Consider the following 144,179-nt stretch of genomic DNA (forward strand, 5'->3'; position numbering starts at 1 on the left):
CCATGTCACCACCATGTCACCACCATGTCACCACCATGTCACCACCATGTCACCACCATATGACCACCATGTCACCACCATGTCACCACCATGTCACCACCATATGACCACCATGTCACCACCATGTCACCACCATGTCACCACCATATGACCACATGTCACCACCATGTCACCACCATATGACCACCATGTCACCACCATATGACCACCATGTCACCACCATGTCACCACCATGTCACCACCATGTCACCACCATGTCACCACCATGTCACCACCATGTCACCACCATGTCACCACCATATGACCACATGTCACCACCATGTCACCACCATATGACCACCATATGACCACCATGTCACCACCATGTCACCACCATATGACCACCATGTCACCACCATGTCACCACCATGTCACCACCATGTCACCACCATGTCACCACCATGTCACCACCATGTCACCACCATGTCACCACCATATGACCACCATGTCACCACCATGTCACCACCATGTCACCACCATATGACCACCATGTCACCACCATGTCACCACCATGTCACCACCATATGACCACATGTCACCACCATGTCACCACCATATGACCACCATGTCACCACCATATGACCACCATGTCACCACCATGTCACCACCATGTCACCACCATGTCACCACCATGTCACCACCATGTCACCACCATGTCACCACCATGTCACCACCATATGACCACATGTCACCACCATGTCACCACCATATGACCACCATATGACCACCATGTCACCACCATGTCACCACCATATGACCACCATGTCACCACCATGTCACCACCATGTCACCACCATGTCACCACCATGTCACCACCATGTCACCACCATGTCACCACCATGTCACCACCATGTCACCACCATGTCACCACCATATGACCACCATGTCACCACCATGTCACCACCATGTCACCACCATATGACCACCATGTCACCACCATGTCACCACCATGTCACCACCATATGACCACATGTCACCACCATGTCACCACCATATGACCACCATGTCACCACCATATGACCACCATGTCACCACCATGTCACCACCATGTCACCACCATGTCACCACCATGTCACCACCATGTCACCACCATGTCACCACCATGTCACCACCATATGACCACATGTCACCACCATGTCACCACCATATGACCACCATATGACCACCATGTCACCACCATGTCACCACCATATGACCACCATGTCACCACCATGTCACCACCATGTCACCACCATGTCACCACCATGTCACCACCATGTCACCACCATGTCACCACCATGTCACCACCATGTCACCACCATGTCACCACCATGTCACCACCATGTCACCACCATGTGACCATCATGTGACCATCATGTGACCACCATGTCACCACCATGTCACCACCATGTCACCACCATGTCACCATCATGTCACCACCATGTCACCACCATGTCACCACCAACTCACCACCATGTCACCACCATATGACCACCATGTCACCACCATGTCACCACCATGTGACCACCATGTGATCACCATATCACCACCATGTCACCACCATTTCACCATTATATGACCACCATATGACCACCATGTCAACACCATGTCACCACCATGTCACTACCATGTCACCACCATGTCACCACCATGTCACGATCATGTCACCACCATCAGACCACCATGTCACCACCATGTCACCACCATGTCACTACCATGTCACCACCATGTCACCACCATGTGACCATCATGTCACCACCATATGACCACAATGTCATCACCATATGACCACCATGTCACCACCATGTGACCACCATGTGACCACCATGTGATCACCATATCACCACCATGTCACCACCATGTCACCATTATATGACCACCATATGACCACCATGTCACCACCATATGACCACCATGTCACCACCATGTCACCACCATGTCACCACCATGTCACCACCATGTCACCACTATGTCACCACCATGTGACCACCACCATCTTGCTTGACCAAAGCATCCATCAATACGGTCACATAACGACCTGTCTGCGGTGTAAACAAATATGATGTTGTAACACAATTCTTTAAAAACAAATCTCCTTGATGTTGTAAAGATCCGTGAAACACGGTCGCGCGAAAAATGACCCTGTTTTCTAGCCGAGATTACTACAAAATGTAATCAATTTTTTCATGCTTTAAAAAAATCAATAAACTATTTCTCTGTAGCTACCAAGTACTGAAGAAAAGAGTTTTAGTTGCAAATTGTACCATCCGCCATCTTAATGTTTTCAAGTCTTTAATGGACATCCAACGATAAACAACTTTTTTGTGTTTCAGCTTTCTTGGTTAGAGGTCTGTAATATATAGGCCGAACTAATTAATCAGACATAAAGGAAATTGATACATAAAACATACACATAAATTAAGTACAAAGCATGCAACCAAATTTACAATAAAATAAATAATTAGACAAATAGAAACAAAAAACGTTTCATTAGACAAATGGTTTATAGATGTGCTAAATGTTATGAAGAAACCACTTAAATAAATTCGGCTAAACTTTATAGAAAAAAAAAACATTTTAAAGAACAGTTTAGGGTGTGGTGTTTATAAACCTGGGGCAGAATGTCACAGTTGGAGACATGTGGTTGTCAAACATCAGCTAACATACAACATATTGGTGTCACATGTTGTCCAACATTAGCTAGCATACAACATATTGCTGTCACATGGTTGTCCAACATCAGCTAACATACAACATATTGGTGTCACATGTGTTTGTCCACATCAGCTAACATACAACATATTGGTGTCACATGTTGTCCAACATCAGCTAACATACAACATATTGGTGTCACATCATCAGCTAACATACAACATATCGGCGTCACATGTGGTTGTCCATCTTCAGCTAACATACAACATATTGGTGTCACATGTGGTTGTCAAACATCAGCTAACATACAACATATTGCTGTCACATGGTTGTCCAACATCAGCTAACATACAACATATTGGTGTCACATGTGTTTGTCCAACATTAGCTAACATACAACATATTGGTGTCACATGTTGTCCAACATCAGCTAACATACAACATATTGGTGTCACAACATCATCTAACATACAACATATTGGTGTCACATGTATTTGTCCAACATCAGCTAATATACAACATATTGGTGTCACATGTTGTCCAACATCAGCTAACATACAACATATTGGTGTCACATGTGGTTGTCCAACATCACCTAACATACAACATATTGGTGTCACGCTCCGGCAGAGTTGTCGATCAAGCATAAGATCAGGTTAACAAAATGGGATGCACCCGATCGTGCTGAGGTAAACAGAAAACAAAGGTAGGAGGAAAACAAAGATCTGTGGAAAACAAAGATCTGAGAAAAACAAAGATATGGGAAAAACAAAGATTTGGGAAAAACAAAGATCTCAGGAAAACTAAGATCAGAGGAAGACAAAGATCTGAGGAAAACAAAGATTTGAGGAAAACAAAGATCTGGGGAAAACAAAGATCTGGGGGAAACAAAGATCCTATTAAAACAAATATCTGATGAAAACAAAGATCTGAGGAAAACAAAGATCTGGGGAAAACAAAGATCTGGGGAAAACAAAGATCTCAGGAAAACAAAGACCTCAGGAAAACAAAGATCTGAGGAAAACTAAGATCAGAGGAAAACAAAGATCTAAGGAACACAAAGATATCATGAGACACTCTCGCCTTGGGTCATGTGACACACTCTCGTCTAGGGTCATGTGACACACTCTCGCCTTGGGTCATGTGACACACTCTCGTCTAGGGTCATGTGACACACTCTCGCCTTGGGTCATGTGACAAAGATCTGATAAAAAACAAGGATTTCAGAAAAACAAAACAGAAAGAAACATCCCAGGGATAGGTCGGTACACGAACATCAACAAAGTGTTTCTGATCAACTATTGGTTAGGTCACCTGATCGATTTTTTATATTGTATCGATTGTACCCCAAGCTAGTGAAGGTCAGTAACTGGATCACACTCATTGATTAGTCTGCTGATAGCAGCTAATTAGCCCGCGGGTCACAACTAATTAGGCCCACTACGATGGAACTAAGACGTAAGAGTGTCATGAACACGGGGTGTCTGTCACATACACAGGCTGGAACGCGCTGTTGTCTCGGCCGTCCGCACTGAAAATAAATCGGTTATTTCTTGAATTTCGTCTTGGCGGTTCATTCAATGCTGATGTCATTTGGTGCAATATATTACCCAACTCAGGATGGTGTCATATCGTATACCTAGTTATAGTTTTCAATAGTTCGCTCTGAAATAGACACTCTTTTGTTCGATGTTCTTAAAAGGTCAGATTGAAAAAAAAGACATTCTCTAATAAACGTTTATTTTAAGAGACCTTACATCCTATTTTATACGGTGCGTACGTATTGCGCAATATCTGGAAATGTAAGACCTTTCCCAAGATCGTTTTGAGACCTTTTTTAAGATTCTTTTGAGACCGCCCACAAGATCTTTAAATGTGAGACTGTTCTTGATATCGAGAAAAGTGAGTCGGCTCTCAAAAAATGTGAGACCGAATTAGAAAAATTGATGAAAAATCAGCATCAATTTCTGGTTGTATAACGGTGTAAAGTTTCAAACGTCAATCAAAATATCAAAATTGTCATTTTTTTTTCCAACGATAAGGAAATTGTATTTTCTGGAAACTGCTGCAAACAAAAAAAAGCACAGAACTTGATCATGTTGTTTGACAGACTAGAAGTTTGGAGATTTCAATGTCAATGCTAAAGTTTACGTAAAAATATTATTTTTAACAAAAAAGAAAATTAAAACTCGAAATAAAAACACATTTTAATTTATTTAAAAAGTGTTTTGAAGACAAAACTTGTTTTGTTATTTTAAACAAAGATTGATTTTTATCTCCAGGCGAAGTTGACCTTGAAACGTGACGTTTATTTTAATCTATGATCCTAGATCGTGACCTTGAGTCAGGCGATCGTGTGGTTTGTTTACCCAGATCTCAGTGCCAGAAGACATGGCACGACATTTCTGTACACAACTGACGACATTTCTATACAACACTGTCGAGATTTCGGTACAACATTGACATTTCGGTACAACACTGACATTTCGGTACAACACTGACATTTTGGTACAACACTGACATTTCGGTACAACACTGACATTTTGGTACAACACTGACATTTCGGTACAACACTGACATTTTGGTACAACACAGACATTGACGACATTTCGGTACAACATTCACGACATTTCAGTACAACACTGACATTTCTGTATAACACTGACGACATTTCTGTTCACAACTGATGACATTTCGGTACAACACTGACGACATTTCGGAACACAACTGTCGATATTACGGTACAAGTACAACACTCACGGCATTATATATATACTCAAATTTCAAGTCCCCCCCCCCCCCTGAGAAAAAAGTCTGAAAGAAACACTGTCGGGAGCCGACAACACACGAAGTCCAAGTTTGTTCTCAAAGGTACTTTGATGCAAAGTTGTAATATTACGAAAGTCTTCCTTGAGCAAAAACGTATTTAAAAAATCTTTTTAAAAAACCCACCCGCCTTTCTTTGAACTTGTCTCTAAGGAGGTCATTTCCTTGCAATTCAATGACCTCCAGCTGTAGTTCATCTGGGCAACTTGCCACATCTGCTTCAAATGTGTTTTGAAACAGTCTCACTTCACTTCTTCTGCCTTTGAATCCAAGTCAGAAAACCGCTTTTGAAACTGCAGCTGGAGGTCTTTGATGATCTCGCATGCAAATGACGTGAGAAACTCAGCCATGAAGACCTAGCACTGTTGAAAGTGCATCAAGTTGTTGGCCTGTATTTGTACCAAAAACTAGACGTTTGGATCTGAAGGTCTTTAGGTGGGTGTATAAATCAGAAACTAGTTTTTACTCCCCTTGTAGTCTTAGGTTCAGAAGATTAAAATGACCACTTATTTCTGCAGCGGAGGTCAATTTCTATACCCACTCTTCATCAGACAATAATGGCTGTGGCTTGCCTTTATTTTCCAGGAAGTAACCTATTTCCTTTCTTAATTTAAATACTCTGCTCAGAACTTTCCCACAACTTAGCAATCTAACTGCTTTGTAGTATGGTAAATGTTGGGATTCTGTTTCTATCTTTCAACATGTCTCTGAACTGTCTATGGTTGAACCCATGTGACCTTATTAAATTCACCATCTTCACCACATGATTCAGTACACAGCTAATGTCCATATATTTAGCATACAAAGCTTGTTGGTAAAACATACAGAGCAAGAACATTAGAATGTTTTTCTCATTCGCGTGTCCAACAAAGCATTTCTTTATGCCTCTCATGTACCTTCCTCCATCAACAGTCAGGTAACTGAGGATAGTCCAATCCAAGTTATAATCAGCATTTTTTTAAATTCATGGAATATATCCTGTCCGGTAACAGTGCCTTACATGTTTTGTAGGGAAGCTCTTGTGTTATGTTCTTGTCTTTATTCACACTTCTAATGAACACAGGCGTAGCGAGGGGGGGGGGGGCGGGGGGGGGACATATGTCCACGGGCGCCGACCTTAGGGGGCGCCAAAATGGGTTGGAAAAATAAATTGAAAGGTTGAGGGGGGTGCAAATAGAAAATTTGAGGGGGGGTGCAAATCGAAAGTTTGAGGGGGGTGCAAATCGAAATCTTGAGGGGGGGAGGGGTGCAAATCGAAAAGTGTGTCCCCGGGCGCCGGGAAGGGTTGCTACGCCTCTGAACACAAGCAGTTTAGAGGTGGAACAGCTGACCATCGACTCATCCATTGCAATTGAAAAATGGCGAAGCTTGCTTACAATTTTCGCTATTAGAATCACAATGTTTTCACCAATGTCTGCAACACGGCGGGCAATGATATTTGCAGCCAAAGCTACATTTTAAAAAAAAAATTGAATTTTCTGGGAAAAGTTCCTCTGCCACCTCCAACAAACATTTTTTATCCGTGGACAAAAAGATCTTCGCTGGCCGAATGAGAGGACCTCGCGGGCCGCATCCGGCCGCATCAGGCCCGCGGGCCGTAGTTTAGAGACCCCTACTGTACATGAACGACGACTTTGGGTACACCACTGAAACGTCCAACATTTTTTGTATGTTGCTTCTCCTTACAAGAATATCAAGGAAGTGTGAAAAGATCAAACCTCTTATCAACGACAGCAACAGTTTTTCATTATGCAATTTCATAACTTTTTTTTTTCAATTATATTTTTCTTTGTTTAAATAATTGAAATCTAAAATAAAAATGTCGGCGTACAATATATTTGACGGGGGCGATATCACGTTTGTGAAAGTTAATGAAATGATGGAGGATATTTGATTAAACCCGGCCAAAGGTTCATCTTAATCGCACTCACACGGGTCATGTCGCACTCTCTCGTCTAGGGTCATGTGACACTCTCTCGTCTGGGGCCAAGTGACAGTCTCTATACATGGGGTCATGTGACACTCTCTCGTCTGGGGTCATGTGACACTCCCGTCTGGGGCCATGTGACACTCTCTCGTCTGGGGTCATGTGACACTCTATACATGGGGTCATGTGACACTCTCGTCTGGGGTCATGTGACACTCTCGTCTGGGGTCATGTGACACTCTCTCGTCTGGGGTCATGTGACACTCTATACATGGGGTCATGTGACACTCTCGTCTGGGGTCATGTGACACTCTCTCGTCTGGGGTCATGTGACACTCCCGTCTGGGGCCATGTGACACTCTCTCGTCTGGGGTCATGTGACACTCTATACATGGGGTCATGTGACACTCTCGTCTGGGGTCATGTGACACTCTCGTCTGGGGTCATGTGACACTCTCTCGTCTGGGGTCATGTGACACTCTATACATGGGGTCATGTGACACTCTCGTCTGGGGTCATGTGACACTCTCTCGTCTGGGGTCATGTGACACTCTCGTCTGGGGTCATGTGACACTCTCTCGTGTGGGGTCATGTGACACTCTCTCGTGTGGGGTCATGTGACACAACTTACTTATATTATCTGTAACACTAACCACGAGGTAATGTGGCTGTGGTATCATGTGACACATTGTACACACGTGACAGTCTGCCTTGGCACCATGTTATACAATGCCCATCCATGTTGTATAACCTTATATAACTTGTTATATCCTGTATTACCTGATGACGCAGCTTTTCTCTTTAAAAAATAAAATATCGAGCTTCGCGTGCCTCAAACAATACACGAATTAAAAGTTTAAAACGTTATGAAACAGAACAGTTACATCACTTTATGAAAGAATACCCCGAACAAAGCATCCTCTGTTGTATTCTATCAATGAGTTAACTGGCAGTTAGATCAATATGGCTCTCAATTATTCGCCACGGTATTATCTGATTATAATTTATTTGAATAATTAATTAGGCTTTTGTCCATTAAGAAATCTAGGTCACGGACGACGGGAGTTGAAATACGATGTCATTGAGGAGTCGGCGGTACGGGACATTCCAAGGGGGAAATACGATGTCATTGAGGAGTCGGCGGTACGGGACATTCCAATGGGGAAATACGATTTCATTGAGGAGTCGGCGGTACGGGACATTCCAAGGGGAAATACGATTTCATTGAGGAGTCGGCGGTACGGGACATTCTAAGGGGGAAATACGATATCATTGAGGAGTCGGCGGTACGGGACATTCCAAGGGGAAATACGATTTCATTGAGGAGTCGGCGGTACGGGACATTCCAAGGGGGAAATACGATTTCATTGAGGAGTCGGCGGTACGGGACATTCCAAGGGGGAAATACGATTTCATTGAGGAGTCGGCGGTACGGGACATTCCAAGGGGGAAATACGATGTCATTGAGGAGTCGGCGGTACGGGACATTCCAAGGGGGAAATACGATGTCATTGAGGAGTCGGCGGTACGGGACATTCCAAGGGGGAAATACGATTTCATTGAGGAGTCGGCGGTACGGGACATTCCAAGGGGAAATACGATTTCATTGAGGAGTCGGCGGTACGGGACATTTTAAGGGGGAAATACGATTTCATTGAGGAGTCGGCGGTACGGGACATTCCAAGGGGGAAATACGATGTCATTGAGGAGTCGGCGGTACGGGACATTCCAAGGGGGAAATACGATGTCATTGAGGAGTCGGCGGTACGGGACATTCCAAGGGGGAAATACGATTTCATTGAGGAGACGGCGGTACGGGACATTCCAAGGGGGAAATACGATGTGATTGAGGAGTCGGCGGTACGGGACATTCTAAGGGGGAAATAAATCGTTACTCCAGCTTTCCTGGGAATCTTAACCTCCCCCCCCCCCACACACACACACCACCCACACATCCCTCCCCACACACAATCAAGGTCAGGCCCTCTGATCGACACGTCTGATGCGGGCGTCCATTTATCACTTGTGACCTGGGGGTGGGGGCGATCGTATGAAGTGTGCGCTGACAAATTGGGCAGTCTGCCTCGTCTGGACACATCTCTGTATAGTTGGGTGGGTACACAACACGTGAACATCGTCTGTATAGTTGGGTGTGTACACAACACGTGTACATCGTATTTACATTACGACATTAGTGTGTACAAATTTCGATTTTACATGTACATTGTACCTTTAATCATTTACTATAAATAAAAACTTGATGAAATTTTAAAACACGCGTTCACAAGGAGATATTAGGTATCTACAGAATAAATTCAAATAGGAGAACAGAGATCAAGGACCAGGTAATAGACATAAGGATGGAGATTAAGACTATATATAGATGTTCTATGCTTTAATCATAAACAAGAGGAAAAATGAATAGAAATAGAGGTAGAACGAACCGACGATTCTTGAAAATCGTTTAACATTATTTTTTTAATGGCTTAGATTTTAAAGAAAAGAGCGAAGAAACAAGCGTCTGTGTAGGTAAGAAAATAAGAATGTACAAAGGCGGTCTGGTAGCGCTTGTGCGAGTGAAAGGAATTAGACAGGCATTCGATTAATGGATTGGTGCAATAATCAAACGTTGACTTTACGGCGTGTAGGGTAGATAGTAATGATGGTAAAGTGGTGCCTCGCTTAGCGAATGATCCAGTGAACGTATTCATAGATTTTAAGTTTTTCGTCGCGGTGAGCGAAACGAGATTCAAATAAAGAACCGCCGTTGATTCTTGTACATTCTGGAATGTTCACAAACGCTGTAAAGGACCTTCTTCAGTCAGGTGGATGCTGACGTCATTCTGGTAGTCCTGACGTCATTCTGGCTACTCTGACGTCAAAATGTCTACTTCGGGCACTTGACTGGGCACACAATAGAGTTTTGAGTTAGTATGTGGTTAGGAAGAAAAACTTCTGTGAAAGAATATTTTGGTGAACTAACGCTTCTGAATTAAAACGTATCGGAGAATATCACGGTGAGTGTACGTTTTGGTGAACGGTCATTTGGGTAAGCGGACATGTAGGTGAAATGACTTTTGTGAACGAACATTTTGGTGAACTGACTGTTCGGTGAACGAGTAATGTACGAGATAGAATTGGGTTGATTAACTAAGAAAATAGATTAGCTCAAGCTCTTCCGCTTTTGCGGTCAGACACAGACACACGGACAAACACACAGACAGATGAAAGGAAACAAGAGCAAAATTAAAGTAGGGGGTATGACAGACAGGTGGAGGGGCAGGTTAAGGTATTCAAGCTAACATGGAGGTGGATGTAGATGAAGCGAAGATCCTGATCATTGCTCGGCTTAGATAAATAACACGAAGGCTTACATGTGAAACAAATCACCAATTAACATACCACGAAACAATAAACATTAGCAATTAATTTTTTAACAGAGTAATCATTTAATGTCGGGTGAGTAATGTCATGTTTTGGTGATTAGTTCCAGAACTTTCTGCGTGGGATGTAAACGTGGTCTGTGAAGTACACAGTGAGATGTTTGTGGGGGATTCATGCTTCGTGTGTGTGTGCTGGGGGGGGGGGGGTGTGTATGAGTGTGGTTTGGCATGGTATGGGTTGAAGGTCGAGGTATAGGTTGGTTGAAGGTCGAGGTATGTGTTGGTTGATGGTCGAGGTATGGGTTGGTTGATGGTCGAGGTATGGGTTGGTTGATGGTCGAGGTATGGGTTGGTTGATGGTCGAGGTATGGGTTGGTTGATGGTCGAGGTATGGGTTGATGGTCGATGTATGGGTTGGTTGATGGTCGAGGTATGGGTTGATGGTCGATGTATGGGTTGGTTGATGGTCGAGGTATGGGTTGGTTGATGGTCGAGGTATGGGTTGGTTGATGGTCGAGGTATGGGTTGATGGTCGAGTTATGGGTTGATGGTTGAGTTATATGTTGGTTGATGGTCGAGGTATGGGTTGATGGTCGAACTAAACTAGCATTGTCATAGCTCATTCGTCATGAGGCACTGTCCTTCACTCAGTCTACATCACTTCCGTCTGTCATACTATACCCAGTCCGTCCCTAATGTTACACAGCGTGTCTGTCACTAGGAACTGTCTGTCTGTCTGTCATGAAGCACTTTCTGGCATGCTACACAGTTTGTCTGTCATGCGAAACCAAGTCCGTCCGTCGTGCTTATTAGGTCCGTCTGTCATACTACATGATATCTTTGTCTGGCCAAACCACGTCTGTCTGTCATACTACCTAATGTCCTGCAACGGCAGTGTTAAAAATGTATCTGAATAAAACGTAGTGCCATACTTTTACAGTTTATCTGTGTAAGACAATGACATTATCGCAGAGATAATCTCTAGCTTAATCCCACTCCCTTTACTATACCTATACAATTTTAAATATCCAACAAATAATTTGTTAATTCAATCAATACAAGAGTTAAGATGTAATTTCAATAAAAAATAATTAAAATACCCTCTATAAAATAAAATGCCTATCTTCCCACGCAACTTTGTGAGATAAAAAAAAAATAAAAAATAAAAATAAATCATTCTTCACGCGCTAACTTTTCTCCAGCCAACACACACCAGCAGCCTGCACAGGTAAGAGAAGCACTCATTATAAAGTGCTACAATCAATTAGTCGCATCGGGTGGTGGAGCCCCACAACAGCAGGAAAACACCGGAAAATTTTCACCCAGTTTAAATCAATTTGCGCCTCGACCTGAACTAATTGATTGAAACAGAGATACACCTACTGACGATAAAAAAAAAATTCCGCTGACCGCATCGTGCAAGTCTGCGAGGGATGGGGGGGGGGGGGGGGGGGTATGGTGGGAAGAAGGCCGGTCACCTGTATTAAAAACGTGAATTTTTGGAATACTTGTATAAATAAATGTTCCACTGGATAGTGTAAATAAATACCATACATACCTTTTTAGAATTCTGTATTTAATTTTTTTTTTTTTACAATACACAAGTGCTAATTATATAAGCTATTGTTTACAAAAACAGTATGTAGTGAGGCATTGTACTCGTCTTGCGTGTTGTTTGGTAAATTTTGTGTCCGACACATCACGTGCTGAGTCCGACACATCACGTGTTGAGTCCGACACATCACACTGCAGGTGAGATTCGAAAAAAAACATTGAGCTAAGAATTGGTAAGTGGAACACGAGTAAAAATATAAGGTCGTAAATTTTGTTTTCCCATAACTTTTGAGAACAAAGTCTGCCAGAATCAGAGGTTAAAAAACTGTTGTTTCTCTCACGAATATATTTTGTTAGCATAAGTGTGGCTTGTTCGGGACTGGGTAAACAATTATGTTTGAAGTGGCGGAAGGTATTACACGAGCTTCTAGCAAACATGTTATGGATTACTTATGTCAAATGTCAAGTCGTATGTAAATACATACGTTATATATATAATTATATATAATTATATATATATATATAATTATATATATATAATTATATATATAATTATATATATAATTATATATATAATTATATATATAATTATATATATATATATATATATATATATTTATATATATATATATATATATATATATATATATATAGCCCCCATATATGTATAAACATGTAGTTCATATATATATATATTTATGCTCCACATGACCCACCCCCACCTGATCCCATGACCTACATATAGTGAACTACATGTTTATACATATATGGGGGTTATATATTTATATATTTAAAGAGAGAGGGATGATTTACAGGTTATAGTGGGTGTGGGAATATCTGAGACTGTAATAATAGGTGGGAAAAATTGTGGTTGTGGGTGATTAAGTTTAGCTAGGAACAAAATTGTGGTTGTGGGTGATTAAGTTTAGCTAGGAACAAAATTGTGGTTGTGGGTGATTAAGTTTAGCTAGGACCACAATGCACTGGCATGCTTGGTTTGTTTTCTTTTGTAAAATATCGCCCGGTTAATCATCTTTCTATTGGCTTAATCAGCCATGTCGCAATACTTCATTTCTGGCCAAGATTGGAACGTGTGTGTGTGTGTGTGTGCGTGTGTGAGTATGTGTGCGTGCGTGTGTGTGTGTGTGTGTGTACGTGATAAATGTTGTTTAATTAGATCATCAAGTTTAATTTTAAACAGGATATCGTTTTTTTTTAGTGGTATGGCGAATAATGCTTAAAAAATTAATGATTTCAACATTAATTTCCCCTCTGGAAGCTTTGAAGGTAATTAGCTGGTTAGGTCAGTCGCTCGTTGTGAGAAATTTGATGAGATAAAAGGTTCTTACGCAATAGTAAGACATAATATGTACACATTAACCTAGAAATGATATCATACAACTGCTGTTACATAAAACATTACTGTGGTCTAGAAATAATATCATACAACTCTGTTACATATACGATCTTTTTTATTACAGCACAGGAACTTGATCCTTTGAGCACTTCGTTCATAGAATTTGGGATCACATGACCTACACTACAACACCATCTGATCCACCCCACCTGATCCCATGACCTACACTACAACACCATATGACTTACCCTACCTGATCCCATGACCTACACCACAACACCATCTGACCTACCCCGCTGATCCCATGACCTACACTACACCACATGACCTACCCCACCTGATCCCATGACCTACACTACAACACCATCTGACCTACCCCGCTGATCCCAGCACCTACACTACAACACCATCTGACCTACCCCGCTGATCCCATGACCTACACTACAACACCATCTGACCTACCCCGCTGATCCCATGACCTACACTACAACACAATCTGACCTACCCCGCTGATCCCATGACCTACACTACAACACCATCTGACCTACCCCGCTGATCCCAGCACCTACACTACACCATCTGACCTACCCCACCTGATCCCATGACCTACACTACATCATCTGACCCACCCCACGTGATCCCATGACCTACACTACAACACCATCTGACCTACCCCACCTGATCCCATCACCTACACCACAACACCATATGACCTACCCCGCTGATCCCATGACCTACACTACAACACCATCTGACCTACCCCGCTGATCCCATGACCTACACTACAACACCATCTGACCTACCCCGCTGATCCCAGCACCTACACTACAACACCATCTGACCTACCCCACCTGATCCCATCACCTACACCACAACACCATATGACCTACCCCACCTGATCCCATGACCTACACTACACCACATGACCTACCCCACCTGATCCCATGACCTACACTACATCATCTGACCCACCCCACGTGATCCCATGACCTACACTACAACACCATCTGACCTACCCCACCTGATCCCATCACCTACACCACAACACCATATGACCTACCCCGCTGATCCCATGACCTACATTACATCACCATATGACCTACCCCACCTGATCCCATGACCTACACTACAACACCATATGACCTACCCCCGCTGATCCCATCACCTATACAACACAATCTGACCTACCCCGCTGATCCCAGCACCTACACTACACCATCTGACCTACCCCACCTGATCCCATCACCTACACCACAACACCATATGACCTACCCCGCTGATCCCATGACCTACACTACAACACCATCTGACCTACCCCGCTGATCCCATGACCTACACTACAACACCATCTGACCTACCCCGCTGATCCCAGCACCTACACTACAACACCATCTGACCTACCCCACCTGATCCCATCACCTACACCACAACACCATATGACCTACCCCACCTGATCCCATGACCTACACTACACCACATGACCTACCCCACCTGATCCCATGACCTACACTACATCATCTGACCCACCCCACGTGATCCCATGACCTACACTACAACACCATCTGACCTACCCCACCTGATCCCATGACCTACACCACAACACCATATGACCTACCCCGCTGATCCCATGACCTACATTACATCACCATATGATCTACCCCACCTGATCCCATGACCTACACTACAACTCCATATGACCTACCCCGCTGATCCCATGACCTACACTACAACACAATCTGACCTACCCCGCTGATCCCATGACCTACACTACAACACCATCTGACCTACCCCGCTGATCCCATGACCTACACTACAACACCATCTGACCTACCCCGCTGATCCCATGACCTACACTACAACACCATCTGACCTACCCCGCTGATCCCAGCACCTACACTACACCATCTGACCTACCCCCCTTAATTCCTATCACCAGATCACGTTGTATGTCAAACTTGTTAAAAACACTGCGCAGATGTTTTAGTCCGTTGTGTAACAGACCAATTCATCAACGTAATAGATTAATGGTTTTAGTGCGAGCAGACTTCGAGCAGACGATGACTAGCACGTTACAGGGTCGTGTGTATCACGTGATTTGTTTCAACAACAACATCCGACCTGCAATCTGCCAGTGGTTGGCATGAGAGATGGAATAGATAGAATGTTCGAGGCTGTAGTCGACTTAAAATTGTGAATCAGTTTGTGTCCAGCTATTTGCTTGGCATTAAGAGTTTTAAGACGCATTTGTAAACAATACATCGGCTCTTCGCTTAAAATAACTGTAAAAGACGTAAATGTTTGAAGGTTTTCTAAAATCACGAGTTTCCAGATTCCACAGCCAATCTTAATTAGAGAGCGTATCTGAAGAGATTAAATCAGCTAATTAACGTTTGTCATATAACATTTTTAGCATTTTTTTCACGATTTTTGCAGAGGAAACATTTTGTTTAGTGTACAAGGGGAGGTAACAAAAATAATAATTAGCATTGACTATTTGTTTTTCCAGTAAGTTCCCTGGGATTATACCTGGGGTTTTATAAACTCCTTTCAATTAATAAGCTACTTAATTAATTTGTTTCGTAGGAATGCCATTTTTACATTTACACGATTTTTATTTTAATCCGAACATAGATTTCAGCTTTCATTTGTATAGTACGAGTAATTTTATCACAATTAATGAATAATTTTTTTACGAAAATCAGATATAGAAATAAATGTATTCCACTGACAGACGTCATTATTAATTTTGGGGCTTAATAAAACTAGCATGTTATGAAACACCCTAAGCAGAATATTTATTTTCTTTGAATACTAACTCAATCTTAAACAAAGCTAGTTATTTAAAATGTGTACCAATTGAATCTAGGACAGTCTTCTCTAGTCTTGTCAATTGTGTGACATATCCGACAAATTTCATGACTATTGCAGCAAGACATGATAGTCCCACCAGTCGCCATGTTATAGGGGATTTTTTTTTTTTTTTATTATTTTTTAATTGGAGGACTCAAACGCTAATGTCGGAAAATTTCAATTTAAATGATGAAAGGGAAATAACTCTAATTTTAATAGTATTTTAACTCAAAGCACGGGTTGCTTCTCGTGACTAGAACAAGTGGAATATAATTGTGGTATCAACAGACCAATAAAATATTAGCTTTTCAAATTTGACATCCAATGGGGTGGGGGGGGGGGGTCAGGTGATGAATTTAACTTTAGGGATGTAGCATACGTGTAAAGACATTTGTTTGAATCAACAATCATAAACCATAGATACAAGAGTACCGGATATGTCTCTTAGACGCATTACAGTATAGAATAAATATTTTTTATTAGAAACTAATTTTGCTCTACAAAATCAGATCTATACAAGCAGACTCTATATATTTATTTTTTTACAGATCGGCTTTAACAAATCAAACGAATATAATCACAACAGCCTAACTTAAGCCGAGCATTACATATAATCTAAACAGCAACAAAACATACACAACTAAAACAAACAAAAATAGTCATACCAGATTTATACACAGACGGTAAACGATGTAGACAATGGCTTTGTGTCTTGGTATTTTCAATGTATAAATACGTTGTTAAAAACCTGAAATACAACAGTATATTACCAAAGATGAAATAAGAAGATATAGTATCCAAAAAGCAGATAAAGTAACAGTTGTTAAAATTTGTATGCACCTGGGTCCACCCAGCTCCCCACCTATAAACTTATGGCGCCTCGCCATAATTACAATAGTCAGTAGGGCCAGTATACAGAAAACAGTAACAGACATGGCAAGGTTTCCTGTGACGTCCACAAAGATATAAGCCGGAAGACCATCTTCAGCAGATACTTCGTGTATTTGGTGAGAGAAAAGAATTTAAATTTTGAAAGAATAATTGAAGCAAAAACAGATGATAAACGAATATAAACTCACGGAGACGTACATATCCTTCAATAATTATAAAGTATCTTTATCTATTCACAGAAAGTCATAGTGAAAATAACCTTGTTTCCATAACTAAGGCAAATAAATAATTAACATTACATTTATAAAAATCATTCCAGGTAGCTTTCTCAAGATAAATAAGGTAAAGCTCATTTGTTTAAAAAAGTTTAATTCAAGAGTCTATAATTCCTGAACGCTGAAAAAGTAATTATTCTCATTGTTCTAACCAAAAAAAAAAAAAAAAATTCCCGCGTGCCTGTTAATTCACCCTTTCCTCTTCGGGACTACTTTAAGGGGAAACTACAATGCTATTAGATTTTGTTGATAAAAGTCACGGAGTTGTCTCGCTTTATAAAGAACACGAATACGCCTACTGTTAATTGCTTCAGACCTTGATGTTGTGAGAAACGAACTGTTGTTGTACTGGTATGATTTCGGACCTTGATGTTGTGAAAAACGAACTGTTCTTGTACTGATATGATTTCAGACCTTGATGTCGTGAAGAACGAACTGTTGTTGTACTGATATGATTTCAGACCTTGATGTTGTGAAAAAAAGAAATGTTGTACTGGTATGATTTCAGACCTTGATGTTGTGAAAAAAAGAAATGTTGTACTGGTATGATTTCAGATCTTGATGTTGTGAAAAACGAACTGTTGTTGTACTGGTATGATTTCAGACCTTGATGTTGTGAAAAACGAACTGTTGAAGAGACAGTCAGAGACCAGAAGAAAGCGCTCACTACCTGCACTAGCCGGCAAAGTGTTATCTAAGGCCGCTCGTACATTGTTTAAATCTGCTAGGGCCGGCAGGGTCACCACAAGTGGTGCTTGTATCACCAGGCAATATCAGAGGTGAGATCACTAATTAGCTAATTAGCAGCTTTACTTAATTATCGTATCACCAGATAATATCAGAGGTGAGATCAATAGATAATTAGCAGCTTTACTTAATTATCGTATCACCAGGCAATATCAGAGGTGAGATCACTTATTAGCTAATTAGCAGCTTTACTTAATTATCGTATCACCAGAGAATATCAGAGGTGAGATCAATAATTAGATAATTAGCAGCTTTACTTAATTTTCGTATCACCAGGCAATATCAGAGGTGAGATCACTAATTAGCTAATTAGTAGTTTTACTTAATTATCGTATCACCAGGCAATATCAGAGGTGAGATCACTCATTAGCTAATTAGTATCTTTAATTAACTATCGTATCACCAGGCCATATCAGAGGTGAGATCACTCATTAACTAATTAGCAGATTTACTTAATTATAGTATCACAAGACAATATCAGAGGTGAGAAAAAAAAAAGACCAAGTATGTTTGGAAATGTTTTTAGTTCAACTGAAACTGTATATATGTCCCCAGATTTGGCAACTTCAATGACGCCTTGCGTGACTTCAACAGATTCCGTCCCGACAACCTCAAGTCCTTCAATGGCAAGATCAGTGGCCGTACGGGAACTGTCGGCAAGCACAGAATCACAGTACGTAACGGAAGCAGCAACGGGAGCCCTGCACTAGAGATTAGATCCTACAAGGCCAGGGGAGAATATGTCCGCAAATTCAGGTACTACAACCCGTAACATAGTTTAGTCGTGGGGTGGAAGACATCGAGCTTTGTTGTAAGATGGTGTATGTGATAGAAATGTTAAGTTATAACTTGGTATATGTTAAAAAACAAATATATTTTAAATGTTTCGATTTCTTTCTTGATCCTATAGTATTATATTTAAGTGTTTGGGTTGCATTTTTACTTTGCAAAAATATGTACATTGAAGATTGAAAATGATTTATCTTACTATTGTAGTAAATCTAGTAAATCTAGTTATTGATCATTCCGTTAAACATGTAGACACCAGTAAAACCTTGCATAGTATTAAGTATCTATATATATAATTCTCTTCTGGGAGCCGTTAGAAAACAAGCTGCAAGCGCGCGCCTTGGAGTCCCCTCTCTTCCTCTCTATCGCTACCACCCCCCCACCCACACCCATCCACCCCACCCACACCCACACCCACCCCCCCCCCCACCCACACCCACACCCTCACATGGTCAGGTGAGTTGTAGTTCACGCTAAATGTTTTGTTTGGTGACGGCTATTAGGGGCAGATAATTCAGTTTGAAACTATTTTAAACTTAGAGGAGGTAACTAAGAGGAGGCTGCTTTCACGGGGGGGGGGGGGGGGGGAGATGGGGGTTTAGTGTTTTAAAGCACACATTTTCAGTGGCAGCATTGGTACTGTCGAATTCACAAATTATGAATTACTGAAAAGTAGAAAAAACAACTAAATAGCGGCGTATGATACACCGCGGGTCGGCTCGTCATCTATAAATGACGTCACCAATTAAATAGGGGCGAGTGAGGCTCTCACATTAGTGACGGTGTATTACTAGAGCTGACGGGAGGAGGGGGGAGTTAAGTCTGGAGTCATATATTTTTATTTTTTAAAGCATTCCTAAATTTAAAAATACTTTTGTTTTAAAATCAGCCTAATATAGATATCGAGTTACTGAAATGTTCGTTTAGTAATCATAGCAATGTTTTCGGGAATATTTAAGCTAGCTTCAGTGATTGGTTCATATTTTATGTCGTTACTTAATTTTTTATATTTTAATTTTGCAGTGAAGCAGTAAGTAATATTTTCGGCTAATGAAAGTAATTTGGTTATACCACCTTTACATTTTCTTGGAGTACCCGTCAATAATCTTATGACTTTTCAAGGGGGTGGGGGGGGGGGAGTGGCTCTGATATTTTTTTGACGATGTGTTACAATGGGGGGGGGGGGCAGTAGCGTAGCGAGGGGGGGGGGGCGGGGAGGGGACATATGTCCCCGGGCGCCGACCTTAGGGGGGCGCCAAATTGAAAGTTTGAGGGGGGGGTGCAAATGAAAAGTTCGAGGGGGGGGGGTGCAAATCGAAAGTTTGAGGGGGGGGGGGTGCAAATAAAAAGTTCGAGGGGTGGGGGGTGCAAATCGAAAATTTGCTCCCAAGGGGGCGCCAAATGGAAAGTATGTCCCCGGGCGCAGGGAAGGGTCGCTACGCCTCTGGGAACCTGTGCCTTAAGACATTCCAATATGCACCTTTAATTCCTACACAAAGCATTACTACCTGATAATTATAATCAGATACGTCTCCAATTGTTGCACTCAGTGGCTGCTACGTTTGTCTTGACTGCTAGAACCACGCCCCGCATACGTCATCAGTCCCCTATCTCACCGTGGCTAACCAACAACAGATGCTCACCTTCGCCCTTAGATGCGTGGTCTAGACTGCCACGACACCACGCAGACACGTGTTAATTTTACAACCAATAAAAATCGTCAACCAATAGAAATCGTACACACTGCTAAGCCAATACAAATCGAACATGTTATAAACTTACAAACGCTATCACTTGCTTACCAAAAGTACCGGCATATGTTACGTAAGTGTGATATTTAATTATATATATATATATATATATATATATATATATATATATATATATATATATATATATATATATATATATATGTTATAGTCAAAATACTCCGAACAAAAAGTAATATAAGAGTATAAAACATAATCAGCTATGAACTGTGAGGGTTACTTATTATAAAAATAAACGTTTCTATAGCAAAATGAAATTACAAGAGATTATGTTTTATAATTTAAGAAAGGACATCTTTAGGAACTAAACAAAATGTTGAGTTTCAAAAAAATGGAAAGCCTGATGATATTGATCTTGCTGGCTTTATTCTACATCCTATCAGGTAGCGATGGAAAAACAATCCGCCGAAAGTATTTGTTTAACATATACTTTTTAATTATGTGTATTAATACAAAAAGTGCGCATCGCACTCTTTGAAACGAACTTAGGCACCATAATGCTTACGGGTGAGTCCTGGTGCCAAATCGGCCCATGCGGGGCGCCGGAGAACGAGCTTGATTTGATATGGTATTATTGTTGCCCATTGTGTCTATAGCCTTTTTTAAACGAACTTACTCGCCTTATTGCTCGCGGAGAGCCCGGGGCTCTTTGTGTCACGCATTTGACGGGCCGCCGGCGGCTGCGTCTGTTGCAGTAGCACGCCCTATTTATTGATTCTAAGAGCTGATAGCCACTCTGGACTATTGGGTGTGAAACCGTGTATTGACAAAAATCACACCCCTCCCGTGCGCCGCCATTACGAAATTTTAAGTTTTTTTTCGCAGAAATCTTCTCGGGAGTATTCTTATCTACTCAAAGTTTCATGGCGATTGGATTAACGGTGCCACACCGCATCCGACTTTTATAAGTATCTAATGTATATAGACAAAAATTGAATGGCGCCTCCTCTGAGAAATTTGAGAGAGAGAGGGAAAATACATGTATACCTACTTAAACATATGTATTTAAATAATATATTTTTTTAATCACTTTAATTCAGGTTCCATTGGTCCAGCTAATACACAACGTAAGTATTCGTTTATTTATTTATGTGTACATGTTTTTGCATAAGAAAGCCAATATAGATAATTATATATATATATATATATATATATATATATATATATATATATATATATATATATATATATATATATAACGAATTGTAAAGCGTTTGACTGCTAGCCTTACGATCTCTATTTCGGATCTCGGCTCGTATTTGTAATAATAGGACGTACCTGAGTCCACCCAGCTCTGATGAGTACCTGATTTACGTTAGGGAAAGTAAGGCGGTTGAGCAAAGTGTTGACCACACTATCCCTTCATATGCCGAAGTAAAGAAATATATATCGCTAGGTCAAAAGTGGAATCATATATATATATATATAAAATAAAACTCGCATCCGAGTGCCATGAAACTTTAGGGAGTAGATAAGAATACTCCCGAGAATATTTCTGCGAAAAAGAAAACTAAAGTTTCTTATGGGCGGCGCCATGTAGGGTACAATGTTCGTCAATACGCGGTTTGGCGCCCAAAGTTTTGGAGCGACTATGTTGGCACTTGGCATCCGTAAATCGAGCGTTCTGCATAGAGAGTAAGGGTACTACTATATTCAGCGGTAAAACTACAACAGGCTTCTAAAAAAAACTTTGTAACGCGAGGAAATCCTGTACAGTTTCGTCACCTTGCGAAAGATGAAAAAATAACTTTTTTAATGAGGAGCCTACTGTGGAGTTTCGTCACTTTGCGAATGATGCAATAAGCATCTATTATTAGACGATCCAGAAAGAAATTGAGATCGAGCATCTAATAATAGACTATTAGTAACGCTAACATGTTGCATCAGTCACACATCAGTTTAAAACACGTCAAATAATTTACAAGTGTTAAAGAAAAAAATCCTGTTCATTTGTGTCACTTTAGCGAATGATGAAATCTGCATCATTGTTTACAGGATGCTATTTGGCACGCTGGGTTATCCTACAGGATGGCGCCTGTAGTGTATTCGGGGGGTTGGGGGGTGGGGCTCCTGAGAGCGCTCCTCTGCGTCCATGACACACGGGGGGTCACCGAAGTGTGTTCTACCTCATTATTTCGGTGAGTGATTAATGTACACTCAAGGTTTTCATGCTGTAGTGTAGGAAAACCCGTGTCCCGATAATTATTATCCAAGCGCAAGCATTGTTTACATTTAAATAACACAGTTTTAGAAAAGAAGGACACGCGTTTGATTGGTAATGCATTGGTCATATCCTTCTAACATATTTCGCCAGACTTTCTTCTATCCCCGCGGCAACGCGCGGGGATCGGGTACGCTAGTATAATATATATATAATATATATTATATATATATATATATATATATATATATATATATATATATATATAAATAAATATATATATATATATATATATATATATATATATATATATATATATATATATATATATATATATATATATATATGTTTATCATTGACATCCTGTCTGTAGTCACGAGAGACTAGGCTAGTCCAGGGGTCGGCAACCTGCGGCTCTTTTGGTCTTAAGGTGCGGCTCTTCAGCTCGGTGCACAATTATTAATAATTGTTTTATTTTATTTTTAAAACTCATAAAATTATTAGTCTGCAACACTCGGTAATGAACGATATAATAACAAATATAAACAATAAGCACTCGCTATTCTATTAGAATATTTAGTTACTCCCTATTTCAATGTACTTCCTTGTTTTCTAAAGCTGAGTTATTTAAATGTAAACAATGCCCGTGTTTGGATCATATTTATCGAGGCAATGGCTACCTACACTACCGCCTACCACCATGGCGTGCTGTATGAAAGCCTTGAGTGTAAGTTAATCACTCACCGCCTAATTGTCGAGGACGGAAAGTGACGCTCTCGTGAACCCGATTACACTACCGCAGTGGCGCTGCGTACGGCCCCTAGCTCGGTTTAATCATCGTATGTCGTATTGTAGGGTGCTCCTTAAAACTAAGATAGGCGCTTGGTGCTCGCAGGATAGCCCTGGGCGCCAAATCGCACCCTGCAGAGAAGCAGGAGGATGAGCCTGATTCGATTTAGTAAGCGACTATAGCGTGTCTATAGTGTATAGCCTATTTTTAAAAACGAACGTAGGCGACATAATGCTCGCAAGTGAGCCCGGGGCGCTTCGGATCGCGCAATCGACGAGGCGCCGGTGGTTGCACCTGTTACAGTTTTGCCGCTGAATATAGTAGTACCCCTTACCCGATAAGCAGAACGCAAGATTAACGGATGCCAAGTACTAACGTAGCCGCTCCGGAACTCTGGGCGCCAAAAGGTGTATTGACAAAAAAAAATACACCACCCGGACGCCGCCCATAAAATAGTCAACTCCGGAAGGTTTCATGACGATCGGATGAACGGTGTCAAACCGCTATCGACTTTACTTTTATATAAAAACTTTTTTTCTTTGCAACTTCCCAAAGTTTCATGGCGATCGGATGAAAGATGTAGTAATGCATAAAAGAAAAACACACACACACACACACAAACATTGATATATATATATATATATATATATATATATATATATATATATATATATATATATATATATATATATATATATATATATATATATACCAAATCCTAAATAAAGATCATAATATTTAAAAAAAGTGTTGGCGGCTCTTTAAAAACTGGGAAATTTAAAAAATTGTAACTTTTTGCTCTTCGGTCTCAAAAGGTTGCCGACCCCTGGGCTAGTCTCCAATGAGTCTGAAAATGTGTGCCTATACCATACCATAATTCCTTTCAAGCATAAATAAAATTGTCGAAAATATCTGCGTCTTGCCTCTCTTCACTTTGTGAACTAGTCTTAGCTTTATTCTCATCTTTCCTACTGCGGTATTTTGTGAATTGTAGTGTCTTTTTGATAAACTAACTCAGCATTGAATAAATATAAAAAATAACAATAAATAGGTGTTGACTTGGTGTAGAAATTTTAAAAAATTATTTCTCTTCAACAAGTCATGCTGTAGCCTATGCCGTAGACAAGTGATAAAAATGTGATGAAGGCCTCTATGCGACGTCATAGATGAAAGGAGATAATTCATCTTATCAGTTGAAGTTTCGATTTCATGACGTCGTTTTAATTTTTGTGTTCCCTTCCATCTGTTTCTTCCAAATAAACTGTGTCTAACTGAAAGATTGTGATGATGAGGTTAGTGTCTTGTCAGGTGATCGACTTTGAGAAAAAGCTTAGGACAGCTATATGTGTGGTGATGGATATTTAAGTTTTAGGCGTGGTTCAAGCAGGAATGTGGTCAGCGTTGTGTAAGGCTCAGTTACAGGAATGCGAAAATTGATTTTCGAAAACGTAATTTCTCTAATTAATCATCGCATGTAAGCCAGGGATGTATCCTACATACATAAATAACAAGGATTGCGAAACAAAATTGAAATTTACTTACAAGTTAACGTATCAGATACAAATATTAATAATAATACCGCAGTATAGGGGTAACGGGTTATTGTGCTGGCCTTATGTTGTAAAGCAGGCATTCGGTATGTTCAAATATTTTTGATGAAAATGTTGTTAATCTCGTGTTTATATTTTACTATTGAGCTTCCTTAACCCTATAGAGGACGAATTAAAATACTACTTTTTGTACAATTTAAAATAATAGCTATGTAAATGTAACAACTTGTATAGGTTTCACTTGATCTAAAACCAGTTATTACATTTACCATTCGACACTAACAACACTGGTCTGTTATATTCGAGTTAGTTAGGCCTACTTTACCAGATTGATGTAGCCTACATCTTTACTTAAATACAATATGGAGAATAACACATACCATAGAATCTGTTATTGCTTATTCTACTTGGGGGTGTTGCTCGTGTATTAAATGAAGAATCATGTTTCGGCGTCCTATAGCTAGTTACATTTTCGAAAAAAAACTCACTATTTTACCGTGTAATTTTTGTTCTCACAAAACTGTAAAGTAAACAACTTACTTTGTTAATAACAAATTGACCCGCCCAAGGCCTGCACTGGCATATGTAAAATACCTAACAGTAAAGCATCATCCATTGTGTGTTTAATGTCCGACATTAGGGAATATATTATCTATCGAATTAACCCTAACCACAACCAACAACAGCCAAAACGCAAACACAAATGAAAACACAAACCCAAACTCAAACACAAATAAAACACAAACACAAACATAAAGGAACGCAAGTAAAAACGCAAATATAACAGCAAATACAAAATCAAACACAAACGCAAACAAAAATGCACACATTAACGCAATTACAAAGCAAACACAAACAAAAACACTAACGCAAACATAAACAAAAAATACAATTCAAACAAAAACTCAAAACTAAACACAAACAATAACTCACAACATAAACATAAAGGTAAACGAAATAATAAAAAACCATAATGCTCACAGTATAGCTAACAGTAAACCGCACCTGATTCAACTTAGTAAACGACTATAATACACCATCTTATCCATAATCTATCGTACTGGTTAAACTGAACGCAGGCGTCATAGCGCTCACTTGAAGAAACCGGGCGCCAAATAGCACCATGTGGGGGCGCAAGAGGACGCATTGGTTTGGATTTAGCAAACTAAAATAACCCTAACTTGTCCACACAATGCAGGATGAAAATAAACATAGAGGACATTTAGGAGCGGCGTCTTAACTTTTATTGGTAAAAAATAATAATTATGAATTTGTACGTTCAGCTATAAAATAAATAAAAGGCAAAATAAAATATCCTTGTTTTACCTACCATTTAGCACTTTATCAATCAGTAATTTTTTTTCATCATTCATTTAGATTAACAACGCTTAAAGAATATTACACTATTACAATCAAGACGAGTTTTTGTACAATAATTACATCAATAATCCAACATTCGATTGAGTTTGCCACGGGTCCGTCCGCCCGCCACATACAGAACACGGAATCCGTTTGAACTTTATAAATTCGGTTTGTTCTTATGCTCTTTGTTTTGATAACAAGTAGTATGGCTACTGTGTGTATTTTTCGCTACTCAACCTAATCGTCAGTAATGTCCTGATAAGGTCGATGTTTTCATCAGAAGAAATTATAAGCTACATACAATTCTCAGGAACGTCTTACAAACTTAAGCCTAGGATCTGAACTCCAGACTTTTGGTTTAACAGTCGTTTACTCAATCATCTGATCACGCCTCCCCTCTCAGGAAATACAATTTCAAACTTTAATATAACGGCAGTGTATTCTTCACTGAAGGACAAATAGGACCGACACTAAAATTGTCTGCTTTGATACCCAGAGTACCATAATATTGTTTTGATTCGTTTCTTTACAAAAGAGCTTGACTTGACATACTCTTTAATGAACTGCAGCTAAACTTCTCCCCAAGACTCAGTTTTGGGTGGCTCCTTTGTTAAAGCCCAAGTAAACCCAGAACTCTTGCTTCTTCTTTCATTGTCCTTCAGAGCCAGAGTTTCTACCAATCATCTCTTCGGGGGGGGGGGGGAGTCCCTTCGAAGAAAGTCTACCGCCCCCCCCCCCCCCCCCCCCCCCGCGAACAATATGAAATCCATATAGAAAACATATGCTTTTACCAGTGTCTCCCACCCCTCAACCCCCCCCCCCCCGGCCCTCGGAAATATAATGTGCCCCCTCGGAGAAAATATGTCTGGCAGAAACACTGTTCAGAGCATAAACAACGTCACGATGGCAGCTGGTTGATAAGTAGACAAACAAGAAAGTATGGACCACAAATGTTTAAAAGAAAAACCACACAACAGGAGAATAATTTGTGGCGAGAAAAGAAGTGCACATGGGCAATTATTTTTCTTTAATCGAGTATTTATAGACATAACCTAAAATGATCACATATACATTTTAGCATAATAAAACATAATATGTTAGAAACATGACAATTTTTTGTCTCTTAGTCTAATTAGTTTGCATTTGCGCAGTTTTCCATAGTGCAGTTATAAGAATGCGCATTTGTCTGTGAACTTCGTTGTACATAGGCCTACATGGGTAGTGTAGTACACAGTGGTTCTAAAAGGGTGAAGATATTCTTTTCTCATTTGGTGCTCAGGTTATTTGTTATTCTCTAAAAAAAATATCGTGATACAGCCAGTACTAATTTAATGTGGATCAGTGCCATTTTAATTATGTTGTTACAAATATGTTTTATATTATATTACTGAAAGAAATACTACATAACGTAGCCAGTATTAATTATCAGTGGATCCGTTACATTTTATTTCGTTGTGTTATTAAATGTAAGTTTGATATTACTGTGTGGTTAGCTTCACTTGAACACAACTGATGATTCTCCCTCCCCTTCCGCCTACCCTTACCCTTACTCTAACCCTCATTACTAAATTATATTACAAGAGATCTTGTACATTGAAGCTCTTAAGCCATTCCAATAAGCGCCTATTATTTCTACACAAAGCATTACAACTTGATAATATTAATGAGAAACGTATTTTCAACTGCTTGCATATGGAAAATGTTTTAATGTAAAATGGTGTTGTTATTTTCTTTACATTTGTAAAGATATATAGCAAAAAAATGGGCTGACAATCCAGCATAATGACGGAATAGCAAAATGTGTTAACGGCGGTGAATTTGGCTGTAGTTATGGGATTCGATTTCATTGTTCACAGTTCAAACGCTAGCATGCTAACTGGAACTGCAACATCTGAAACGGGTCTAGGACTTTTCTCCCCCCTCTGTCAATTATACCCAGGCCATCCCCCATCCACTCTCGAGCAATTACTCCTATTTTTACCCACAACCCAACCACACCACCCCCTGCGGTAAACTTATGTTGATTTTGTTTACTTGATTTTTTTTAAGTGCTTACATTAATTTTGATAAACATTTGTAAAAGAGTGAGTTTTAGAAACGAATGACGAAAACTAAAATCTTAAATGTTTACATAACCATTTTATGTCCATTCTGTTTAACTTATGAAGTACATATAATACCAGTTTACGTTTAGTAAGCTAATAAAGTTCCGGCCGTTAATATATATATATATATATATATATATATATATATATATATATATATATATATATATATATATATATATATATATATATATATGTGTGTGTGTGTGTGTGTGTGTGTGTGTGTGTCGGTCTACATAGGCCTATTATTTAAATATATGCCACATACGCATACTTGTATGTGTATAAGCAGTGACGTATCGAGGTGGGATGTCACCCGATGCGGCAGTTAATGATGTCACCTTCCCGGATTTGCACCCCATCTCCTCAAACTTTCGATTTGCTTAGCTTAGCTTAGCTTAGCTTAGCTTAGCTTAGCTTAGCTTAGCTTAGCTTAGCTTAGCTTAGCTTAGCTTAGCTTAGCTTAGCTTAGCTTAGCTTAGCTTAGCTTAGCTTAGCTTAGCTTAGCTTAGCTTAGCTTAGCTTAGCTTAGCTTAGCTTAGCTTAGCTTAGCTTAGCTTAGCTTAGCTTAGCTTAGCTTAGCTTAGCTTAGCTTAGCTTAGCTTAGCTTAGCTTAGCTTAGCTTAGCTTAGCTTAGCTTAGTTGATCTATAGGATCCTATATATATAGGATCCTATACATACGGAAAAATGTTTGAACCCCTCCCATGACCATTGCTGGCTACGTCACTGTCTTGAACACTCGCAAGCACGTAGATGTTTTTCAGCCAATAGAAGTATGTTATGTTCTCAGACTATAGAAAACACTTTGTTTTCAGAAGATCTAGGAATATTACACGTAAGTGTAATTTCTTATATTTTTTATTACATGGTTATATATATATATATATATATATATATATATATATATATATATATATATATATATATATATATATATATTCATATCAGCGTTTGCATGTTAATTTGTTAATTTGCTTTTTTACAATTTGTGTCCTGTTAGAACTTAAATACTTAATATACAGAGTTTAGTTGATTATTGAAATAACAAATATACTTTACTTAGTTCAGCAAAATGCAAAATACGTTAGTAGTAGTATATTAGGTCCCTTTTGGAGCGATTTTTTGGCGCAGGTGGGGATGGGGAGGAGCAATGACATATAGTAAAATACTCGGGAGCAGGATGCGCGGGATGCGCAATGACATATAGCAAAATACTCCCAGCCTGGCGCATCGGGATGGGGAGGGTGGGTGAGCAGGATGCGCAGGATGCGCAAAGACATATAGTAAAATACTACGCCAACTGGGGTTGGCGGAGGTGGTGGGGAAGTAGGTCACCTTTTGGTGACCTTGTGACGTAATCATTGACCTTGTGACGTAATCAGTCACATTGTGACGTCATCACTGACCTAGTTACGTAATTTTAATGCGTTTTTTAATTAGATTTAATGAGTTTTTAAAGTTTTAATTAGTTTTTTAATTAGTTACGTAATTTAATTACTTTGTTTGTGTTTTGTTTGTTTATTTTTTAATTAGTTTAATTATTATTAACGAGTTACGTAATTGGAGTTTAATTTTTTAAATTTTTACATTTTTTAAATTATTATTTTTTTTTTTTTTTTTTTTTTTTTTAATTTTAATTTTTATATTTGTTTATTTGTTTACTTGTTGTTTAATTTAATTACTTTGTTTATATTGTGTAATTTTTATTAACGAGTTACGTAATTTGATTATTTGTTTACTTTTTAATTAATTTTTTATTGAGTAGTTACGTAATTGGATTTTAATTTTTTGAATTTTTAAATTTTTAATTTTATTTTATAATTAGTTAAATTATTATTAACTAGTTACGTAATTTGATTTTAATTATTTTGTTTATTTGTTTATTTAATATATTTCTTTTCTTTGTTGTTTAATTTGTTGGTTTGTTTATTTGCTTGTATGTATGTTTTTAAATTCTCCCCTACAACGAGCGTGTACTAGAACAGTCTTTGTATACCAGCCTTTAACCAGACATGTAACACCTGTTACGTATCGACCGCCCGTGAACCTCCCCGCGCTCCCCATTTTTTAATGGGAATGTATTGATCGCACCCACGGGCCATCACACCTAATTAATTTGGTCACGCCTCGTGGGTTTATGTGTTGTTCGCCGAAACGAACACAGCAGGGGGTATGATAATTAACGACGTACATTAAGTGCCTCTCCGCGTTAAGTGTGGGAACATCTGTTACCACTTTCATTGATTTTTTCCCCGAACGAATTGTCAGCTCCGCGAAGTACGTCGATCGATTTGTCAGCTCCGCGAAGCACTTAGGTCATTATGCAACAGCTGTTGTGCGACAGCTGGTGGTGTAATTACGCTGAGCAATCGTATAAATGACCGCGAAAATTGTGTTCTAATCACTTCAACTTCGGACTTCACACCAAGCTTCACCGCGACTTATCCAGCCTGCGACCTCTGTTGACTCCTGAGACTAAACCCACGCCAGCTTTACCAACCATCACATCCACCTAACCCTACACGGACCACCTCTTTTGTGCGTGTTTATTCTATTAAAGGTAAGGTTAATATTACTTTTGTTTTAAGAGAGCTAACCCCATTAAAATCAAAACTTATTAAATAAGTAGTCACAGGTATTTACTTTAATTTTGTATCATACACCGAGGTAAGGTTAATATTACTTTTGTGTTAAGGGCGCTAACCCCATTAAAATCAAATCTTATTAAATAAGTAGTCACATGTAATTTACCTTTTAGTATACACCGAGGTAAGGTTAATAGTACGTATTGTTTTAAGGAAACTAACCAATTAAAATAACCTTTAAATAAATATGTATCTAAATAAGTAGTCAATTGAATTTTCTTTTTAGTGTACAAACGACTCATCGATCCATCCACTGAACCAATTGAACTACCTACCCAGCCCCGAGGCATCCACTGAACCAAACGTTCCAGCTCCAACCAACTACACCACCCTAGATCGAACTTAGACGTTCAAACCCATATGTACGTTTCATTTTTTAATTTTGTTTTAAGTATGTATTTTATTTCATGTATTTTATTTTATGTAATTCTTTTTATTCTACAGCCAGCGACCTACCCAAGCATCCACACACTAGACACATCGTCAATAATGGAAGCCGCCCAACCTACCACCCACCCAGCCATGACCCGTTTCACATGCGAGATCTGCGAGCGTGTGTTCAGCCGCAAAGACCATTTGACAAGACATCACGACTCTGCACACGGACGACAAAGACATCCCTGCACAACATGCGGGAAAGTATTTACACTACTTTCGAATTTATCAAGACACTTTAAGAAAGCACACAACAACCAAACATCACCGACCGACACCCCATCAGCAACCAACAGACAAACACACCAACCCACATTAGTGACCGACACACATACTATCCAACTCCCAACAGCGAGCCAAACAGCTCGTACCGCGACCAACACTAGCCCCTTAAAACGACATACGACGTATGACGATATAGCAAACAACAAACGCGTAAAGACTAACAACGACAGTACCATTTATTCAGACACCACTATGTTTCCTGTAGACGACCTTAGGGGAGATGCAGTAGACTTACACACGACCACAGACAAACCTTCACCCATATGCCCTCTTACAGACATTCCTGACTTTATTAAACATAATCACGCCATTAACATGTTACATCAGGATTCACAGTCAAAACCCTACACAGACAATTTTTCCTTTTTTAGATGTTTAGCCACACATTTAGGAGCACCCACAAGAGATCTTAGAAAGCCAACATTAAAACTCGCGAAACAGTGGCAAGCACACCAAGGTCTCGGGACCTTGGATAATTTTAGTGGGGTTAGGTTGGTCGAAATTCCCCTCTTAGAGTCCTGTTTTAGTGTAAATATTGAGATTTTTGAATTTAACGAAAACCAGATCCTTTCTCCGAAAATTAGAAGTAGTGATAGGTTTAGGGAGACTGTGTATCTTTTATTTTTTCAAAATCAGTTTATGTACATTAATAATATAGGTGGGGCGGGTCACGCTTTCGCGTGTTCTGTGTGTAACAAATTATGGCCCACCGTTAAACAATTAAACAGACACGTGAAAGGGTGTAATGGGGGGAAACCCGTAGATAGGTATAAGGGAGGGCTTTATCAGACACAGCAAACAATCTGGGAGTTTTTAGCGTCCTATGGGTTAGTTGTAGATAGTAACTTTGTTTATCCCTTCAGAGCAACTTACGATTTCGAATGCTATTTCGACCATACCGAGTTACCCACGTTAGGTAGAGTTACAAAAAGCGTTGCCAAACACGTGCCTTTGTCTTGCTCTGTAGCCTCAAACGTAGATGGGTTCGTCGAACCCATCTGTTTTATTTCGACTGGTGACCCTCAAGAATTAGTGACTAGAGTTATTGACAGACTCCACATAATCGCTGAAGCAGCTTATGGAATTTTGAAAAAACAGTTCGAGCCTGTTTTTAAGCAAATCAGGAAGTTATTTCCACCTAAAGCTAGGGGTAGTGATAATAAGTCGAACGACAAAGGGTTTGATAGGTTTCTTAGCGGTAGATTAGACGAGTATTTGCGACAAATGCCAGTTATAGGGTTTAATTCAGGAAAATATGATATAAATCTCGTTAAGCCGTATTTTATTCAGTACTTTTTAGCTTATTCAAACACAGAAGAGGGGTTAGAGGAGGGACCTAGATCTAGTTGTAACGATGATGAAGACGACGTAGAAGATAAACAAACACCGTTTAAATATGTAGTTAAAAGAAATAATAATTTTATGTGTATATCAACAAATAAATTAAAGTTCTTAGATATAGTTAATTATCTAGCACCGGGGTTTAGTTATAGTAAATACCTCGCCGCATATAATGTTAAAGAGACCAAGGGATTTTTTCCGTACGAATATGTCAAAAATTTAGCCGTCTTAGATGAAACGTCTTTACCTCCGCATTCGGCCTTTTTTTCATCATTAAAAAATTGTAACATTTCAGACGAGGAGTACGCGACGTGTAGCCAAATTTGGGTAGAGAAGGGGATGCAAACGTTTAAAGATTATCTTATTTGGTATAACAATATCGATGTAAAACCGTTTATCGAAGCGCTCGAGCAGCAAACTAATTTTTACAAAAATTTAGGGGTTGATATTTTTAAAGACGCGATTTCTGTCCCGGGTGTAACCTTAAAATACTTATTCAAAACACTACCCGAAAACGTTTCTTTTTCTTTGTGTTCCGAGCGCGAATCAGAGTTACATAAAACAATCCGAAATAATATCGTAGGGGGCCCCTCCATTATTTTTCATAGACATCACGAAAAGGGTGAAACGTTCATTAGGGGGAATAGTAATAAGGTGGTACAGGCAATTAAGGGGTACGACGCGAACGCGCTTTATTTATGGTCTTTAATGCAAAAAATGCCGACGGGATTTCCGATTATTAGAAATAGTGAGGAGGGGTTTAGACCGCGTAAAACGAATCATTATGGGGAACAGGCCTTTCAGTGGTTATCGTGGGTTTCAAAAACAAAGGGGGTAACTTTAAAAACGGCATTTAACGGGGGTGAAGTTAGCTTAGGATCACGCCATATAAGAGTAGACGGGTGGGACGCGAACAGTCGAACCGTTTATCAGTTCCATGGCTGCCTCTTTCATGGACACCCCGACTGCCCCTTAACCAAAGACCGAACAGTAAATCCTATTAGTAACAGACCCTTGACAGAGTTATTTAAAAAGACAAACGAAATTACGAAGTACCTTACCGAGACTGTTGACGTTAAAGTCGTAGAAATGTGGGAATGTGAGTGGGGGAACCAGAAAAAAATGAACCCAACTATTAAAGACTATTTAAAATCTATTGACAAATCACAAAAAACACCGACACCGACCTATGGTAAGAAATGGCCCCTGACTGAAAAACAGATCATCGATTCTGTTTTAGACGACTCGTGTTTTGGACTGATAGAATGCGACATTAAAGTACCGGATAGTTTAAGAGAACATTTTAGTGAGATGACACCTATTTTTAAAAATACGAACGTTACGCGCGACGACATCGGACCGTTTATGAGACAATACGCGATCGATAACAACTTATTAACTAGCGGTAGACGGACTTTAATCGGTAGCTTTACAGGGGAGAAAATTTTATTAGCGACCCCCCTTTTAAAGTGGTATTTAAATCATGGGTTGGTGGTAACTAAAATTTATCAAGTCGTTGAATATAATCCGGTTGCATGTTTTAAGACATTTGGGGATACAGTTTCAGACGCGCGAAGAAAGGGGGACATAGACGACAAATACGCAATAACTAGTGAAACAATGAAATTGTTAGGAAACGCGGCATACGGTAAAACTTTGACGGATAAAACACGACATGCGGACATGACCTACTGTAGTGATAGGGATATAGGGGATTGTATTAATAATCCACGATTTAAAAAAATGACAAAACTTACCGACGCTGTTTACGAAGTAGAAACGTTAAAAAAGAAGATAGTTTGGGATCTCCCTCTTCAGATAGGCTTTTTCGTTTATCAGTACGCGAAACTTAGAATGTTAGAATTTTATTATGACTTTATAGACAAATATATAGATAGAACCGACTTTCAGCTATGTGAGATGGACACGGACAGTTTATACTTAGCCTTAAGTACCGATGACTTGTTAAAAGCCGTTAGACCGGGACTAGAACACGAGTTTTTTGACATTTACGACAAATGGTTCCCCTCAGAAGTATGCGACTCACATAGACCACAATTTATAAGCGGCAAAGGCACGGTAGATAGTCATTGTCTGGGGTGTAGGGCTAGGAAAATTTATGAAAAAAGAACACCGGGGTTGTTTAAGCTAGAATATGAAGGGGATGGGATGGTATCTTTATGTAGTAAGACGTACCACTGTTTTGGCGAGTATAATAAAACATCAACCAAAGGATTATCTAAAAATCACAACACACTAGGCAAAGAATCTTTCATGCAGGTCCTCACAACAAAGGAACCAAGTGGTGGGACAAACACAGGGTTCAGAGCATACAACACGGGGATATACACTTACACCCAACACAGAAACTCACTTTCTTACTTTTACATTAAAAGACAAGTAGACGCAGACAATGTCACAACATCTCCCCTAGACATATAAGACCCTTTAGTTTACCAACCGTGACTTTAACGAGACTAATGTAAATATGTAAATAAGACAGAACCATGACGGTATGCTGATGGGGTTGTTTTTATTCAATAAAAACTTATGATATAAACGATCTTTTTTAAATTTTTGATGTGAGTTATTGTTTTGTTACTTGTCCCTGAAAGTTATGTAACTCGGTATCCTGTATAAGAGGCATGACTGAAATCAAAATCAACCATTTAAAATACTGGATCCGAGTTGGAAACAGCTCTTTACGGTATTGATCGATAGCCCACCCAGGTGTGGTATTCAGGGAATACTATAAACACCGCCGTATAAGAACCCTATACCATGTCCGGTGAATGTTTTTGTCTTCAGTGCTGTGGATGGGATTCCCGTGAGAGCACGGGAATGTCGGATCAAACGGAAACGGGTCTTGATATTGGACCCGAGGAAGTGAGATTGTATCCTGTACAGATGATCAGTACCTTTCATGAGACTAATCAAGGGGAGATGAATCTAGGTTATGAGAGAGTGTTTGTACAGCGACCTATAGGTGGAACCTTTATTGAGCCCCTTGATGAGACACCACCACCACCCAACCCAGCTTCTGACAGGGACAGTGACATCAGGTTCCATGATGAGGAGGAAAGGTTGCAAACATTTTCGGGGTGTTGGTCCGACGTCTACCCGGTCGACCTTATCAGTTTGGCTAAAAATGGTTTTATCTTCATTGGACCTGGTGACCTTGTCAAGTGTATTTTCTGTTTGAATACGTTGAGGGGTTGGGAAACGGGTGATGTGGTAGAAGAAGAACATCGACGCTATTATCCAGACTGTCCTTTTGTACGGGCTGCACATACACACACACACACACACACACACACACACACACAATCAGGAGTTGTTTTAAGTAAATAAAATTTTTATATACATTTAAATGCTCTTTTGTGATTAATTGTAATAGCTGATTAAAAGGTGTGACAACTTTCCCATCCAACTTTGAAATCCTACGCAGTCAAAACATCGGTGTAAGTTATACACCGCAAACCAAACTTTTTCACTCAAACCAAAAAGCTCTCACATACACACACACACACACACACACACACACACACCATCACAAAACGAACTGGTAAAGACAAAAACAATATTACATCGGGAAAACTTCACCGACCCTAGTATAAATTCTATCCGCAACAACTCCAAGACATGAATGGACAGAGTTTGAAACATGCGTCGGTGAAAACTTCACCGACCTTAGTATGAACTCGACTGTCAACAATTCCTAAACATACATGTAACAACTTTGAAACCTACCTAGGTGAAAACTTCACCGACCCTAGTATACATTCTACCCACAACAATTCCAAGAACATGTATGTACCAACATGCCTCGGTGTTAACAAAACTCCCTCGACTCTAGTGTAAACTCTACCCCTAACAATTCCTAAACATACATGGTATAGCTTCGAACCCTGCCTCGGTGAAAACTTCACCGACCCTAGTATAGACTCTACACCAACCCCTTCCAAAACATCGTGTACCAACATCACTCGGTGAAAACTTCATCGAGCCTAGTATGAACACGGCCCACCCCAATTCCTAAAACATGCCTGTATCAACTTTGTAACCTGCCTCGGTGAAAACTTCACCGACCTTAGTTTGAAACCTACCAACTCCAAAGCATGCATGTAACAACTTTGAACCAAGCCATGGTGAAACCAAAACCATACCACCCTAGTAGAAACTCTACACCTAGCAATTCTTAAACATGTATGGTTCGAGTTCAAAACCAACCTCGGTGAAAACTTCACCGACCCTCGTATAAACTCTACACCTAGTAATTCTTAAACATGTATGGTTCGAGTTCAAAACCAACCTCGGTGAAAACTTCACCGACCCTCGTATAAACTCTACACCTAGTAATTCTTAAACATGTATGGTTCGAGTTCAAAACCAACCTCGGTGAAAACTTCACCGACCCTCGTATAAACTCTACACCAACCAACAACAAAACATTGCCTCGGTGAAAACCAAAAACCTATGATACTGTCCGTATAACTGTTAGTGAAAAGCACGGGATCCAACCGGGGGGGAAAAAACCGATTAACGTGGTAACAGATGTTCCCACACTTAACGCTGGGTTCGCGGAGAGACACTTAGCTCTTTCAATTAATTATCATACCCCCTGCTGTGTTCGTTTCGGCGAACAACACATAAACCCACGAGGCGTGACCAAATTAATTAGGTGTGATGGCCCGTGGGTGCGATCAATACATTCCCATTAAAAAATGGGGAGCGCGGGGAGGTTCACGGGCGGTCGATACGTAACAGGTGTTACATGTCTGGTTAAAGGCTGGTATACAAAGACTGTTCTAGTACACGCTCGTTGTAGGGGAGAATTTAAAAACATACATACAAGCAAATAAACAAACCAACAAATTAAACAACAAAGAAAAGAAATATATTAAATAAACAAATAAACAAAATAATTAAAATCAAATTACGTAACTAGTTAATAATAATTTAACTAATTATAAAATAAAATTAAAAATTTAAAAATTCAAAAAATTAAAATCCAATTACGTAACTACTCAATAAAAAATTAATTAAAAAGTAAACAAATAATCAAATTACGTAACTCGTTAATAAAAATTACACAATATAAACAAAGTAATTAAATTAAACAACAAGTAAACAAATAAACAAATATAAAAATTAAAATTAAAAAAAAAAAAAAAAAAAAAAAAAATAATAATAATTTAAAAAATGTAAAAATTTAAAAAATTAAACTCCAATTACGTAACTCGTTAATAATAATTAAACTAATTAAAAAATAAATAAACAAAACACAAACAAAGTAATTAAATTACGTAACTAATTAAAAAACTAATTAAAACTTTAAAAACTCATTAAATCTAATTAAAAAACGCATTAAAATTACGTAACTAGGTCAGTGATGACGTCACAATGTGACTGATTACGTCACAAGGTCAATGATTACGTCACAAGGTCACCAAAAGGTGACCTACTTCCCCACCACCTCCGCCAACCCCAGTTGGCGTAGTATTTTACTATATGTCTTTGCGCATCCTGCGCATCCTGCTCACCCACCCTCCCCATCCCGATGCGCCAGGCTGGGAGTATTTTGCTATATGTCATTGCGCATCCCGCGCATCCTGCTCCCGAGTATTTTACTATATGTCATTGCTCCTCCCCATCCCCACCTGCGCCAAAAAATCGCTCCAAAAGGGACCTAATATACTACTACTTACGTTGAATGTTTAATGTATGTGTATATTTCGAAAGTAGAAACAACACAAAGACAAGAAGGATGAACATCTTGCTTTACCTGCTCTTGAAAGTGATTGTTGTAGTGCTAATTATGTAAGTTAACAAATCCTGGTTAATGTGAACGAGGGTGTAAAAAAAAAGCTCATACACCAGTAAAAAGAGTTGAAAATTCATACTACGCTTATAAAAATTTACACAATATTTCGTGTCAGCTACACTTAATATATTGTTCATAATTTATTTTACATAACACCTACAGCTGAATACGTGGCTGTCATGATTGATTACGTAATCTGACATAAAAAAAATCTTATTTGGACGCCTAATTATTTTTAATAGATTTATTAAAATGTACTAAATAAATTAGAGAGATCCAACTATTATCCAATAAAATCAAATTTGGTGTCAGATTAAATTGTCATCATATGCCAAGTTTGAAAAGAATCGCCTTATGAAGACAGAAAGACAGACCAAATTTGCACGACAGGGGAAGGTAGTTAAATAAAAAACTTGTAAAATGTTGAATTCTGTTGTACAAAGCTCCGTTGGCCCCAAAAGACAACGGAAGCGCCCGGAGAATCTCATTTTATTTTATTGGCGCAGGCACTGTCTTGGCTGATCTACCCTACTTATTGCAGACGATTGTAGTTGTGGTCGTCTAGCGTCTCTGGTACTATTGATACGATTACCGTTCTGGACGTCCTTTTGGACAATACATAGCCTTAGTATGCTTAGTGTTAACATTTCCAGCACACAGTGGACTTGATCCATGACGCCTTGGTTTGAGATATGATCTCATGAGACATTCAAGTTGCGTCTTAGCACACAGGAAACATTTTCAGCCTGCGCTCCTGATAATCGGCACTCGCGGTCGTACAGCAAAAAGCTCACATAGTAGGAATTGTACGACAACATATGGTTGTTACTATTCAGCTTTGTATTATTTTTGCTGCTTTGAAGCAACACTTGTTTACTCTCATACGCACGTAATTTGCGTCAAATGAAGAGATCGTTGGTTACATGAGTCATGATCCGTCTATTGGTTATATCAGTGTATAATGAATGAAACATAGTGAATAAATTTGGAAAAAAACTCAGTTGCACATTATGCCGAAACGACGTCAAAGTTAATAATCTTATCGTCTAAGGAGCTCCACCCCTGATTTCTAATTAAGTTTTGATCTCCTGGCCTTATTACAGGTCGTAAGGGGATAAAAGAGACATGTATTTGTTTTCAATTTTATACAATAAAATTTATAAATATATTTTTATCTTAGGTCACAGAAAGTAGCTTGCTATTTGCGTTTTGGTCGTGCTGCTGACGCAATCGGGGGTGGCGAATTGCTGAAAAGTAACCAAACTGGAGAATATCCGCGAATTTAAAATGTTGTAATAAACACTGAGCTCTGAAATGGGTTTTTCTTTTTTAAGATTTTATTAAATTCACAATGTATGTTTGTTTAGTTGGTTTTTGTGTATGTGTGGGTAGTGGCAAATCTAGTAGCAAAGTTTTAATCCATTTCCAGAGCAGTGATACTAGATACATTTATCTCCGATGACAATACAATAATATAATGCATCTTATATTCATTTAAGTTTTTTTTTAATTTAATTTAATTTTAAAAATACAACCCTTGATAATAAGGGTAGAGGGGTGTATAACAATATTAAATAAACGATCGATGATCAGCTAACAGAAGTTTTATTTATCTGCCGCTCAAGTCAACTCCCCACACATGGTGCCCATTAAAGTTACAATTATATGTAATTCATAAGTTAAACCGAATGGATATAAGATGACTATTTAACATTTAAGATTTACGTTTTCGTCGTTTGCTGTTAAAATCCACTCCTTCACAAGTGTTTACCAAAATTACTGTAAGCACTTAAAAAAAAGTCAAGTGAACAAAACACACACAAGCAGTGATATTTTAGGTAAATGAATGCATAATACATGGGCACATACAATTTTTCTTGTCGCAGTGAGGATGATATGTACCCTGCTAATTTTAGGAAAATAAGAAAAGTCCTGTGAAATAATTTCTGAATTGAGGGCAGCGTCATCAGCAAAAACAAATTAACGAATTAGGTCAAGCTTTCCGATTATTTTATATTTCATAACAACGAAAACGGGCTTCGTCTTACAGTTACTCTAAAGCTATTCTCAAAATAATGGAAAAGAAAATGCCAAAATGTGTAGGCGCTTGCACACATCTCTACTCTACACCGCACTTGATGTAAAAATGTTTAGAGACAGAGCCATCTAACAAGTCCATAACATTCATATTTCCTGAAAACAGACACAAATTTTAGCAGTTTAGGGAGCATCCAATTCCATCCTGCACAAAGTAAAGCACACTTTAACTGACCAATACTTTTTCTTACATAAAATGGTGGTGGAGGTGTAAGCCTAGTTTGGGTCGGAGGAGCTTCACTTGGTTCTCTTTCTCTCTGTCAATGCAGAGCTCTTCAGGTCACTTAAAATCACTTACTCGTTAAATTTTAGCGCTTCACTTTATGTTTGAAACTTAACGGAATTTAAAACTGTACCTACCACACCTGAACTTTAATGTTACTTTAAAATGTTTTGTTACTTTCGTTTAATTTTTGTCACTGATTTTCTTTAGGCTGGTCTGTTTCGCCTCGGGGGTAGGCTCCAGAAAAAAAACCGGGGAAAAAGACTTTTTAATGAATAAGCCTTTTTAATTAATTGTGTATGTATAAGTAAGGGTACTTAAGGGAAAATATTTGCATGTACCAGGGACTCTTCTGAAAATATGGTTGCCATGGAAACGGCGGCCATCTTGGAAAAAACTACCTTTTGTGGAGTTCTAAAATTTTCTAAAGTAACATATGAAACTTCTTGTTAGGTTATGTTAGGTTTGCCTGTCGTCCCTCCTGGGACATAGTCAGCTGTCAAGAGCTTTCCAGGCATCTCTGTCCATGGCTAGTCTCTCCAACTGTCCCCAGGTGTATCCGATCTTCTTGGTGTCTTCTTCCAGGTCACGTCTCCAGGTCTTTCTTGGTCTGCCTCTCCTCCTACTGCCTTGTGGATTCCAGGCCTGTCTTGTTATGCTGTATACAGGCTTCCTGAGTGTGTGGCCAATCCATTTCCATTTTCTCAATGGGATCTCTACTTCAACTGGCAGTTGATGTGTCCATTCGCAGGATCTTTCTGAGGCATGCGTTTATAAATGATTACATTTTCTTCTTATTTATAGCAGTTATTATCCATGTCTTAGCTCCATAGAGTAAAAACGGTTTTACTAGTGTGTTGAAGATCCGGATTTTTATCCCAAGGGTTGAATCTCCAGAACCCCAAACATTTGTAGTTGATTGAAGACTGCTCTTGTCTTTACTGCCCTTATTTTTATGTCTGCTTCTGTCCCACCTTGCTTATCAACAATATTTCCAAGGTAGGTAAATCTATCCACTTTTTCTAGGGCTTCTTCTGTCAATGCTATAGGTATGCTGTTTGATGCATTGACTTCTTGTACTAACACCAATAGAGTCAGCTGACTAGTTTTTGTAACCGAAAAACAGCTGCAGATATTTTTTTTCAAATTTTTGAAAAAATGTATGGTGAAATTCCATTGAATTTAGCATTAATTTCAAAGGAATTTCGCCGCCACGCCTAATTTTGAAAATAAAAAAAAACACATTCTGGATTGAGTTCTGTTACAAACACTAGCCAGCTGACTCTCTTAGTGTTAGTATAAGGAGAATCAATGGTTATATATCCGATATATATGTTAGTTTATGAATTTTATAACTCCAGAAAAGGATGATTTTTTCAAGATTGCAGTTGTTGCAACCATATTTTCAAAAAAGTCCCTGATGCATGGAACTATTTTCCCGTATTAAGTACCCTAACTTAGATATACACAAAGAAATCAATAAAATGTTTTAATTAAGAGGTTGTTTTTTTTCTGGAGCCTACATCCTTAATTTTGGTCACTGCTTCTCTCTAGGCTGGTATTTTTTCGCCTCGCTTTCCTCACTTTCCCCACCTTTCCACCAGAGGCGTAGCGAGAGGGGGGGGGGGGGCAGGGGGAGGACATATGTCCCCGGGCGCCGCAAAATTGAAAGTTTGAGGGGGGTGCAAATGAAAAGTTCGATGGGGGGTTCAAATCGAAAGTTTGAGGGAGGGGGGGGGGGCAAATGAAAAGTTCGAGGAGGGGGTGCAAATCGAAAGTTTGTCCCCGGGCGCCGGGAAGGGTCGCTACGCCTCTGGGGGGGGGGGGGGATCCCCTAAGGCAGCAAACGTTTTCATTTATCATGAAATCATTTTTTTTTAAAATCTAATAACACGTCAAATAGCATTTGAAATTTTGCTAATTGGGATTTCAAAGGGAAACGGGTATTTAGACATATTTAATTTTGTTCGCGAATTTGTTCTACATAATGCATTGATGTTCCATGACTGTGAAATTGAATTTTGATTTATTTTTGTTATTATTTTAAATTTTTTTTTTTATTTACTCTATTAATAAAATTTTAAAATTGTAATGGCTTTTTGTTTTCAATTTTTTTTTTAAATAACGAAAGTATCACACCTTTCTAACAAATGTATTTTTCCTCTGTTTATTAAACCTTTCTGTTAAGAAATATATTCTGTGGTGTCTTTATCCACCGGGTCTCTAAGCACAGTGGCCTGTTTGTACCAATATCCAGGAGCTTGTACTAACCAGTGGGAGGTGTCTTTACTGTGGAGAGTAATAATTTCAGCCCTGTAAGACTGTGGTCAGCCCTGTCACTATCCCCTCAGTGTGTGGTCAGCACTGTCACTAGCTTTGTCATAGTGTGGTTAGGGGTCATCCATTTATGACCTCCACACGCGGGGGGGGGGGGGGGGGGGATCCGAAAAAAACTAACTTTTGTGGACGCATATGGACTTGTATAAGGAAAAAAGTGGATTTTTGTGGACGAGGGGGGGGGGGGGGGTCCGAAATCCCAAAAAAATTGTGGACGTCATAAATGGATTACCCCTTAGCACTATTATCAGCCGGTTTATTTTCCTCCGTCTAGGGCCAGGTACCCAATCTGTGCTGGGTTGGCTCCAAAACTTCGCACGGACGGTGCGTTAGTAAATTCCCGCTAGACAACACCATCCCCACATTGTACGCCATAGACGACACAGATATTTCATGTTTGACGGCGGATTTTTACTTTTTAAATCAATATTTTGTCTGTAACACCATCATCATATTTTTTACACTAGCTTGTTAGATTACAGTTAACCCAAGGGAGGTAATATAATTCTACACATTGTTTTTCTACTTTACTTTGGTTAAGTCCCCTTTTCCATCTTTGTATTTTAACAATCGATTTTAGCTTATTGCCATGATACTAGTTTCCAGATAGAAGACACTGCTTACTCTATATTCTATATAAACAGAAATACCTCCTTAAGTATAAGATTAGCGCATTTGGCGTATGGTAGTGTGCGATCAAATTTTTATTAAAATACTCAACAAGTTGAATTTTAGATCAGTTTATTTATTTAAATAATGTCACAAAATATAAAAAAAATTATACAACAACTTTGAAAATGGAATGCATAATTTGGATTTCAACTGGCAATTGTTGGCACATGTTTTAGTTGTATCTAAATTTGCGGACAAATTCTTTCAACTGGCAATTCTTGGCACATGTTTTAGTTGTATCTAAATTTGCGGACAAATTCTCCTTTGCCTTTGGGCGACCTGATCTCCAATGTAGGACGACCGTTGCTACTTCCGTTCCTCACTGTGATTCGGTGGTTTCCGACAGTTCCAGTTTTGCCACTGATTTTCCCGCCAAAAGACTTGACGTTATCTGGACGGAACTTGTTGAAGTCACGCAAGGCATCGTTGTAGTTGCCAGATCTGAAAGATACAACTTGTTTTAGTTTGTATGGAAAGGGTATCTTGATTTTATTGTATTTTTAGTTTTACTTTTTTAATATAATAATATAAACATTTTTGTGTAAATAAATAGATTAAACCTTTTACTGTAGAGTATATTCTTTAAAAAACATTTAATATTTTAATTTATTTGATTTGAGAACGTAATTTCACTAACATATGGCAATGATAATATTGAAACTAAACGAATTCCATGTGGTGCTAGCGTGCCATTACCATCACCATTAGTTGTAGTTTAACGAGAGACAGATTTCATTTTGGTAGTCGATAGGGAGATGAGTTTGATAACCCACCTCTAATAGCCACCCACCCCCACCACAACCATCTACCTGTGTTGACGCACCTGTTATATAACCCCCATCCCCCCCCCGTCCCTGTCTGCTTAACCCACCTCTGGTACTGCCTAGTGACACGAGATCCACTTGTAGACACCCTGCCGGCCGTGGAACCTTTGAACAACGACCTGCCGGCCTGGAAGAGGCGGGCAGCGATTCCAATCCAGCGCTTCCTCCTGGTCTGTTGCTTTCTCTCGGAGATTTCTTTCTTGGCCACCCAGATGTCTGCAATGGTGAGTGTAAAGCGGGACTTAAAGCAACAGGTATTGTGATAGACATTAGTTACACAAACTAATGGAAAGCTATATTTAGAGGCCTTTACTAGGTTGGATGATAATAGAACATCAGTATGTTTTAATAAGTAGATTTATAATCAACTTTCAGTTAATTTTTTTTTTGGTAGAAATAAAATCGAATCTCTGTAGTTTTTGTTTAGTAAAATAAGCATTAAATATTATAAGATTTTACAAACTATGTCTAAAATCGCCTCTCACCAATTTTATAAGATTTTACAAAGTATGTCTAAAATCGACTCACCGATATCATATTTGACTCTATTGTCGTCATCTTCTAGCAAGTCACGAATTTCATCGACGGTCAGATTGCAAAGAGCGATGCCATCAAATTCAGTCGCATCGTCGATCTTATCATCGCCAAAAACAGCATCACCATCATCATCCGAGTCGTAGACCTGGTTGTCGTCTGGTTGACTTGTGGTCCCGTTGCTGACGTCAGCAGAGGCGGCTTGAGTTGCGAAGGCAAGAACAGCAACTCCAACCAGCAGACACAGCAACAGCTTCGATGCCATGATCAAGTTTTACTGTAGCTGGTAGTTTTATCAAGTCTCAGCACAGCTTGTGTGGTCCGAAGATTTCTTGTAGCTAGTAGATGTAGAACGTTATCGTGCAAGAACCGGAGTGTCGTCTGTCTCTTGTCAGGTCCCAAGATTTCTTGCGATGCGTAGCTTTGAGATGCCGGCACAGCCAACTTGTCCCACATCGGATGACGGAGAGCTTTATACATGACGAAGGTCCGGATCTGGAAATCCTGCAGGCTGAGACCCGGATGTTTTCCACAGCGACAGCGACTTTCCCCGGATATTTCCGACTGACCAAAATGTAAATCGTCATGTCAAACATTCTGCGGCCTCATGACATCTCCGTGATTTACTATCTAAGAAATTTATTCCGGAATCTTAAACTAATTTTAGAACAAACGTATATCGTGAGCAAGTTCCAAACAAAAAATATCCTATTTGTTTTTTGTGAAACCCGGATTATTTTCACCCTTGTCATATTTCTAATTGCTAAACCATTCAAAAATCATTTCCGAAATCATTTCAAAACTTTACTGCGTTCAATTATGGATAATAGGAAAAATCACGCAAATATGAGTCATTAAAATGTTTGCAGTATATTCCTCTTTGTACTTCGCCGGATTTAAATGTCTCTATCAGTTCAGGCTTACACTACGAATCACTACAAGATTAGAGGACTCATTGTTAATTGCGCTCTTACTTAAAGAGCAAACTTGTACAGTCAAATTCATTTTTTTTTAAGTTACATTCTGACAAGTGCTGAAAATTTTATTATTTACTTTTAAAGAAAGAAAAAAAAAATTCAAGACTTTTTCCTTTCCTTGTTCAGCCAAGCTTCAGGTCTATCCAGCCAGAAGTTGTAACCTTTTCTCCACATAAAACGTTTTATGGTCCCACAGAGTAAACATGTCACAACTTTATGTGTTTCTTTTTTACTTCTTAATCTTATTCTGCATGTATGACCTGACACAAGGACTATATTACAACTTTTGCAGAATGTTCTTTTTATCGAAGTTTGTATTCTGATCACATGTTTTTCTGCAACAGTCCTCATAGTGGATATTTAATACCGTCACAGATCATGATTTTTTTATGTTTTGTTTCAATACTAGCTTTGCTGCTGTCAAATTCGTAATCAATGTTACTCGTTCATTGAAACCATGTTCATATATAAGTTACAGTTGAACCACTGGACGTTTAACACAAAGACATGTCTGAGCACGGTGTATGTGTAAACATTGTGATTTTCTTTTATTTAACAAGAAACCATTACAGCCTGTATCTTGCATGTAGCGCGGCCTGATTTTAAATGGTTGGTAGAAGGGCGTTCAAGTTACCGTGACAAATTTAATTTGATTAGATTCTGCTTTTGTTGTGTAGCTTGTACCTGTGAAATAGTTGCGTAGTTAAGGCCCCTTAGCCTCAGCCCAACTGACAGAAAAACACGGGGGTCAACACGATATGAGTCACTGAACACCTGACCTGTTTTCCAGAGAAGTGGATCACTGCCACATTTACCTGTGTCTAACCTGGTGACGTGGCTATTTGAATCTACCAAACTTTGCTTTAACGACCTAAATAATCATTATGTTTACATTTTTCGAGAGAGAGAGAGCACTCATTTACCTGATCCTCGCCCTACCCACATCGTTTAGTTATTCTGATTGAAATCCTTCATTATTCACACTGCTCATTATTCAGTGCACATCGTTCACAGTGCACATTATTCACACTGCTCATTATTCATACTGCTCATTATTCACACTGCTCATTATTCACACAGCTCATTATTCACACTGCTCATTATTCACACAGCTCATTATTCACACGGCTCATTATTCACACGGCTCATTATTCACACGGCTCATTATTCACACTGCTCATTATTCACACAGCTCATTATTCACACGGCTCATTATTCACACGGCTCATTATTCACACTGCTCATTATTCACACACAGCTCATTATTCACACGGCTCATTATTCCCACACAGCTCATTATTCAGTGCACATCATTCACAGTGCACATTATTCACACTGCTCATTATTCACACGGCTCATTATTCACACACAGCTCATTATTCACACGGCTCATTATTCACACAGCTCATTATTCAGTGCACATCATTCACAGTGCACATTATTCACACTACTCATTATTCACACTGCTCATTATTCACACGGCTCATTATTCACAAACAGCTCATTATTCACACGGCTCATTATTCAGTGCACATCATTCACAGTGCACATTATTCACACTACTCATTATTCACACGGCTCATTATTCACACGGCTCATTATTCACACGGCTCATTATTCACACTGCTCATTATTCACACTGCTCATTATTCACACTGATGAGTACATTTCCTCCTTGCTATCTTCACAGGTAAAAGAATATAATGTTATCTGTGTCCCCCCCCCTCCTTCGGTTGGAAAATGTAGCCCCCCCCCCCCCCCACTGAAAATTTTAAGTGCCCCCCCCCCCCTCCAAGAGGAAAACATCTGAAATAAACACTGTTTAGTGTAAGTCTAGTAGTCTTCACATTTAGTGTAAGTGCTAACACTCTTCAAATTGACTTATATTCTAACAACCTACACATGAATGGACTCTAATAATCTATACGTTGCTCTACACCTAAGATTACTGAGTAATTTAAAACATTAACTAATTGTCCTTTAAAGACATATTTTACTCATAACATATTATTTCGGTCGACTAAAACATATTTTTGTGGTAAATGGTTTGGGGACGTAGAGTCTGGAATTTGAGAACCATTGGTTAGACCAGGGTCAAGGCGTCATGGCATGCATGTTTCATTCAAAACAGCAGTGTGGGTTATTTCGGTAATTGCGTAGGGAACGTAGGTCGAAACTTTCCACACTTTTCCAGGATGTAAACTAGTTTCATAGACACAAACCGTAAAACCTCGCTTTTTTCCGTTTGTTTCCGTGTCAGACAACAAACTGTGGATGTACGGTAAACACGCTAAAACAGGAACCGCGTGAAAGATTGGGGTAGTGTAGTAAACAAGTTAACAAGTTATGACTAGTGGCGCCCCATTGAAGACTGGAGTACTGTAGTTAACAAGTTATGACTAGTGGCGCCCCATTGAAGATTGGGTTACTATAGTAAACAAGTTATGACTAGTGGCGCCCCATTGAAGATGGGGGTACTAAAGTAAACAAGTTATGACTAGTCGCGCCCCATTGAAGATTGGGTTACTATAGTAAACAAGTTATGACTAGTGGCGCCCCATTGAAGATTGGGTTACTATAGTAAACAAGTTATGACTAGTGGCGCCCCATTGAAGATGGGGGTACTAAAGTAAACAAGTTATGACTAGTCGCGCCCCATTGAAGATAGGGGTACTAAAGTAAACAAGTTATGACTAGTGGCGCCCCATTGAAGATTGGGGTACTAAAGTAAACAATGTATGACTAGTGGCGCCCCATTGAAGACTGGGGTAGTGTAGTTAACAAGTTATGACTAGTGGCGCCCCATTGAAGATTGGGTTACTATAGTAAACAAGTTATGACTAGTGGCGCCCCATTGAAGATGGGGGTACTAAAGTAAACAAGTTATGACTAGTCGCGCCCCATTGAAGATAGGGGTACTAAAGTAAACAAGTTATGACTAGTGGCGCCCCATTGAAGATTGGGGTACTAAAGTAAACAAGTTATGACTAGTGGCGCCCCATTGAAGATTGGGTTACTGTAGTAAACAAGTTATGACTAGTGGCGCCCCATTGAAGATGGGGGTACTAAAGTAAACAAGTTATGACTAGTGGCGCCCCATTGAAGATAGGGGTACTAAAGTAAACAAGTTATGACTAGTGGCGCCCCATTGAAGATTGGGGTACTAAAGTAAACAAGTTATGACTAGTGGCGCCCCATTGAAGATGGGGGTACTAAAGTAAACAAGTTATGACTAGTGGCGCCCCATTGAAGATAGGGGTACTAAAGTAAACAAGTTATGACTAGTGGCGCCCCATTGAAGATTGGGGTACTAAAGTAAACAAGTTATGACTAGTGGCGCCCCATTGAAGATTGGGTTACTGTAGTAAACAAGTTATGACTAGTGGCGCCCCATTGAAGATGGGGGTACTAAAGTAAACAAGTTATGACTAGTCGCGCCCCATTGAAGATAGGGGTACTAAAGTAAACAAGTTATGACTAGTGGCGCCCCATTGAAGATTGGGGTACTAAAGTAAACAAGTTATGACTAGTGGCGCCCCATTGAAGATTGGGTTACTGTAGTAAACAAGTTATGACTAGTGGCGCCCCATTGAAGATGGGGGTACTAAAGTAAACAAGTTATGACTAGTGGCGCCCCATTGAAGATAGGGGTACTAAAGTAAACAAGTTATGACTAGTGGCGCCCCATTGAAGATTGGGGTACTAAAGTAAACAAGTTATGACTAGTGGCGCCCCATTGAAGATTGGGGTACTAAAGTAAACAAGTTATGACTAGTGGCGCCCCATTGAAGATTGGGGTACTAAAGTAAACAAGTTATGGCTGTTGGCGCCCCATTAAAGATTGGGCTGTTATGATTGGTGGCGCCCCATTGAAGATTGGGGTACTAAAGTAAACAAGTTATGACTAGTGGCGCCCCATTGAAGATTGGGGTACTGAAGTAAACAAGTTATGACTGGTGGCGCCCCATTAAAAATTGGGTTGTTATGACTGGTGGCGCCCCATTAAAGATTGGGGTACTATAGTAAACAAGTTATGACTAGTGGCGCCCCATTGACGACTGGGTTACTGTAGTAAATAATTTATGACTAGTGGCGCCCCATTGACGACTGGGTTACTGTAGTAAACAATTTATGACTAGTGGCGCCCCATTGACGACAGGGGTACTGTAGTAAACAATTTATGACTAGTGGTGCCCGCTATCCGTGTTCATTTCAGTCACTCATGTTGACAAAATGTAGGTCAAATACGACACCTAGAGAGAGGCTTCTCAAAACATTATGTCGCATGAACCGTCGCCAAATGGCCATTTGGCTTAGGCCATTTCATCAATTAAACAATTATAGGATATACTAGACTACCCGTTATCTAGTTGGATAACTGTGGGTTTCGGGGGGTCATCCATAAATGACATCACGTCTGCCAGCACTTATCATCCCAAAATAACCAGACCCCACATTCAAAAAGACGTTTTTTATAATTTAAAACTCTACTAAACTCTACTTCACCTGCCCAGTGCCCCGCCAAGTCTCAGACATATTTGTATTTAAAAAAAAAACGATTCCGGCCGAGCATGGCTCCGACCACACTATCCATTCATATGCTGAGAACATAGAAACAGTTGAACTCTACTTCACCTGCCCTATGCCTCGCGAGGTCCTGATAGTCAACCTTATCATTCACATACAGGCCTAAAGAAAAAATATTTGAACATTATTGTAAAAAGTATACCATTTAACTATTACTATAGTCAATGTTCTAAACTTTTATAATAAATATAGTTAATCTACCTATGAATATATCAAAAGATTAATTAACGGCTTTAAATTAGTTAGTAATTAACAGTGTGTTCAAGAAAGAACAATATTTACAACCCAAAATCCTTTTTTACAACTCTACATATAATGCAGATTCTCCCCAATAACAAATAAAAAAAACAAACCAACAAAAAAATGAGTTATCAAACGTCACTATTCAGTCAAAATTAAGCCATTGTTCTAAATTTTAAAAAAAATGTGGTTAATCTACCTATGAATAAATCAATAAATTAATTAACGTCTTTAAATAAATGTGTGATTAACAGTCTGTCTGCAATAAAAAATTGTTCTCTACCTACATACTATTTTACAGCCCCCCATATTGAGCAGTTTCCTTACAGTACGAAATCAGACAAACAAATAAATATTCAAACATGTAAACAAAGTTGAGTTTTAGTAGTATTAGATATTAAAAAAAGAGGATGGCGCATGGTTCTATATGTCCTGGGCCTTTTTCGTCGCGAACCATATATAAATCAAGCTTACTTAAAATGGGTAATGCTTTAACGTGTATTTAGAAATCGTTTTGTGTAAGCGTAAAACGCAATGTACCTATAATTCACAATATAATATGAAGCATACAAGCAAACTTTAACATGAAAACGTCAAGAAATAAGACAAGAGGTTAATGTTTGACCAGTTCAACTGACACAAAAATCAATCTACCTGACCGGATGGGTTTTCAGTAAAAACATACTTGCTACTGAAAATAAAAACATTGGCAGACATGCTTTAGCTTGTCTAGTATTTTATCACAGAGTTGTACTTCTGAACAGTTGGATGTAGCTAGCCAGAGGCGTAGCGAGGAGGGTGGCGGGGGGGGGGGGCGCACTGGTGACACCTTTTGGGGGGGGGGGGGGTGACACCAAGGCAAAAAATAGCAAAATATATACAAACAAATGATAATTCCTCTTAATTAAGTGATTAGTTAGAGTGTTAAATAGTCTTTTAAGAGCAAATTTGACAAATTTCGACAAGCGTGGAGTGGGGGGTGACACCATTAAGTACCGCACCGGGTGACACCCGACCTCGCTACGCCACTGGCTGTAGCTGCTGTATAGCTCTAATTCAATAAATCCTGAAATATGATCGTATGGGTCATTTGTGAACTGTTTTAATTCCCCCAAATTGCTGGTAATCTGCTGAGTGTTATTTTGCTCGTGTGAGGTAGCTTTATCTATGATTGCTTTAGCTTCTTCTTCTTCTTCGTTCTTAATTTTTAGTGTTGGGAGGGATCGAGCCTTATCTGCATGAGGGTTTGAACTCGAGACTTTTCGGTTTAGCAACCATGAGCTTTGCCGACTCGACCGTGCTTCCATCACAATTAAGGATTACGTGTCAACTGGTTTTGCGCCATTGAGGCCATTGACTCCGATTTCAGCCTGCTTTTCTTTTTGGATTTGCTTCCATAGCCTTTGTCCAACCAAGAACAAACTACAAGGCAGCAGTTGTTTGATTTTGGAGTTGTCTCTCCTAGAAGAGTGGCTGTCCCCAGCTAACGAGCCTCATCTGCATGAGGGTTCGAACTCGAGACTTTTCGGTTTAGCAACCATGAGCTTTACCGACTCGACCACGCCGACCCCATTTTTGCTCTAGCGTTAAGTGTAAATAAACTTGATGTTGTAGAATGGAATACAATCTCACACGTCTTTGTTTTGTTTTATAAGGGCAAGCTGTCCTAAGTCACTGCAGAAAATGTTTTCCATATCAGATTTTTTTTATATTCTTTCAATCATAATAACAAAAGAAAAACAACCATTTATCAAAGAGAAATTAAAAATATATTTATTGAAAGAAGAACATTGAAATTTATAAGATATCCTTTTTAATACTGAAAATAAATATAAAAATTAACACATCGATATTTGGTCTTCATCAGATTGAAGAAACTACAAATTTATGAAATTATTTATGATTGTTTTAGTAGAAGTCAATGCATTGTTTTCCAACTTCAGTATACAGAATAAACCTGCGGTAAAATGTCCCGAATTCAGGAAAACCCTCAGCATTACTTGTTATTGTAGCGGAACTTCCGGACAAATTCTCCGTTGCCCTTGGGTGACCTAATTTCCAGCGTGGGACTTCCGTTGCTGCTGCCGTTCCTGACGGTGATTCTGTGGTTCCCCATAGTTCCTGTCTGACCACTGACCTTACCGTTGAAAGTTTTGACGTTAATGGGGCTGAATCTGTTGAAGTCCCGTACGGCGTCTTGGTAGTTGCCGGGCCTGCGGGGAGCGGTGGGGGGGGGGGGAGATGTAGTGTTTATGTTTAGCCCATGTACAGAGTAAAGCACAAAAGAGGCGATGGATAGAAAACGACATCGCACTGTAAAGGTGAATAACGTGAGTGCTAACCCGACACTCGCAAGTTCGGCTTATAGTCTCCAGCATAAAGTACCTTCCTCAGTCCAATTAGGGCGTTGTTGTTTTCTTGTAAGCCTGTCTCATATTGGGAGAGTACATGCGGCTTAGGGTTAAACTGAGCACGCTATCTCAACTTTGTCTGGTCTTTTGATCGCCAGATTTGTAACAGTAACTTTACTGTAGTCTATTGACCGTCAGATTTGTAAAAGTAACTTGACTGTATTTTATTGATCGCCAGATTTGTAACAGTAACTTGACTGCCGACAGCAACCAACGAGTTCTTATGTAACATTGCTATTTTCATTAAAATAATCCATTGCTTAACCTAGGTCAAGCTATAACTCTCTAACACATCGCCGTCCGACTAATTACAAACGAAACATTGGTTGAATATTATCAACCTACTCAATTTTAACAAATAATAGAAATGTACTTATACTTTGATCATGTATAAATTTAAAGTTTATTTAATAGTTGTTTTTTTATGGTTAATTAATTTAGTTAATGATAGATAGATAAAACTCAATAATTAAAGCCAGCCAATGTAACCTTGACCTCTCACCTCTGGTACTGTCTGGTGACACGAGCACCGCTTGAGGTCACCCTGCCAGCCGTGGACCCTCGGAACAGTGCACGTGCGGCCTCGAAGACTAGCCTCGGCAACTGGCGCTTCTGTCTGGTGTCCCGTACACGAGATTTCCTTTTGAGAATGTCCAGCTTACCTACAAGGATGTCTGCATGGCAGGGAAGCATATGACATTTGTATGTCATAGGGAACATGTCATTTAGATGTCATAGGGAACATGTTATTTAGATGTCATAGAGAACATGTCATTTAGATGTCATAGAGAACATGTCATTAAGTTGCCAAAGGGAACATGTCATTTAGATGTCATAGAGAACATGTCATTAAGTTGCCATAGGGAACATGTCATTTAGATCTCATAGAGAACATGTCATTAAGACCAGACAGAACACACGACATTCAGATGTCATAGAGAGCATGTCATTTAGACCTCGAAGAGACCATGTCATTTAGAGCTCACAGAACCAATGTCATTTAGACCTCACAGAGAACATGCCATTATCTCACTACATTATCTCACTACATTATCTCACTCCACTATCTCACTACATTACCTCACTACATTATCTCACTACATGACCTCACTACATTATCTCACTACAATATCTCAAAAATTATCTCACAAAAATATCTCACAAAATTATCTCACTACATTACCTCACTACATTACCTCACTACATTATCTCACCACATTATCTCTCAAACTACATTACGTCACTACATTACCTCACTATATTATCTCACTACATTATCATACTACATTAGCTCACTACACTATCTCACTACATTTTCTTACTACATTACCTCAAAAAATTATTTCACTACATTATCTCACTACATTATCTCACTACATTATCTCACTACATTATCTCACTACATTATCTCACTACATTATCTCACTACATTACCTCACTACCTAATCTCACTACATTATCTCACTACATTATCTCACTACATTATCTCACTACATTATCTCACCACATTATCTCACTACATTACCTCACTGCATTATCTCACTACATTATCTCTCCACATTATTTCATCACATTATCTCACCACATTGTCTCACCACATTATTTCACTACATTATCTCGATACATTATCTCACTACATTAGGATGACACTGTTTAAGAGATGCCTCACCTAGTTCCGCCATGACCCTGTTGTCGACATCTTCCATCAGATCGTGAAGCTCATCTCTAGTCAAATCTTTCAGTGCGATGCCGTCAATTTCAGTGGCACCGTCGATCTTATCATCGCCAAACACGTCACCGTTATCATCTTTCGTGTCGTCGACCAGGTTCTTGCCCTTGGTGCCGTAGCTCACGTCTCTAGGGGCGGCCTGAGCTGTTAAGGCAAGAACAGCAACTACAACCAGCAGACACAGCAACAGCTTCAATGCCATGGTTACGATGCACGGCCTAGTTGTATCAGGTCTCAGCACAGCTTGTCTGCTCCAAAGATTGCTTGTAGCTTGTAGCATGTGTGTGAGGATGCCGTCTGTCAAGCTGGCATCAATTTATACTCACCCAGACATCCGTGTCTGCGAACACCAGGAAGTAAAATTGAGTACGCTGTTAAAATTTCCCCCGGATCTAGACAATGGATGGGTGGGGATTTTTGTTAAGTGTAGCTAATTAAACGTCCTAAATATGTAACAGGGAAGCGTGGTGTGAAATTAGTCTTGGCTGCACATATCGTCAAAACATTGGAGGGATTTTAACAACCGTATATTGGAGGGGGGGGGCATGTTGCGAATGTTCCAGATCAACGTGTATAGCTACGTGCCCAAACATGTAAATAAGCATAATTTACCTTGCCATTTTTTGTTTGAGAAAGTCTATGCTATATGAAATGAAATAATAAAATAAAAATAGAATAATGAGGTACAAAGAGTGTATGACATTGTATTAAATAGTGCGTTTGTAATTATGTTATGAAAGTTCGATTGACGTTATCAACTATTGTCCAAATGGGATAAATGGTAGTTAATAAATTGCTACTTTTCGAAAAAATAATGACTCCAAAAACATTAAGACGTGTGATATTGATGTGTTTCAGCCGTTATTTAAAATCTTCTTAAGATTGCACGGTAGTACGAAAAGATAACAAACAGCATGGTCGTTTTAAATCTTATAGTCGTGCTAATTGTAATGTAATAATTACTCGTATTTATTATTTTATTAGACTCAATTGAATCGAAAATATTGCCACTCTAGTTCCTAACTTTTTCAAGCATTTAATTATTTGGGAGTACTTCATCAGTTGTCTTTGTATTATACGGATTATGAGCAATCTTTTAACGAGCTATCAATAAACATTAAATTATTTTACTCAGTGTAGTCACATATCACCAATTAAGTAAAACAAACTTTGTATTATAAATAAGTTGTAGCAAAAATAAATATAATACAACGAACAAAATGGATTTAATGAAACGTCACTCTAAAATTTTATTAACGGAGGGGAGGGGGGCATATTTGTTGTTTTTTTTAAATCTTGATGAAACCACTGCATTGGTTGAGGTCAAGAAACAGCCTCTAGTTTGGGCAACCCCTGTCGTCTGGTGTGGCAAGGCCGCTCACTGCCCGTCACTCCTGCTCAAGGCCGTTAAACACATGTCCTGTGCTATACCAGCTGATTTCATGTGTAGCCAAACCTGTTGCTGTGGCCGGTTCAGTATGTGAGGTGGGCTCTGCTTTAGAGCAGGTCTGGTGGTGATGTTTGTAGTGTGCTCACACTTGCCCAACTTCTCTTCCTCATTACTTTTAATGAGCTTTATCTTTATCTTTGGACAAATTTAAAATTGTTGATGGTGTCTGTACAACGAATATGTACACTTATGTTTAGCTTCATATTATTATACTAGATAAATGGCCCGTTGAGGAAGGGTACAACGGGCGCTAGGCTGATAGTGCTGTCTCTTTTCTCTAAACTAAAACCAACCCACCCCCCACACACCACCCCCACCCCACCCCCCACCCCCACACACCACCCCCACCCCCCACCACACACCACCCCCACCCCAACCCCTCACCCCCACACACCACCCCCTCCACACACCGCCCCCCCACCCCCCCAAAAAAAACATGTCTACCGTCCCATTCAACGAAATATAATTATATACTTTTTCCAGTGTCCGCCCCCTCCCAGAATATTCTACCCCCGCCCCCGAAAATTTCAAGTACCCCCACCCCTCTCCGGGGAGGAAAAAGTCTGAAAGAAACACTGAAACCAACCCACCCCCCCACACACCACCCCCCACCCCTACACACCACCCCCCCCCCCCACCCCTCCACCCCTCCCCCCCCCCCCCCCCCCAACCCCCCCAAAAAAAAAACATGTCTACCTTCCCATTGCAAGAAAACCACTTTTTAGATTAGACACATTAATTAGGCTGTAATTTTATTATAGAGTATCGATGAGGAAATTTCTTTTGAGTTGGGGAGGGGGGGGGGGGCTCAGACGTTCTTACGCGGGGGGTGGGGCTTCGCCCCTACCCGAAGAATTGTATGCAAGAAACTCTTCACGCAAACCATTTAGATTAGACAACATTTCCTTTTTTTCAATGTTTACGCGATAATCAATGACGTCATATTACTGTGTGCACTCTCTGGTTTGAGATTATGTTCTACTCTACGCTAAATGTGTCGACGTCATATTTCGTTTTTCGAATTACTGTGCATGTTTTTATTTTGCTTGTGTTTTCTCTAGAGCGTTCTTGTCAGACAGAGCGTTCTTGACAGACAGCGAAACTATTATTACGAGAAAAATGGCCCGTTGAGGAAGGATACACCGGGCGCTCGCTTGATAGTGCTGTCTCTTTTCTCTAAACTAAAACCAACCCACCCACCCCCCCCACACACACCACCCCCACCCCACCCCCACACACCACCCCCCACCCCCACCCCCCACCCCCCACACACACCGCCCCCTCCACACACCGCCCCCCCCCCCCACACACACCACCCCCCCACCCCTCCACCCCCCCCCCCCCCAAAAAAAAAACATGCCTACCGTCCCATTCAACGAAATATAATTATATACTTTTTCCAGTGTCCGCCCCTTCCCCGAAAATTCTACCCCCGCCCCCGAAAATTTCAAGTACCCCCACCCCTCTCTGGGGAGGAAAAAGTCTAAACTAAAACCACCCCACCCCCCACACACACCACCCCCCCACCCCCCACACACACCACACCCCCCACCCCCCCCCCCCCCCCACCCCCCCCCCCCCCAAAAAAAACATGTCTACCGTCCCATTCAACGAAATATAATTATATACTTTTTCCAGTGTCCGCCCCCTCCCCGAGGGGGGGGGGGGTCTCAGACATTCTTACGCGGGGGGTGGGGCTTCGCCCCTACCCGAAGAATTGTATGCAAGAAACTCTTCACGCAAACCATTAAGATTAGACAACATTTCCTTTTTATTCAATGTTAACGCGAAAATCAATGACGTCATATAACTTTGAGCACTCTCTGGGTTTGAGATTATTTTCTACTCTGTGCGCTAAATGTGTCGACGTCATACTTCGTTTTTCGAATTACTGTGCATGTTTTTATTTTCCTTGTGTTTTCTCTAGAGCGTTCTTGTCAGATAGATAGATAGACAGACAGCGAAACTATTAGTATTAATAGACGAGAAAAATGGCCCGTTGAGGAAGGATACACCGGGCGCTAGCTTGATAGTGCTGTCTCTTTTCTCTAAACTAAAACCAACCCACCCCCCCCCCACACACACCACCCCCACCCCACCCCACCCCACACACCACCCCCCCACCCCCACCCCCCACCCCCCACACACACCACCCCCTCCACACACCGCCCCCCCCCCACACACACCACCCCCCACCCCTCCACCCCCCCCCCCCCCCCCCAAAAAAAACATGCCTACCGTCCCATTCAACGAAATATAATTATATACTTTTTCCAGTGTCCGCCCCTTCCCCGAAAATTCTACCCCCGCCCCCGAAAATTTCAAGTACCCCCCACCCCTCTCTGGGGAGGAAAAAGTCTAAACTAAAACCACCCCACCCCCCCACACACACCACCCCCCCCACCCCCCCCCCCACCCCACCCCCCCAAAAAAAACATGTCTACCGTCCCATTCAACGAAATATAATTATATACTTTTTCCAGTGTCCGCCCCCTCCCCGAGGGGGGGGGGGCTCAGACGTTCTTACGCGGGGGGTGGGGCTTCGCCCCTACCCGAAGAATTGTATGCAAGAAACTCTTCACGCAAACCATTAAGATTAGACAACATTTCCTTTTTATTCAATGTTAACGCGAAAATCAATGACGTCATATAACTTTGAGCACTCTCTGGGTTTGAGATTATTTTCTACTCTGTGCGCTAAATGTGTCGACGTCATATTTCGTTTTTCGAATTACTGTGCATGTTTTTAAATTGCTTGTGTTTTCTCTAGAGCGTTCTTGTCAGACAGAGCGTTCTTGTCAGATACACAGACAGCGAAACTATTAGTATTAATAAAAAGATTTTAGTTTGGATGTGAATGTGCGGATCCTGATTTACAATAGTATCTATTGAAGCACATGATTTCTCAACCGGCGTCTGTACCCCCTCCTCACCCTCCTTTTCCTTCAAGCAATTATCCAAGAACTTCCATTCGCTTAACGGCTCATTACTGGTGAAGCCTGCCTATATAATCTTTCTCTTTTGCTTGTAAATTTCTAGACCGACCTTTACCGACGTGTGGCAAGTGTTTGCATACAATTACAGAAGTCTTAGGTAATGCTAAAATTGCACATTCGGAATGTCTCAACAAGGTATATAGACACAAGACACAGACTTCGTGTATAGGCAGAACAATATGTCGACACATACTTAAATATTCTCCGCTTATCTATCAGGTGATTAAAGATATTAGATTTTAAATCCATGCTTCGTGTGAGTTTGAAAATTATTAAGTAATTTAAATTCCTCTTAATTCTGCTAATTAACCTACTTTTCCTGGAAAACAATAAAAATTACAGATTGACAAACTGATCTATGTAGTTAGGGCTCTAAGGGTAAGAAGATAAGCAACTCTGGTTTACTTTCGGCAGGTTCTGCGACACTGCCTATTCCTAGTGGTATGGAATACGTCAGTTTCCTTCGTGTCCATTAGCTGTGTGGGGATAGGGTGCCTGATGTATGGACAACATCAGGCTCTTCTCATCTTAGTGTCTAGTTTTTGTGTGCTTGGACTTCCAAGACGTAATCTTTCAATGGTCTGTTTTAAACAATGGTCGATAGAGCGGACCACTTGCCAAAATATTGCACAAATAGCAAAATAAGACAAAAGCCACCTTCACCAGACTTTAAAAGTTTGTTAACATTTTAAACTTTACCAAACATAAATAACAGCACAGAAATCTTTCTGCTTACTAAAATTAAAACTTTATTAGAAATTATGAAAAAATGTTTACATTGCAAAGTCAAAGCATGATTGAAAATCTTAAAATGTATGTTTTAGTAAACTTACATAATTATGAAAACAATACAAATGCAACGAGCAACGTGGTTTAGACGGACGGGAATAGATTTGGCACAAACTTTGGTGGCATAAATCATTTGGCAGGATAAAACAGCACACTACATTCATTACACGTAAAGTTTATAAAAAAACATTATCACAAAACATAATCACATAATGATGTACAATGCAAGGATTTAAATCACTAGACATTGCGATGTCCATAACAAAGATGGAAAAATCTCCAAAGAATCCTAAAAACCAGATATCATGTTATACATAACAAATATTAAAATCACAAGCCATTATAATGTTACTGTTCATTACAAAGATTAAAATCACAAGATATCTTGATGTTACTATTCAGTGTAGCGGAACTTCCTGACGAAGGTACCATCGCCTTTGGGGGACCTGATCTCCAGGGTGGGAGAACCGTTGGAGCTGCCGTCACGGACTGTGATCTTGTGGTTGCCTACGGTGCCGGTCCGGCCGTTGATTGGTCCAGAGAACGTGCCCTGGTTCTGTGGATTGAATCTGTTGAAGTCTCTCACAGCGTCGTTGTAGTTGCCTGGTCTGTGGGGGATCAAGGGTAAAATGTTACTTGGGGGGTAAGTCATACATGGGGGAGGGGGGGGGGGGGGTCGTTCGTATGTGACTATCTATGACAATATGGGGAGGGGGGAAATAAAATCGAGTTTTGTGTATTAATGTAACGACAACCTCTTTACATTGATGTAATGACAACCTCCTTACATTGATGTAATGACAACCTCTTTACATTGATGTAACGACAACCTCTTTACATTAGAGTTGATGACTACACCGTAGGATATGCTGGCAAACATTTTAAATGTCTGGTTTACATGTGTAGAAGCTGCTAGTTTACGTTTTATTAAAAATTGTTATCGTCGTTGTTAATTTTGCACTATCGTTTATAACTAAGGAAAACTATTATTGTTGTTAGCTTTAATGGTATGATATTGTGTTAATTTTACCGTACCTTTATTATAATACAATAATGGCTGTTTGTTTTATGTACTTTGGATTTATATTCAAAAGATTTTTTTATAACAGCTGTCGTATAAAACCTATGACTGTTTCTAAGCAAAACATTTCTATAATAAAAATTGCAAAAATTTTCAAGTGGGTTTTTATCTCTTTAAAAATGTGCCCGGTAATGATAAGAGAGCTTTCCTAATGCCGGAATGTTGGATTAGTACAATTATATGGGTTGATGGCTAAGTGTCCCACATACGTGGTGAGGTCACTCACCTGTCATACTGTCTGGTGATGCGACTTCCGCTTGATGTCACGCGACCTGCCCTTGACCCTGTGAACAGCGCGCGACCCGCCTGAAACAGGCGCATGGCCAGGGGGACCCAACGCTTCTGTCGGCCTCCCTGGGGGGTGATGTTTTTGGCTAGTCTGGCCTGGATCACTTGTCTGATGGCCACGATATCTGTTGTGTAAAACGTAGCACACATGTGAGTACATTTTCCAACAGGTAGAAATTAAAAGTTATTTTTAGAAAACAAAAGGAAGAAATAGAATAAAGTTAAACATTATTGAATTGTGCTACCTATACATATTTCTACAAACCTTTCTACTCCCAAGATTCAAGAACGATTACATGCCTTCCCCACATAATTTAACAAATGACAAACCACCCCTACCCCCCCCCCCCCCCATAACATAACAGACACCCCCTACTGTCGTTTTGATATTCCACGGGCACTCCCAAGTACTCACCCAACTCAGACATGAGCACACACCTCTAGTACTCACCCAACTCAGACATGAGCACACCCAAGTACTCACCCAACTAGGACATGAGCACACACCCAAGTACTCACCCAACTCAGACATGAGCACACACCCAAGTACTCACCCAACTCAGACATGAGCACACACCCAAGTACTCACCCAACTCAGACATGAGCACACACCCAAGTACTCACCCAACTCAGACATGAGCACACACCCAAGTACTCACCCAACTCAGACATGAGCACACACCCAAGTACTCACCCAACTCAGACATGAGCACACACCCAAGTACTCACCCAACTCAGACATGAGCACACACCCAAGTACTCACCCAACTCAGACATGAGCACACACCCAAGTACTCACCCAACTCAGACATGAGCACACACCCAAGTACTCACCCAACTCAGACATGAGCACACACCCAAGTACTCACCCAACTCAGACATGACCACACACCCAAGTACTCACCCAACTCAGACATGACCAAATTGTCCTCATCATTGATCAGATCGACCAGCTCATCATACGTCAAGTATTTCACCGGCACGCCATCAATGACTGTGTTCACATCAACATCATCATCATCGTCATCATCATCGTCAACATCTTGAGATTCGGAGTTCTGGACAATCTCAGCATACGATGTCTGTGTGGCTGGAACCGTTGTGACGTCATGGTTGCTGTCTGTGGGGGCGGAGTGGGACACACACACAGCGGCCGCCGCCAGCAGAAGGACGAGGAATCTTAAGCTTGGCATGGTGTCTGGCACTGTACGGAATCTGTATGGACAGGTAGCTGACACTGGACACTGGTGCTGTATGGACAGGTAGCTGAGACTGGACACTGGTGCTGTCTTGACAGGTAGCTGAGACTGGACACTGGTGCTGTATTGACAGGTAACTGAGACTACACTAGCTGATAAGAGCCCAATGGCATACCTCTGCTACATCTACTCCCTTATTTATACACACAATACATCCTGAAATTGGTGGAATGGTAACGGAATTTCCAATGACGTGTACAAGCGGGGAACGGTATTCCGAGAAATTGGTTGTTTTTGAAAACATAAAGTACCAGCCTCCCCCCCCCCCCTTCCAGCTTTCTTTACCTTATGTTAATAAGCCACGCAAATTCACCTAATTAATCAACCTTTCCTCCTGATGTATGTGCTATATTTAGATCACATGCAGCCCCTATAGGCGGGTCAGTTTGACACGGGAGCGATGCGCTGGGTCGGCTTGTGGAAAAAACGGGGGAGGGACGGTAGCGTGTAATTGCGTGGTTTAAAAACAAGCAGGTTCCGTTTCTGCGAGCGCGAACCTCCTGTAGGTTTCCCCAGGACTTAAAGAGTTCACTTGACCTATTTAAATTATCCAGGATGTCAACACGTAATTCGTGACGTCACTACCTTTTCCCCGGACATGGAGTAAAAATTGGGTCAGAGAGTCGTACAGCTATTTTAATACAGGGGCTTATAACACACGGGGGTGGTAGGGGACTTTGTAAAGTGACTTACACAATACTTGAGACGAAATACTCATCATAGTAATAAACTAGCATTGAGTTGTAATTTTATACAACGCCGTGCATGTAACTAACTCTTGTAACTATTGTAACTATTGTAATTCTTGTAACTATTGTAACCATTGTAACTATTGTAACTATTGTAACTATTGTAACTATTGTAACTATTGTAACTATTGTAACCATTTATATATATATATAATTCTCTTCTGGGAGACGTTAGAAAACAAGCTGCAAGCGCCCCTTGCAGTTTCCTCTCTTCCCCCACCCCCACCCCTCACATGGTCAGGTGAGCTGCGGTTCACGCTAAATGTTTACAAAACAATCGTAGAGCCGGGTTTCGTGACGGCTATTAGGGGCAGATAATTTAGTTTGAAACGATTTTAAACTTAGAGGAGGTAACTAAGAGGAGGCTGCTTTCACGAGGGGGGGAGTGGGGTTTAGTGTTTTAAAGCAAATATTTTCAGTGGCAGCATTGGTACTGTCGAATTCACAAATTATGAATTACTGAAAAGTAGAAAAAACAATAACTCAATAGCGGCGTATGATACACCGCGGGTCGGCTCGTTGTAGCTATTGTAACTATTGTAACTGTTGTAACTATTGTAACTATTGTAACTATTGTAACTATTGTAACCATTGTAACTATTGTAACTATTGTAACTATTGTAACTGTTGTAACTATTGTAACTATTGTAACTATTGTAACTATTGTAACTGTTGTAACTATTGTAACTGTTGTAACTATTGTAACTATTGTAACTATTGTAACTATTGTAACTGTTGTAACTATCTATATATATAATTCTCTTCTGGGAGCCGTTAGAAAACAAGCTGCAAGCGCCTCCTTGCAGTCCCCTCTCTTTCTCTCTATCACTACCACCCCCACCCCACCCCCACATTGTCTGGTGAGCTGTGGTCACGCTGTTTACATTTTACAATCATAGAGACGGGTTTGGTGACGGCTATAGATAATTTAGTTTGAAACGATTTTAAACTTAGAGGAGGTAACTAAGAGGAGGCTGCTTTCACGTGGGGGGGGGGGAGGGGGGTTTAGTGTTTTTATATTTTCAGTGGCAGCATTGGTACTGTCGAATTCACAAATTATAAATTACTGAAAAGTAGAAAAAAACAACTAAATAGCGGCGTATGATACGCAGCGGGTCGACTCGTTGTAACTATTGTAACTGTTGTAACTATTGTAACTATTGTAACTATTGTAACTATTGTAACTGTTGTAACTATTGTAACTGTTGTAACTATTGTAACTATTGTAACTATTGTAATTATTGTAACTGTTGTAACTATTGTAACTATTGTAACTGTTGTAACTGTTGTAACTATTGTAACTATTGTAACTATTGTAACAAATGTAACAAATGTAACTATTGTAACTATTGTAACTATTGTAACTATTGTAACTATTGTAACTATTGTAACTGTTGTAACTGTTGTAACTATTATAATTCTTGTCACTGTTGTAACTATTGTAACTCTCATAAGTTGTGTAACCAAGTGGCTATTCTCAACATTTGAAACAAAAAAAGTGTCGACTACATATGTATTTAAAAAAAATTAAACTTGCAATGTTATTTGCACATTATTTATTCCTGTTACTGTTTGTTTTTTAAACCGATTGGTGATCTTATTCACTCATCCGTGGCATTCCCGTTGGGACAGGAAGGTCTACAAGACCTGAGCAAAACTAATTACTTAACACTAATACAACATTAATATTTAACTAAAAATAAAACTTAGCATTTCAATACATTTATTACGTATTACAGACAATACAATAGATTACAGTGTTCCAATAATCAGAGCGAATAACAACATCATCACTCTACATACTTGCAGTACCGGTACTCACAACTCCATACATACAGCGACATAACAGGGACTGTCTGCAGGACAGCTTTTCAATGACAGCCTCGGGTTGACATCTCGATGACCGGCACAGAAACAGCATCTCATAGGACAGTACAGGTTGACATTACGACGACAGGTACAGCAACAGCATCTAGCCGCATGTACAGCGACAGCGGCTCACAGGACAGGACATCACGTCGACAGGTACAGCAACAGCTTCTCACAGGACAGGTCGACATCACGACAGGTACAGCAACAGCTTCTCACAGGACAGGTCGACATCACGACAGGTACAGCGACAGCTTCTGCACCATCTAAACAGCAACGGTACAGCATCTCACACGACAGCAACGGCCCAACATCGCGACCAGCCTAAGCACACCCATACACATCTACTCCATCCAAAGTATAGCTCTCCACTGAGCTTGCAACAACCTCACCTCCGTCGTCCCAGGTATGCGACCTAGGGTCAACGGGGAAACGGGGGGAGGGGGAGGGGGGTGAACAATGGTTTCTTATATTTGGTACCCTGTCCCCGGCAACTGGGTGGATCACACCCACAGACTTTCTTATAGTAAATTCTTTTCTTTGTTCATTGTGGAGTGGGTAACAATACTGACACAGTTGAGGTATTCAGGACACAGAGATCATGGGGAACACTAGACATGTTGTTGTCAATGGGAGAGCTGTAATATGATACTACAGGTTGATGGGATTCTTAAGCAAGAGTTAACCTGTGGGTGGACACATGTAGTGATTTATACTCTTTGCTAGAGCTCTGACTTGCAGTTACAGACAGAACTGTAGTTTAGAGTTACAATAGGTTAATGAAATGCAGGGGTAAGATTGCCTGTGGGAGGACATATATAGTGATTTGTACTCTTTTAGGGAGCTCTGGAATGTAGATAGAGACATTCGAGCCTTTTAGAGTAACTTGACATTAACCTCATTAGGAGTACGAATGAGGACAAAAAAGCAAAACAACTTTGTAATGCTGCTTGAAAGTTAATACTGGGCAATTAATTGATCAAACTGGAAGTGGGGTGGGTGTTCTACAGGTTGTGACCCTGAGAGTAAGGTTTATAAATAGTCACAAACGTTATTGAGAACACAACAGAAACAAGTCTTGAACGCTTTTGTCTAAACTTAAGTGCTAATGATAAAGGAATATATTTGCCAGTTTTAGTATAGCAGGTGAAAATGAACAACAAGTTTTGAGTCTGAACTATTAGTATCAGAGGTAGAAGATGAAGAATGGCAGCCATCAGTATCAGAGGTAGAAGATGAAGAATGGCAGCCATCAGTATCAAGCAGCTCTGATGACGAGGTCTACCCAATATACTGCATTTCAACTATCAATAATGTGTCAACAGTTGGCACTCATAATGAAATGAAACGGCTGGTGCAAAGTGAAGAAAAAGAAATATTTTCAGGAAAGACAAAGTAACAGTACACTAGACCACTGCCTGAAGTGCTAATCCCAGGAAATTTATAAACAGTCTGACCCTAAATATTTCTTCTGTGCATGAATACAAAAAATAATACAACCAATATTTGACTGCATTAGCAGGGATGGAGAGAAAGCAAGAGGAGACACTGGCTCTCTGCAGAATAACAATTTAGTTGTATGTCAATTCAGTTCTGCTTATGGAAGTTTTTGAAGGAAGAATTTTCTATGAAGAAATTCAGCAACCTTCTGGGTTATATTCACTTCACAACAATAAAACTAACAGTCCATCAGGCTCATGGTATATTTGCTTCCATTATGGTAGATATTCCATTCAAATTTAGAAAGGTGTTATGTTTCTGGAGAGATCATTACTAATTAGCAAGTGGTTGATTTTAGAGGTGGGAGTAGATTTATCCAATACATACCAAGCAATTCCGATAAGTATGGAATTAAAATATTTTGGACCTGTGACTCATGTATTACCACTAAAAGGGTGCCCATATTTTATTAAAAAAAACTTAAGTTCCCTGCCAGCAAAAGGAAATGTCCAGTTATTTTAATTTTAACTAACAACTGTGCTCTCTGAGGTGCAAATTTTTAAAACGTGTTAATATTCTATTATTTTATTACTAAAGTTGATTACTTCAATCGGTTTGATATTTTTGTTACTCAAATACCTTTAGATTGTTAATTTATAGTTAAACTTTGAAAATGTAACACAATGACTTAACCCACAATGAGTAAAAACAAATATTTAGAAGCCAGTTTATAAGTTATAAATACTTTTTCCATTCAAAATTGTGTACGGGTGTGTAGCACCCAGTTGCCAGGGACCGTATAAAAAAATTTCAAACCCTCATAAAAAAATTTTTTACGCATATTTTTTAAATTTACAACCTCCAATGTGTTCATCCCAACCACCTTATAGATGGGAATGAGGCCCAGAAAAATTTATAAAACGAGACTCGAGATATGAGCAAAAATATAGCGACTTCGGGTCGATTACACCCAGTCGCCGGGGAAAGGGTTAAATAGGCCACGCTGGAGGAAAGAGGGGGGGGGGTATTAAATGAGGTAGGCTACCAGCCAACATGCTTCTCCTGCAAAAATGATTGCGTCCCCGCAATCAACTTAACAAAGACAACTAATTGAGATAAACATTTTACTTTACTGTTCACCTACTGACACAACACATACCTCTAATTTACAGTAAAGGCCACTGAAGGCAAAAACATCAATGAGCATACTAAAATGTCTCAAAAATGAACATCTACTGAAACCAGGTATAAACACGTACTTATCTTTAAAGGGTAGTTAACCAAAATGGACAAATCACGCCTTTCGACTACAAATAAATGGCCATCAATAAAGATAAATACTCGTCAGTCACACATAATTTTATACCACAAGGCCTGATAATGTACATCCGGTACCGATATCAGCCAAGTCTTCCCAGTCATAAAATTATGTAACAGCATGTTTCATCTACAATAATTACTATTCAACGAATACCATAGTTGCCAATAATACGTTCAACACCATTAAAACTTACAAAGGTTGCATGTCAACTGGCTACCCAAATTATTCTTAAAAATGGCCTAAAAATAATTCCGTCAGTGCTAATTCAGTGTGTAACATTAGCACAATGCAAAAACACACAAAATAACAGCAATCACACACAAATTCTTACAGTAAATTAAACGTATTCTACACGTTCCAAAAGTTAACAATGCAAATAAAAAAAAAGTATACACATAAAAAAATTATGCTGAGGTAAACCAACATATACTCAACATATTTAAAAAACCAATTTTTGAAAAAATCTTAATTTAGTTTGCTCAAGCACGGATCCCACTTCTGACACCAAATGTTACGTGGGGGTTTGTTTTTTAAACCGATTGGTGATCTTATTCACTCATCCGTGGCATTCCCGTTGGGACAGGAAGGTCTACAAGACCTGAGCAAAACTAATTACTTAACACTAATACAACATTAATATTTAACTAAAAATAAAACTTAGCATTTCAATACATTTATTACGTATTACAGACAATACAATAGATTACAGTGTTCCAATAATCAGAGCGAATAACAACATCATCACTCTACATACTTGCAGTACCGGTACTCACAACTCCATACATACAGCGACATAACAGGGACTGTCTGCAGGACAGCTTTTCAATGACAGTCTCGGGTTGACATCTCGATGACCGGCACAGAAACAGCATCTCATAGGACAGTACAGGTTGACATTACGACGACAGGTACAGCAACAGCATCTAGCCGCATGTACAGCGACAGCGGCTCACAGGACAGGACATCACGTCGACAGGTACAGCAACAGCTTCTCACAGGACAGGTCGACATCACGACAGGTACAGCGACAGCTTCTGCACCATCTAAACAGCAACGGTACAGCATCTCACACGACAGCAACGGCCCAACATCGCGACCAGCCTAAGCACACCCATACACATCTACTCCATCCAAAGTATCGCTCTCCACTGAGCTTGCAACAACCTCACCTCCGTCGTCCCAGGTATGCGACCTAGGGTCAACGGGGAAACGGGGGGAGGGGGAGGGGGGTGAACAATGGTTTCTTGCCGGGTCGTATCTGAATTGTTAAATAGGCCACGCTGGAGGAAAGAGGGGGGGGGGGTATTAAATGAGGTAGGCTACCAGCCAACATTTGCTTTAGTCAAACAACAGATTGGTATCACACATGAACAAAACGATGACCGTTGTATGTAAGTTATTTTATTGTCAAACTGGACTCTATGCTTGAGTTTACATTAGCATAAGATGTGGCACTTTATGAACATAGAGTACATGCCACATACCTGCTGTAATATTATACATAATAACATATGGCTCAACATACTCGCTCAGTAAAACATAACTCGATCCAAACAACACGATCATTAATACACGACTAGATTCAAAACAAAACCTTCTTTATACAGTGACACAATCATGTTAAAACACTGAACTATACACAATGTTTACTCTGCCTTATAAATTAAACAATTTACTCACATCACAACATACTTGAAAAATAAATCGTACAGGATATAACTTTAATACAACTTTAATACAACTTTAATACAACTTTAATACAACATACAACACAATAGTACATGACATGTAACCCGCTGTATAACATACTCATTAGTAGGTTAAACCTCACATCAGATACTTTTGATATATGACATTTCAGGTTAAACTTCACACTATACACTTTTAACATACGAATTGTATGGCTTAACATAACGTCAAATCGTCTTGATACATGACTTTTTAACACACACACACACACACACACAAATCTCATCATAGCACGTGAAACTTTTGGTTAAACTTCGTACGAACAATTTTACCCCCACATGAGAGCAAAATCCTGAATAGGCCGGCTAGTAAATCTCCAGCTGAACTCGCTAGTCGGTACTTGGCTGGTCTAGGAGATAGAATACTGCACTGGCCAGTGTTCAAATGACAGGTGTACTGCGCTGGCCAGGGTTCAAATGACAGGTGTACTGAACTGGCTAGGGTTCAAATGACAGGTGTACTGCACTGGCCAGTGTTCAAATGACAGGTGTACTGCACTGGCTAGGGTTCAAATGACAGGTGTACTGCGCTGGCTAGGGTTCAAATGACAGGTGTATGGCACTGGCTAGGGTTCAAATGACAGATGTACTGAACTGGCTAGGGTTCAAATGACAGATGTACTGAACTGGCTAGGGTTCAAATGACAGATGTACTGAACTGGCTAGGGTTCAAATGACAGGTGTACTGCACTGGCCGGGGTTCAAATGACAGGTGTACTGCGCTGGCTAGGGTTCAAATGACAGGTGTACTGAACTGGCTAGGGTTCAAATGACAGGTGTACTGCGCTGGCCAGGGTTCAAATGACAGGTGTACTGCACTGGCTAGGGTTCGAATGACAGGTGTACTGCACTTGCCAGGGTTCAAATGACAGGTGTACTGAACTGGCCAGTGTTCGAATACGCAGCAGTTCTCTAAGTGAGTTGGTTCGCCGGCCAGGGTTCAAATGTTCAACAAGGCTTGGTGTAAGCAGCAGTTCTCCAAGAGAAGGGGGTTCAAAACCCGATGAGACGGCAACAAAATACATTAGAAGGACAAAAAGTTTTTTAAAAAATAGAAAATTACATAGGATGAATAAAAAGTTAAAAAATTGAAAATGACATGAGATGACAAAAATCAAGAAGCATTCAAATATGTGTAGGCCTAATAGCCAAAACATTTTAAAATATTAAAATACGTGTAGATGAAATTCTCAATAATTAAGAAATTACAGGCTACTCCACATTATTTTCGGCCGTTCAATTTTTATAAGCTCTGAAATTTGAAACTTTTTCGTCATCTACTTTATTTCTCTAGTTTTTTCTCCTAAACCAAAATGTGTTGTTTTTTTTCGACAACTTTTCCGTTGGGGGGGGGGGGGGGGGGGGGCGCACTGGAGAACTTGAAACTTCTGAGAGAGGTGGCACTTAAAACATCCCGGGGAGGTGGCGGCTGACTATGTTTCAAGTATATATTGTATATATCCGTGAGGGTGATATGACGTGCTATGGATATTCATGATGTTGAAACTAGTTTAGCGCACAGATCGTTACACCACTGATACTAAACCTATAAGCATAATCAGATTTAGCTTGATACTCCACACTGCTAACACGCATATCCTTGAACTGTATATATTACTAGCAAATAAAATTATAAAAGTATTCAGGTTTTTAGGCCAACGTGTGCGCCGTAATGACACGTGTTAGTTATATTTCTAGTCACTCAACACCACACAGCCATGACCAACAGGTTTCTGAGTTCAATTTTAGCTACACGCATGAACAAATAGTACTGATTCTTATTGTTGGTCGAATAGTACTGATTCTTATTGTTGGTCGCTTCAGATGTAAACATAAGTCAGTCGATTGACAGTTAATGTAATCTTTAAGAAAATGTGTAGAAAAATACGACCTTTATTTTAACAAGCTGGATAATTGTCTTAAAAAAATGGCTAAATAAATTTCATGAAGTGTTCACCGCTACCATTTCCAAAACATACGTCACGCATAAGTTTTACTTTTATACTAACTAAAGACAAATTTCGTTCAGGTTTTTATGCTAAGTATAAAAGCTTATTACTAAAACGGTTTTTATGAAAAATTTGTTTCTATTTTCTAAGTAACAAGAAGTTGCTTTATTAAATTATTGACGCATGTCTCGGTGCTTAGTCATGTGAACATTCGTCCATCAGGTCACCTGATTGATCACGTGATTGCCACTAGCTAGTTATCGCCCCTTTTGTAATGAAACGTCGTCATTAGAGTCATTTTAAATATTTATTTAATATCTAATTAGATACGAAATATGGAGCCATTGTGCTATCATATGACATGCACTTATTTGAGAAGTTGCAAAGGACAATCGTTCCATTATGTAAACTACAAGACAGGAATTCAGCTATATACTAACAGACAGTTTTTATAAACAAGAGTTTAAAATAACTCTTAATAACCTTTTAAGTTCGATACCGTTTTGATAATAATCTATTAGTAAACGACGATTTCGGTACATTTGGGTGTCGTGTGTCAATATTGTTCTCATGGTTCAGCCTCACTTTTAAGGCACCTTTAAAACACATCAAGTACTGACATCCTTCATCATTAGTTTGACCTGGCTGACTATAGGCAGATATACAGAGGTGGGGGGAGGGTTGTATTAAGGTTTGTGGGGGGTGTTACTGGTGGACTATAAGTAGATATACAGAGGTTAGGGGAGGGTTGTATTACGGTTTCTGAGGGTGTTACTGGTGGACTATAGGTAGATTATACGGAGGTGGGGGGAGGGGGGTTGGGGGTTGTATTACAGCTAGTTTGTGGAGGGTGTTACTGTTGGGCTATAGGTAGATATACAGAGGTGGCGGAGGGGGTTGTATTACGGCTAGTTTATGGAGGGTGTTACTGGCGAAGTATAGGTAGATATACAAACGTGTGGGGAGGGGGGGGTTGTATTACGGCTAGTTTATGGAGGGTGTTACTGGCGAAGTATAGGTAGATATACAGAGGTGTGGGGAGGGGGGGGGTTGTATTACGGCTAGTTTGTGCAGGGTGTTACTGTTGGACTATAGGTAGATATACAAAGATGACGATATGTCACAAGGAGCTTACATAAATGCAGCGACCAGTATTCTATAATTAAATATGTGAGTACATTCTTTAGTTTCAGTTTTTTATTTCAAATTTTAGAATACGAATTAATAATTATAAATTGTGCTATAATTTATGAACCTTTGCGTATTTATATTTTAGAAGACTTAATAATTTCAAATCAAATTTAACGTTGATTGGGGAGTCAAAACATTATTTTGAAACATAAATATCTGAGAATAAATCATTTGTGTAGACACGTGATGTATAAATCAGTGAGTTAATGCATTTTACAAGCAACTGCCTTTACCAAAACTTGCAACAAAAAGTTTGAAAACATTACCTACCTAAACATGATAGCTTATTGGCCAATAAAAATTGTTAAAAATGATACATAGAATACCGATAAAAAAATTCTTATTTGGAAGAATGTGTATTGTTTTTGTCTAGCAAAGAATCTATTTGATTCATCATTAAAATGGATTACTTCTACAAAAACTAGACTCAAATTAGGATGTTCGTTTATGATTTTATACACTTAGGTCTATGTGTAGTTGTAGCTGGTATATAGTTCACATTAAGTGCTAAAAATTTAATGAAATTGATTATTTTACAATGTATATCACAAAATGGTGACCAATAGAAAGTTAACAACTGGCAAAGTGGATGACCAAACAAGACAGCACATGCAGAAATGACAGCAGGCTGACAATCATTTAATGACCAGGCAAATGACCATAAGGTAGTCAACAACATACCATCAGGTAGTCAACAACACACCACAAGTGATCCCGGCACACCAACAAATAGCCAACAAAAACGCAATCGAACAACCACCAACACACCCTCAATTGACCATCAAATGACATGAGAAGACCATCAATTAGCCACTAGTAGACCATCAAATGACCATCCGTAGACCATCAATTAGCCACTAGTAGACCATCAAATGACCATCCGTAGACCATCAATTAGCCACTAGTAGACCATCAAATGACATCAGTAGACCATCAATTAGCCACTATAGACAATCAAATGACCATGAGTAAACCAGCAATTAGCCACTAGTAGACCATCAAATGACCATGAGTAGACCATCAATTAGCCACTAGTAGACCATCAAATGACCATGAGTAGACCATCAATTAGCCACTAGTAGACCATCAAATGACCATCCGTAGACCATCAAATGACCATCATGTATCTACAGACCTACAAGACGACCAACAAGTCGCCAACACAATGCCACAAAGATGAGTTGAATGACAACATGTATATACATTGGTCAGAGCAACATATAAAAACAACTGTAACATCTTAGACACAATGGTTGCGACGTCATCCATATAAGTGGTACTACATCTTACTTATACATGACGTCTTGCTTGAGACGTCATCAGCAATAGAGTACTGGAACGGAAGACGTGAAGTATTACTGTAAACAATGTGCTCATGAGGTACTCATACTTTATGATGTAAATGTTCCATGTGTGGAGTCGGAGTTATCCCTAGCTGGATGTAAACAAACATCAGACTCGCTGGCAGACCACGATTGGCACTCTGGCTTCTCTTGGGGCCAACGCCACAGTTAACAGTAGCCTGACGTACTGTTAACGAAGGAGTTTAATCAATTTTTTTGTTAAAAAAACCAAAACGCACTGAGGCACATTAGGGCCTTAAGTTTATCAAGTGTGTGCGTGGTTCTCAGGAAATAACAGTTGTAATGTCTCTCTTTGACGTACAATGGATGGTTTCCCCTTTTTTGTACCAGTAGTAGCCTCCCGTTTTTGTTCAACAAGTTGTCTCTCATTGTTTTTACAGCGTGTAATCTCCCCTTTTACAAGAATTTGTCTCTCTTGTTCTACAATGAGTTAGCCACCTTGATGCACCTTGAGATACCCCAACCCCCTTGTTATATAAGGATTAGTTTCCTTTTTGTACAGTAAGTTACCCCCCTTGTACAATAAGTTACCCCCCTTGATGTAGAGTGAGTACGCATTAAGGCATGTTGTTGTGGTTGGCGCGGGTCGCCCGGCGTTAGAGTGGTATTTTTTTCTTGATGTCTCGGTTCATCTCGATGCCCTCCGAGATTTTGGACGTGACGTAATCGTACAGGTGTTTCCATGCCAGCTCGACCTTGACCGTGAACTTGTCTCCCAGCCTCAGCTTCAGCCCGTCCCTCACGGCTGGCCAGAAGAACTGGGGAACAAAGGGAGACAAAAATGTATTGAGCTGAAGTACATCAAGTGTCGCGATACATCAACAGAGTTTCTTCCCCAAAGAAACTCTACCGCCCCCCCCCCCCCCCGAACGAAATGGAATTTATATAGAAAACATATACTTTTACCAATGTCGTCGTCCCCCCGGAAAATGTTGACCGCCCCCCCCCCTCCCCCGAAAATATCAAGTGCCCCCCCCCCCCCCCCGGAGAAAAAAGTCTGGAAGAAACACTGTACATCAATAAAACAAGCAGTTGTCTTCATGAATGACACCCTTAATTTACCATTAATACACAGTCTACACAGGGCCGGCGCCACCCTATAAGGCGAACTAAGCGATCGCCTAGGGCGTTATCACTAGAGGGCGCAAAAAGGTTTAATCGCTATTATCAAAAAGTACCTAATAATTAATAACTTTGATTATCTTTTATAAACTATAAATCGTAATATACAAAGGTGTAGCGATCTATTTCGTCGTCCAGAACGAACTATCAATTTTGCACCCTCACCCCAAATTTAGGTCTATAAAGGCCTATATTTATTCGCGATGGTGAAAATGCAACCCCAAATCCCTAATTTTTAAATGTCGGGGCGCTTTTTACCAGGCACTTTTTTGTGTCACGTAATTTATGTAGAAAACGATGAAATAAGTTCGTAATTTAAATTTCAAGCATTTCAAACGGTTATCTAATTTTAATGTTGACTTAGTGATCGCTCCAACGATAGAAGGGGTGTTCTAAAACACGTGCAATTTTGGTTTTTAAGTCTCGTTTTCTCTGACTTTGAATTAGAAATCTGTCCTGGTGTATAGAGTTTTGTAATGACGGGGTGTTCAAAGTATTGTACTTGTTTGGTAAGTTTTGATGAATCGTCTTGTGGTATTAAGGTATCGAATTGTGTTGACTGTTAATGTGTAGTAGTAGGTCCAGTGAAATCGTTGTTGACTAAGAGTATCTTTCGTAGAGCTTGGTGAAGTTAAGCGAGTTGGTGTCGTAGTTCTGGAGCATCGAGTCTAGTTATGTTTAGGTATCGAAGTATGTGAATGTAGTAGAGTATATCGAGTAGTCGAGTTTATCGTATGTTAGATTATTTCAATTTTTCAATTCAGGACGGAACACACTACAAAGAAAGGTAGGCTGAAAAATCTTGAGTTTTTTAGGAATCGATATTACCACTATAATATTATAAAAGCTGAAATTCATAACTAACCTTAAACTTAGTTTTTCAAATTATAATTTTTTTTATTTAATCAATAATTAAAGCAATGTCTTAAACCAGGGGTTGGCAACCTTTTGAGTCGGAAGAGCCAAAAGTTACAATTTACAAAAGTTCCCAGTTTTTTAAGAGCAACTAACATTTTATTTCAATATTTTGGCATGTGATTAAGATTGGACAAATAAATTTGATTTTTTATTTGAAATAACTAGCTTTAAATATGAAAGATTATTTACACTTAAAAAAACATACTTATATTTCGCACAAATCATGTTAAAGAATTTTATCTAGCTCTGCTATAATAAAATAAGTAATCAGATAACATAACTATAGGACTATCCCAATCCACTTTATAAACCAAGAACTTTTTTTTTCTTTCTTTACGGATATCACCGGCTCAGAGGGTGTCTTCCACTAGCCAGGCAGGCCTCGACACGGCAAACTCCGACTAACCGGCTTGGGTATCGGTTTGATTACTGTGTATCTGACGCTTCTGTCCTTTGGTTCTCACCGGGCTTATCGTCCACCCCCAGTACCCAGCTCGACCGTATGAAACTCATAACTAAAAAACTACGTCAATCATCTCAAATTAATGCATACTGACATTTAGGGAAATGCATTATGAATAAAATAACATTATTCGTTTAACGATATTCGAAGAATTCGGCACTTGGACAATGGCATACATTTAATTGTTGCCACGGGACTGGCTACAGCACAGCTGTGGGGCTGGGCCTGGTGCCCAAGCTGCTGTCAGATGTCCATATACTTTCTAATGCACCTACTCATTGTTCTCTGGTGTCTTTATCCTGTTTAAAGTTGCTTTTATTCATAATATTTTAAATGATTATTAAAAATGTAATAATATATAAAACTTGATATTTGAGCATGGAACTGGAGAGCCGCATCATGAAATCATTAGAGCCGCATGCGGTTCGCGAGCCTAAATTGCCCGCAATGGAATTATTTGAAAAGCGTCCCTTTATTTAAGGGATCCAAAATTTAAAAAAACAGAACAGTCAATTACACTTCGATAAAAGCATGTCATCAAAATTGACTAGAAATATGTTATAATAAAGCTACCGTTTTTAGACTTTGAAACCAAACTTACAGTTAAGTAGTAAATTGAGTAAAATATATTGTTTTGACATGTTTACATAGCTAATACAAAAGATTTCTTATAATTTATATGTAATGAAATTTAGATCGTTTTATTGTGTTTTGCAAGCGTGTCTTATTTCCGTTTTGGTTAATTTAGCTAGTCTGTTGAAAGTTTTTTCCCTTGAATAAATTTTTGGTATTTTGGATTTCCAAATGGGAGATAATTCGCTGACCGCTTACATATAAATACAACTTTTAGTTTTTATTTGCTACGAGCTGACCCGCGACGTAGCATACGCCGCTATGTAGTTGATTTATTTTCTACTTATCAACAATTCATAATTTGTGAATTCGACACTACCCCACGCCCCTGCCTCCCCCGCCCCACCCCGCTCAGTGAAAGCAGACGTTTACAGACGACAATGAAAATATCAAGCAGAACTTTTTATCTCCCCTTAGTTTCAAATCGTTTAAAAACTAAATTATCTGCCCCTAATAGCCGTCACGTATTCAAATCGGCTCTACGATTGTAAACATTCGGGGTGAACCACAGCTCACCTGACAGGTGGGAATGAGGGTGGTGGCTAAGCTGCGTGGTGTTTTCTATGGCTCTTCGAAGAGAATTATATATATAGATTGTAAAAAGTATATAGAGCAGAAGTTCTTAACAAAATAGTTTGGTAGGTTTTTGGTAGGGGCGGGAGGAGAGAGAAGCATTTGAAATTTTGTAAGGGGGGGGGGGGGCTATGTCTGTAAGTACAAAGTAGACTCGTGATTACGCTTGAAGGAATTAGTACAAACTTTTGCGACAAAGGAGGCACAAAAATTTGATTTTGATTTCTACTTATAACGTGTATGCAAATGATAATAAATTAATATGTCACTTTTAATTATTTATTTTCTTTTACATATGTTTTAGTAATTAATCTGTGTGAAAGTGGGCATTTTAATAAGTTTTGCCTAGGGCGCTAAATAACCTGGCGCCGGCAATGGGTCTACAAAAGCAATACTTAATAAAAAAGTCATGCTTTATTAACTTTGTTTTTAATTATTTATAATGTTCAACTATTAAACGAAAACTATTGTCCCTAACCTCGTATGTACTAAGTCTTAGGGGTCGTTTGTTAATGTTGTCACATCCCTAGGGGTTGGGGGTCAAACTTCACGTTTTTGACGACAGACTACATCTTATTGCATCATATTTATGGTTATTTTATTGGGGGGTGGGGTGGGGGTGGGGGGGGGGGGGGGAATAGTAACCTGACCTTTTTTGACGAGTCATGACATTGAAAGGGTGGGAATGAGTGGGGTGTAATAATCGGTAAAAAAAAACGTGACGTCAATTATGGACAACCCGTTTTGTAAACAACAGAAATGACCAGTATTTTTTTTTAGAAATCAAAATAATTGTCAACCAGCAAAATCACGTGACCTCTAACCTACCAAAATCACGTGACCTCTAACCTAACCAAACCACGTGACCTCTACCCTACCAAAACCACGTGACCTCTACCCTACCAAAACCACGTGACCTCTACCCTACCAAAACCACGTGACCTCTACCCTAAAAAAACCTCGTGACCTCTACCCTACCAAAATCACGTGACCTTTACCCTACCAAAACCACGTGACCTCTACCCTACCAAAACTACGTTACCTCTACCCTAACAAAATCACGTGACCTCTACCCTACCAAAACTACGTGACCTCTACCCTACCAAAACCACGTGACCTCTGACCTACCGGAAACATCTCCGGCTTGACGTTATATCCGGCGTGTTTCTCCCCCAGCAGCCGGAGGGAGGCGGAGAAGTTGATGGAGTCGTCGGTGTGTTCGGCGGCCTGGCCCAGCTGCTTCATCACCAGCGAGGCGTGCCGCTCCAGCCTCGCCGTGTCGAACACAAACTCCCCGCTCTCTTTCTGTGTCATCAGACGCTTAAAGAGTTTCTGGAAGTCTTTCTCCATCTCGAACAGTCTGAGGGCAGAGGTGTAGGGGTAGTAATGACATACATGACATGTTACATAACGAAATTTGAGATCTAACAGTATAGGTGTAGGGGTAGTAATGACACATGATGACATGTTACATAACTAAATTGACATCTGTCAGTAGAGGTGTAGGGGTAGTAATGACATACATGACATGTTAAATTACAGAATTTGACATCTAACAGTATAGGTGTAGGGGTAGTAATGACACATGACATGTTAAATTACAGAATTTGACATCTAACAGTATAGGTGTAGGGGTAGTAATGACACATGACATGTTAAATAACAAAATTTGACATCTGGCAGTAGAAGTGCAGGGACGGTAATGACACATGACATGTTAAATAAAAAAATTGGCATCTAACGGTATAGGTGCAGGGATAGTAATGACATAAATGATATGTCACTTAACGAAATTGGCATATTTTATATGAATAAATATAAATCACTCTACACCAGTGGTTCCCAACCTTTTTCGAGTGGCGACCCACTTTTATAAAAAGTAAGTGACCCGCGACCCCCATAGAATTAAAAAGCCGAAATTAGTATGGAAATTAATAAGCACTAAAATAAGATTTTCTAGTAGACTTTCAATATGAACTACTATTGATAGCTGTTTTAATAGCATGAGTAAAATTGCATACTATTCACTAAACCTTCGTGGTTAAGTTTTTAATTTTTTTTAAAAATTGTAAACGCCAACCTATGTCATTATAATTATCTTAATTTTGTTTTTAATCGAAGAATAGTGTTGAAAATATATTCTCGAAAAGTCAATCAATTTTACGTTTGGGTATGAATGGTGAATACTACACCAAAATTGTGTCTGCAGTTTTTCATCTTACACGGAATCATTCTGCAAATCAAAGAATTCATCTTGTAATTCATCGGGAATGCTGGCAACATCAAGGGAAGAAGAGAATGGGTAATGCGTAAATGCAGATTCTTCTTTTTTCAGCTCAGAGAAATAGCGATGCAGTTCGTTTTCAAGAGATTCAAGATGCCCAGAAATCGCTTCTTTCAAAATTTTAATTATCTCACAATCAGATTCATCTACCACACCGCAGAGTTTCTCAAATTTACAATATTTCCAAGATTTGTTTTCTTTACCGATTTTGCAGCTTTGATAAAAATGCCCCGGGATTATCATGGAAAGTTATAATATTCGTTCATTTTCCCTGAAGCTTCAGGTTAAGCTTATCTTGAAGTTCGAACACATCTGCTAGGTATGATACTCTCTCCAACCACTCTATGTCGTTTTAAGCATACCAAAAAGTATTGTTTCCTTTGCACTCCCAAGAACAATTTGATTTCAGATTTCAATTCAAAATCACAATTTACAACATTTCGTTTGACAGCCAGCGTACTGTAGTGTAGAAGAGCAGAACCTCGTGATCTATATTAATGTTTTTGCTCAGTTCTTTGGAGGCTCCAGATTTTATATAATTTACGACTTATACTAGCAATGGACTCTTGATGTCAATTGGTTAGGGCAGTGTTTAGGGAGCTAAATCTTTTCTGTTTTCTGAAAGCCCGATTTTGAGCTAAACATAGATGGCGCACCATCCGTACAAACCCCCACAGCCGTTCTAACCCATTTTAATCATCCAGTTTCAAAAAAGATATTTATTTTCTCCATGCTATCTTCACAAAAGAGCAACTCTTTTATCTTTGCTATTATCCGCATGAATATAGACACAGACCAGCAACTGCGAACACGAACTCACGTCTGTTGATTTATCAACTTGAAAAGCAGATAATGGTGAAAGCTTAATTTCAATAAAAATGTGTTATTTAACATTTACGTACAGGCAGCGTTTGATGAGAATTTCTCCTATTGTTTTTTTTTTTTTTTTGTTTTTGTTTTTTTTTTTTTTTGCTTGGCATTTTCTATCGCGACTTCATTTGATGCTTGCTTGCACTAATGCTGGTGAAAACTTCCTGTTCGATCAAGTCTCTGGCGTTTGCAACTAGCTTCTTATCGACGAAAGAACTTCATATATTTTTTGGTGTGTTCCGAATGACTCGTCTCAAATGACGTTTTAGTTTTGAAGATTTCATAACTCGTGACTGATAACAACTTTGTACAGTACGCATGGCTTCTTCTCTATTACATTTCCAGTGATGTTAATGAAGCCGAATTTCAAAAATTCTTCTAAATATTTATGTTTTGTTTCAAATTACTAAGGTTTAGTATACCAGTTGGCGACCCCCCCCCCCCCCAGAAAGACCTTCGCGACCCCCAGGGGGGTCGCGAACCCCAGGTTGGGAACCCGTGCTCTAGACCATCTTAGTAATATTCACATGATATGAAACGGGTGAATGTCTATAGAAGCCTAACGACTTTGTGTGAATCAGAGGCGTATCCAGGTTTTTGTTGTAGGGGGAGCGAAAAGAGCAAAAAAGGCGCCGAATTTTTAACACGTTCTATATACGTATATATATATATATATATATATATATATATATATATATATATATATATATATATATATATATATATATATATATATATATATATATATATATATATATATATATATATATATATATATATATATAATTACTTGCTGTATGTCATTGCTTCGCTATGATGTAAAAATAAATTTAAAGTAGCACTCTGAAGAAATAAGAAAAAACACACAATGCAGGCCGACAAAACAAAAATTGTATCAATCTAAACAAACAAATATATATATATATATATATATATATATATATATATATATATATATATATATATATATATATATACTACAACCAAAACAATGAACGTAACACAATCTATTTTGTAATTCTTGTAAAAAAATTTCTTACATAATAATTCCTGGGAAATTATTTAAGACAAGTGAAATAGGGGAAATAATCACTCTCTTAATATAAATATGTATATATCTACACATTTAATTATAAATGTCAAAACAAATAAATAATTACTTTTGAATATGATGAAATTGTTTAACACTATTAGTGTTTGCAAAAAGTTTTTGTCTATAATCAAAATTTAATATATCGTCATCATAAATGCTAAAGTGTTACAGCATAATGAAAGTTTTTACAATCAGAGTTGGTATAAAAGCACGCTTTTCGATATAGTAGAAAAACATTCGGAATAACAGCCTACATTTAACTATACATCTGTGTTTTAGTTCAGATCATATATTTTTAATTAACTACTGCTTCCTTGTGTTCTTTAAAGATCATTTTTTAACATAGTGATAGGTGTAGGTTAGATCACTGTATTGATCACACACCTTTTTACTGGTAATTGCAAAAAAATATTCACAGAGTTTTACGTTTAAAAAGCTAATTTTCTGGCGGCATGGTACTTTGGTACATTTCTACGCGTTTTACTACATGTACTTAACAGATCAGTTCGGGGTGGGTTGGGGGGGGGGGGGTTCAACTTCATTCACCACTGTACGGCAGAGGCGTAGCGACACATTCCAGCGCCCGGGGCGAACTATCAATTTTTCGTCCTCTCCCCCTTTCATTTATATACAGGCTATATAAAGTTATGCATGCTGGTCCTACCCATTTTGGTACCCCATTTGGGTCGGCGCCCGGGGCGGCCGCCCCACCCACCCTCCCATAGCTACGCCTCTGCTGTACGGTCACTTTAGGTCAATTATCCAACCCAGTGAATACCTAGGTGTGACATTAATGTCGCTCTACACAATTGTGGTGGTGATGTGTGTGTGTGTGGGGGGGGGGGGATAACCAACTCAGAGTTAACATAGCGTCAGTTTTTAGATGACTGTTCTAAATATACATATATGTTACACAAATATATATTACATGAATATATATTACAGAAATAGATTTCAATAAGTAGCAGTGGTATTTAAATATTATGACAATATTTTTTTTACAGAGGGGTCCATGGGGGAGGGGGTTGTAACTGTTTCATATAATTTGTAATCGTAATCACTATCGCCCAAACTGTAAGAATACTACTACTTCATCGTGATGACGTTGTTGACCTTGTCAAAATTTCCCCACCTCTACGCAGTTTGCTCATAAGTAAATTTAAAAATAATAATATTAATAAATATTTTTGGTCGGCACGACCAAAAATATTTTTTTAACAAATATCATTGTTTAAAACGTTGAGATTAAAAAGTTTCCAAAAAGGCGCCACTTTGCTGAAAATGGCCAGAGGGGGAGCGGCCGCTCCCCCTGCTCCCCCCCCCCCCTGCGTACGCTACTGGTGTGAATGTACTAAGGATCAGTGTTTGTTCCAGACTTTTTTCTCCGAGGGGGGTGGGGGGGGGCACTTGATATTTTCGGGGGGGGGGGGGAGGGGGTCGATCAACATTTTCCGGTGGGGCGGACACTAGTAAAAGTATATTTTTACCATATAAATTCCATCTCGTTCGGGGGGGGGGGGGCTTTCGAGATGCCTGGAAATAACTCTGCTAAGGTTGTCCCCCTATTCAGATGTAATTTAAATTTTGCTTCACCGTAAATTAATTAATTCTTACTTTTGTGTAGAGATAATCTAGCGTACCCTATGAGTGCTATTTTTATATCTTTCAAATTACTATTAATCTCATACAGAGTTGGTGAAAATTATTGTTTGTAGATCAATAAATATCAGTGTTCAATAAGTTGTGAGATTCACCCAAATCTGTATTGATCTTTCAGGGTGTGGTGTCGGCTGCTGGACAAGAAATACGTCAGGAAGAAACGCAAGCAGACTGTCGTATGCTCTCGTGAGAGCCCGTGGACTGTCGTATGCTCTCGTGAGAGCCCGTGGACTGTCGTATGCTCTCGTGAGAGCCCGGGACGCACAAGGTCATCTGACGGCCGGGGCACCGGTGGATGCGGCAGGTGCAGTTTGAGCATTGAATCAGCGGACACCCCTGACCCCTTGTGCTACACCCCAACTGATAGGTATCAGATGCTAGGATAGCCGCTGGGGAACTCTGGGTGCCCAGTCGCACACCGCCGGGGCGCCGTCCATCCAAAATTTAAATTATCTTTCTCGCTGAAACCTTTCCATGAGTATTCTCATTAACCTCCCCTGCTTCATGCCGATTGGATAAAAGGTGTAGTGAGACATAAATAGGGCCGGCGCTACCTATAAGGCAAACTAGGCCTAGGGTGCGAAGCCTCCCCCTCCCCCCCCCCCCCCCCGAAAGAGAGTCTAGCGCCTCCCCCCCTACCCCACCCCTCTGAACGAAATGGAATTTATATAGAAAATATATACTTTTAACAGTGTCCGTAGTTCTGGAGCATCGAGTCTAGTAATGTTAAGTATTGAAGTTTGATATCTGTTGTAAATGTAGTAGAGTTTGAGTATATCGAGTAATCGAGTTTATTGTAAGTTAGATGATTTCAATTCAGGACGGAACACACTAGAAAGAAATGTAGGCGTTCTCTAGCTGAAAAAAAATTTAGGAATCTATATTACCACTCGTAAAGTATTAATATAATATATTATATATTCATATATTCATAACTGGAATTCATAACTGACCGTAAACTCTGTTTTTTCAAATAACAATTATTTTGTATTTTGTAAATAATTATAGCGATGTCTTAAATAGTTACCCCTATCTGAATTTTTTTTAAGTTGTCCCTCACTTTAGGGGATCCAAAATTAAAGAAACTGTTTAGTACAAACGACATTGGTAATTTAAGATAGATAGAATGTTTGTCATCAAAATTGACTAGAAGTATGTTATAATAAAGCTACCATGTTTAGACTTTCGAACAAAACCTACAGTTAAGTATTCAACAATTAAAATATATTGTTTTGATACCACAGTTAATATAAAAGATTTTGTATAATTATTACGTAATGAAATTTAAACCGTTTTATTGTTGTTTCAAGCATGTCTGGTTACACTTGGTTAATTTAGCTATTCTTGTGAAAGTTATTTCCCTTGAATAAAACTGGTATTTGGATTACCAAATGGAAGATAGTTCGTTGCTTAACTTTACACTCATCAAATTCCTGCACCTTAGGTTAACAGCTTACTTATAAATTATACAACTTTAAGTTAAAGGGGGGGGGGGGAGATATTATGTCGTAAAGTCGAAAGTAGACTCTAGGACTTAACAATTTCAATAAAATGTGATTACGCTTGCAAACTGGAATTGAAGGAATTAGTACAAACTTTTGCGACGAAGGAGGCAAGTAAAATTTCATTTTGATGTCTACTTATAACCAGTGTCTCTTCCAGACTTTTTTCTCCGGTTGAAGGTAGGGCACTTGGAATTTTCTTCGGGGGGGGGGGGGGGGGGAGATGCCTGGAAGAACCTCTGCTTTAATTATAACGTGCACTAACATGATTGATAATAAATTAATATGTCACTTTTAATTAATTATTTTCTTATACATGTTTTAGTAAATTATTTTTGTGAAAGTGGGCGTTTTAATAAAGTTTGCCTAGGGCGCTCAATAACCTGGCGCCGGAACTGAACATAAACTAAACAAACCCACAGACAGACAGACAGACTGCCATACATTCATAAACCAAATATAAGAGGAAGACTTTTTTTTTAGATTTTTTCGTTCCTTTATAGTTTTTAGTATTTACAAGTCTAAAACTGACGTCATTTATAACCAACAAATAGACGGCAGTTCTCTGTAACATCATGTATGCTGATTAAGGGCAGGCAACTGCGTAAAATAACTAAAGTTCAGTATTTTATTGGTTACTGCTCTTGGAACGGCAAACTATATGGAAAATGCTAGGTCAAACCACAATAATGGAATCATTTTTTTTTAACAAAATAATTAAAAACTTTATTTTAAAAACTACTGTCTTTGTTAAGCCCGTGTTCAAATTTAGCCTACATTAGAGCGAGAAATCCGTACACACAAAAATAAAAAAAAAACTGCGGTTATTTTTTTCACTGTAAGAATTAATTTAACATGCTGGAATATTATCAACTATTGTGTACAGTGCACTAAAGTACATGCCCCAGGGGTCGGCAAACTGCGGCTCTTTTAATATCAAGATGTGACTCTCCAGCTCCTTGCATAAATACTAATAATCTTAATAAAAACATAAAATATTTGAAATAAAAAAATGTTAGTGGCTCTTTAAAACCAGGGAAATTTTGAAAATCGTAACTTTTGGCTCTTCCGCTTCAAAAGGTTGCCGACCCCTGGTCTAGCCAACAGTGCAATAGAGTTGAGGAAGTTTTCCAGAAGGGAAACATTGCTAATGTCAAGTCATTGTACTGGCACTACTTTATGGGCATTTCTTTTTCTCATTTTAAATTCACATTAACTGGCGATATTATTTTTTTAAATTATTTCATTTAATTTTAAAAAATGTTAGAAAGAAAATACTTTTATACAAAAATGCACTTTAAAAAAAAAGAAATTGTTTATATATATATTTAATAATGAACCACTATTTAGATAACTATTTAAAAAAAAAAACGTGTCTCTTTTTAAAGTTATTTAAAAGATAATGTAGTGACCCACGCCTTTCTTTACAGTGATTCATTATTATATATTTTAAGAAAATTATTTATTTTCTACTTTTTAGTACATAAAGTTGTTTTTTTTATTCCAACAATTTTATTGAACTTGTTTCACTCCCCTTTGACCTCAGACAAAAGCAGGTTGGCCTACGATAGTCAGAGAGAGAAAGCTAGTTAAATAAAAGCTTGTAGACATGGCACTCTTATTGTCAGAAAAGAAAATTGGCAATAGCATTAGCATAAGTGTAAAGTTTTTCTTTTCAAAAACTTAATTTTCACTTTATTTCTGGTTGTATATTGAGTCTCTAAAAAGCCGCTCTCTACTCTGGAAATATAGTTCTGCCACCGCGTATTCAACATTTTAAGACAGACATAAACCACAACATACTAAACATTATAAGTCAGACATAAACTACAGCATACTAAACATTATAAGTCAGACATAAACTACAGCATACTAAACATTATAAGTCAGACATAAACTACAGCATACTAAACATTATAAGTCAGACATAAACTACAGCATACTAAACATTTTAAGACAGACATAAACCATGGCATCCTAAACATTTTAACACAGCCATAAACCACAGCATCCAAAACATATTAAGACAGACATAAACCACAGCATACTAAACATTTTAACACAGTCATAAACCACCGCATACTAAACATTATAAGTCAGACATAAACTACAGCATACTAAACATTATAAGTCAGACATAAACTACAGCATACTAAACATTATAAGTCAGACATAAACTACAGCATACTAAACATTTTAAGACAGACATAAACCATGGCATCCTAAACATATTAAGACAGACATAAACCACAGCATACTAAACATTTTAACACAGCCATAAACCACAGCATCCAAAACATTTTAAGTCAGACATAAACCACAGCATCCAAAACATTTTAACACAGCCATAAACCACGGCATACTAAATATTTTAAGTCAGACAAATCTCCCACCATACTAAATTTACATGTTTTAATCAACGAAAAAACTAAGTGGAATGTAAATATATTATATTTTAAAATTTAAACAGTTTAAAGTGCTTAGTCTTTATTAGTATTACAATTTTAAATCTAAAAAATATTTTTTTTTTAAATAATAGCTGTTAAAATTTATTTTAAATACCATTATAAATTATAAAAATGTTTATTATTGTTGTGCTTTTTCATAACATGCGTTTTAAAAACTTGAAAATGGTGTTTAGAATTATATTACGAATAATCTCCCTTAAATTAAAATTTATATCAAATTGGAGGTGAGAACGCAACTGTTGTGAGTATTAAGTGTGGATGGTGCCATTGCCTATTTAGAGGATCTTTGGTTTACAGCACACACAAAATGATTACTGGGCTTTTTCCCCAGTGACTACTATTTAACGTAAACTGTTTGCTGGTTTGAGAGAGTGGAGGGGGGGTGCGATATCGAAGCCCTTAGAAAACATCCCATCACCCAGAGTTTCTTCCAGGCATCTCTGTAATTTATATAGAAAGCATATACTTTTACCAGTGTCCGCCCCCGGAAAATTTAGCCCCCCCTCCCCCAGAAAATATCAAGTGCCCCTTCCCCCCCTCCTGAGAAAAACGTCTGGAAGAAACACTGCCTTCACCACGCTAACTCCCACACCAACACACTCACACATCATATCCCACACCTAACACACCCACACATCACATCCCACACCAAACACTTAACGCCTCATTCCACACCAAATACACACGCAAGCTAACTCCCACGCCAAACACACCCACACATCATATCCCACATCTAACACCCTCACATGTCACATCCCACACCAGATACACACACATACTAACTCCCACACCAAACACACAAACCCCGCCGTTGTTGCGTGTCTATCCTACCCACGTGATCACAGGTAATCCACATCCGGGCCACACTTTCCCATCCCGCCATCCAATCGAAGGCTTTTAATGGACAGGTAGTCCAGGTGAGCTATTGGACAGGTAGTCCAGGTGAGCTAACGGACAGGTAGTCCAGGTGAGCTAACGGACAGGACAGGTAGTCCAGGTGAGCTAACGGACAGGTAGTCCAGGTGAGCTAACGGACAGGTAGTCCAGGTGAGCTAATGGACAGGCAGTCCAGGTGAGTTAATGGACAAGCAGTCCAGGTGAGTTAATGGACAGGTAGGCCAGGTGAGCTAACGGACAGGTAGTCCAGGTGAGCTAACGGACAGGTAGTCCAGGTGAGCTAACGGACAGGTAGTCCAGGTGAGTTAATGGGCAGGACAGGTAGTCCAGGTGAGCTAACGGACAGGTAGTCCAGGTGAGCTAACGGACAGGTAGTCCAGGTGAGCTAATGGACAGGTAGTCCAGGTGATCTAATGGACAGGTAGTCCAGGTGAGCTAACGGACAGGTAGTCCAGGTAGTCCAGGTGAGCTAACGGACAGGTAGTCCAGGTGAGCTAATGGACAGGTAGTCCAGGTGAGCTAATGACAGGTAGTCCAGGTGAGCTAATGGACAGGTAGTCCAGGTGAGTTAATGGGCAGGACAGGTAGTCCAGGTGAGCTAACGGACAGGTAGTCCAGGTGACCTAACGGACAGGTAGTCCAGGTGAGCTAATGGACAGGTAGTCCAGGTGAGCTAATGGACAGGACAGGTAGTCCAGGTGAGCTAACGGACAGGTAGTCCAGGTGAGCTAACGGACAGGACAGGTAGTCCAGGTGAGTTAATGGACAGGTAGTCCAGGTGAGCTAACGGACAGGACAGGTAGTCCAGGTGAGCTAACGGACAGGTAGTCCAGGTGAGCTAATGGACAGGTAGTCCAGGTGAGCTAACGGACAGGACAGGTAGTCCAGGTGAGCTAACGGACAGGTAGTCCAGGTGAGCTAACGGACAGGACAGGTAGTCCAGGTGAGCTAACGGACAGGTAGTCCAGGTGAGCTAATGGACAGGTAGTCCAGGTGAGCTAACGGACAGGTAGTCCAGGTGAGCTAAAGGACAGGTAGTCCAGGTGAGCTAACGGACAGGACAGGTAGTCCAGATGAGCTAATGGACAGGACAGGTAGTTCAGGTGAGCTAACGGACAGGGCAGGTAGTTCAGGTGAGCTAACGAGTCCAGGTGTGCTAATGGACAGGACAGGTAGTCCAGGTGAGCTTATGGACAGGGCAGGTAGTCCAGGTGAGCTAACGGACAGGTAGTCCAGGTGAGCTAATGGACAGGTAGTCCAGGTAAGCTAACGGACAGGTAGTCCAGGTGAGCTAACGGACAGGACAGGTAGTCCAGGTGAGCTAACGGACAGGTAGTCCAGGTGAGCTAAAGGACAGGTAGTCCAGGTGAGCTAACGGACAGGACAGGTAGGCCAGGTGAGCTAACGGACAGGTAGTCCAGGTGAGCTAACGGACAGGTAGTCCAGGTGAGCTAACGGACAGGTAGTCCAGGTGAGTTAATGGGCAGGACAGGTAGTCCAGGTGAGCTAACGGACAGGTAGTCCAGGTGAGCTAACGGACAGGTAGTCCAGGTGAGCTAATGGACAGGTAGTCCAGGTGATCTAATGGACAGGTAGTCCAGGTGAGCTAACGGACAGGTAGTCCAGGTAGTCCAGGTGAGCTAACGGACAGGTAGTCCAGGTGAGCTAATGGACAGGTAGTCCAGGTGAGCTAATGACAGGTAGTCCAGGTGAGCTAATGGACAGGTAGTCCAGGTGAGTTAATGGGCAGGACAGGTAGTCCAGGTGAGCTAACGGACAGGTAGTCCAGGTGACCTAACGGACAGGTAGTCCAGGTGAGCTAATGGACAGGTAGTCCAGGTGAGCTAATGGACAGGACAGGTAGTCCAGGTGAGCTAACGGACAGGTAGTCCAGGTGAGCTAACGGACAGGACAGGTAGTCCAGGTGAGTTAATGGACAGGTAGTCCAGGTGAGCTACCGGACAGGACAGGTAGTCCAGGTGAGCTAACGGACAGGTAGTCCAGGTGAGCTAATGGACAGGTAGTCCAGGTGAGCTAACGGACAGGACAGGTAGTCCAGTTGAGCTAACGGACAGGTAGTCCAGGTGAGCTAACGGACAGGACAGGTAGTCCAGGTGAGCTAACGGACAGGTAGTCCAGGTGAGCTAATGGACAGGTAGTCCAGGTGAGCTAACGGACAGGTAGTCCAGGTGAGCTAAAGGACAGGTAGTCCAGATGAGCTAATGGACAGGACAGGTAGTTCAGGTGAGCTAACGGACAGGGCAGGTAGTTCAGGTGAGCTAACGAGTCCAGGTGTGCTAATGGACAGGACAGGTAGTCCAGGTGAGCTTATGGACAGGGCAGGTAGTCCAGGTGAGCTAACGGACAGGTAGTCCAGGTGAGCTAATGGACAGGTAGTCCAGGTAAGCTAACGGACAGGTAGTCCAGGTGAGCTAACGGACAGGACAGGTAGTCCAGGTGAGCTAACGGACAGGTAGTCCAGGTGAGCTAAAGGACAGGTAGTCCAGGTGAGCTAACGGACAGGACAGGTAGTCCAGATGAGCTAATGGACAGGACAGGTAGTTCAGGTGAGCTAACGGACAGGGCAGGTAGTTCAGGTGAGCTAACGAGTCCAGGTGTGCTAATGGACAGGACAGGTAGTCCAGGTGAGCTTATGGACAGGGCAGGTAGTCCAGGTGAGCTAACGGACAGGTAGTCCAGGTGAGCTAATGGACAGGTAGTCCAGGTAAGCTAACGGACAGGTAGTCCAGGTGAGCTTACGGACAGGACAGGTAGTCCAGGTGAGCTAACGGACAGGTAGTCCAGGTGAGCTAATGGACAGGTAGTCCAGGTGAGCTAACGGACAGGTAGTCCAGGTGAGCTAACGGACAGGACAGGTAGTCCAGGTGAGCTAACGGACAGGTAGTCCAGGTGAGCTAATGGACAGGTAGTCCAGGTGAGCTAACGGACAGGTAGTCCAGGTGAGCTAACGGACAGGATAGGTAGTCCAGGTGAGCTAATGGACAGGACAGGTAGTCCAGGTGAGCTAACGGACAGGTATTCCAGGTGAGCTAATGGACAGGACAGGTAGTCCAGGTGAGCTAATGGACAGGGCAGGTTGCCTATTTCGACTTTTAGAGATTGTGTTAACTTTCATTAATTATCAATACTAGTTCATTGATTAGGACTAAAAATAACACATTCATGTTGCATTTTATCGATTTACTGACCAATTTTCGCTGATCAGACATGGTAAGGGTCCGTGATAAAATCAGGTTACACACCATTTACCAACAAACAACAGCTTGTTTTCAGCAAGGCGCTACTGCACCGCATTTTGTTTATTTCCGGTATCGCTATTAGGTTTAGATTTGTAAGGTTAACGATACCCGGAGGAATAAATTCGATACTTCCCGGTCGGCTAAAGAAGAAGTCTCCAACTTGACTTACCTGGTGAAGATGTGAAGGCCAGTGGCCGGTAGGTCCAGGGCCACGATGGCCCAGGAGTCACGGGCCAGCTCCATCTCCTCCTGCGTCAGGTAGAAACTCATCTCCTTCTCGTTGGCCCGACTCACGGTCTTCGTCGTGGAGGAGTTGCAGCCCATGATGGGGGGGGGGGTCTTTAGCCCGACCTGCGGGGTAGAAGCATAGAGTCAATTTAAATAGTCTAGTGATGGGTGTCGAGTTGCAGCCCATGGTGGGGGGGGGGGGGTTAGCCCGACCTGCGGGATAGAAGCATAGAGTTAGATGAAATAGTCTAGTGATGGATGTTGAGTTGTAGGCTATGCTGGGGGGGGGGGGGGTCTTTAGCCCGACCTGTGGGGTAGAAGTATAGAGTCAGATGAAATAGTCTAGTGATGGATGTCGAGTTGTAGACTATGCTTGGGGGGGGGGGGGTCTTTAGCCCGACCTGAGGGGGTCTTTAGCCCGACCTGAGGGGGTCTTTAGCCCGACCTGCGGGGTAGAAGCATAGAGTTAGATGAAATAGTCTAGTGATGGATGTTGAGTTGTAGCCCATGCTTCTAATTTTTAAACGTGTTCTTAAACACGCAGATGTTTTAAAAGTAGATTGTATCACAAATAAACTTCCGAGAAATTCAGTTATTTTTGTTTACTTTTTTTATTACAAATCCCATATGTAACCTGCTCGATAAAGATAATTGTGAACAAAATTTTAAAAACATAATAATATCTTCAGAAATAGATATCCACTCTACTCTCACAATATCCAGTTGTTCAAAAACTACGCAAATCTTTCACATGAAATATATTGTTATAATATTACTTTTAAGCATTCACTTTAAAAAAAAAATTCCCACCATTTCAATTTGCTGTGAGGTTTTTTTTTATCACCTGGTTTGACATGAACAAAGAATTTGTGGTCAGCGTAACAGCTTTTGTGATTAAAAGATCATTTCTTTTACAGCTATTAGAATAAAATCCACGCTGAAATCATTTGTTGCCGCCCTTTGAAGACTAGCTAATGACGTAATGACATGATTTTGTTTGAAATTTACTTCTATTTTTGCTTGCATCACTTCAATGAGACGAGATTTTTTTTTTTTTAAAAAAACCCAATGCCTTTAAAACTTTGATCAAAAGAAAACAGCATTAGAATTCGTTCGCTATTTTTTTTCCGCAAGTAATTTTTTTTTTAAATTTAGCGCATGTTAAATTAAGTTTCTTTGTAAAATTGTGTTTCTGTTTAAGTTTTTTATTTTATTTTTATTATTAAATTTTCACAAAAATCTGGGTTTAACTAAAAATCATTTGACGCTGATTTTGTTAGTGTTTCGTCTTTGACATTTTTTCAGTGAGATTTTTTTTTAAAATTGTCCACACATTTTTATCTCAGCTGAAGAAAAAATATGTAGGCCTACATGCACTGAAGGGGCTTTAAATTTATGCAGGGGCTAAATTTTGCATTATCGTTCTTATTTCATTATCTTTGTATCATTGTGATTTTTAAAAATCCAATTAGTATATTTTTATGTTAGGAAATACTTTTTCTTATACTTTATTATTTGCACCGATTTTAATAAGCGCACCAGGGCAGTGGCGTAGCCAGGATCGTCTCAAGGGGGGTCCAATTTTTACCCGGGGACAAGCTTTCGAGATTTGCAACCCCCCCCCCCCCCCCTCAAACTTTCGATTTGCACCCCCCCTCATACTTCATATATATATATACCGAGGGGTCTATGGGGGGGGGGGGGTTATGACCCCCCTCCCTTGCCTACGCCACTGCACCAGGGTGTATTACAGTAGGCGGCTACCCTACCCCCCAGCCACCCAAGAAAAAATTCTGTACAAGATCTCTGTTATATTAAATCTCTTAAAGATAAAATAATAGAGGTGAGCGATTCAAGTTTGTAAAAGTTAATGATACATGCGTCATGGTTAGGTTGTTAAAGAAAATAACAAGAGATTATTAGAAACAATGAAGCGGAATATCACTCAGAAGATGAGGTTCATTAACGTAATTATGTAATTATATCATATCGGCGATAACATTGGTTTAACAATAATGTAAATCTACTATAGTGGTGCTTTATTTAAATGATAATTCAACAATATTTTAATTATTTTATTTATGAAGCTAATTATCGAAATGTAGATTTGGTCATTACTACTTTGATTATTTTAATTATGCAGCTGTACCATCATGTACCGTCATGTACCGTCATGTACCATCATGCGTAAATTGGTAAAATGGAAATATCAGTTATCACCTGATTGATCAGGTGACGAACAGGTGTTACACGTCGTACAGTGTGGAGCTTAATGCTGGTGGAGCTAGAGAGCTAATGACTGACTAATGTGGAGCTTAATGTCGGTGTAGTTCGTGAGCTAATGACTGACTAGTGTGGGGCTTGATGTTGGTCTAGCTAGAGAGCTAATGTCTAAGGCGGCAACTGATCACAGATTTTACGCTTTGCCATTCGGTTTTGAAGTTTTTGTTGCCGTTTTATTTTGGGGTTTTGAAAATAACCAATTAGCTTATCTCTTGATGATTCATTTTTCTTGATTTCTTATGTCAAATCACTTTACACGCTTAGGCAACCACCTACCATCCAATCACACATCCTGGTCAACACCTACTGGTCACCAACTACCATCCCATAACTCGCCCTGGTCACCATCTACCATCCCATTACACACCCTGGTCACCATCTAACCCCATAACTAACATCTACATTGACAACATCGAATGTTTACACTGAACCCCGGGATGTTTTCTGAGCATAATAAGAGCCCTAGTTCAGGGGCGCTGCTAGAAGGGGACAGACGGAACTACCGCTCACCCTTTGAGCATTTGTACAAAAACGCCGCCTTTTTGTAAATGGATGTAGTTAAACATAAAAATCACCAAACTAGTAGGAAACGTTAGGCTAGAATGTGTTAATCAAGTCAAACGTTGACGTCATTGTATGTATTCATCGCTCCCCTCACCCTGCCCACGTCCCAGATGTTGCACCAGCTACCCAACTACAAAGTGTTACAAAACGGAGTCTGTTTCAACATGAAACAATTTACTGCCCGTGTGGACATCCCCACCCCCACCAGTTTGAGGACCGTGGGTCAGAGCCAGATGTTTTCTGACCAAGCTGCCTCACTTATACACACACACACGCACACACACACACGCACACACACACTGCCCCCACCCCATGTCAGATGAAATCTATTTAGGTCGCTCATTTCTCTCTGTGGGTCGGGGGGTCAACGACTGCTGACGAGAATGTAATAAGTATTGGCTTTCTCGTGTCAGAGTTGGGGTTGTACAATGGTGAAAGGTTGTCTTGCCTTGTTCCTGTTACCTGGTTGGGGGGAGGGGGGTAATGGCCGGGGGGTGGTAAGGTAAGTGGTATTGGCTGGAAAATTGAGAGGTGTTGAAATATGTTGTTGACTGTTTTTAAAGTCGATGATGAGGGCGAGGAAGGTGATAAGGTTTGCAAATGAATGAAGCAGAAGTAAACTCATGTCTGTTTGTTTACAATGTAAGGGATAGAACTCTGCATTGACTTCCAGCATTTTATGAGGTTTGGTGTCGTAGTTTTAAGAGGAGAGGTAATTAAGCACTAAGGCTTTATGAGACTACAAATTTACAATTGAACTACATTTATTGCAATAAAAACGATGAGTCACCGCTCACATAGGATTTAATAATTCTGGTGTTAATTAACATTTAATGAGAATTAGTATCTCTTTAATTAAACATATGGTAATGATAAACGGTCCTTCCGTCGCTCGATATATCAGATTATTCTCATTTAACGAGCGACAATGTACATAGACAAACCTAATATAACCTGGACAACATAGACAGACCTCATATAACCTGGACATAGACAAACCTCATATAACCTGGACATAGACAACCTCATATAACCTGGACATAGACAAACCTCATATAACCTGGACATAGACAAACCTCATATAACCTGGACATAGACAAACCTCATATAACCTGGACATAGACAAACCTCATATAACCTGGACATAGATGAACCTCATATAACCTGAACAACATAGACAAACCACATATAACCTGGACATAGACAAACCTCATATAACCTGGACATAGACAAACCTCATATAACCTGGACATAGACAAACCTCATATAACCTGGACATAGACAAACCTCATATAACCTGGACAACATAGACAAACCTCATATAACCTGGACATAGACAAACCTCATATAACCTGGACATAGACAAACCTCATATAACCTGGACATAGACAAACCTCATATAACCTGGACATAGACAAACCTCATATAACCTGGACATAGACAAACCTCATATAACCTGGACATAGACAAACCTCATATAACCTGGACATAGACAAACCTCATATAACCTGGACATAGACAAACCTCATATAACCTGGACATAGACAAACCTCATATAACCTGGACATAGACAAACCTCATATAACCTGGACAACATAGACAAACCACATATAACCTGGACATAGACAAACCTCATATAACCAGGACATAGACAAACCTCATATAACCTGGACAACATAGACAAACCTCATATAACCTGGACAACATAGACAAACCTCATATAACCTGGACATAGACAAACCTCATATAACCTGGACATAGACAAACCTCATATAACCTGGACAACATAGACAAACCTCATATAACCTGGACATAGACAACCTTATATAACCTGGACATAGACAAACCTCATATAACCTGGACCACAAAGACAACCTCATATAACCTGGACATAGACAAACCTCATATAACCTGGACATAGACAAACCTTATATAACCCGAACAACATAGACAACCTCATATAACCTGGACATAGACAAACCTCATATAACCTGGACAAAGACAACCTCATATAACCTGGACAACATAGACAACCTCATATAACCTGGACATAGACAAACCTCATATAACCTGGACATAGACAAACCTCATATAACCTGGACATAGACAAACCTCGTATAACCTGGACATAGACAAACCTCATATAACCTGGACATAGACAAACCTCATATAACCTGGACATAGACAAACCTCATATAACCTGGACATAGACAAACCTCATATAACCTGGACATAGACAAACCTCATATAACCTGGACATAGACAAACCTCATATAACCTGGACATAGACAAACCTCATATAACCTGGACATAGACAAACCTCGTATAACCTGGACATAGACAAACCTCATATAACCTGGACATAGACAAACCTCATATAACCTGGACATAGACAAACCTCGTATAACCTGGACATAGACAAACCTCATATAACCTGGACATAGACAAACCTCGTATAACCTGGACATAGACAAACCTCATATAACCTGGACATAGACAAACCTCATATAACCTGGACATAGACAAACCTCGTATAACCTGGACATAGACAAACCTCATATAACCTGGACATAGACAAACCTCATATAACCTGGACATAGACAAACCTCATATAACCTGGACATAGACAAACCTCATATAACCTGGACATAGACAAACCTCATATAACCTGGACATAGACAAACCTCATATAATCTGGACATAGACAACCTCATATAACCTAGACAACATAGTCAACCTCATATAACCTGGACAACATAGACAAACCTCATATAACCTGGACAACATAGACAAACCTCATATAACCTGGACATAGACAAACCTCATATAACCTTGACATAGACAAACCTCATATAACCTGGACAACATAGACAACCTCATATAACCTGGACATAGACAAACCTCATATAACCTGGACATAGACAAACCTCATATAACCTGGACATAGACAAACCTCATATAACCTGGACAACATAGACAAACCTCATATAACCTGGACATAGACAACCTCATATAACCTGGACATAGACAATCCTCATATAACCTGGACAACATAGACAAACCTCATATAACCTGGACAACATAGACAAACCTCATATAACCTGGACATAGACAAACCTCATATAAGCTGGACAACATAGACAAACCTCATATAACCTGGACAACATAGACAAACCTCATATAACCTGGACATAGACAAACCTCATATAACCTGGACATAGACAAACCTCATATAACCTGGACAACATAGACAAACCTCATATAACCTGGACATAGACAAACCTCATATAACCTGGACATAGACAAACCTCATATAACCTGGACATAGACAAACCTCGTATAACCTGGACATAGACAGACCTCATATAACCTGGACAACATAGACAAACCTCATATAACCTGGACATAGACAACCTCATATAACCTGGACAACATAGACAAACCTCATATAACCTGGACATAGACAAACCTCATATAACCTGGACATAGACAAACCTCATATAACCTGGACAACATAGACAAACCTCATATAACCTAGACAACATAGACAACCTCATATAACCTGGACATAGACAAACCTCATATAACCTGGACATAGACAAACATCATATAACCTGGACAACATAGACAAATCTCATATAACCTAGACAACATAGACAACCTCATATAACCTGGACATAGACAAACTTCATATAACCTGGACATAGACAAACCTCATATAACCTGGACATAGACAAACCTCATATAATCTGGACATAGACAACCTCATATAACCTGGACATAGACAAACCTCATATAACCTGGACAACATAGACAAACCTCATATAACCTGGACATAGACAAACTTCATATAACCTGGACATAGACAAACCTCATATAACCTGGACATAGACAAACCTCATATAACCTGGACATAGACAAACCTCATATAACCTGGACAACATAGACAAACCTCATATAACCTGGACATAGACAACCTCATATAACCTGGACATAGACAATCCTCATATAACCTGGACAACATAGACAAACCTCATATAACCTGGACAACATAGACAAACCTCATATAACCTGGACATAGACAAACCTCATATAAGCTGTACAACATAGACAAACCTCATATAACCTGGACAACATAGACAAACCTCATATAACCTGGACATAGACAAACCTCATATAACCTGGACATAGACAAACCTCATATAACCTGGACAACATAGACAAACCTCATATAACCTGGACATAGACAAACCTCATATAACCTGGACATAGACAAACCTCATATAACCTGGACATAGACAAACCTCGTATAACCTGGACATAGACAGACCTCATATAACCTGGACAACATAGACAAACCTCATATAACCTGGACATAGACAACCTCATATAACCTGGACAACATAGACAAACCTCATATAACCTGGACATAGACAAACCTCATATAACCTGGACATAGACAAACCTCATATAACCTGGACAACATAGACAAACCTCATATAACCTAGACAACATAGACAACCTCATATAACCTGGACATAGACAAACCTCATATAACCTGGACATAGACAAACATCATATAACCTGGACAACATAGACAAATCTCATATAACCTAGACAACATAGACAACCTCATATAACCTGGACATAGACAAACTTCATATAACCTGGACATAGACAAACCTCATATAACCTGGACATAGACAAACCTCATATAATCTGGACATAGACAACCTCATATAACCTGGACATAGACAAACCTCATATAACCTGGACAACATAGACAAACCTCATATAACCTGGACATAGACAAACTTCATATAATCTGGACATAGACAAACCTCATATAACCTGGACATAGACAAACCTCATATAACCTGGACATAGACAAACCTCATATAACCTGGACAACATAGACAAACCTCATATAACCCTGGATAATTAAAATAGACAATCAGCCGATACAATAAGCCTTGTCAATCAAGCGCAAGCTTCCTACGACAGATGACTTATCGCCCTAATTAAACACCTCACGTGCACATATAATATTTCTGTAAGCTCAATCTGTTATCCGTTTTAACAAACGTTAGTATGTTAATGTATGCAGGTTAGATACCACATTTGAGAGTGGTAAAATTTTAAGTTTTATCCTGGGTGATACACACACACACACTAATTAGGAAAGTGTAAAAATGAAGATTTAGCCGGCTTGGTAATAAACTAGATCATATGAAGGTGTAAAAAAGGTAAAGATTTAGCCTTGTTATAAACTAGATCTTGTGATGGTATAAAAAGGTAAAGATTTAGACTTGGTATAAAATAGATCTTGTGATGGTATAAAAAGGTAAAGATTTAGACTTGTTATAAACTAGACCTTGTGATGGTATAAAAAGGTAAAGATTTAGACTTGTTATAAACAAGATCAAATGAAGATGGAAAGATGTACTGATTTAGCCTGCGCGCCCAAGACTAGCCCAACTTTTTTTTTAAACTAACCAAATTTAAATTTAACAAAAAAAAAACTGTATTCCATCTGCCGAATGACCAGAATAATTTCACGGAGAGAATTTTTTTTTCTTCCAACATCCAAGAGGATTACCTTCGTGAGTAAACACTCATTTGTCAACAAGAATCCTTTTGTCAAAATTTCTTTTGTCAAAATTTCTTTTGACAAAATTTTCTTTTGTCAATATTTCTTTGTCAATGTTACTATAAAATATCAACGGGCAGACACTTTGTATGACAAAACTTTACAAATATTAGGCGACAAATATTTTATTTTCATTAACTGGTATTTGGCGGTGGTACAATTTTAAAAGTATTACAGTAACGAGGCGTCCGGTGTGTGAACATACAGAGTTAGTCATCAGACTGATGAGTAGTTTTACATGAAAACATTTTACCCTGTTACTGTTGTAAATGAATGGAGCGGATGTTGAACTAGCATCGTAAAATCACTTGTACGAAGTGTGAATAACAACCTTGTCCAGTCTTTAAATCCGTGTGAGAATGCTTGGCCCAACCAGAAAACTTTCGAAATGTACATCATATTTTTTAAAATTTTGTGCAGTGTAATTAAAACGCAGTAGTTGATTAACCGAGCAGGATTTTGAGGTTTCTTCAATGAATTTAGTCTGCATATTAGACGTATTTGTTTGTATCAATACTTTAGAAAACAGCAGAATTCGAAAGGAAAATGCCACAAAAATACAACATTTAGGAAGTGACACCAAATCGAAATACTATCGAAATGATGTATTGTAAAAAAAAATAATGCTTTATCCAGTTAAAATAATGTTTAACTAGGTGATGGGTTATCAGAGGCGTAGCGATGGGGGGGGGGGGGGCAAGGGGGACATATGTCCCCTGGCGTCGACCTTAGGGGCGCCAATATGGGTTGGAAAAAGTAATCGAAACTTTGAGGAGGGGTGCAAATCGAAAGTTTGAGGGGGGGGGGAGTGCAAATCGAAAGTTTAAGGGGGGGGGGTGCAAATAAAAAGTTTGAGTGGGGGTGCAAATCGAGAAAGTTTGTCCCCGGGCGCCGGGAAGGGTCGCTCGCTACGCCTCTGTGGGTTATACCAAACAGAAAATGCTAAAATTTTAAAGGTTATTGGGTGGCCCACAACTTAATGACGCCACTGACGCCATTGAAGCCACTGGTCCACCTCAAACAACAGGACAACGAACAGTATTTTTTTTGCAACAAGACTTTTATAACAATAGTATACTTTTTAACTTTGTGCTTTATTGTTTATCAATTTTTATTGGGTTAGTGTGTTTATAAATTTTAATTTGATTAGTGTGTGTTATCATTTTATAAATAATATCACCATGAATATTTCGTTAACATTATTACTGTCATCGATGTTGACCAAAGGATTTTATCTTTTTTTTTTCATTTAATTTAATGTTTGACGATTGTCCTAATCATTCCTTTAACTGACAAACAGGGTCGCGTGTGTTGATTTTCAGTGTGAACCTGTCCCCCCCCCCCCTCCTCCACCCCCGCCACTATTTACAATCCCACTCTTGTTTACTGCGACACTGTTAGTGTTATTGTTCCGCACGTAAGACGCGAGCCGCCATTAGACGGGCGGTAATGGCTAGGCACTGGTGCGCGCCCGGTAATTCCTTTCTACGGGGACATAACTCACGCTACTGGCGAACTGAGTTACGGGCCTTGGGTGATCAGCTGGCGCGCTAGCCTGTCTGTCTGTTTTAACAGCACTCATCAGTACCGGGGCATGTCAGATAAATAAAAACATAAAATAAAAGACAATAACGTCTTAATGAGGACACAATAGGGTCTCAAAGTAACAACAGGACGTCAGAATAAATTTAATAATAAACATGTCAACGTCAAAAGTGACATGCGCCAAGTAGAGGGTAGGGCTCAGATATAAATGACGTCATACTTACCTACGGGGGGGGGGGGGGGGTAGGGTTGGACTCTAGTGATAATAAGTGAAAAGGGGGACGGGGTAAAACAGAAGAGTCACATTTCTGTTTCTTTGAAGACAATTTTTTCCAATTATTTCTAAACTTGATATTTTATTAATTGTAATTAATATTGATCACTACACATATTATTGGCACAACGCTGAATATTAGAGAAAAAAAGAATTGCGTTTTAAACATCAGAATTTGGAGTTTGGAGCTATTCGATCGTCTGGCTACATACAACAACCCTCCCCTTGCTGTCATCAAACCTCACCCCACCTTCCCTTATACACAACCAACCACCCCACCTTCCCTTATACACAAACAACCACCCCACCTTCCCTTATACACAACCAACCACCCCAACTTCCCTTATACACAACCAACCACCCCACCTTCCCTTATACACAAACAACCACCCCACCTTCCCTTATACACAACCAACCACCCCACCTTCCCTTATACACAAACAACCACCCCACCTTCCCTTATACACAACCAACCACCCCACCTTCCCTTATACACAACCAACCACCCCACCTTCCCTTATACACAAACAACCACCCCACCTTCCCTTATACACAAACAACCCCTCACATACACATACAACCACCCCACCCCCTCACATACACAACCAAACCACCCAACCTTCCCTTATACATACCCAACCACCCCACCCCCTCACATACACACCAAACCACCCCACCCCCTCACATGCACCCAACCACCCCATCCCCAATTACAGCTGTCAAAACGTTAATGCTGATATACACGCCAGTAACATAGAAAAATGTTTCTATTATTAGATAACACTAAATGGTAATGAAGTAATTAACGAAAATTGTATTTTTTTTCTACTGGAGTAATGCAATCGACAAAAGCAAGGAATATTGTTATCATTGTAACATTTGAATGATGTAACAATCTAAATTCAATGGATAAAAAATATTCCAATTATGTTCTAATTATGGAAAGAATGCAATTAGCAAAGCAAGCATATTTCTTTAGCCAACGCAGATCTAAGGATAGGTAGATCTGGTTTAACAAACCACTAATACGTAGGGGGGGGGGGGTGTTTTAAACCGTTTTTGTACATTTGTACATCTTTCGGAATTAGAAAGTCGTAGAAGCGAATGTTATCCAAGGTTAACATTAATTTGATGAAGGTTAGGATAAAAATCTAACTATTAAATGTTACCATGAAAACAATTAGGGTTAACGTTAACTTCATGAATGCTAGAATTAACGTCATCTTTATGACAGTTAAGATTAAAATAATATTATTAATTTTAAAGTAAATCTATTGAAATCGTTATTGTGATTAAGAGAGGACTGCGTAGAATGTTAAAATTTGCTTGAATAACAGTTATACCATTCAGACGAGTAACAGCTGTATATAGGTATACTTCACACCCGATATTTATAAAGGACAACATAATACAAGAAGGAAGGTTAACTAGAAGCTCTTAATGTTCTTTTTAATTTAAAAATATGTTATGAAAAGCATCTAACAGCTGATGTCGATCGACTTTTAAATGCAGAGCTGATATGAAAAACTCCACCAAATAAATATTGCCACTTCCTGTTTGCTTTAAAGATGAAATATTTTCGTTGCTTTTGAAATGTTTCCTAGACATGCACATCGGCTGGTTTACTGACAGGTACACCTACAGGTACACTGACAGGTACATTGGCAGGTACACTGGCAGGTACACTGACAGGTACACTGGCAGGTACACTGGCAGGTACACTGGCAGGTACACTGACAGGTACACTGGCAGGTACACTGACAGGTACACTGGCAGGTACACTGACAGGTACACAGACAGGTACACTGGCAGGTACACAGGCAGGTACATTGACAGGTACACTGGCAGGTACACAGGCAGGTACATTGACAGGTACACTGGCAGGTACACAGGCAGATACACTGCCAGGTACACAGGCAGGTACATTGACAGGTGCACCTACAGGTACACAAACAGGTACACAAACAGGCACACAAACAGGCACACAAACAGGCACACAAACAGGCACACAAACAGGCACACAAACAGGCACACAAACAGGCACACAAACAGGCACACAAACAGGCACACAAACAGGCACACAAACAGGCACACAAACAGGTACACAAACAGCTACACAAACAGCTACACAAACAGCTACACAAACAGCTACACAAACAGCTACACAAACAGCTACACAAACAGCTACACAAACAGGCACACAACGTTGAAGCTAGTACTAGGTTCCCACAACAAGGGATAAAAAAAGAAAAAAAGGAAAACACACTGTGCTATGTAACAAATGCAAAATACAGGGGGGGGGGGGGGGATTTGTTTAGGCAATTTGGTTTCAAAATGTTAATTATGATTCCCACGCCTTCTCACAACAAACAAACATTGGCTAGATAAAATATCGCAGTTTCCTGCCAAGATTGCTGACTCAACCAAAAGTTTTTGACATTTTACTATGTGTATGTTAATTTACGGCAGCTCTATGCTTGAATGTAAAGTGAAAAGATTTGCGGGAAGTAAAGTCATCAAGATGACGAGTCGGATCTTGACCTTACCCTCCCCAACTACCGTAAAAAAAACTTAGCTATTATATTGTATTCGGGGAATACATGCGCCGGTAAACTAATCAGAACTACTCAAGTCATGAGAAATGTTAGGTAATTGCGTTCTCTAGTATCAATAGCATCTGATCATGTAAATAAGCTTCGGGGTCGGGGAATCACGATACCCGCAGCAGGGGGTGATGAAGGTTTCTGATAGCCGGGTCAAGGGATTCAGCTGTAGGTGTCAGCCAAAAAAGTAATGGTACAAATACATACAATTTTTTAAAAGGAGAAACAAACAAGAAGTGTTAAAGTATAAGAATTATATGGCAAGTCTTTGACACGTAAATCAAAACTACACCTAAGTTACAAGTATATAGTATTTAAGTAAAGATTCGCAAGGCGTGATTTGATTTCACGTGGAAACTATGTGAAGTTTGTCGTCAATACATGAAGTCACGCAATAGAGTGACACGTCAGGACGTGATTTCACTGCGTCAAGTGTGTCCATACGTGATCGTGTGTCACGTTCTCCTACGCTAAATGTATTGTTGTGTCACGCTCATCTATAATCACTTAAATCGTGATCCTAGTCTAGCCGTACACAAGTTAGTATACAACATCTCACAAACATGCCAGATAAACACATGACAAGCTTTTAACTTATATGTCCTGCTTGTGAATGTGCTAAGCATTATGTCATTGCTACGTCTGTATCACTCACTGAGTTTATCTACCAGTCGCCTATTCAAAAACCACTCGCAATTCGTGTCTGTTTACTCGCACTTGAACTATAAGTCCACTCTAAGACCATAATAAACAAACGTAACATAAAATTTACTTTATTTTAGCATCTATCCTGTTTACGTTAAGCATTTTAAATTGCCCTCTTATCTAAAGGACCAAATACATATCTCCTTGAATAACAAATATAAAATAACTTTCCCGTAATGTGATCAATGACTTGCATAGTTTTTCTTATTCCACATAAATATCTGCCTTCATTCTTGAAACTTAAAGAAAAATTTACGGTAAACACATTATCACATCATTTACCACCCGCTGATTACTTGCTCTCTCGAGGTAATTCTTCATCATCCACAAACAAATCTTCTATCTTACTTTTGCTAACATTTTTAACTTCCTCATCTACAAAAAGCCTTCTGTCATACTTTTGTTAACTTTTTAAATAGACACGATCATCTTAATGGCGCCATCCAGCTAGAAGACCAGAACTATAACCCGTTATATTTCAGAAACCACATATCTAAACACCAGCCGTGACCAGCTGAGTTGCAAAACAAAATACTTCCTAAACATCAACTGGCTAAAATAGTATCCGCGAAAAAAAAGTAGTTCCTAAATACCGCTCTGTGACCAAAATATCCACAAAATTAGAAGTTCCTTAATACCTACAGAAATATCACCATACGGAAGTAATTCTGGATCTCTTTTTCACTTTTATTGTTGTTCTTATGTATAGCGTGTTAATACTACGTTTGTATAGGGCTTGGTGAGTTTTAGTGAGATATTGCCCATAATATTATGTCCTGAGATATTTTGTCCTGAGATATTTTATTTTTATCCTGAGATATTTTGTCCATGGATCTTTTTGTCCTGAGATATTTAATTTTTATCCTGAGATATTTTGTCCATGGATCTTTTGTCCATGAACCATATATATATATATATATATATATATATATATATATATATATATATATATATATATATATATATATATATATATATATATGTAAAGAGAGAGCGATAAGAGAGAGAGAGATAGAGAGAAAAAGCGAGAAACTGTAAGATAGAGCCTATATAAATAAAGCATGTATATCGTTTCATGTATGAAGCAGGCTAATAAAGCGATTTTCGATATATTAATGTTGTGAAATCTATCACTGTTTAATGACACGATCTGTAATGTATACGTGAGATAATCTGATAAATCTGCCTACATGGGAGACAAATGTTTTCATCTAGTTGACAAAAGATGCATTTGTTTCCTACATGCAGTGAAGGGTGGAAATAATTGGTTGACAGCTGACAACTTCGTGCATGGAATTATGGGATGGCGCTATATTTATATGTGGGTTCGAGGTTAGGGCGTGCCGTCTCCATCTGTTAATGTCTTTAATCCGGATCTTATGGAAATTTTTGCTGGTGTAAATCAATATTTGAATTAGGATGAAGTGAACATAAAAACCTACAGGTGTCGGGATTTACTTGTCCTAATATATTAAAAATACGACTTCTTAAAAGTACTATACAACTTATACGTAAATGTATCTTTTTATTATTTCTAATTGTATAAATATTTGGTTGTTTTGAGTATATCACATTACGACTTATTCTTTTTTTTTTTGCTAGGATTGGAAAATTAACTATTTACGTTTTATTATTAATATCTTCAAAACTAATTAACTTTGTTTACCGAACAATTAAGATTTGGATTCAGTTTTTTTTTCGGATTTAATAATATTTCAACAATGTTCTCTCCGGTTTGCACTAAATGTATGCTTTTTTCCGCCTCTGCTAAATGTGGCGAAAACAGCCTGTTTTAAACAACTACTCACCTTAAAGAAATCGTTCGTATAATAGTTCAGGAAAAAATAATTAGCCCAATATAACTAGGTAAAACACCTCACGGAAGATAGTTAATTATTAATATTACCGGAACTGCCAATGTTTCATAGAATCCTTGTATACATGCAGGAATAAATGTCCACTGCCTTCCTTTCAAAATTTCCCTTCCCTATGAGAACATTTACAATACAGCTTGTATATGGAGTTAGAGGATGGGGGTGGGGTGGGGTGGGGGGAAGGGGAGTATCGTGAACAAGATGGTGTTGTAACAAGCCGTAACCCTCCCCCCACCCCCCCCCCCCTCTCGTGTTTCAAAGGCCGTTGAGATGTTGAGACGATAACACTAAAATATCACCTGGGAAAAAAATGGCCGAAAGTCGAGAACCAAAATAAAACAACTTGAAAAGAGTTCCGGCTCTAAAATGTGCAGCACACAAGATCAGATCAAGCTAGATCGCGCTAGCAAAATATTGGTTTCGTTCCTTCATCTTATTACCTCACGCCTCGGTGGGGCAACCTGCCCCCCACATAGAACCTACATAGTAAAGGTAGGTTTGGTATGGGCAACCTACCTCCCACATAGAACCTACATTGTGAAGATAGGTTTGGAATGGGCAACCTACCTCCCATATAGAACCTACATAGTAAAGGTAGGTTTGGTATGGGCAACCTACCTCTCACATAGAACCTACATTGTGAAGATAGGTTTGGGCAACCTACCTCCCACATAGAACCTACATTGTGAAGATAGGTTTGAAATGGGCAACCTACCCTCTACTATTAGTGGGGTTGCTAAAATAATAGGACGAGAAAAATGTTGAGGGTCCAGAAGCTTAAGTTATAATAAAAAAATTAATTTAAAAATATTTGCTGCGGTTGTAAACTGGAGCATATATCTTGAAGCATGCTTTATTTTAAAAGTTCCACTTCATTCGCAAGGAACGGAAGTATTATTGAAAGGCTGGGGGGACAAGAGCGTTCAAAAGGATGGACCATGAACATGATGAAAGGATGAGTTGATAACAGGAAGCATTAGAGGCCCGGCCATGTTCCTTGTTGAACGGCTACAGGTCATTGTCCTGGTTGATCAGCCAATGGCCATTGCCTTGAAGCAGCGGAGAATGTGATGGACCGTACATGCTTAAAATGTGAGTGGAGGCTGCAGATATCGCTTGACTAGATCCACTTCTGATAACCGCGGGGTGATGAACAATCACGTGATACCCTTCAGGTGTAGGAGACAACAGAAGACACTGATGGCGGAGGTTGAGGTCAATACACGAACACCAGTCCCCAATTGTTTCAGGTCCGTGTAGGTTAGATTAACCTAGATCTCACGATTTTATACACACGAGATTAAAGAACTAGCTGGGAATTGAAAAGGCTTGAAAGGACACGAAACATTCTAGAACCTTTTGATAGCAAACGACGCAATGATTGAACGAAATGAAATTACAAACCAGCTTTACCTTTGTTCTTTCAAAACTTTAAAACTATTTATTCCGTAAATTATTTCAAATTAACGATATTTCATGTTACGTTAATAAAATCAAGTTCGTCATTCTATGGAATCTTTATACTCTTTGGTGGAAAGTGAATACTGCAAAGGACACAAAGATCTGGAAAATAACATTTATTTTAGCAGTGTATTTTAGGCTACATTTCCAGAAGTGTGACGTCTAAATTTGACGTCTTTTTGCTTGTCACTTAAAATAACATCTTTAGTTGACGTCTTTTGAATGTTACATGTCAATTCTAATTACATCTTTAGTATACGCCTTTTAAATCCTACATGTTGGGTCAAAAAATTGTTTTGTTTACGTCTTTCCAGTGTTGCGTGTCAAATAAAAATAATGTCTTTACTTTACGTCTTTTAAACTGCGCATGTCAAACGTTACAAGAGAGATAGGATTTTACAACCGACAGACATCGCTCCACGTCTGGGGGCATCGCTGTAAGGCGAACGAGACGATATTTACCCGCCATTTTTTTATCCCCGTAAACTTTGATAAGGAGCGCGTCATCGTGTTTAGGAAATAATGAATTCGTTTAATGACGAGTAGATGAAAGCACGTGCCCACCTGTTTGTCTGCTCACGTTTGCTGGGGCTAGCTGTGAGCAGACACAGACACACTTCACCTTTGTTCCCGCGCGCTAATGACGTCTGCTGGTCTAACGCCAGTTGTCCAATGAATGAAGAGGAGTTTTCTTCTGAACATTCTTGGCATGAAAGCCGGAATTTGAATTTCAGACGCTGATAGTTTTCTGAAAACCACTTTTCGTTCCATTCCAATATTAGCATTCTTTTTAGCGGAGCAAAAAATTAGAAGGAAAACATTAGTCTTGCTGGTTGTTGGGGAAAGTGTATTTTAAAATATCTACACATAGAAAAATAAGGTATATTTGAGAGACAACATAAATGATGAGATATGTTGTATTTGTTGTGGCTCCAGGTCTAGTTTTTTTACCCCGAGAATTGGCTGTTTTTACTAGACCTATGTAGAACAAGATTATAACGGTAGCTACAGTTTTAGCCTGTGTGGTATTTTACGATCGCTGGTAGTGTCCTGATGAGCTCACTCTCAAGTGGCTTAGAAGGACGCGAGGTACATCATTTGAGGTCTAGATCAGTGGTTCCCAACCTTTTTCGAGTGGCGACCCCTTTTATAAAAAGTAAGTGACCCGCGACCCCCAAAGAATTAAAAAGCCGAAATTAGTATGGACATTAATAAGCACTAAAATAAGATTTTCTAGTAGACTTTCAATATGAACTACTCTTGATAACCGTTTTAATAGCATGAGTAAAATTGTATACTATTCACTAAACCTTCGTGGTTAATTTTTTAATTAATTTTTTTTTTGTTAACGCCAACCTATGTCATTATAATTACCTTAATTTTGTTTTTAATCGAAGAATAGTGTTGAAAATATATTATCGAAAAGTCAATCAATTTTACGTTTGGGTATGAATGGTGAATACTACACCAAAATTGTGTCAGCAGTTTTTCATCTTACTCGGAATCATTCTGCAAATCAAAGAATTCATCTTGTAATTCATCGGGAATGCTGGCATCATCAAGGGAAGAAGAGAATGGGTAATGCGTAAATGCAGATTCTTCTTTTTTTTCAGTTCAGAGAAATAGCTTCTTTCAAAATTTTAATTATCTCACGGTCAGATTCATCTACCACACCGCAGAGTTTCTCAAATTTACAATATTTCCAAGATTTATTTTCTCTACCGATTTTGCAGTTTTGATAAAAATGCCCCGAGATTATCATGGAAAGTTATAATGCTCGTTCATTTTCCCTGAAGCTTCAGGTTAAGCTTATCTTGATGTTCGAACACATCTGCTAGGTATGATACTCTCTCCAACCACTCTATGTCGTTTTAAGTATACCAAAAAGTCTTGTTTCCTTTGCACTTCCAAGGACAATTTGATTTCAGATTTCAATTCAGAAACACTGAGCATAACCACGTGATCTATATTAATGTTTTTGCTCAGTTCTTTGAAGGCTCCAGATTTTATATAATTTACGACTTTTACTAGCAATTGACTCTTTTTCTGTTTTCTGAAAGCCCGATTATGAGCTAAACATAGATGGCGCACCATCCGTACAAACCCCCACAGCCGTTCTAACCCAATTTAATCATCCAGTTTCAAAAAAGGTGTTTATTTTCTCCATGCTATCTTCACAAAAGAGCAACTCTTCTTTGCTATCATCCGCATGAATATAGACACAGACCAGCAACTGCGAACACGAACTCACGTCTGTTGATTTATCAACTTGAAAAGCAAACAATGATGAAAGCTTAATTTCAATAAAAATGTGTTATTTAACATTTACTTACATGCAAGCAGCGTTTGATGAGATTTTCTCCTATTGTTTTTTTTTTTTTTGCTTGGCATTTTCTATCGCGACTTCATTTGATGCTTGCACTAATGCTGGTGAAAACTTCCTGTTCGATCAAGTCTCTGGCGTTTGCAACTAGCTTCTTACCGACGAAAGAACTCCATATATTTTTTGGTGTGTTCCGAATGACGTTTTAGTTTTGAAGATTTCATAGATTCGTGACTCAGAACAACTTTGTACAGTGCGCTTTGTTTCTTCTCTATTACATTTCCAGTGATGTTAATGAAGCCGAATTTCAAAAATTCTTCTAAATATTTATGTTTTGTTTCAAATTACTAAGGTTTAGTATACCAGTTGGCGACCCCCCAGAAAGACCTTCGCGACCCCCAGGGGGGTCGCGACCCCCAGGTTGGGAACCCGTGGTCTAGATGGACATTTGGTAAAGTTTATGATGTGGAGATGGACCTGTGGTACAACAGATGAAGGACTCGGGTACAACATAAGAGGTCCACATATTCCTCAACAACAACATATGAGACCTAGATAAACTCGTGGTACAATACATTACCTAGATAGACATGTGGCACCACATATGAGAACTAGATAGACCTGTGGTACAACATATGAGACCTAGATAGGCATATGGTACAACATATGAGACCTAGATAGATATGTGGTACAACATATGAGACATAGATAGATATGCGGTACAACATATGAGACCTAGATAGATATGCGGTACAACATATGAGACCTAGACCTGTGGTACAACATGAGTACCACATGTACCTGTAGTAGAATATGTGAAACCCGCGTAGTCTAATGAACCACCTGCTACCTAATTAACATCATATTGAATTAGAAACCAATTAATGTCCTACACGGTGGTAATGTTAGAATTACGGAGTGGTGGTCTGTCGAATGGGGGGAGGTGGTAATGTCAGAATTGGGGAGGGGTGGTCTGTCTAGTAGGTGGGGGGGGGGGGTCGGTAATGTCAGAATTGGGGAGGGGTGGTGTGTCGTGTGGGGGAGGTGGTAATGTCAGAATTGGGGAGGGGTGGTGTGTCTAGTGGGTGGGGGGGGGTCGGTAATGATAGAATTAGTGTGCTGTGGTCTGTCTAGTGGATAGTGGAGGGGTGGTAATGACAGATTTGGGGAGGGGTGGTCTGTCGTGTGGGGGAGGTGGTAATGTCAGTACAGGGGAGGCAACGAGAGCCTCCAAGTTCAACTTATACAAACTACAATTGTCCCCCCTTAACGTAGAACCAGTGAGGTCGGCAAGGAGCAAACATTGACGTGTTGATTTCAATGGACGTCTCTTGTCCCATTGAGCACGGATTAAAAATTGTCCGATTAAAAAAGGTTCAAGTGCTAGGCTAGAACAGTTGACATCGCTTTCAACAGTTTCTTGATTAAAAAATTGATCAAGTTTCTATATAAAACAGATCAAATGCTAGAAAACATACCACAGAAAAACAGAAAAACTTTCATTATGACGTAGTTAGAAAGAAACGATATTTTGTTTTACCATATATATATATATATATATATATATATGTATGTATATATATATATATATATATATATATATATATATATATATATATATATATATATATATATATATATATATATATATATATATATATATATATATATATACATTTAGATAAATAATTATATATAAAATACACCAAACACAACTCAAACACGACCCAAATATGCCACAAAAATGCCAAAAACACAACCTAAACACATGACCCAAACATACCCAATAAATGCCTTAACCCACACGACCCAAACCCAAACACGACCCAAACCCAAACACGACCCCTACCCAAACACGACCCAAACATGACCCAAACACGACCCAAACACGACCCAAACACGACCCAAACACGACCCAAACATGACCCAAACTTGTCCAAGTACCAGGACACATCACTACCTGTCGACTCACCTTGCCCCCCCCCCCCCCCCCCCCGGGCCGATAAACCCTGCAGTTAGTGACGTAAGCGGCCCGGGATACACTCTCTTTTAATGAGGGATAAAAACCATTTAACCTGAACTAGCATTTTATCCCAACCGACGGTACGCTATCAGAAAACTTATCAGGACGGGGGGAGTTTTATAACCTAACTCCAAGACGCGTTTATTAGACTTTCTCTGCCGATTCGCTAATGAAGAAAGACTATCTTGTCGACTGGGTCAAAGGTCGAGTCTAAAATATCATCGTTTATGCATTTATTAATCCCAACGCCACAGATGTTTAAAATAAATAAAGCAGACAATTTTGCGTATGGAAATTATGACAAGGCTAAAATTAACACTGAAAATTACTTCTAAAATAAAACTACACAATAACTACTTTGTTAGCAAAATTTTATTGTTAATTATAGCTTTTTCTTTTGATAATTTACTTTGTTATTAAGTTTTCATGTGATCTTTGTGACTTTTGGGAACATAAGTATAAATGTACGACGTGTGTACAATTGTACGCTACCACAAGTGAATAAATGTACAATAAGTGTAGGCTACAACAAGTGAATAAATGTGTAACAGGTGTATAAACGAGGGCTGTATTAGGTCATGGTAATGAGAGTTATATTAGGTCATGGTGTGGAAGGGCTATATTAGGTCATGGTGTAGTGGGGCTGTATTAGGTCATGGTGTAGTGGGGGCTGTATTAGGTCATGGTGTGGTGAGGGCTGTATTAGGTCATGGTGTAATAGGGCTGTATTAGGTCATGATGTAGTGGGGGCTGTATTAGGTCATGGTGTGGTGAGGGCTGTATTAGGTCATGGTGTAATAGGGCTGTATTAGGTCATGGTGTAGTGAGGGCTGTATTAGGTCATGGTGTAGTGGAGGCTGTATTAGGTCATGGTGTAGTGAGGGCTGTATTAGGTCATGGTGTAGTGGGGGCTGTATTAGGTCATGGTGTAGTGAGGGCTGTATTAGGTCATGGTGTAGTGGTGGCTGTATTAGGTCATGGTGTAGTGGTGGCTGTATTAGGTCATGTTGTGGTGAGGGCTGTATTAGGTCATGGTGTAGTGGGGGCTGTACTAGGTCATGGTGTAGTGGGGGCTGTATTAGGTCATGGTGTAGTGGGGGCTGTATTAGGTCATGGTGTGGTGGCTGTATTAGGTCATGGCGTATTGGGGCTGTATTAGGTCATGGTGTAGTGGGGCTGTATTAGGTCATGGTGTAGTGGGGGCTGTATTAGGTCATGGTGTAGTGAGGGCTGTATTAGGTCATGGTGTGGTGGGGGCTGTATTAGGTCATTGTGTGGTGGGTGCTGTATTAGGTCATGGTGTGGTGGGGGCTGTATTAGGTCATGGTGTAGTGGGGCTGTATTAGGTCATGGTGTAGTGGGGGCTGTATTAGGTCATGGCGTAGTGGGGGCTGTATTAGGTCATGGTGTAGTGGGGGCTGTACTAGGTCATGGTGTAGTGGGGGCTGTATTAGGTCATGGTGTGGTGGCTGTATTAGGTCATGGCGTATTGGGGCTGTATTAGGTCATGGTGTAGTGGGGCTGTATTAGGTCATGGTGTAGTGGGGGCTGTATTAGGTCATGGTGTAGTGAGGGCTGTATTAGGTCATGGTGTGGTGGGGGCTGTATTAGGTCATTGTGTGGTGGGTGCTGTATTAGGTCATGGTGTGGTGGGGGCTGTATTAGGTCATGGTGTAGTGAGGGCTGTATTAGGTCATGGTGTAGTGGGGGCTGTATTAGGTCATGGCGTAGTGGGGGCTGTATTAGGTCATGGTGTAGTGAGGGCTTTATTAGGTCATGGAGTAGTGGGGCTGTATTAGGTCATGGAGTAGTTGGGGCTGTATTAGGTCATGGTGTAGTGGTGGCTGTATTAGGTCATGGTGTAATGTGTGCAGTTCTATCTTTGTCATTATATTTCCGTCGCCAGGGTAGCCCATAAATACGACTTGAATATTTTATACCCCATTCTGAATAATTATTAACTCGTTCATTGAAACTCCATTAGTTAACATCATAAATTAAATTTATAATTACGTTCACCTGACTACTTTGATTGAGCTGAGACACATCGGTACATGTCGCTTACACATTTGAAAACCTGCAATTAGCCAAACGTTTCCCAGTGGGTTAAACATAATTAATTACCACGTTTCCATGTGGGTTAAATATAATTAATTACCGGCAATTACACGACGGAACCAAAATCACTTTAGACGGATACACAATTTTAAAATTTCCACAAGGAAAAATTCCCAGAGCTCCTTGTCTGAAATCGGTTGATGGCAGTGTCACCTCGTAAGTGTCACCACTGCTATATCACCACGTTAGTGTCACCACTGCTATATCACCACGTTAGTGTCACCACTGCTATATCACCACGTTAGTGTCACCACTGCTATATCACCACGTTAGTGTCACCACGAAAGTGTCACCACTATAGTATCACCACGTAAGTGTTACCACGAAAGTGCCACCAAAGCCGTATCTAGATTGAAATTCGGATATTTTTAACGGTAAATGGCTAAAAGAGACTTACAATGTGAATGTTAAAATATGCTTGACAAGATCACAAATCATAACACCGAAAACATACCCTATCAAAACACGATCTAGGTTGAAATCTGTCTAGCTTTGAGCTATCGATTAGGTCTGTATGAAGCCATACTCTAATTGCCTTGCTTTAAACATTTGATCTCAACTACATTTTTTTTTTGGTCCTGATTGCTAAGTTTTTTTTTTTTAAATGACTAACCCACATATAAGCAGCAAGAGACATTTTTATTATTATTAGTTTTTTTTTTAATCGCCTGTGTGGTTTGATTGGCGCGGTGGGGAGGGGGGGGGGTCAATCTGAAGTATTTAAATAACCTCAGTAGACATCTTGTGATCCATAATCTCCGGGACTGCTAGACACCCCTAGTGGTCTGTCTCATACACACGCAATGCCAAGTAGAGAACAGAGTTTCTTCCAGGCATCTTTTCAGGGGGGCTCAGCACCCAACCACCCCCCCCCCCCCCTCCCCCTCCGAAAATTTAAAGTGCCATTCCGGAGAAGAAAAAAGCCTGGAAGAAACACGGGTAGAGAAACAAAACTATATTATGCTACACTCAGATAAAATAATTCTATGCTAGTAGCAGAATTTAATACTTAAAGCAATTATTTAGTTTTAGCAAAGCATAAAATAATTATAAAAATACTCCGATATTAAAAAAAAAAGTTCCCAGATTTAGTTTTATCAGACATGCACATTTTCTAGCGTCATGAATATGTTAATATTTCTTTATGTCTATGTTCACCTAATATAATGCGTGCATATTCAGACTTTAATAACATAATCTTTTTGCTGTACGTGCCTTATAATTAAATGAGCTTCCATTGTTAAACGAATTCTGGCCAACCAGCCATACATTTGATCTGGCAAGAACAGGCTTTTGCTAGATTAATATGTGCAATAAAAACTTCTAAATTCAGAGATTCTCAATACGTTCTAGATATAAGTGCTCTAAAATCGTTTTCTACAACTTGGGATATCTCATTTTAATAGACCAAAAATATCGCACACTCGAGTAAAATATTAAAATATATCCACACACATAAAATAATACATCAGTAAAACTATCTAACATCATTTGTACAAAGTGTGGTGTGCTAATGGTGCGTTTTAGAATTTAAAATTTAAATATATGAGGGATCGTGAGCAAGCAGGAAATCCTGATAGATTAGAGTTCGAATCTGTCTACCACTACTTACTCTGTACCCTAGATCACCGCACCCAATACACCTACGATTGCAGGTTATTCAGTGTGACATAACCACACAAAATCTTTATGAGGTGACCAAAGAAACTCATGCACTCTACTTCACCTTTACATCTTTTTCCATGCAGTATCACAAGTTATGTACTTTATATACGGAACAGTGTAACAATGCATTGCAAGTATTTTGTATATGGTGGTAACAGTTATGGTGTAACTCTTCTTTAAGAGAGGAAGCAAAATACAATGTAAACCAAATGCGAACTTTCGTTGCTATGGATACAGGAACAATTTTCTTCTCAACAGCTGCACACGAAGATAGATGTCCGCTTGAGGTTTTCAAATTGAATTAAAATTTAATAGCCGGCTTTTTGGTGGCCGCCGTGAGCCTAAATCACAGGACGGTAATTAAAGACAACGGCCATGGCAATTAGTGGGATGATCTTAAGGCGGATACGTGGCCTGAGTTTTCCCAGGTACCACAGTCGATGTGCCGAGTTGACGGCAGAAAAATTTATTAGCGTTCTCCGTAGTGTAGAAAATGTGAAATATGAACTATAATTATTGCTAGGTTCAAATAAAGGCAGAAATTTATTTTGTCTGTGGTTAGTTTCAATATCAATCTTCTTGCTGTAACTGATGTTGATGTGGTATGACGATATCTTTACTTTTTACCTTGTCGTAACGCTAGTAGAGAAACAAGTATCGTACCAGTGTTTACTACGCCGGTATCGCTGTGAGTGTTAAGTGTTTGCTCATAAGGACGTCGGTATCGAATCTGATTTATTGCTAGTATCGTTGGCAAGTTATAAACTCTACAGTAATCCTTCTCTAGACCGTAGTCGTGTTTTGTTTACGATCTATTTTGGAGATTACTAAATGTAGTAACGTTAAATGGAACTAGCATCAGTTTTTTTGTTTCTTCCATAGCGTGATAGAATAAAACTAAAGTACCAGCGATCGTGATTTGGTTGTGCCTTAACCTAGCCAGTGGTTATTTATAAAACTAAAGTACCAGCGATCGTGATTTTGGTTGTGCCTTAACCTAGCCAGTGGTTATTTATAAAACTAAACATGTAATCCCGACATGTTCATCTCCAGTGTGATCGTGATTTGGTTGTGTCTTAACCTAGCCAGTGGTTATTTATAAAACTAAACATGTAATCCCGACATGTTCATCTCCAGTGTGATCGTGATTTGGTTGTTCCTTTACCTAGCCAGTGGATATTTATAAAACTAAACATGTCATCCGACATGTTCATCTCCAGTGTGATCGTGATTTGGTTGTGCCTTAACCTAGCCAGTGGTTATTTATAAAACTAAACATGTCATCCCGACATGTTCATCTCCAGTGTGATCGTGATTTGGTTGTGCCTTAACCTAGCCAGTGGTTATTTATAAAACTAAACATGTAATCCCGACATGTTCATCTCCAGTGTGATCGTGATTTGGTTGTGTCTTAACCTAGCCAGTGGTTATTTATAAAACTAAACATGTAATCCCGACATGTTCATCTCCAGTGATCGTGATTTGGTTGTGCCTTAACCTAGCCAGTGGTTATTTATAAAACTAAACATGTCATCCCGACATGTTCATCTCCAGTGATCGTGATTTGGTTGTTCCTTAACCTAGCCAGTGGTTATTTATAAAACTAAACATGTCATCCCGACATGTTCATCTCCATTGTGATCGTGATTTGGTTGTGCCTTAACCTAGCCAGTGGTTATTTATAAAACTAAACATGTAATCCCCACATGTTCATCTCCAGTGATCGTGATTTGGTTGTGCCTTAACCCAGCCAGTGGTTATTTATAAAACTAAACATGTCATCCCGACATGTTCATCTCCAGTGATCGTGATTTGGTTGTTCCTTAACCTAGCCAGTGGTTATTTATAAAACTAAACATGTCATCCCGACATGTTCATCTCCAGTGTGATCGTGATTTGGTTGTGCCTTAACCTAGCCAGTGGTTATTTATAAAACTAAACATGTAATCCCCACATGTTCATCTCCAGTGATCGTGATTTGGTTGTGCCTTAACCCAGCCAGTGGTTATTTATAAAACTAAACATGTAATCCCGACATGTTCATCTCCAGTGTGATCGTGATTTGGTTGTGCCTTAACCTAGCCAGTGGTTATTTATAAAACTAAACATGTCATCCCGACATGTTCATCTCCAGTGATCGTGATTTGGTTGTGCCTTAACCTAGCCAGTGGTTATTTATAAAACTAAACATGTCATCCCGACATGTTCATCTCCAGTGTGATCGTGATTTGGTTGTGCCTTAACCTAGCCAGTGGTTATTTATAAAACTAAACATGTCATCCCGACATGTTCATCTCCAGTGTGATCGTGATTTGGTTGTGCCTTAACCTAGCCAGTGGTTATTTATAAAACTAAACATGTCATCCCGACATGTTCATCTCCAGTGTGATCGTGATTTGGTTGTGCCTTAACCTAGCCAGTGGTTATTTATAAAACTAAACATGTCATCCCGACATGTTCATCTCCAGTGTGATCGTGATTTGGTTGTGCCTTAACCTAGCCAGTGGTTATTTATAAAACTAAACATGTCATCCCGACATGTTCATCTCCAGTGTGATCGTGATTTGGTTGTGCCTTAACCTAGCCAGTGGTTATTTATAAAACTAAACATGTCATCCCGACATGTTCATCTCCAGTGATCGTGATTTGGTTGTGCCTTAACCTAGCCAGTGGTTATTTATAAAACTAAACATGTCATCCCGACATGTTCATCTCCAGTGTGATCGTGATTTGGTTGTGCCTTAACCTAGCCAGTGGTTATTTATAAAACTAAACATGTCATCCCGACATGTTCATCTCCAGTGTGATCGTGATTTGGTTGTGCCTTAACCTAGCCAGTGGTTATTTATAAAACTAAACATGTCATCCCGACATGTTCATCTCCAGTGTGATCGTGATTTGGTTGTGCCTTAACCTAGCCAGTGGTTATTTATAAAACTAAACATGTCATCCCGACATGTTCATCTCCAGTGTGATCGTGATTTGGTTGTGCCTTAACCTAGCCAGTGGTTATTTATAAAACTAAACATGTCATCCCGACATGTTCATCTCCAGTGTGATCGTGATTTGGTTGTGCCTTAACCTAGCCAGTGGTTATTTATAAAACTAAACATGTCATCCCGACATGTTCATCTCCAGTGTGATCGTGATTTGGTTGTGCCTTAACCTAGCCAGTGGTTATTTATAAAACTAAACATGTCATCCCGACATGTTCATCTCCAGTGTGATCGTGATTTGGTTGTGCCTTAACCTAGCCAGTGGTTATTTATAAAACTAAACATGTCATCCCGACATGTTCAACTCCAGTGATCGTGATTTGGTTGTTCCTTTACCTAGCCAGTGGTTATTTATAAAACTAAACATGTAGTCCCGACATGTTCAACTCCAGTGATCGTGATTTGGTTGTGCCTTAACCTAGCCAGTGGTTATTTATAAAACTAAACATGTAATCCCGACATGTTCATCTCCAGTGTGATCGTGATTTGGTTGTGCCTTAACCTAGCCAGTGGTTATTTATAAAACTAAACATGTCATCCCGACATGTTCATCTCCAGTGTGATCGTGATTTGGTTGTGCCTTAACCTAGCCAGTGGTTATTTATAAAACTAAACATGTCATCCCGACATGTTCATCTCCAGTGATCGTGATTTGGTTGTGCCTTAACCTAGCCAGTGGTTATTTATAAAACTAAACATGTAATCCCGACATGTTCATCTCCAGTGTGATCGTGATTTGGTTGTGCCTTAACCCAGCCAGTGGTTATTTATAAAACTAAACATGTAATCCCGACATGTTCATCACCAGTGATCGTGATTTGGTTGTGCCTTAACCTAGCCAGTGGTTATTTATAAAAACTAAACATGTCATCCCGACATGTTCAACACCAGTGTGATCGTGATTTGGTTGTGCCTTAACCTAGCCAGTGGTTATTTATAAAACTAAACATGTCATCCCGACATGTTTATCTCCGGTGTGATCGTGATTTGGTTGTGCCTTAACCTAGCCAGTGGTTATTTATAAAACTAAACATGTCATCCCGACATGTTCATCACCAGTGTGATAATCCCTGGATGCTGGTTGGGTGCTGCTAAATATAGACGATGACCTTGCTAAGGTCACAGAGGGGAATGTGGTGAAAGGTGGTTGACCTACATACCAGACACGTTCCCCACCAGAACTGGGTCAAGTACACGAGAGCGGAATCTGGTAATATTCCAGAGATGTCTTGGACTATGACGTCAAGTCATGAGTATAGTGGGCACGGGCACTGGTGTCAGTCTAAAGAGCCTGTCATGTCAGGTTGTGTCACTGACAACTGCTAAAGTGTCAGTCTAAAGACCCTGACCTGACAGGTTATTTAACGTTGTGTCACTGACAACTGCCATAGTGTCAGATTTAAGAGGTTGTCATGTCAGTCAGGTTTTATCGGTAACTCTTATATGAGTCATCAGTAAAAGGTTTGGGTTAGGATAAAAATTACAAAAAAAATAAACCATTACAGCAGAACGTCCCAGTGGGTAGAGAGTAGATCTAGGAAATTTTCTGGAGTTTTAAACTGCTCGAACAGATTTTTATCAATCAGCAACTTGGGAACGACGTGGTCGAGCAGGACAGCTCATGGTCGCGAGCCCCAAAAGTCCCGAGTTCAAACACCGGGCAGATATGACTCGTTAAGTGCGGACTGCAATCCATCTAGGAGAGAATACTCCAAAATCAAATAACTTACTCGTTCTGGGTTATTTTTGAGTGGAAAAAAACAAATACAGAAAGGGAAAAAAAATTGCAAAAGTCGGTATCAACATATATATCACTTAACATGTTGACAAATACAACTTGATTGTGTTGGACGATATCACCTCCGATGTTACAATTAAGAACGGAGAAAAAGAAGAGGAAAACTGTAAATGTACACATAGGCCCTACTAAACAAAGTGATTTTTCTAAGACAATCAAGAAGTTAATTTGTTCTCTAGAGAGAATACTTCTCTATGCCTGTTTATACCAAAACTCAGTCGGTAACCATACCCACAGCAACAATACACCAACACCAACACTTTACTAATAATACCTCTGTCTCCATACAAAAAATGTGTCTTGTATTTCTTCATGAGGATATAGGAGTACCACTATAAAGCTTATACTCAACCAGTTTCCATTCATTCATTTTTTTTTTTAGCTTTGGACTCCAAGAAGTTAAGTTGCTCTCTAGAGAAGACCTTTCTATATGCGTGTCTTGTGTAAAATTTATTGAACACGATATCCACTTAAATAATTTGCCAGAACATTTTAGGTTTCAATTTGAAGTAGCTGTTGCAATAATTAAATAATCAATAATTAAACAAAAATTAAGTTATTTATTGATTTTTTTTTTCTAGACATTCTAAAAAAAAAAACTCCCATGCCGAGATAAACGAAAATCCATCAGAAAAGTTTTCTCACCAGTCACATTTTTTGGACAATCGATAATAAACGAAACAAATGCAATAGTTCAAAGTTCACCACTTATCTTTGAAATCAACGTGAGCGGTAGGGGAGGGAACAAGACTGCTACAAGGGAAAGCACTCAAGTTACACCCCCTTGTTATCCGCCGTAATTCTAAAAATTGTGTTCTTTTGCTTGTTTGTTTTTTTTTTGTTGCCAATGTGGTCATTAGTTTCAACATTTGATATTATTTCCTTAGACTTTATAAGTTGAACAAGATTCAATGGCCAGAAAAAGTTGTGTTTTTTTTTTAATTATTCCGGTAAAGCAATGTATTTGTGGAGGTGGGTGGAAGGGAGAGAGGGCGAACACGGTAGGTTGGCGGTTTTTAAAAGTGCTGACATAAAAGTCTGACAGAATTGCACTTTTAGGAATCAAAAAGATATTTCTTGTGATTTCATACGGACTCCCAGCAAGGATTATTTATCCAATAATCTGATGGAAATAAATATTTCATTTTTAAAGACGTGTACAATATTACTACGTTGTTTTCGACTGGCGATTACTGGGTTTGCGTTTTAGCTTCCTCTAAAATGAATACGATTCATTCAAAAATTAATGCTTATGCCTATGTCTGCCTACACAGGAGAATATTCGTAATTAATCAGATTTGTTAGAGGTCGGCGTGGTCAAGTCGTTTGCTAAACCGAAAAGTCTCGAGTTCGCACCCTCGGACAGATGAGGCTCGTTAGCTGGGGACAGCCACTCTTCTAGAAGAGACAATTCAAAAATCAAACAACTGCTGCCTTGTAGTTTGTTTTTGGTTGAACAAATGCATGGAAGCAAATCCAAAAAGAAAAGCAGGCTGAAATCGGAGTCAATGGCCTCCACGACGCATATCCAGTTGACTAGTATACTTAATTGGAGAATTGTTGGAGAAGAAGAAGAAGATTTGTTTAAATATTAGTGCTAATATTATTTTTGTATTTAATTACGTTTGTTTTAAACATTTTTGCTAAAACTGTTTTTGTATTTAATTAGATTTGGTTTAATATTTATGTTAAAACTATTCTTGTATTCAATTAGATTTGTTTAAATATAAGTGCTAAAACTTTTTTTTCTAAATCAACCGCTTCGCTGCTAATAAAATTCCTTATTAGGTTACAAAATGATAGTTTAAAATAAAAAAATCTAGAATTCCTTCGATATTACTACATGTCGAGTAACGTTCCTAACATGCATTTGATTTAGTTATGAAAAAATCTCACAGTTCAAGTAGGGTCTTTACAAAATGTTCACGTATTAAATGTGAGAGATTAAAGCAGTTCTCACAGTTCAAGTAGGGTCTTTACAAATTGTTCACGTATTAAATGTGAGAGATTAAAGCAGTTCTCACAGTTCAAGTAGGGTCTTTACAAATTGTTCATGTATTAAATGTGAGAGATTAAAGCAGTTCAATAATCCTAAACATGACGCCCTGGATTACGGGAAATCCCCCCCACCCCCAGGTGTTATAATTTACTTAATGATGCAACAGCAATCACTTCCGTGTACCAGCATAGAAAGACTTTAATAAACTTTAATCAAAGGTTGGGGGGCGGGGGGTCTTTGAACTTTGGGTAACAGATATAGACGTGTAGTGTTCTAGTGAGCTTGACCACTTGGGTACAACTGGATGATGAAAGACTTGCTTTGAAAAAGATTTGATGTCTTAAATGGTGTGTGGTGAACGAGTGTCGTGTTTCGTTTGGGTTGTTTCCAGATCAGGGTTGACAATCAAAGATTGGAACTAATGGCTGGAACTAATGGCTGGAATTAATTATTGGAACTAATGGCTGGAACTAATTGGTGGAACTAATGTTTGCAACTGATAACTGTAACTACTGATAGGAAATAAAGACTGGAACTCATGGCTGGAATGGATTATTGCAACCGACATTTTCATAATAACAATTAACTTTATATTAACTGCATTACTATATTAAAAATATTGCATTAATTATATCTCTGTAACATTATATTAATACAGAATATCAATGCCAAAAATATCACAGTAACAAAAAGTTCATGCAAAAACTCATTGGGTAACTATACCCACAACAACAATACACCAACACTTTACTAACAATATATGTCTTCTTTCAATAGCAGTGACTTGTATTTCTTCAAGAGTATATACTATATAGGAGTACAACTATAAAGTTTATATCGCTGAAGACGCTTTATCCTTTTTTATTGCATGCGTCATCACTGTATTTTTCGCCTAGTCAACCAGTTTCCATTCATCATAATCATTTCTCGTTCGTGCCCAAGATACATGGGGCAGATGAAGTAGAGTTCATCTGTTTTATTGACCTCGACATGCAAGGTGATAGTGTAGTAGTGAGTAATATGTCCAGCCGCCTTAGTTTCCCTAAGGTAAGTCAGGTACTCAATAGAGCTGAGTGGACTCAGGAACGTCCTACAGACTCGAGCTCGGGATCCGAACTCGAGACTTTCGGTTTAGCCGTCGTGGGCTCAACCCCTCAACCACGCTAGTTTCGATACACACAAAGTAAACAACTTTCGCTCTTCATCCACCTGTTTCCGGTATCAATATATGCCGTAACGTCTTCCGACACCAGAACCTGGCACCATTAAAGCAAACAGTCCACCCCCACACTGAACACAATCCTGGACTTAACAATTCATGACTGACACTCCGTTAACCCTTTATCGCCACTCACCCCGGCAAAACTACCCAGCAAAAGGTGCCATTAATGCTCGCTTCATTCCGTCTCACTGAGTCCAAAACGATCAATACAAAAACTTGAACTTCGTCCAATTTTTATACGAAACAAAAACAAACCACACCGTGTGTTGTTGTGAGATTCTGTTATGTTTCTTTTAACCTGGGACTGTTGTATTGATTAGTTCGATGATTTCTGATCGATAAAATAACGATTAGCTGTTGTTTTTAACAATGATTGTCTTGATATATTATCTTGCCCATTGATCACAAATAAAAAATGAGAATTACAGACAACCCCACCTCTCCAACAGAGGATTTGGGTTCAGAACTTTCCTGGGAGGAAAAATCTTATTTTACAAGTTCCTAGTTCCCCTGTTTAACATTCTGTATAATATCTCGGCACTCGGCTAAACAGGACATCCGGTTTATTTCAGTAATGTGTCGGCCCATTTCAGGCAGTCTAGAGAAAGCTTTGTTTATCACAAGATCTATGCCGGTAAAAATGTATGATAGATTTTTTTCTAGAGTAGGTGGGAAAAAGTCAGTGAATAAATTAGCAGTGTATTATTAATCATGGGGGGAGGGTAATGGCATTGTAGTAATGAGAGGTTGGGGTAACAGATGTGTGATTAAAATCATGATAAAAGCATTGGGAGAAAGATATTTTTACAAAACAAAAAAACAGCCTATATTCCGATATGTAATTATTTTTAGCGCAATTTCCATTCTGGAGAATTGCGTTTATTAACTCGTCATTTCTGGGAATGGATGGATGAATGTATGGATGAATGAATGTATGGATGAATGTGTGTCCGGGCTTTAAGTCGTATCTCCTCCTCAACGAAGCAATATCGATGACTAGTTCCAAAAGCAATTATGTTAAGCAATTTACGAGAATGAGCATAGGCCATAAAAATTCCGGGTTTCTTTCATGTATTTCCCGGAAAAGCCAAAAAACCTCGGAAAAAATTCAGTTTTTGGCCTATATCTCGGCAACCAGACCACTTAGCGACTTGAAACATGTACCAATCGATTCCTGCCATAATTTAGAACAATATTGCCGAAGAAAGTTTTCAAAAATATCCTTTCGTTCGGTCACAAAAAAAATTTGAATTAATTAAAATTTGGACCGAATTAGTAGGCATTTTTTCCAACCACACCACACGCGTCATCACGTTCAATAGCTGCGCCATCGCGTTCCATGGCTGCGCCATCACGTTCAGTAGGCGCGCAATGGTGTTTAGTCATGTAACTCTATTGTAAATAAAACATGTAAAATACTGAAAAAAATTAATAAAAAACGTTTTAATAACTAACCAATGGTTTTACTAACCCTGCTCTTGATTTACGCTACGACAGAGCTATTTTTAGATAACATAAGGAAATTGCGCTAAAATTGTCACTAGACTTTTTAATTACCTTGTTTTTTTAAAATAGGAACCATTGCCTTCACGTTGTATTAAAGACAATGATTAAAAAACTAGGCAAACGAATGAATCTTTGTTACAACTATTGTTTATGTCAAAACAGGGTGATTTATTTTAAACTTTCCAGATAAGTGCGTCACCGATAACAACACAAATGTCTATTATTTTACATCTTATTAGATCCTAAATTAGTAGTTGAAAATGAATGTATCGATTATTAAACACAGTGACAAAATGGGAGATGAATGTGTATGATTATATAGCTGTCACTTGATCATTCAGGTGATTTGGTGTTCACGGCAAATATTTACAACTCTTTTGGAGGAAAAAATTAATAAAGTGCAGATAGTTAGCAAAAATAGAGAAAATGTTTACTTTAGCTTGAATAGTTAAAACCACATTGCTGGTCGCAAAATATTTTGATAAGACTTCAGGACCGACCGACATTTTTTTTTTACTGTTGCAGCTAAAGAAAATATTTTTATTATTTTAGTGTAGTTAAAAGCTACACTGAACACGACAGGAAATCGTATTTTTACAAGCAGCTTATAGATTCTACTGCTCAATGTTGCACTACACAAGATTCATGGACGGCCAGGTGGAACACAAAAAATATGGACGGCCTGGCGGAGCAAAAAAAAATATATGGACGGCCAGGCGGAACAAAAAAAATTATATATGGACGGCCAGGCGGAACAAAAAATTTCTATATGGACGGCCTGGCGGAACAAAAAAAAAATATGGACGGCCAGGTGGAACAAAAATAATTATGGACGGCCAGGTGGAACAAAAAAATAATGGACGGCCGGGCGGAACAAAAAAAATATGGACGGCCAGGTGGAACAAAAATAATTATGGACGGCCAGGCGGAACAAAAAAAAATATGGACGGCCAGGTGAAACAAAAATAATTATGGACGGCCAGGTGGAACAAAAAAAATATGGACGGCCAAGTGCAAAAAAAATCTATGCACTGCCATGCTAAACAAATAAATGAACAAAATTCCAATCAGCCTTGGTAACAAATCCGTGCAGTTTAATGTCAAGTTTGTTAACACGTTTGGTTGTCTTTAATGTCAAGTGTGTTGACACATTGGATTGTCTTTAATGTCAAGTGTGTTGACACATTGGATTGTCTTTAATGTCAAGTTTGTTGACACATTGGATTGTCTTTAATGTCAAGTGTGTCGATGCACGGGGTGAGACTGTTCTATGACAACATCAAATTGGAATCGACATTTGACACTAATTTCAACACGTACTAAAGCGACTGATGTGGTGGAGGATGGGGGGGGGGGCAGGATCATAGTGGCATTAGATAACGAACGGTTTAGCTAGACACGGAAGCTGGACGACATTCTTCACTTTGACTTTTGTCTATTTGAAATATTTTCTATTTTTACACCACAGTCCCATGATAGCCAACCTACATCTCATGAACTAAATAATCCACGTATGTACACAATTAAAAACCTATCCCACCTCCCCTACCCCCAATCCATTATCCTAGTCCCACTGAAAAACGCTGCTGTGAAAAGCACGAATCAAAAGTTCTGGTTCTGGAATAGTCCTACACTGGTACCCTGTCGTGTGTTATCTCTGTAGGACCGCGCGCTGTGAGAATCTAAGGGCGGTAACTAACATCGTATTAGGCCACGGGGGTAGGGGGGGGGGGGGGGCACTGTATGGGGCCGTCAATTTTAATTATAGCCTCGCTCTATCTCTGTGCTGGACTCAAGGTTAAAACCTTCCTACAACTTTATTTACTAAACCTACTCGAACCTTCATACAGCTTTATTTACTAAACCTACTCGAACCTTCATACAGCTTTATTTACTGAACCTACTCGAACCTTCATACAGCTTTATTTACTAAACCTACTCGAACCTTCCTACAACTTTATTTACTGAACCTACTCGAACCTTCATACAACTTTATTTACTGAACCTACTCGAACCTTCATACAACTTTATTTACTGAACCTACTCGAACCTTCCTACAACTTTATTTACTGAACCTACTCGAACCTTCATACAACTTTATTTACTGAACCTACTCGAACCTTCATACAACTTTATTTACTGAACCTACTCGAACCTTCATACAACTTTATTTACTGAACCTACTCGAACCTTCATACAACTTTATTTACTAAACCTACTCGAACCTTCATACAACTTTATTTACTGAACCTACTCGAACCTTCATACAACTTTATTTACTGAACCTACTCGAACCTTCATACAACTTTATTTACTGAACCTACTCGAACCTTCATACAACTTTATTTACTGAACCTACTCGAACCTTCATACAACTTTATTTACTGAACCTACTCGAACCTTCATACAACTTTATTTACTAAACCTACTCGAACCTTCCTACAACTTTATTTACTGAACCTACTCGAACCTTCCTACAACTTTATTTACTGAACCTACTCGAACCTTCCTACAACTTTATTTACTGAACCTACTCGAACCTTCATACAACTTTATTTACTGAACCTACTCGAACCTTCATACAACTTTATTTACTGAACCTACTCGAACCTTCATACAACTTTATTTACTGAACCTACTCGAACCTTCATACAACTTTATTTACTGAACCTACTCGAACCTTCATACAACTTTATTTACTGAACCTACTCGAACCTTCATACAACTTTATTTACTGAACCTACTCGAACCTTCATACAACTTTATTTACTGAACCTACTCGAACCTTCATACAACTTTATTTACTGAACCTACTCGAACCTTCATACAACTTTATTTACTGAACCTACTCGAACCTTCATACAACTTTATTTACTGAACCTACTCGAACCTTCATACAACTTTATTTTCTAAACCTACTTGAACAATTACAAAAAACCTCCCTAAACCTTTATTTACTAGACAAAGTTTATTGATTGAACCTACTGGTTATATTGCTAGTATCCAGTGCTGCTTGCGAGGGTTACATCACTTGTATAACTTCCTGTAGTAAACCTAGTTTAACACTCACACAAGCTCAATCATTCAAGGGCAATAACGCGCACACAACCAAACCCCATCAAGTGGGTTAACGCGAACAATAAAACAGCTTGCTCTATTTGCTGTACAAATCCTGTCTGATCCAATTTCCGACCAATGATGTTACTGGATATTTATAGTGGCATCGGTCTATCTAGGGATTTATTTATAGCCCTGAATGGTCATGTGATCAACAGTATCATGTGACCACTACAGTCAACCATTGTTAACATACTGGCCGTCAGTTTTCGGGGTAGTTTTGGAGTGTCACTAATACAATTAATTCCGTTAAATGTTGTGGGATCCTGCTTTCCATATAATGAGTGCATTAAATGAGTATAGACCTAACCGAGGTCTTTGGAACTAGATTCTTCAGACTTCTCAATACAGAGAGTGCTGAGTACAGATTCTTGATGCGATGAAACTTCATAATGCTTACCGTAAATAATAATTTTATACAGAATTACATTTACACTGCAGCATTTAAAAGATTTTTTTTATAACAAGTAGGCCTACAAAGTGGTGATTTCTAGTGTTAACATAGATTTTACTTTTCTTTGTTGTTAAAACCCATATTGTTGTCGGTTACTTGGAGTTATAATGGACGCAATAAATGAAGAATGCCGTATGATTTATAAGCCAGTCTAATCTGGGTTTATTTTAGACAAAACCTAGGGATGGGGCTATTTGATGATCCATCCTAGTTAGTTGTGTTACGGTCTTTAGACGAACCTTGAGTGGGCGGACACTTCTCACTCTGACCAGGGGATAAATTATGTTGTTTGCTAGGCCTACTGGTGGGCGTGTGGGGGTGGTCAGCCATAGCTGGACGTTGGGGCGTGGTGTGCCGTTGGGATCATACACTAATTAAACTGTTACTATCGTGTTCTTAGCTTTAATTATGTCATTAAATCATTATAAATAACATCATCTAAAAATAGTGTGGTCACTACATGCTCCGTGTGTTTTCTTGTACACTTCTCAGCATGTAGGGTTAATGAAGTAGAGTTTATCTCTTTCAGTTACACATAAAATGATAATGTGGTCAGTTTAATGCCCGGCCGCCTTTACTTTCACAAACGTGAGTACTTAAGTAACCAGCAGAGCGTCCTACAGACGTGAGTCCTGAATCCGAACACGCGACTAACGTTAGCAATAAGTGTGCTCTACCTTCCGAACACGCCGTAGTAAATACCCTACCATCAACCAAAAACGAAACGTTTGCTTTTTCTAAAAATAACTGTCTATTGACTTACTTTTTGACTTAGTCCTCTTTGCTCCTTATGGAGCATAGGGCCTCCACCATTTCCTTCCATTTCTTCCTATCCTCGGCTATTAATTTTGACATCTCCCAAGACATCCCTGTTGGCTTCAGTTCTTCAAGAAGACTCCGCCTCCAGGTCTGTCTTGGGCGCCCTCTCTTCCGCTTTCCCTGGGGGTTTCACTCAAGCGCTTGGCGTGTAACATTTGTGTGAGCCTTTCGCAGTGTGTGAACCACCCAGCGCCACTTCCTCCTTCTTATTTGCACACCAATAGGCTCCTGCCTAGCTTTCATCCATAGTTCCAAGTTCGGCACTTTGTCCTGCCATCTCAGTTTCAGTATCTGTCTAAGGCATCTATTCATGAAGGTCTGTATCTTTGCTGTGCTTGCCTTGGAGACTCTCCATGTCTCTGCTCCATACAGCAGAACTGCCTTGACATTAGAGTTAAATATCCTAATTTTTGTGGTAATGGAGATGGCCGAACTGTTCCATATGGGTCGCAGGACTGTGAAAGCGCAGCGGGCTCTATTAACTCTAGCGCGTATGTCCTCCTCTGTGCCTCCCGTTTTGCTGATCTTGCTGCCAAGGTAGACAAACTCTTGCACATCATTTACCTGTCTTCCGTCTAATGTCACTAGAGCCTCCTGTTTATTGTTAATTCTCATCATTTCTGTCTATTGACTGTAACTAAAACATTGGACCTTTTCTTCGAACACTTTATATGAACTTGTTAGTTCGCCATTTTATCTCACATCTAGCTCACATCTCATTCTTTAGACCTACATACAAAAGTTGCGTACAGTAATATCAAAAAGGATTTGGCGCGCGAACAGCACTGGGTGGCACCCGACCTAGTGACGCCATTGTCTACAACACATCCATCAAACACACCACAATGAAGGCGTCTAACATTGAAAACCAAATCCCAGTGACTGGAGTTTGGGGACGACATGGTTGTCTTCAGTTATGTCAACACAACCGACCTGGGTGTCTTCAGTTATGTCAACACACGACGCTGATTGGTTCACACGATCGAACTCTGATTTCTTAAATTCAAATTAATTCTAAATCAGGTGACATGTTCCTCGCCCCGCACCGGAAATAGCGTCAAGCAGTTAATCAATCTAAAATTAAACCACTTCCGTCTGGTATCGATATCACATTAATCCTAATCCCAAGAGCTGACTTCAGTGCATACATACATCACACATTTTTAAAACCTGACATATCTACTATTCGTCCTCCTATACTTACAATATACTTATCTAGCATTATTATATACATACATACATACACACACTATATATATATGTATATATATATATATATATATATATATATATATATATATATATATGACGGGTGATTTATGTGTTCATTTATAACCACTTCTATAGCACACGGATTTAGCACATACAAAAAATAGTTTATAATTATAAATGCCAGCTAAAGCTGTCTCGCAATGTTTGGAATGTCTGAATATTTCGTAAAGCTGTCATGCATATTTTAGAGTGTGTAAATATTTGCTAAGGCTGTCATAGAATGAATGATACACATGGCCAGTCCAAAAATATGAGTCTAATTTTTTACCCCGTATTTTTTTTAGCAACAGAATGAGCGCGCCAATGCGCATGTGAATGGGGAAACGTATGTGCTTTAGATAATTAAACTCTTGCGTCGGACCCCTTCGTTTAGATGATAGCTGCTCGTACTGGCATTTTTCCGGTTTATTTTTTTAAAAAACCCTCTGGTGATGAATATCTTGTGATGTATCACCAATTAAAAACTTGACTCGGAACAAAAACAATTAAAAATGGAGCTCAACACACATTTCCTCCAGCCAGAGGCCAATCTTAGGCATAAGTTATTATAATACGTCTAAATTTGTATTCGTTTATTTTTAATTTAATTACACTTTCATGTACTGGTGAAATTGTTAGGTCGAAAAGTTGAATTGTAATTGTACGTTAAATTGTAATGTTGTTGTGTACTATCTTGGTGTTTTTTTAGTACCAATTAAACCCGCGATTGTTGTACAGTTTTAAAGTCACATCGTTAATGTGATGTTGTCCTAGGTTCATTGTCAAAAACAAAAGTCGGTGAAATTAACATTAGTTGTTACAATTACTCAAACTGGGTCAGAATGTCTATAATTTGTCTATAATTTTACATTATTTTAAAGAAAAGACAGAAGTCTATTAAAAAAACTGAAAAGTTTTGTATTTTTAAACACGGAAGCATAAATAAATATTTATAACAACAAGCGTATCTTGCAACCATAAATTAGGCGTGATTACATTTTTATTGCTTGCTTAATATTATAGCTTAGAGTTATTCAGACACTTATTTGCAGACTGGCCAACTTCAAGATTTCAGATGAGCTATTTACATTTTTAGAACAACTTTGTAACACAATTTAAGCTCCGTGTCTCCTATAAACATACATCTCTCCGATAACTACACCTCTCTGCCACAACTTGACTCTACATCACTGTCCCAAAAATAGTTCCCAGTCCTCTAACTACCCCCGTGCCAGAGCACCAATGTCCAGTACCACGTGATACGCAGACAGTCCTGTCATTTCCTGCCCACTGTGCCGGCAAGTCGTGGAACTAATAAACTTGAAAGCTTCAATTTTTTTTAAACGTTTGGACATTTTCGGTAGCACTCAGCCAATTAACTATATTTATTTTGATACACACAGTTAAAAAGTAGGACAAGCGTCTGGCTAGGAATCAAGATGGCAGAACTTCCGGTAAATTGCCAGGAATAAAATTCCATCAGGTTAGCTGTGACGTAGGGATCTAGAGCTTAAGTTAATTTATTGAGAGCGACACCAGAACATCACAAAACTTGACAGGAAATTGATCATTCTGCTGGTTTTAATATCAAACACTGGCATAATTCTGCAACATTCAAAACGGTCGAATGATTTATTCAAGAAACGGTTTACCCATTAACTTAATTTTTTTATCTGAACAGCCAAAATATTAAAACTGTTATTAAAAATAATCAATACGTAAATAATATTGTATGAATCTTCTGTTGTTTTAATTTTTTAAATGCTGTTTCAAAACTTTGAATAAAACTTCCAACGGGAAAAGTACGACAAGGTGTGTAAACTCATTTAAAAAACTAGAGGTCAAAGCTGAAAACATTTTTTTTATCTCTATCTGATGAAAGCTCCTTAATTAACTGTTCAGGGATATTTTTCAGGCCACATCTTATTTCAGAAATATCTGTAGAATCTACAAACGTTGTTTCGGAAATATTTTTAGATTCCGGAAACTCGGCCAGAACGGTTATCACGTGGTCAAATCGATGTTAGGATTACCTCGGCACAGCGGTGCGGATTTGTGAACAGTAGCTGATGTAGCCGTAATCAGAGTTTGGATTAGATAGATTTAGAACACTTTAAAGTTACTTAAAGTGTGTTTAACTTAGTTTTCTTACTCCAAAAATAAACAGTGTTAGTGAATTAGGTTAATAAGGAAGAATCGACGTTCTGAGAACTATTTTTACATTGAGTGTCGATGAAAGAATGTTGGTCTTGCACCAAATATGGATCTTCTCTAAACCAAAAGTTTTCTTTAAAAAAAAATTGTGTTACTTTTCTTTATCAATTTCTATTTACGTACCCATTCATTGTCTGTTTCTGCGTTGCTGTCTGTGTCTGTTTTTCTGCTTACATTGACAGAATCAAAGGACACTGAACGTTCTCCTCCAATCAAAACAGGGCCCACAGACACGTGACTATCAGAATGGCGGCGCTTCCTTTTAAATCTTGTATTATAGAGAACAGAGAAAGGGAATAGATTCTGAAGCCAAGTTTTCAACCCATTTAGAAGCATCAGCAAGCGTTTAGTATTGACGAATCGTGTTGGTCGTGCCAAGCCGTCTTCAGACGAGAAAATGTTTCAATTGTCTGGAACGTGGGGTAGGGCCACGGGCTACGTCATCATTATCATTGATGGGTGAGTGGTCTAAGCTACGTCATCATTAGCATTGATGGGTGAGTGGTCTAAGGCTACGTCGTCATTAGCATTGATGGGTGAGTGGTCTAAGGCTACGTCATCATTAGCATTGATGGTTGAGTGGTCTAAGGCTACGTCATCATTAGCATTGATGGGTGAGTGGTCTAAGGCTACGTCATCATTAGCATTGATGGTTGAGTGGTCTAAGGCTACGTCATCATTAGCATTGATGGGTGAGTGGTCTAAAGTCAGGCTACTTCATCATTAGCATTGATGGGTGAGTGGTCTAAGGCTACGTCATCATTAGCATTGATGGGTGAGTGGTCTAAGGCTACGTCATCATTAGTATTGATGGGGGAGTGGTTTAAGGCTACGTCATCATTATCATTGATGGGGGAGTGGTCTAAGGCTACGTCATCATTAGCATTGATGGTTGAGTGGTCTAAGGCTACGTCATCATTAGCATTGATGGGTGAGTGGTCTAAAGTCAGGCTACTTCATCATTAGCATTGATGGGTGAGTGGTCTAAGGCTACGTCATCATTAGCATTGATGGGTGAGTGGTCTAAGGCTACGTCATCATTAGCATTGATGGTTGAGTGGTCTAAGGCTACGTCATCATTAGCATTGATGGGTGAGTGGTCTAAAGTCAGGCTACTTCATCATTAGCATTGATGGGTGAGTGGTCTAAGGCTACGTCATCATTAGCATTGATGGGTGAGTGGTCTAAGGCTACGTCATCATTAGCATTGATGGGTGAGTGGTCTAAAGTCAGGCTACTTCATCATTAGCATTGATGGGTGAGTGGTCTAAGGCTACGTCATCATTAGCATTGATGGGTGAGTGGTCTAAGCTACGTCATCATTAGCATTGATTGGTGAGTGGTCTAAAGCCAGTTTCTTTAATTGTCTAGAACATATGTGATTCATGGAAGAACATGGGTTATATGAGTATGAATAAATTTAATTTTTTTAAAAAGAGTTAAAATGACGTGTTTCACCACCCTTTTACTTTCAAAACTAAGGACCTTATCATCATCCACACATCGCACCTCACCTGAGAATCTCACTTGCATTTCTACCTACAATTACAATTATTTTTTTATGGTTCTCTGTACAACGATTTGATGCAGCACAGATGGCTATAAATTAGTATAGTGCTCAGTACAAGTACTCAGTACAGCACTTAGAACTTATAGGCAGTACTCAGTACACCTGCTCCACAAGGACAATTTATTTCTAACTGCTTTGTCATTACGACACAGTGAACAAAGAAAGAAAGGCCTGCCTTCGACGGATGATAGACGCTGATTGTTTCCTTGGTGTAATTTTGTCCAACTTTCTGCCAATACTTTCAGAACATTAGCACTAAGTGCAGTCAAGCTGGAAAATTGTGCTTAGTGCTGTCCAGCCAGCAAATAAAGTTAAACCATAACTTCATGCAGGGCTGGTAGCATGTTGCATGACATCAGTAAAAGACGTGAGTCTGTAGTTAAGTACAACTTGTCAGTCGCATGTAGTTCACCTTGGTGCCAAGTCTTTTAGTGCCGTCATTAAACGAGCTGTGAGTCGAGTCTCTATAGCAGACCTGAGTCTGTGTTTAGCACTTGCTGTATCCAAGTTCCCCTATTGTTGAAGAGGTGGAAGTAGTTTTTCGGTCTTACTTTAACAATACAGGCAAGCGTGGCTTCAAATTACCACAACTATGTATGGCAGAGTCTGTGATGTTGGCCACTTAAGGAACAATACGAATAAAACTTTTTACCGTATTTTCCTAAATATTTTGACCTACCATTGCACCCATAAAACATGACCAGTACTAAAGCAGTATTTATTGTTGACAATTAGGAAGAGTGAGCTCTAATACACGCGCGTCACCGTGTTAGACGAATAGTGTTAGGAATGTTAACACTGTGAAACATTGGTGTGTAGCTGTTAACACTGTGGAACATTGATGTGTAGCTGTTAACACTGTGAAACATTGATGTGTAGCTGTGCGGTATGTCAGGAGAACTTGTGGGAGAGTGGCTGAAATGTTGCCACTAATCTTGTCAATGCTAAGTAGTCGTCTGCTGCATGTGGAAACGTCTTGGCAAGTGGCGGTGTTTGTCGTTGTTGTCTGCCACTGAGCAGGGAAGCAACTTAGTTTATATATATATATATATATATATATATATATATATATATATATATATATATATATATATATATATATATTGTTACGATCCCAGTGGATCTCTACCTGAGTTAACCCTATTAAAGGGGTAGGGGTGATGATAATTGTGTTGTTAGATTCTAATTACTGGTGACAGCCTTATTGACCTATGCGACCTTAGGGGAGACAGTATGGCGGGCGGATTGGAGGAAAATCTAGGAAGTTATCAGTAGGGTCTGACCGTTTAATTAGGTACCACAGAACTGTGGCGACGTACGAATTAGGTTAGACTGCATGAAGACAAAGGAAGGAGACCGTTATTTAAGGAGAGGGTAGACTGGGGACAGACAGTCATACACTCACGAGTCAGACACTCGGAGACGGACGGACTCGTCTCGGATAGCTAGTTCTAGAGGAGACAGACATGGGGCGTCTCTGTGAGCTAGTGGACAGACAAGAGATGCCTGTACTGTAGTAGACCTAGGCTAGATAGACAGTTAGGGACAAGTAGGGTAGTCATACTAAGATCTTTAGTTGGTGTAGCTAGTTGTGTATATTTCTGATTGTTGTACTTCGGTGGCGGGTTAACTTTAAGTGTTGTAATTTGTGGAAATAAATATAGATTACTGAAGTTGGCGTTTATTTATTTTTAGTTTCTTCTTCTTGTTTACGATTCCCTGACTAGTTCGAAAGGATTAGAGAAGGGAGTCGTAACAGAATATATATATATATATATATGTATATATATATATATATATATATATATATATATATATATATATATATATATATATATATATATATATATATATATATATATATAATACAACCACCATTTATTCTACATTATATCGACTATAAGAAGATTTTTTTTTAATAACAAAAAGGTTATCTCCCTTTCAAAAATAAAAACGTTATATTTTTTGGAAAACACTTTTTAGCTGCCTTTTTTGTTGAGTAAATTTCTGACTTCTTTGGCTTCGTATTAATAAATTTGGCATCACTGTCCTTAGTGCATCTGGCAACTGTGTCATATCTAGTCATCTTTTTGTCAGCAATTTTGTCGTATCAGTACATCTGTCAATAGTGTTAGATTAAGACCCTCTAATAATAATGGATCGATAATTAAAAGTAGAAAGTTAATCCAAAGTATCCTAGCCAGATTTTTCCACCCATGTGTTAGCGGTTTTATGGTAAAACAAACATTCCAGAACAATCCAGACCAGACACTTGGTCCATCAGGCAGTTATTAGACGACACAGACCAGAACGAGGCTGTCACAACACAGGACTCGTTAGCTTCGGCCCATTAAAGTGTCATAAAAGATCGCCTTTAAGTACCCATCGATTACCTCGTCACACCAAGACAAGGGAACAAAAGTATCGATTCCAGAGCAGCTGTAGAATCTTTGTAATCGTGGCCGCCCATGCTGAAAGATGGGCACTGATCTGATTAATGTCGTTTAGTCGCCGCCATAGCGATCAGATCGAGGCATGGACGACTTCCGGTTTCGTTGTTGACCCACGGTGAGTACCCCAGCGTGAGAAAACAGTTCGAGGCTGAGAGTTCTAAATTTAGATCCTGACACCACACGGCGTCCACATGTCTTACTTCCATCCGGGTATTTGTGGAAACACTTTTGTTGAAGTATCGAGTTGGGTACTTGTGGAAACACTTTTGTTGAAGTATCGAGTTGAAGTATCGAGTTGGGTACTTGTGGAAACACTTTTGTTGAAGTATCGAGTTGAAGTATCGAGTTGGGTACTTGTGGAAACACTTTTGTTGAAGTATCGAGTTGAAGTATCGAGTTGGGTACTTGTGGAAACAGTTTTGTTGAAGTATCGAGTTCATCAAATATCAAGTTGGGTACTTGTGGAAACACTTTTGTTGAAGTATCGAGTTCAAGTATCGAGTTGGGTTCTTGTGGAAACATTTTTGTTAGAGTATCGAATTGAAGTATCGAGTTGAAATATCGAGTATGGTACTTGTGGAATCATTTGTGTTCAAATATCGAGTTGGGTCATCGGACAAATTTCTGGAGTCGCGCCAGATGTTTTTGGCATCAGATATCCGGGTGAGTGACATTCTGTGGTTAGTCGTGACAGCCAGGTCCCCGTGGACCAAATCTAGACATCTGTTTACACGGCACGCCAGCCGCCCTAAAAACACCACCGCCCTAAACCTACCGCCGCCCTAAACCTACCTCCGCCCTAAACCTACCGCCTTCAAATCTTCCAAACTCTTAGAGAAATTAGAACTTAGATGGTAAAATCATATCGGAGAAGAATTTTCAAAAACAGGTCACATAACACAATCTCAATGAAGTCACATAACCCTCCCATACACAAGTCACATAACCCAACCTTACCAAAGTCACATGATCCATCCACACAAAAGTCACACGACCCGCCCATGCAAAAGTCACATAAACCAACCTCACTAAAGTCACATAACTGACCCTCACAAAATTCACATAACCCAACCTCCTATAAGTCACATGATACCCGAATAGAACACACGCGTGAGTAAAGCTACATCACAAGGTCACCACGAGATGAGCATCTGTTGCTCCTGACACCCAATATTTCAGCAGGTTCCAGTGGTTCTTACATTCTGAGAGAAAACTACCCCGCACCTATGTTTTACCTGCTCTGATCCCATAATCAGAGTCTAAGTATTGTTGTAAACCCGTCAATAAACTCCACAATTTTATTATTTCTATTTACAGTTTAATTTTACATTCAATTATAATGTATATCTGGTGAGGGTATCGCTGGACTCAATGAAAGAATAGCTTTAACTAGATCATGCTGACCTTACGCATGTCTTCAGTTCAATGTCACGATCAAAAGATATGCTTGCAGTTATTTTTACCAGTTTCTACACTAGATCTGTCTGTGAAATAAAATATTTGTAGCACTGTCCAGTATCGATTTCAGAACCAGGGGAAAGGGAAGAATAAAAATGGTAGACCTACTCATTGATTTAAAAGTTAATTGCATACGTATTATTTAGCTGCAGTGTCTAGCTACATATAACTTCCCTTTAGCATTGTACACATTTTAGTAAACTTTATCGGCTAAAAGTTGTTGTTTGTTGTTTTTGGTTTGTTTTTTTGTGTGTTTCTTTTGTGGGTGTAGGGGTAGTGCCATTTTTGTCAAGGTACCATTTTATTGCCGGTAAAAAGGCGGTTAAAACAACAGAAGAAAGTGTTTTATACAGAAAATATTTTACTTTGGCAAACAGAGGCCGTCCGTGGATTAAAGATTTTAGTGGATTAATGTAGGATTTCCCATCGCCCACACTGAAAACACGAATAAAGCCGGACAAATTTGACAGAAGAAATTATGGGATAACAATCTTCACATAACCATGGCTCTAGCCTCTGTTTACTGCTTGTACAATCAGCATAAAACTAGAAAAACCAAATCTTCGATTAATGAAAACATTTATTTATTCACTCACTTTATACAATGTTCTATTCTTTGGTCGCTTGAAAATGTATACTCTAGCCAACAAAACACAATCGAGGCTCACAGAATGAGATTTATGTTGGCGTGGAAGATGTAGATGGTTTGAACTCTTGTGTCGTATTTTAATGAAGTGTTTATCAATTCAGTAATGTAGTATAAGCGGGGTGTCTAAACCACATTTTCATACATCGCCTAAATAGCAACTACAAAAGGGATATTTAACAAAAACAACTCAATTTAAACTTTCACTTCTGTATTGAAGTCCAATACAAAACCTCGCTTCTCCATTTTCTTATTTTGTATTGTTGTTGTTTTTTTTCGAGTGTACAGACAGCACTGTTAATATCAACGAGGTTATAACTGTTTTTTTTTTTACTGCTATTTAGGGTAGAGTTTTATCTTTTTTTACTTACTGTTCTTTAAAAAAATGCTTGATTCCATCCGTTTTAGTTCCAATGCTACAGAAGCTTAAAAAGATTTTAACTAAGTTGAGTCAATCAAGCCAATTAGACTTAAAGTAACCCAACTTAAATAAATAAAGAGAATTCAATCTTAGTTAAGTGAAATTAACCACGTTAAGACCACGCACTTAACTTTACAAATGCGATCGATGTTAAACAGTAGCTGAGACTTTTTCGGGTAATGTTGGACGGGATTTCCTCCAACTCAATTCATTAAGTATTACGTTTCAACTTGTTATACGAAATTTGGCTCGAAGAATCATATTTTAGCCTGCATTTCTGTCAGGATTTGCTTCCTTTGTCCATCCAAGAACTAACTACATGGCAATAGGTTTTGATTTGGGAGTTTTCTCCCCTGGATGGGTCGCCGTCCCCAGCTGCCCGGGGTTCGAACTCTGGACTTTTCAGTCTAGCAACCATGAGTTTACCGTCACGACCACGCGATCACGAGGCTACTATGCTTGGTCTAATTACTTGTAGTAGTCTAATTTTAATTATCTTTTAATAACATTAATAAACCCAATCAATGATATACATCAGCACTAAAGATACGTATTGCGCCTGTGATTGCTTTTGAACTTGATAACAATTTTGATAACTTTAGCACCAATAATGAATATAAACACGAGGTAACTTTGACACAAGTAAACTTTAAGCACAAAAGATACCTCAAACAACTGAAATCCTAACCCTCTAAAGATGAAGAATTTTATCGTTTTGAAACTCAACAATGCCACAATTTATCAATCTAACAAGATTTCTTGTCCAACAAGATCTTCATAGACCGTAGACATAGTCTAGATCATCGATTTTATTAAATTTGTAAAATTTGAAAATGTAATAATTTCTAAAAGCATTTCCTTGTTACCCGGGGTAATTGATTACATGAATCGTCTGGCCCCATGTCAAGTTTGGCTATCTTTGGCTTGGCGCATACATGGACTCTATACATGACATCCCTGGTGAGACAACAACATCACGTGTACAAATGTACTACAACATCACTGATGTGTACACATATACAAAACCACTGGGGTGTACACTTTAAACATCACTGGTGTGTACATATATAAAACATCACTGGCATGTATATGTACAACATCACTTATGTGTACACATATACAACATCACTGGCGTGTACATGCACAACATCACTGGTGTGTACAACATCACTGGTGTGTACACGTGTACAACATCACTGGCGTGTACACAAGTACAAGTGTGTACACAAGTGCTATAACAACACTTTCTTGATGTTTTCAGTAAATCATTGATCTTTATACTTCCCTGTTCAACAGACTCATCAATGCCCTCATAAATGTGTACTTTAATTTAGACTTCAGGACCAGTAAACTAGGACGTCGAATATACAGCACTGTACAACTGTTGGGAGGGATTCACTCAGTTAAAGGAGGTACAGAACTAGACACGAGGATGGGGATTGAGATAGGGGGTTGGGGGGGGGATTGGGGGTTGGGGGTGGAGGTTTAGAGGGGGGGGAGAGAATATCACGTTGATAATTCGTCCCCCGGCGCC

At 39.3% G+C, this 144,179-nt stretch overlaps 5 protein-coding genes and 1 long non-coding RNA gene across 7 annotated transcripts; 2 read left to right on the plus strand and 4 right to left on the minus strand.

Moving 5' to 3' along the window:
* The first annotated feature begins 18,327 nt into the window (after positions 1 to 18,327).
* Positions 18,328 to 19,383, plus strand: LOC131939966 (uncharacterized). Its single transcript, XM_059298497.1, has 2 exons — positions 18,328 to 18,512; positions 19,036 to 19,383. The coding sequence occupies exons 1-2, from the start codon at positions 18,328 to 18,330 to the stop codon at positions 19,250 to 19,252; spliced, it is 402 nt and encodes a 133-aa protein (XP_059154480.1). The 3' UTR covers positions 19,253 to 19,383.
* A 1,596-nt stretch (positions 19,384 to 20,979) lies between these two features.
* LOC131940056 (uncharacterized) lies at positions 20,980 to 40,846 on the plus strand. 2 transcript variants are annotated; one of them, XR_009386518.1, is made up of 5 exons: positions 20,980 to 21,093; positions 22,079 to 22,105; positions 29,824 to 29,843; positions 39,460 to 39,534; positions 40,719 to 40,846. It is a non-coding gene; the product is annotated as an uncharacterized LOC131940056 (long non-coding RNA). The 2 variants fall into 2 exon arrangements; XR_009386517.1 differs by lacking the exon at positions 22,079 to 22,105 and having other exon boundaries at positions 21,055 to 21,093.
* Positions 40,847 to 45,075: 4,229 nt separating this feature from the next.
* On the minus strand, positions 45,076 to 46,654 carry LOC131940044 (uncharacterized). Its single transcript, XM_059298587.1, has 3 exons — positions 46,220 to 46,654; positions 45,739 to 45,907; positions 45,076 to 45,308 (listed from the first exon to the last, which is right to left on the minus strand). The coding sequence occupies exons 1-3, from the start codon at positions 46,488 to 46,490 to the stop codon at positions 45,098 to 45,100; spliced, it is 651 nt and encodes a 216-aa protein (XP_059154570.1). The 5' UTR covers positions 46,491 to 46,654; the 3' UTR covers positions 45,076 to 45,097.
* A 7,127-nt stretch (positions 46,655 to 53,781) lies between these two features.
* Positions 53,782 to 56,544, minus strand: LOC131939931 (uncharacterized). Its single transcript, XM_059298466.1, has 3 exons — positions 56,110 to 56,544; positions 54,943 to 55,114; positions 53,782 to 54,242 (listed from the first exon to the last, which is right to left on the minus strand). The coding sequence occupies exons 1-3, from the start codon at positions 56,447 to 56,449 to the stop codon at positions 54,026 to 54,028; spliced, it is 729 nt and encodes a 242-aa protein (XP_059154449.1). The 5' UTR covers positions 56,450 to 56,544; the 3' UTR covers positions 53,782 to 54,025.
* A 5,217-nt stretch (positions 56,545 to 61,761) lies between these two features.
* On the minus strand, positions 61,762 to 64,139 carry LOC131939984 (uncharacterized). The gene is made up of 3 exons (XM_059298519.1): positions 63,678 to 64,139; positions 62,712 to 62,898; positions 61,762 to 62,012 (listed from the first exon to the last, which is right to left on the minus strand). The coding sequence occupies exons 1-3, from the start codon at positions 63,964 to 63,966 to the stop codon at positions 61,799 to 61,801; spliced, it is 690 nt and encodes a 229-aa protein (XP_059154502.1). The 5' UTR covers positions 63,967 to 64,139; the 3' UTR covers positions 61,762 to 61,798.
* An 11,825-nt stretch (positions 64,140 to 75,964) lies between these two features.
* Positions 75,965 to 93,729, minus strand: LOC131939976 (neuroglobin-like). Its single transcript, XM_059298506.1, has 3 exons — positions 93,575 to 93,729; positions 80,501 to 80,732; positions 75,965 to 76,421 (listed from the first exon to the last, which is right to left on the minus strand). Exons 1-3 carry the CDS (start codon positions 93,727 to 93,729, stop codon positions 76,260 to 76,262), a joined length of 549 nt encoding a protein of 182 aa, XP_059154489.1. The 3' UTR covers positions 75,965 to 76,259.
* Between the last annotated feature and the right edge of the window lie 50,450 nt (positions 93,730 to 144,179).

This window comes from Physella acuta, unplaced genomic scaffold, assembly GCF_028476545.2.
Source record: "Physella acuta isolate Inbredline_101_S28 unplaced genomic scaffold, ASM2847654v3 ptg000020l, whole genome shotgun sequence".
In the NCBI taxonomy this organism is placed as follows: Eukaryota; Metazoa; Mollusca; class Gastropoda; family Physidae; genus Physella; species Physella acuta.

What these genes read in the sequence shown, in the direction of transcription:
- LOC131939976 (XM_059298506.1), bottom strand. Translation starts at nt 93,729, where the DNA reads ATGGGCTGCAACTCCTCCACGACGAAGACCGTGAGTCGGGCCAACGAG. An exon ending in GGCCTTCACATCTTCACCAG is followed by an intron (nt 80,733 to 93,574) that starts GTAAGTCAAGTT and finishes CTCTGCCCTCAG; the next exon opens with ACTGTTCGAGATGGAGAAAG. An exon ending in TCAAGCCGGAGATGTTTCCG is followed by an intron (nt 76,422 to 80,500) that starts GTAGGTCAGAGG and finishes TTTGTTCCCCAG; the next exon opens with TTCTTCTGGCCAGCCGTGAG.
- LOC131940044 (XM_059298587.1), bottom strand. Translation starts at nt 46,490, where the DNA reads ATGGCATCGAAGCTGTTGCTGTGTCTGCTGGTTGGAGTTGCTGTTCTT. An exon ending in TAGAGTCAAATATGATATCG is followed by an intron (nt 45,908 to 46,219) that starts GTGAGTCGATTT and finishes TCACCATTGCAG; the next exon opens with ACATCTGGGTGGCCAAGAAA. An exon ending in GTCACTAGGCAGTACCAGAG is followed by an intron (nt 45,309 to 45,738) that starts GTGGGTTAAGCA and finishes TGTATCTTTCAG; the next exon opens with ATCTGGCAACTACAACGATG.
- LOC131939931 (XM_059298466.1), bottom strand. Translation starts at nt 56,449, where the DNA reads ATGCTACAAGCTACAAGCAATCTTTGGAGCAGACAAGCTGTGCTGAGA. An exon ending in CAGGGTCATGGCGGAACTAG is followed by an intron (nt 55,115 to 56,109) that starts GTGAGGCATCTC and finishes CCTGCCATGCAG; the next exon opens with ACATCCTTGTAGGTAAGCTG. An exon ending in GTCACCAGACAGTACCAGAG is followed by an intron (nt 54,243 to 54,942) that starts GTGAGAGGTCAA and finishes CGCTCCCCGCAG; the next exon opens with GCCCGGCAACTACCAAGACG.
- LOC131939966 (XM_059298497.1), top strand. Translation starts at nt 18,328, where the DNA reads ATGATTTCAGACCTTGATGTTGTGAAAAACGAACTGTTGAAGAGACAG. An exon ending in ATCACCAGGCAATATCAGAG is followed by an intron (nt 18,513 to 19,035) that starts GTGAGATCACTA and finishes ATATGTCCCCAG; the next exon opens with ATTTGGCAACTTCAATGACG.
- LOC131939984 (XM_059298519.1), bottom strand. Translation starts at nt 63,966, where the DNA reads ATGCCAAGCTTAAGATTCCTCGTCCTTCTGCTGGCGGCGGCCGCTGTG. An exon ending in TTTGGTCATGTCTGAGTTGG is followed by an intron (nt 62,899 to 63,677) that starts GTGAGTACTTGG and finishes TTTACACAACAG; the next exon opens with ATATCGTGGCCATCAGACAA. An exon ending in ATCACCAGACAGTATGACAG is followed by an intron (nt 62,013 to 62,711) that starts GTGAGTGACCTC and finishes GATCCCCCACAG; the next exon opens with ACCAGGCAACTACAACGACG.